The following is a 144179-nucleotide window of genomic DNA, read 5'->3' as shown; positions in this document are numbered from 1 at the left end:
TGAAACTTTGTACACAGATGCTCTGTAAGCTGAACTTTAATATACCAACGTCAAAAAGGTGGTGTCGGCCGTCAGAGGTCTATCGTCTAAAATTAAATGCACCGTTAGACAGATGTTCTCGTATAAAAGTATTAGATTTTCAAGTATCAAGGTTATATAAACTAGATTAGTATATATACTGCAAAATGTTCAAACGTCGTATGGAATTTGGTACTCCAAAGTTTCATTATTTTTTAAAACATGAAAAATTAAAAGCATTATAAAAAGTGATAGCTTGAAATTCTAGCATGCGGAAGTATTTTTAGAAGTTATAACATAAATATTACTGCTTCTCTTTTGCGCACTTTTTTAAAATGACGTTGTCCTTTATATCCATGAAAATAATAAGTAAAATTTGTAGGCTAATTAACAATATATTTTTTCTAACCTCACATATAATTTCAAAAAACAATTTATTTTATATTTCATTTATTATTTTTATTCTGTTTACTTCTGTTTTTATCTGCAACAATTTATTTTTAAATGTGTCACCAATTATTTTACTATTGTAAAGTTTTTGAACTATTGTTTTTTGTAATCACTGAATTTATTCAGGGTATGTGAATCTTATTTAGAGTTATTATATCGCATGGTTGTATTGTATTTAAATGTCGTGTAATTTAGGACATTAGGGTTTCCCTGATTTTTTTTTCTAATTTTTCAGAGTCAGATGTGGTTGAGGCTTGAGAAATTTATGTTATTGCTGACACCTGGTAGGTATGAGCAGATGTTATAATATGGAAGATAAGCTATTGTGTAGACTTATCTCTTTACCCAATACCCCTCACGGAATTTCTGAGAATAGTTTTTATAACCCTTACACGTAATTTCATTAGACACATTCAGAAGGGACACGCAAACTCGAGACCGGTTGCCATAAACCTATTGTCTGGTAATGACACCATTTCGAGGAAGGAACCACCTCACCCGAGCCTTTACCTGAGACTACCTCACTGTTAATTCTGTTGTAGTTAAAATATTTGTTCCATTCCATTATTTGAACGTTGATTAATTTGAACTGTAAAAATCATGCAATGCTAACAAACATCTTTGTACAACTTATACATGAAATTAACAAATCGATTACATGGAATAGTAGGCTAATCACGCCAAAACATTCTACGTAACAATATACCATATATGACGCCAGGGACTCGCTTATTGGAGAAAGAAAACGTATTATAAGTTTTTAATATTAAAGCTCGTATGCATTAAACAGAGGTAAACATCAATTTAATACTAACAAATGACCATTATAATTTTCAAAATAGACAAATAGAATGAATAACATGATAATGATGCATTGACTTAAGAGAAAAAAATCCTTCTAGAAGTTCTATATTTTTAGAATTGATAATATAATTAAATGGCGGTACCATTACATCAACACTCATAGAAATAGTAATACCATTGAAGCATTCATTTCATATTGACTATGTTTAATAAGTCATAAATTGCAAACCTAAAACATGTGGTTTTATAAACGCACAAACCTCGGAAATTGTTTGCTGCTTAAAATACAAAGTATGACCTCAATATTGGCTTTATATTATAATATGCGTCAGATACGTTTGAAAACATACTGTATCGTTGAACTTAATATTTTAGTGCGGAAATATCAAAATACACGTTATTGGCATAAGAAATGTATATTTAGAATCTCCTTAAAAATCGAATGGAAAACTACAAATCTGTTTCTGTATACAAAACGTAACACGCGTACGTTCTTACTGTAATTTACTGGAGATTATATAACAACTCCAGATATCTTAACTACACTGAGGGCAGTTTCCCACTGGGGCATCAAAGAGTAGAGGAAAGGTTTATTTTTTACTCATAAATTTAATGTTAATGCCAATTTAAACGTGTTTTAGTTTCTATACGATTCTAAAACGTTTTAGTAGTGTAAAAGACCCAACACTGATATTGCAAATATAAAAATAGGGTCGTTGAGATAACGATTCGTAGAGTAAAAGAGCTGCCCCCCAAATAAAAGATCCTTCTGAGACTAAACCAAACAAATGCCCGCAATGAAACTTTGTACATAGATCCTGAATTTTAATGTACAAAATGTATTTGTTAATTATTTGAATAGCGCTCTTTTTATAAAATCACAGTATACAGGGTGATTCAAAACTAAACGGCAATCTCTCGGGAGCTTATTCTATAGCTAAAAACAAGTAAAAAAGTTCATATAACCATATGCCAAAAATGGTAAAGGTAGTTACAAAGATACAAATACGATTGTTTTTTATGTTTTTATATCTGACAAATTTATTAAAATTCGTCCCAGAGCTGTAAATGCAATACTTTCAGAGATATCTTACGTAAAAACACAAGAATTGGTGCAAAGAAATAACACATTTTTGTGTTTAACGTAAGATTACTTCCATAAATGTTAAATAAAGGTCATTTTTTTCTTAAACAGATTTGTAGAACATTTAATTCTGAAAAGATTCATGTGAATTACTTAGGAAAAAAATTAATAATAGGTATTGAAATTTAGCTTTATTTAAAAATAAAACAGACGCACAAAAATGCATATTCTTATCTGCATAGAATATTAACTAATGTTTAGGTTGTGAGTAACAGCTGATCATTTATTCAACACTTTTTATCGTCATATTTTCTTTGCAAAGGTTGGCAATATCAGCTGATCAACAATTAAGTTCATGAAGTAATATTTGAATAACCTTTATGGAGGTTTTTGTATTGTGGCGTGTGAAGATTGTATTTTGTAAGATCCTGTGATTATTTGGAAATATTTTATACAAGTGTATAAAATATTTTTATTAAATATTTATTTTTAAAATATTTTATTAAATATTTTTATAAAAGTGTATGTAATTATCTTAGTAAATAATGGCAGATAATGTAAATGGTATGTATTCGTTTGAAGAGTATACGGGACATGATACTGATTTACGGCAAAGTTAAAACAAGAATGGTTTAGCTGCAGTTCAGGAATATCGTGATACTTTTCCACATTGAAGAACACCTGATCGCAAAACATTTGAAGCTGTGGAGAGACGACTTAGAGAAACTGGTAGCTTTAAACCGAAGCGAATAGATATTGGTCGTCAACGTAGCGCAAGGAACTATAATAATGAACAAGCAATAATAAAATGCTGTAGAATTATCACCAACCACAAGCACCAGACGATTATCACGCCAGTTAAATATTTTGCCAGTCAAGCGTATGGCGGACACTTCATGAAGCACAGTTGTACCCATTCCATATAACACGTGTTCAAGACTTATTACCGCAAGATCTTAATAAACGGAAGATGTTCTGCCGCTGGTTAAGAAGAAATTGTTTACGACATCAGTATTTTCTTCGGCGTATTCTCGTTACTGATGAATCCTGTTTTACTAGAAATGGAATTGTAAATTTTCGTAATACCCATACTTGGGCGTACGACAACCCACATGAAACTGAAACTGCGACGAGGCATTTTCAACATAAATTTTCAGTCAATGTATGGCTTGGTGTTCTGGGTGATAATTTGATTGGTCCATTTTTCCTCCCTAATCGACTTAATGGAGTAGCGTACTTAAATTTTTTAAGAACAAACCTGCCTACCCTCTTGGAAGATATTCCTGTTCAAAACAGAATAAAATGCATGGTTTATGCACGACGGAGCACCTCCACATTTTTTTAATGATGTGAAAAACTATTTAAATGATACATACGGTAGACAATGGATTGGTCGAAATGGACCCAGTAAAATGGCCACCACGTTCTCCTGACCTCGCGCCAGCAGACATTTTCTTATGGGGTTGGATGAAGTCAATTGTTTATTCAAAACGGATTAACACCATAGAGGAGTTACGTAATCGCATTACAGAGGCCGGCAGAAACTATCAAGAATGCTCCAAACGTTATGAAAACGCGCTAGAAAAGAGTGGATTCGTCGTGCGAAAACGTGCAATTGCTAACAACGGAGGACACTTTGAGCAACTATTATAGTGATTATTACAGTTTTATAAAGGTAAATACATTTTATGTTAATGTTCAGTCTAGAATAAATGATCAGCTGTTACTCACAACCTAAACATTAGTTAATATTCTATGCAGATAAGAATATGCATTTTTGTGCGTCTGTTTTATTTTTAAATAAAGCTAAATTTCAATACCTATTATTAATTTTTTTCCCTAAGTAATTCACATGAATCTTTTCAGAATTAAATGTTCTACAAATCTGTTTAAGAAAAAATGACCTTTATATTAACATTTATGGAAGTAATCTTACGTTAAACACACAAAAATGTGTTATTTCTTTGCACCAATTCTTGTGTTTTACGTAAGATATCTCTGAAAGTATTGGCATTTACAGCTCTGGGACGAATTTTAATAAATTTGTCAGATATAAAAACATAAAAAAACAATCGTATTTGTATCTTTGTAACTACCTTTACCATTTTTATATACGGCCTGACTTCACCAAGGGTTCTGAAATCCGGGCGAAATCTTTAGCTAGGCGTAACTCGCTAACGAAGCGTTTCCGGGCATATGGTTATATGAACTTTTTTACTTGTTTTTAGCTATAGAATAAGCTCCCGAGAGATTGCCGTTTAGTTTTTTGAATCACCACCCCTGTAGATTCTTTTTTAAACTTTTAGTTTTAAGTAACGTCCTGGAAGACATTGAGAGGAAAAATGCCTAGTTCTGATTTTGCATATCCTTGCTTTTGTATGGTAGGTAGCGATGTCCTTGCTTCTACTAGGCAAAGTGAATATTGGGATTTGCCAATAGAATCATAAATTCTATTCAAAATTGCTGGCACAAGGGCGGCACACGGGCGGCGCCCTTTGAAACCCCGGAGAAAGTTGGACCTCACACTTTGCTGAAAACCCTACAGTAGTCTAGGACCATCTTCCTTCCTGTTCCCCGTTGTAAATCTCCAATATGTCAAATAAATATAAAAACGATGCCTGAGGGATGTTTGGCACCATTCTTGGATTGGCTGTGATCTGTGAACGTTGTTTGCATTAGTGCAAAGTTTCAACACACGGAGTGCTACTTGATCTTCTGTATCCTGTTATCTGAGGTAATTAATTTTAAAATTTTAAAACATATTATAAACTTTTACCTGGTATGGGATAAATTGGTATTAATATTTTATACTTATCACTCGCGATTAAATTTTTAATGATACATAATTATGACGTAATAGATAAAGTCTATCATTTCGTACTAATAGTGAAATCGAAATTATGTATATCATCCATCTGAAAACAACAGATGTAGGCTTCAATTGATTATTTTATTTATCAAATAGCAACAAGTTTGAATTTTAACATAAACATTCCGTACTTTACAAATAACGGAAAATATAATAAGAGATTTATACTTAACAGTTAATTTCAAAACTCAGTGGTTACACGTAATCTAACACAAACTTTTTTTTAGTTTAAACCTTTCTACAGAAAAATTTATTTTGTTCATACCAGTTACAAAACATGGTTTAATTTTGTAATACGATTTTTCTAGACAAAACATTACCTGTGTAATGAACATAAATTAAATTATTACACGACGATATTGGTTCTTACCATGCCTATCTGTACACAGCAAGGAAGATATTAAATTAATATATTCTGGACCCGATCCAATTTCTTTCATTGTACAGACATTCATATCGCCTATTATTAAAGTAGGATTTATTGATGCATTTAAAATATTTTCAAAGTCATATTTAAACTGAGCATTACGGTATTATATTATTTTTTTGTGCACGTGTTTTTTTATAAATATGACAATTAAAACATAAATACATGCGCGGATTTAAGAACAGTGAATACAGAGGCCAGTTTACAAACAAATTTATTTATTTGCTGTGCATTAATATCTGACCTTATAGTGCTAACCACCATCTATCATATCCAAAATAAAAGTAGTTTATTATAAGTTACGGTGACTTAACTGTGATTCAATTTGAAATTTATTTAAGTATTATTATGGAATTAAAATAATTTAGTAAAATGGAACTATTGAATTTAAAACATTTATTAAGTAATCGTTTAAAAATAATCAATGCACATGTATTTACGCTTACAACTTAAACACATTATCCTCCTTACTGGCCGAAGATACATGTTTCGATATTTTTTCAGGATTTGTCAGTTATACTATAAATCCTGTTGGTTGATAAATCTGCTACTTTGTCATGGCTTTGTTGCGTGGTGTCGCTACTACCATTATGGAATATAATAGCAGAGACAAGGTAGGCCTGCATTAACTTTAACAAAGGTTTCATAGTTGTGTAAATTTTGTATAATGTGTAGTATTTAAAAATGACTTTTAAATGATGCTATTGAGATAAAAAGAGGTTTGAAGACTGGCCTGAATAGTCCTGGACAATAGATAAATCACTAAGACCAAATTGAAGGAGGCGATATAAGTAAAATATATATACTTTTTCATATTTCTGTTATAAACTTATCCTAATCTTCTAATGAGCAGTTTTTTGCTTATTTTCAAAACAAGTTATATGATGCGGACCATTGTAATATGTAATCAATAATGCGTATTATGTTATAATAATAATAAAATAAGTAATATTTATTTTAGGAGGTGTTTTGAAAGAGTTAAGGTTATAGGGGACGGTCATTGTTTATTTCGGGCAATGAGTATGGCGTTGTGGGGTACACAACATCGGCACGCGGATGTTAGGGACGAGCATAGTGAACCACGTAGTAACAAACTGACAGCATTACTATGAGAGAATACAATATACGCTCGGAGAAGAATTTAACTCTCCTCTAAAATATGCAAACCTAATGGGAAAATGTACAGAAGCGAATATATGGATCGGAATTTGAAATTACAGTTTTTTGCGAGGTTTACAAGAGAAATGCAACTGTATACAGAGAAAGAGATGTTAAACAAAGGATTTGTGGGAAAGATACTATCTTTAATGTTGCTAATTTTAATATCAATCAAGTGTATACAACATATGATTTGGTATTTCAAGGAATAGAAAAAGGTCACGAGTCAGAAGGCCATTATGATCTACTAATAAAAAGAGATTTATTTGAGTTGGAAGTCTCCGATGAACCCCACAAATCTAACACCAGACATGATACTACCATTCATAAAAGTGGCATCGCAGAAAACAGTTACATTTCGTCTGATCAACCTAAAAATGTAGAAAAAAACCCCATTACAGAGTCTGCAATTGAAAGAGAAATCGATGACTAGTTCAACATATCCTGATGTGTTAGAGAAATTGATTGCGTTTTTAAACAAGAAAGGATGCTGTAACCAAAAATTAAAAAAACGTAGTAAGGAAAGACACGCATTATTCAAAGAGGCTGCTTTGTTGATATTTGGGGACTGCAGTAACAAACACATGTTATTGCTTAATAAATTGTATGAAAAAAACTTTTCAAAATTCATAACAAAAGTTACAGCAGAAAAAGACATCCAACAATCTCCTCGGAACAAAGTAAACGAGAAGTATGCGGAATTACTAAACAGTGTTTTGAACACGCTCGGTGATGAAATAACAAAAGAAGAACTAATGGAAAAGGAAAAGATCGTTTATCATAAAGTGTACAATCACTATTGTCAGAAGGTAGGATGGAAAGGGAGTAATAAAAATAATGCAAGAAAATTCAAGCATGTTTGGAATAAGTTTCTAACACAATTACCTGAGTCAGATATTGGAATAAAGCAAATAACAGGCAAAGGAGAAACATTCGCTGATAGATTAAAAGACAGCAGAGGCTGTGTGAAATCATTGACTTGTTGCAAATCACCAAGCCACCAGGACTTACAAACATCAACGAAAACAGAAATCTTTATTAACAATACAATTCATAGCACTGTTATTTTGTGGGAAAATGAGTGTAAAAAAGATCAGAGATTTGAACATTTAGTCAAAGAGTTTATTAGCTGTCATCGTAGGGTCGGTGGGAGTGTGTACGTGGACAGATTTTGATGACATGTATAAATATAAAGAAAATCTAAAACAAATCAGATCTATCAAAAAACCCGTAATTCTAGTTTTTAAAAAGTGCTTGTATAAGTTTTGCGACAATGAATGATCATACACTTAAGTACAGTTGGGACGAATTAAAAAATTGAAATAAGAGAATCAGAAAGAGGTAGTGACAAACTACGACATCTGTGGGACATTACCAGTATTATGGACGATAAAAAATACCCTTTTGATAGAATGGACGAAATTTTATATCGAGATAGAATATGGATGTCAGTATTCGATAGTTCAAAAGATGTTTACAGTGAATATGTCACCAATGAGACTGACAATATGAATAAGGAAATATTACATCAAAAAGGAAAAATTAATGTATCGGTAATTGTTCAAACAATGAGGAATACCTAAAAAAAAATATTGAAAATATTGCAGAAAAATCAGGAAAATCGTACATAGCAGTACCTAAAAGGAAACATTCCTTGTCGTGCTCTAATAAATTTGCAGTTGAAGAAAAATGAGTTACATGGTCACATAGACGACGTAATGGTTAACGGTGTATTTGATACAGCCACATTTAGAATTTGGCTCCGAAATGCTGAATAAAACAAGCAAATATCAGTTGCAGGTTAATATTTACAATAGTAGACTAAGACATAATGAAATTTAAAATATGTAACATCTGCAAGGTGTGGCTCAAGCGCATCTGAAAATGTAAAGAGTATTAAATTTGAAGTTGAAATAACTGATATTGTTGATGTAGAATAACGAGCAGCGGTACGTCTGTCGATTCATCTGGGAAAGAAAAGGTTTAGACCAATGAAGTAGAGAAAATATACAAAAGAAGTTGTTACTGTCAAGCAATAACGGTACAGAATGAAGATATGAAAACATATAAATATAGATGCTGCTATTTGATAACAGCCACATCTTCAGAACATTAATGACGCTGAGAAAATGTCGATCAGAAACGTAAAGAAGATGACTTGCACTCAAAACGACTTGTTAACCTAATTATACTGGCAAAAACCGAATCAGTTTCATCCACTGAGGAGGAGGAAATATATAAGAAAGGTAGTAGCAAGGTATATATGTTTAAGGTCTGCAAAGAAGGTAATCGCAAGTAAAAAATCGTGCCATGCTGGTTATTTTGATGAACAGTCTTTTATACGAGAATCGCCCCGTTAACGGTGCATTAAATTTCGACGATAGGACCTCTGACGGCCGACACCACCTTTTGACGTTGTATATTAAAGTTCAGCTTACAGGCATCTGACAAAGTTTCATTGCGGGCACTTGGGGTTAGTCTCAGGAGCGACTTTTATACGAGAACGCCCGTCTAACGGTGCATTAATTTCGACGATAGGACCTCTGACGGCCGACACACCTTTTTTGAACGTAGGTATATTAAAGTTCAGCTTACAGAGATCTGTGTACAAAGTTTCATTGCGGGCTACTTGTTTGGTTAAGACTCAGGAGTGACTTTTATACGAGAACGCCCGTTAAACGTTGCATTTAATTTTGACATAGGACCTCTGACGGCCGACACACTATTTGACGTTGGTATATTTAAGTTCAGCTTACAGAGCATCTGTGTACAAAGTTTCATTGAGGCACTTGTTTGGTTAGTCTCAGGAGCGACTTTTTATAAGAGAACGCCCGTCTAAACGTGCATTTAATTTTGACGATAGGACCTCTGACGGCCGACACTCACCTATTTGACGTTGGTATATTATGTTCAGGTCTGCAGAAGGTAATCGCAAGTACAAAAATTTCGTGCCAGCTTGGTTTGGTTTGATCAGGAGCGCTTTTTATACGAGAACGCCCCGTCTAACGGTGCATTTAATTTTCGACGATAGGACCTCTGACGGCCGACACCACCTTTTTGACGTTGGTATATTTAAAGTTTCAGCTTACAGAGCATCTGTGTACAAAGTTTTCATTGCGGGCACTTGTTTGGTTTAAGTCTCAGGAGTGACTTTTATACGAGAACGCCCGTCTAACGGTGCATTTAATTTTGACGATAGGACCTCTGACGGCCAGACACCACCTTTTTGACGTTGGTATATTAAAGTTCAGCTTACAGAGCATCTGTGTACAAAGTTTCCATTGCGGGCACTTGTTTGGTTAAGACTCAGGAGTGACTTTTATACGAGAACGCCCGTCTAACCGTGCATTTAATTTTGACGATAGGACCTCTGACGGCCGACACCACCTATTTGACGTTGGTATATTAAAGTTCAGCTTACAGAGCATCTGTGTACAAAGTTTCATTGAAGGCACTTGTTTGGTTTAGTCTCAGGAGCGACTTTTATACGAGAACGCCCGTCTAACCGGTGCATTTAATTTTGACGATAGGACCTCTGACGGCCGACACCACCTATTTGACGTTGGTATATTAAAGTTCAGCTTACAGAGCATCTGTGTACAAAGTTTCATTGCGGGCACTTGTTTGGTTTAAGTCTCAGGAGTGACTTTTATACGAGAACGCCCGTCTAACCGGTGCATTTAATTTTGACGATAGGACCTCTGACGGCCGACACCACCTATTTGACGTTGGTATATTAAAGTTCAGATTACAGAGCATCTGTGTACAAAGTTTCATTGCGGGCACTTGTTTGGTTAAGTCTCAGGAGTGACTTTTATACGAGAACGCCCGTCTAACCGTGCATTTAATTTTGACGATTAGGACCTCTGACGGCCGACACCACCTATTTGACGTTGGTATATTAAAGTTCAGATTACAGAGCATCTGTGTACAAAGTTTCATTGCGGGCACTTGTTTGGTTTAAGTCTCAGGAGCGACTTTTATACGAGAACGCCCCGTCTAACGGTGCATTTAATTTTGGACGATAGGACCTCTGACGGCCGACAACCACCTTTTTGACGTTGGTATATTAAAGTTCAGCTTACAGAGCATCTGTGTACAAAGTTTCATTGCGGGCACTTGTTTGGTTAAGACTCAGGAGTGACTTTTATACGAGAACGCCCCGTCTAACGGTGCAATTTAATTTTGACGATAGGACCTCTGACGGACCGACACCACCTTTTTGACGTTGGTATATTAAAGTTTCAGCTTACAGAGCATCTGTGTACAAAGTTTCATTGCGGGCACTTGTTTGGTTAGTCTCAGGAGCGACTTTTATACGAGAACGCCCCGTCTAACGTGCATTTAATTTCGACGATAGGACCTCTGACGGCCGACACCCACCTTTTTGACGTTGGTATATTAAAGTTCAGCTTACAGAGCATCTGTGTACAAAGTTTCATTGCGGGCACTTGTTTGGTTAAGTCTCAGGAGTGACTTTTATACGAGAACGCCCCGTCTAACCGTGCATTTAATTTTGACGATAGGACCTCTGACGGCCGACACACCTTTTTTGACGTTGGTATATTAAAGGTTCAGCTTACAGAGCATCTGTGTACAAAGTTTCATTGCGGGCACTTGTTTGGTTTAAGTCTCAGGAGCGACTTTTATACGAGAACGCCCCGTCCAACGGTGCATTTAATTTCGACGATAGGACCTCTGACGGCCGACACCAACCTATTTGACGTTGGTATATTAAAGGTTCAGCTTACAGAGCATCTGTGTACAAAGTTTCATTGCGGGCCACTTGTTTGGTTAGTCTCAGGAGTGACTTATATACGAGAACGCCCCGTCTAACGGTGCATTTAATTTAGACGATAGGACCTCTGACGGCCGACACCACCTTTTTTGACGTTGGTATATTAAAGTTCAGCTTACAGAGCATCTGTGTACAAAGTTCCATTTGCGGGCACTTGTTTTGGTTAAGTCTCAGGAGTGACTTATATACGAGAACGCCCCGTCTAACTGTGCATTTAATTTAGACGATAGGACCTCTGACGGCCGACACCACCTATTTGACGTTGGTATATTAAGGTTCAGCTTACAGAGCATCTGTGTACAAAGTTTTCCATTGCGGGCACTTGTTTGGTTAAGTCTCAGGAGTGACTTTTATACGAGAAACGCCCGTCTAACTGTGCATTTAATTTTGACGATAGGACCTCTGACGGCCGACACCACCTATTTGACGTTGGTATATTAAAGTTCAGCTTACAGAGCATCTGTGTACAAAGTTTCATTGCGGGCACTTGTTTGGTTTAAGTCTCAGGAGTGACTTTTATACGAGAACGCCCGTCTAACGGTGCATTTAATTTCGACGATAGGACCTCTGACGGCCGACACCACCTATTTGACGTTGTATATTAAAGTTCAGCTTACAGAGCATCTGTGTACAAAGTTTCATTGCGGGCACTTGTTTGGTTTAGTCTCAGGAGCGACTTTTATATGAGAACGCCCCGTCTAACGGTGCATTTAATTTCGACGATAGGACCTCTGACGGCCGACACCACCTTTTTGACGTTGGTATATTAAAGTTCAGCTTACAGAGCATCTGTGTACAAAGTTTCATTGCGGGCACTTGTTTGGTTTAGTCTCAGGAGCGACTTTTATACGAGAACGCCCCGTCTAACGGTGCATTTAATTTCGACGATAGGACCTCTGACGGCCGACACCACCTATTTGACGTTGGTATATTAAAGTTCAGCTTACAGAGCATCTGTGTACAAAGTTTCCATTGCGGGCACTTGTTTGGTTAAGTCTCAGGAGTGACTTTTATACGAGAACGCCCCGTCTAACCGGTGCATTTAATTTAGACGATAGGACCTCTGACGGCCGACACCACCTATTTGACGTTGGTATATTAAAGTTCAGCTTACAGAGCATCTGTGTACAAAGTTTCCATTGCGGGCACTTGTTTGGTTAAGTCTCAGGAGTGACTTTTTATACGAGAACGCCCGTCTAACCGTGCATTTAATTTTGACGATAGGACCTCTGACGGCCGACACCACCTATTTGACGTTGGTATATTAAAGTTCAGCTTACAGAGCATATGTGTACAAAGTTTCATTGCGGGCACTTGTTTGGTTTAAGTCTCAGGAGCGACTTTTTATACGAGGAACGCCCGTCTAACGGTGCATTTAATTTCGACGATAGGACCTCTGACGGCCGACACCACCTTTTTGACGTTGGTATATTAAGGTTCAGCTTACAGAGCATATGTGTACAAAGTTTCATTGCGGGCACTTGTTTGGTTTTAGTCTCAGGAGCGACTTTTATACGAGAACGCCCCGTCCAACGGTGCATTTAATTTCGACGATAGGACCTCTGACGGCCGACACCACCTTTTTGACGTTTGGTATATTAAGTTCAGCTTACAGAGCATCTGTGTACAAAGTTTCATTGCGGGCACTTGTTTGGTTAAGTCTCAGGAGCGACTTATATACGAGAACGCCCCGTCCAACGGTGCATTTTAATTTCGACGATAGGACCTCTGACGGCCGACACCACCTTTTTGACGTTGGTATATTAAAGTTCAGCTTACAGAGCATCTGTGTACAAAGTTCCATTGCGGGCACTTGTTTGGTTAAGTCACAGGAGTGACTTATATACGAGAACGCCCGTCTAAACCGTGCATTTAATTTTGGACGATAGGACCTCTGACGGCCGACACCACCTATTTGACGTTGGTATATTAAAGGTTCAGCTTACAGAGCATCTGTGTACAAAGTTTCATTGCGGGCACTTGTTTGGTTAAGTCTCACAGGAGTGACTTTTATACGAGAACGCCCGTCTAACCGTGCATTTAATTTTGACGATAGGACCTCTGACGGCCGACACCACCTATTTGACGTTGGTATATTAAGGTTCAGCTTACAGAGCATCTGTGTACAAAGTTTCATTGCGGGCACTTGTTTGGTTAAGTCTCAGGAGCGACTTTTATACGAGAACGCCCCGTCTAACGTTGCATTTAATTTTGACGATAGGACCTCTGACGGCCGACACCACCTTTTTGACGTTGGTATATTAAAGTTCAGCTTACAGAGCATCTGTGTACAAAGTTTCATTGCGGGCACTTGTTTGGTTTAGTCTCAGGAGCGACTTTTATATGAGAACGCCCCGTCTAACGGTGCATTTAATTTCGACGATAGGACCTCTGGACGGCCGACACCACCTTTTTGACGTTGGTATATTAAAGTTCAGCTTACAGAGCATCTGTGTACAAAGTTTCATTGCGGGCACTTGTTTGGTTAAGTCTCAGGAGTGACTTTTATACGAGAACGCCCCGTCTAACGGTGCATTTAATTTCGACGATAGGACCTCTGACGGCCGACACCACCTTTTTGACGTTGGTATATTAAAGTTCAGCTTACAGAGCATCTGTGTACAAAGTTTCCATTGCGGGCACTTGTTTGGTTAAGTCTCAGGAGTGACTTTTATACGAGAACGCCCCGTCTAACCGTGCATTTAATTTTGACGATAGGACCTCTGACGGCCGACACCACCTATTTGACGTTGGTATATTAAAGTTCAGCTTACAGAGCATCTGTGTACAAAGTTTCATTGCGGGGCACTTGTTTGGTTAAGTCTCAGGAGTGACTTTTATACGAGAACGCCCGTCTAACCGTGCATTTAATTTTGACGATAGGACCTCTGACGGCCGACACCACCTTTTTTGACGTTGGTATATTAAAGTTCAGCTTACAGAGCATCTGTGTACAAAGTTTCATTGCGGGGCACTTGTTTTGGTTTAGTCTCAGGAGCGACTTTTATACGAGAACGCCCGTCTAACGGTGCATTTAAATTTCGACGATAGGACCTCTGACGGCCGACACCACCTTTTTGACGTTGGTATATTAACGTTCAGCTTACAGAGCTCTGTGTACAAAGTTTCATTGCGGGCACTTGTTTGGTTTAGTCTCAGGAGCGACTTTTATACGAGAACGCCCCGTCTAACGGTGGCATTTAATTTCGACGATAGGACTCTGACGGCCGACACCACCTTTTTGGCGTTGGTATATTAAAGTTCTGCTTACAGAGCATCTGTGTACATATGTTTCATTGCGGGCACTTGTTTGGTTAAGTCTCAGGAGTGACTTTTATACGAGAACGCCCGTCTAACCGTGCATTTAATTTTGACGATAGGACCTCTGACGGCCGACACCACCTATTTGACGTTGGTATATTTAAGTTCAGCTTACAGAGCATCTGTGTACAAAGTTTCATTGAAGGCACTTGTTTGGTTTAGTCTCAGGAGCGACTTTTATACGAGAACGCCCCGTCTAACGGTGCATTTAATTTCGACGATAGGACCTCTGACGGCCGACAACCACCTTTTTGACGTTGGTATATTAAAGTTCAGCTTACAGAGCATCTGTGTACAAAGTTTCATTGCGGGCACTTGTTTGGTTAAGTCTCAGGAGTGACTTTTATACGAGAACGCCCGTCTAACCCGTGCATTTAATTTTGACGATAGGACCTCTGACGGCCGACACCCACCTATTTGACGTTGGTATATTAAGGTTCAGCTTACATAGCATCTGTGTACAAAGTTTCATTGCGGGCACTTGTTTGGGTTAGTCTCAGGAGCGACTTTTATACGAGAACGCCCCGTCTAACGGTGCATTTAATTTCGACGATAGGACCTCTGACGGCCGACACCACCTTTTTGACGTTGGTATATTAAAGTTCAGCTTACAGAGCATCTGTGTACAAAGTTTCATTGCGGGCACTTGTTTGGTTAAGTCTCAGGAGTGACTTTTATACGAGAACGCCCGTCTAACCGTGCATTTAATTTTGACGATAGGACCTCTGACGGCCGACACCACCTATTTGACGTTGGTATATTAAAGTTCAGCTTATACAGCATCTGTGTACAAGTTTCATTGCGGGCACTTGTTTGGTTTAGTCTCAGGAGCGACTTTTATACGAGAACGCCCCGTCTAAACGATGCATTTAATTTAGACGATAGGACCTCTGACGGCCGACACCACCTTTTTGACGTTGGTATATTAAAGTTCAGCTTATAGAGCATCTGTGTACAAAGTTTCATTGCGGGCACTTGTTTGGTTAAGTCTCAGGAGTTACTTTTATACGAGATACGCCCGTCTAACGGTCCATTTAATTTAGACGATAGGACCTCTGACGGCCGACACCACCTTTTTGACGTTGGTAAATTAAAGTATAATTAAAGTATATTAACGGGGAATTCTTTGTGGTAAGTAATAAATACGATTCATTGTGTAGATTTTTGTGAAAGATTGTTTTTTAATAATTAGTTTTATACTATTATTTCAGATTTTGAATGTTTGTTAGCGCTTTCAGATTGTTGACTGCAAAATTGTTGCACGGAATACAGACGGACGATAAAGTGACGCTAACTTCACGGTGGTTTTTTCCCCTCGCCAAGAATCCAACGACAAATAATAATCCAGAGCCCTCTCCATGCCTAGGGTGAGCGCAAGGGAGATATTTTAGGAGTTTATATGATATTATTAGTTTATGATAATGTATGTTTTGTTTATTTACATTAGTTGATGCAGATAAGTGATATTTTCAAATAAGTCATTAGATTATTCTGTAGACATTGGTACATTTTACTTTGTTAGTTTGTTTCATGACGAAGGTTGAGAATGTCTATCCTACTCATTGGACAAGAAGACATTGAGCTTTTGACTCTCTTTGTAGTTGATGTTTTGATATAATGCAGATCAAAGTTAAATAAAATGAAATAATAACGCACTGAGCTGTCAATTAACCGGTAGTCTAGTCACACCTTCTTGATTTAAATAAAATTAATAATGAACTGTAGACTAATATTATCTTTTGTTCTATCTCTTGAAGATAAAAAAGAATATTACAGCCTGACACCCAATATGCTAACAAATTATTATTTGCATTAATAACTATAGAGTAAATTATGGAAAACTACTCTGAATAATATAAAAGCTGTTCTGGCATCGTTATTTAATTTGTTGTGTATTAATGATTTGATTATTGGAGTTACACTGATCCTAAAACAATCGGTATTTAGGTAATGGAATAATATAAAGAGATAAATTAGTAGGTAATAGATATAAAGAATACGCAAACGATCATTTTAAAACTAATAACAATATGTCATTGTTTTTGTTACTTTATATAAACATAATTAATAAACCTCGTAGTTCACTGATCGTTCTGAAGTTGGCCATACTCTGTCAGAACAATAGGACTAAAACGATAGTCAAGTAGATCGTAGACGACGTGACGCCATATCTTGGAGATCTGTCAAAATTGAGCCTTCAAACAATTTATATTTATCGAGATTTTGTAGCGATTTGACTTGTCTCAAATGTAAAATGCCAGTTAAAGTTGAAATAGTGCCTCCTCCGCCAGCTAACTCTAAACAACCAGGGGTAACAAGGTCACTTTTGTACAACGGTTCCAGATTCCAAGGTCACCAAAAATCGAAGGGAAACAGCTACGAAGTTGAAGTTGTATTACAGGTTAGTTTTAAAATGAATAAAAACTATAATACAATTATACCATCCAGCTTTGAAAGAAGAGCTACACATCAGGAATATAAAGAACAATGCTTTGGTATTTCAAAAAGAAGCTGACACTAAATATGCTTTCCAAAATACTTCAATTAACTTCACGTTTTCAAAGTTGATTCCGTTTAAAAACCAAAATAGGCTACAGTTATCATCGGGTCTCCAATCGAATGTAATATCTAACTGAAACTATCCTACAATATATCAATTCCACTAATATAGTCAAGCAGAAATGATCATTTATTTTGAACAATAACAAATGTTAGTATTAAATGTATTGTTTACACCTCTTTTATTAACTATTATTAAATAACAATATCAAAAAAATTAAAATAGTTAGGCTAAGTCAATAAACAAAATAATCATGCAGATTAAAATTCTTATTGATTCCCAGACTAAAAATTCATTACGATTTTTTTTAGGAGGGAAAAAATTAATCCTAGCGAGATAAATTTACTTCCGTTATGTGTAGTATTCGCCCAAGTAGTCTGCTAAATTAAATTTTATTACTATATTGAGTGTATTTATTGTTGTTTTCTTCATATTACTAAACAGGTTCAAAAATATTTATTGTAATAAATATGTTTATTAAATAAGTTATATTATTTTCAACAGCAATTTTCAGTAGTTATATATATTAGGCAAATAAGTATAGAACATAAACAAATATAAAATTAAAATCATCTGTTTTTAATAGTAAAGTAACATCAATGTTATTATTTATTTATTTAATTGGGTGGCAAACACCATTTTACAATAATTGACCCTAACCGTAAGTTATATAACATAACTCAGAAAACCCTAACAAGAGTAAGGACTTGATTTTAGATATTGATTATTTTATTCCAATAATTTACTCAAGTGTTTAGGTGGCCTAATAAAAAACTACACCCCAAAAATACATAGTTTTCAATTAAAAAACAATTTTTTTGAAGAGCTGAAGAGTGTAACTTAATTCCAGTCTTCTTAAATATGTTTTTAACTGTCCAGCTGCTTCAGATTCCTGTCTTTTTTTTAAACTTCCTGAACTGCTTGGAACTAGAATCTAATTGCATAGCAAACATTGCATACGTAATATGTACATAGCCGCTAGAATTGCTTTTCAAATTTATTTTATTATATTACTATAAAGAGGAAATTTTAAGCTACCTCAATAGCACGGTTTTAAGATATACTGCATTAATGAATATTATACTTGTTTATGTTTTGAGTTGTTATTTTAACTATTGGCTTCTGGTCAGTTCACAGTTATTGGTCATTCAGTGCAGACCTAATGTGACACATATTCTTCGGTTTGATTTTAATAATTAGTGTTTTGTTATTATTAACGGCATAATAATATACAATATCTACAAAAACCATTATGTGCAACATCAATTCTTTGTAATCCTCCTCTAAACTGGCCTCATGAATCTGTAAACATCCTAGAGGAATTACCAAGGATGAACAATTAATTATTTTAAATTTATTTAACAATCAGGCAACTTTTTTTATTAAATTTGAAGATTTGTATCATGGATGTTTCATTGCTTGTGTATGTGATAGCTTCTGGTATTTAAGCATGGTGAGTTAGGTAAAAACTGAAGAAAAAGATGTCACTGTATAGTTTTACATCCCTGTGGACCATACCATAATTTTTTTGGCCTAAGAAAGAAGACACATGTGTCGTACCCATTCCTCATATTCTTGAAATGATGCATCCCCAAAAACAATGACTGGAAAAGTTTACCGCTTTTTCCAAGAATGTATGTATCCAAGCTAAATTTGACACTATAAAACAATTATAAACTTTGGTAACTGTCTTGAGCTAAATATTGTTGAATTTAAGTCGATTAATTAATTAGCTAGTATGACATCATATAACATCACAAAATTAATATATATTTTATTGTTTGTTAAGTTTATATATATATAATATATATATATATATATATATATAATTAGCTTAATTATAGGTTTTAACAAGATTTAAGTTGTGTATAAAGTGAGTTGACATGGTTAATTTAAAAAATGTGTATATGGAAATAATTGTAAACCTAAAGTTATTTATTCACCTGAAATAAAACTGTACATTTTAAATCGTTTTTGGAAATAAATCCTGCCTACCAACTGGTTTTTTTACATGATGTTTCAGGCAATAGAGCAGGTATATCATAGAACAAAAACCAAAAAAAGAATTTCATGATTGTCTTTTTCCTTTTTGTAAATATTTTATTTGTTGTAAAACTCTTGCATTTCGTATAAAACATTTTAAAATAACATTTAAAACATTTTCTTGGCCCCAAGTGAAAATTTGGTAGTTTTATTTATATTTTACATTGTTCCTAACCTTTTCATTTATAAAAAAAAAAATTACATGTAAATTGGTTGGTAAATAAGAAATGTATGTTTTATTTCCCATTGGAAAACAAGTTCTTTCTCGTAGCCGAACAATAAAAATCGCAATATTCCTTAAACTTTAAGACTGTAAACTGTAAGAGATACAAGGAAAAAATTCTGCATGATTACTTACATAAATGAATGGAACAACCATGCCAAGTTTCATAAAAATATGAGATGATGGTTGAAATAATCCCTTTTTTGCGGTTGATTTGACATGGAATTAGCCATAACCATCCATTAGATGGAAGTAAGTATATTTTACTACAGTACTTTGTTTGTTAAATTTAATGGTACTTGGTTTTATCTGGAGGTCAGTATATTTGGAAGGGTTTTTCTTACTGGAGGCCTAAAAAAATCCCGTTGGAAAGAACAAAAATCTTTTTATTGGAAAGAACAGATTTTATTTGACTTAATATGAAAATTTCATCTCATTATGACAATTGGTTCTTGTTTTATGCCTTTAAAAAGGAAGCAATGTTGGTCAAAAGAGGAAGTTGAAAGCAGCAGCATTTGGAAACCACACTGATTTCCTGCAGGATAATCTTCAAGGGTTCCTGCGTTCTTACCTTTCCATCCATTTTACATTTTGAATTGTTTAACCTGTGTGCAAAAACACTGTATTTGTTTCACGTAACAAGCACCACAGTTCTATACGATTTAAGACAATCCAATAAAATCAAAATTAAAATTGGTAATCATTTCAAAAGTTTCTTTGATCAAAATCTCTTTAGTAGTAGCATTAAGTTTTTTAATGCATTGATTGACTCCCTCAAGGCTGTTAGTGGCGTATCTTACATTATTGCTGTGTAATACCTATTTGTAAAAACTTATTGACACTACAGTTGGATACTGTTTGTAATAAAGAATTTTGAATCCTGAGAATAGAAAATATGGTTACAATTCTAAGCAATCTACAAAAATATCTAAAAACTATTTTTACAACACAGGTGTATAGACTAAATTACCATAGGAGAATTGTCATTCTATTTTGAAAGTGTCTTGTATTATGTTAAAATTTCTAAGCATTTATAAACAACAGGATATATAATAAATCTACGAGATAACAATTACATTTTGAAATTCTTAACAGTTAAAATCAATGTAATAACTAAAAATAAAAATTGTAAATAATTAACATTACAGACCAATATTCTAGAATATCTTGGGGGGTCTTTTCTGGGCTGTGTAATTCCTTGCCATTTAGCATTAACTGAGTCATAAGAAAGGTGGTACAAGGTATTACAACTTCCAGAAGCATCTGTAAGCCGATTTTTTTATTTTTTTTAACAGTAGTAGTCCAAAGTTGTAGGAAAGTCACAGTTCCCATAAGAAGCTGATAACTTCCACAATTTTATGACATAAATTATTGTATCAGTAGCATAACTGTACTTTTTAAGCAAAGGTACTCGGCTAGGCATCGTAATTATCTGTAAGACTCCACTCTATGGTTTTAGAAGTTATAGCTTACTTAAAGAGTTTCATTTTACAGTTTTGTATTACATTTAGGTATATTTCCTATCATTATAAACTTAATAATTAGATTTAGTTTTCTAACATTAGTAAGAGTTTAAAAATATCGAAAGCCAACAATAATTTTGTTGTTTTTCAATTTGTGTTTTTTGTAATGTAAAATTTTTGTATTTATTTCAGCATGTTGATGAAGAAAATTCCTACCTCTGTGGATATCTCAAAATTAAAGGGTTGACAGAAGAGTTCCCAACATTAACTACGTTTTTCGATGGTGAAATCATCAGCAAAAAATATCCTTTTTTAACAAGAAAATGGGACGCTGATGAGGACGTTGATAAAAAACATTGGGTGAATATTATTTCTAGCCATGAAAAACTGTAGTAGATTTTTTCTTAATTTCATGTAAAAAGTATATTAATATAGTGATAAAAATTTAAACACGTAGAGTTAGTACATTTAGTTTTTCTTAAATCGTTTCAGCACTTATATAAATAGCCTAAGTTAGAAAAGACGTCTTAGAAACAATTTACCAATAAACATTTGTAGATATGTAAACAAATTAATAACAATTATTTCCATTGCATAAGTGTTTTGTAAACCGGAACTGAAAGTGATGTTTGTGGAATCGGCTAACAAATTTAGTATCTTTTTATTGTGAATCTTATATAACCAAATTTTAGTGTAAAAAATGGTAAGTCATTTAAATGGATTTCGAAAAATTGTATTATTAATTCTTAATTAATTTTATCTCGTTTTGTTAAAACAGAATATATGCTTTGAATAAAAATTAATAAATTATGGTATGGTTTGTTCATACTTTTGTGGTATGGTGTATATCTCTCAAGAAAAATTTGAAAATATTGAAATATATTAATCAAAACAGATTTATTTAATGTTGGTAAATCTGTCTGTTTACCTACGGTATCTATATCTAAGTTTGTGGTGTCCATATGAGTTTCATACTGTAGGCTATTAACCCCCAGGTGCGATGAGCGGGTTGGTGTACGGCCCAAACCGGAAACGCTGGCCGCTTGGACAACGAGATTGAACCGGTCCGCCAACCGCAACCGCTAGGTCCGCCGACACCTCTCCGGTACTCTCGTACTGAACCACGGTTTAACTATTCTAGATAAGAGATGAATTATATGGAGGTTAGACTTGTGTAGTAGCCTAAAACATGAAGGATGTTTGGTTCTAAATAGATTTTCATTATTTTTATAAAAATCTCTTCATGTTATAAAATAATACTTTAAAATCAACTTTAAAATTTAAAAAATATATATGGATTCTAGACGTATGAAAAGAAACCTATAAAAATTTGTGCACATTTTTGAAGACTTATCAGATAAGGTCTATTATTGAAGGAAAAGTTTTAATATGTATAGTTCAAAATGTATGTTTGTATTTTCAAAGTTTTTTTAATTTAGAAAATCCTTTTGTAATTTGTAGAAAACAATCTGTTAACATTAAAATTATTTAGCTAAAGTTATAGTTATTTCGTTTAAAAGTTATATATGTTGTTCAATAAGGGAAACACTTGAGCAATTAAAAAAAAAAAATTAATATGCCAGCAATAGAGTAATGTTGGTTATACAAGCACGGGTATGGTAACAGTTCTAGGTTTAATCTATGAATATCCATCTAGGGCTTAGACCATTCAAATCAGATAACTCACAAATATTGCTGGTAAGTGTGAGTATTTAAGTTGTTTTTATTTTTTTTTTAAATCTTCCAGTCAAATTACACGTGTTTAAATTATATTATTATCTTAAATGAAACAACAATTTTTAATAGTAAGAGTTATATAAGTTTTTCACGATTTTTACATTGCTATACGTTTATAGATAATACATATATTTTTGTAAACATTTCATAAAAATTCTTTATAAATAATTGAAACCATCTTCAAGTTAAGTCTTATAAAAACGTGTGCAATAATTTTATTCTTTTATTACATCTGGAATCCATTTTTAATTTGAGAAGGTTATGCTTCAATATCAGAAGATCAAAATTAAGAGATTTTGTTTTAGCAAAGTTTTATGGCCAAACACCTGTTGGAGCTTTGTTCGAAGAGCTGGTTTAGTCAGTTATAACCATTCCAAACTGTGGGTAATTGTTCGGATTTTTAGAAAAATTGAAATACTCAATTAAAAACTTGAAAATTTACATATTTTTCGGATAAAGTTAATTCCTGTAGTCCCGGTAAGTATAGGCACATGCTCTGTGCCAAGGCCGTTATTTCAAATTATATTTCACATTTCATTCAACAACATAATGTAAATTAGAATTATTTTGAACTAGCCTATTTTTGTGTACATAATGGTGTCGTGGTTAGTTTCTACCCGTGTTTTTATTGAGTATCAGTGTTTGAATAATTAGCAAAAACTGTATGTAAATAAATCTTTCTATTAGTTTCTAAAACAGTTCTTCGTTGTGTTAGGAAACAATGTTGGATAAACATGTTATAAATGATTGCTGTAATTTTGTGACCATATTTTAGCTTGTCATTGTTAACTATTTTTACAGGATCATATTATTGGGATTGTGAGTCTGGTGAGAAATGTCTTAGTTCTATTAGAAATACGTCAATATTCAATAGTTATTAGATACATTAATAATTATTTATTTTGTTCAATTAACTAATAATAGATGCTTAACTCCTGACTGCAATATTTTACCCGACACAAACACTATCTTAAGATCTGTATAAACAGAGTATTAAACACTAGTGCAGAACATAAATTAACACATCAGATTGGTGGGATCAGTGCTTGCCTGTAAATATCGACAGAGGCAAAGACAATGTTGTCTACTATCACTTACTGGATATTATTTACTGTTTTTACTGCCACCCAAATTATTATTTGATAATAATGCACGTATAAATAAATTATAACAATCCCTAATAAATTATATAAACGAAGGTACTGTAACAAATTGTTTACCTTCACAGAATTATGTGCATTTCATTAATTTATCAGTAATGTTCAACAATTCCAATAAAATGTTGCCAAAATATTTTCTTTGACATTGTAAAAGTTTTATTTAGCCTCTCCCTTTCACAGTAGATTTCTGGAAAGAATAAGTTGGCCGATGTTGTCATTCAGGCACAGTTTACTATACAATGTACTATGTTCTCAAACTGTATTATCACAATATGCACTTTATTATGTTAAAACATCTGCGTTAAACCAAAAACGTATAATAAAGAAAATCCTGATTTTGGTTGATTAAAAAAAAACCAAAATAAAAATTCAACATTTTTAACTTTACAACCAGGATTTTAAAAGAGATGCTGCATGTGCTTATCATGCATGTAGTGAGGCTATCAGATTTCATTCGTGCCAAATTCTGCAAAAAGCGGCACTTTAGTACATTTACATACATACTTACGTATAAACACACTTTTACATTCAGACATCAAAATATGCATATGAAATGACACTTTGTGATATCGTTAGATCCAAAACAAGCTTTTTTGCATTACTTGGAAAAATTTTGTATGGAAAATTTATTTTTTTTGTTCTGTATTTTATAGTAAGAAATGGAACTAAATACAATAAGGTAGGAATATTCCACATCAGGTGTCTTGTAACAGGTTTTGTTGAGATTGCAGAATAGAAATTCGCTAACTCTCATCCAATAATAAACAACTCAATAGAAATAACAAAAGAAACTAAAAAAATGGTGACCAGTGCAAACATAGACCAATAGAATGAAGGAAGTTTTTTTTTAAGAGATTCATTTATTGTGTTCGCTTTTAATTTGTACTGTTAATTACATGTGGTTGGCTTTTCCCAACCGATAACTTAGCACAGACCATAGAATGTTAAAGTAGTCTAAGATGTGACTATGGCCCATTACATAGGACAATCCCATTATTGTGACAAGCATCTTTAAGTGGATGTGGACAAATTACTTTACAAGTTTTTCTTTGCCTGTGGAGATAATAATTTTGTATAGCATGGTGTTTTTATATACAAAATATTGCAGTCAGTGTGGATGGTCTGTCCGTCCTACAAAGGAGAACATTTTTCAGCAGAATATGAGAAAAGTCAAAAACAATTCTTAGAAGAAAGTATACTAAGTATAAAAAGTTTAATCAGAATCTGGAATATCACTAACTTTTTGTCATTCTATAAGGTTTTTTAACAAGTTAAAATTTCAATAGGTAACGATTACAAACATTTATGTTATTATTATTTAACAAAATAAACTGTAAAAAACATATTAAGAATTTTTCATGTGTGAATTTTCAAAAGATAATGTATTCATTCAAATGAACAAATCAAGAAACATGCTATTGAACATGCGTAAGTCATGAGTCACAAGTTGTGTTTAACCCTTTCAGTACCAATCCCATTTCATATGTTATGTGCATTATTAAGTCGTTGATAATGTTGACTAAAAATTTAGACTGTTTAATGAAAGTTATCTAAACTCTTCAGCACGTTTTATCTAAAATTTGTTTTGTTTTATTCATATATTATTATAGAATATTGTAATATGAATTCCAAATATAAAAATTACTTTGTTACCGAAAAATATGAATTTTATAAATATTTTGTAAAAGATGTTGTTACTGCAAGTTAATATATCAATCGTAAGATGACTTTTTTTAGATTATTTTAGTATAAAATATGAATGGGTAATAGAAATAGTAAAAAAAAACATAACTTTTAATTTTCTTGGCAAAACACTGTTGTGAAGCCAAGTTATACCAGTTTTTAACACATTAACTGTGATGGATATATCTATTCTCCGATCAAAAAGTATAGATAGATACTGAAGTTTGTTTTGTTTTATTCATATATTATTATAGAATATTGTAATATGAATTCCAAATATAAAAATTAGTTTGTTACCGAAAAATATTAATTTTATAAATATTTTGTAAAAGATGTTGTTACTGCAAGTTAATATATCAATCGTAAGATGACTTTTTTGAGATTATTTTAGTATGAAATATGAATGGATAATAGAAATAGTAAAAAAAAAACATAACTTTTAATTTTCTTGGCAAAACACTGTTGTGAAGCCAAGTTATACCAGTTTTTAACACATTAACTGTGATGGATATATCTATTCTCCGATTAAAAAATATAGATAGATACTGAAGTTTGGCACTTTTCAGCCAAATTGCAAATTTTAAAATTCACAACTCAAAAGTTATGAACCGATTAAGGCCAAATTTTTATATAAGACAGGTAAGGTACACATGTACTGTTTATGGTTGGGTTTATGTTGAGAGGTATATGAAAAAAATTATTAAATTACCATTGTTACTTTTATTTTTGACTGGACGATCCAAAAAATTTGATATTGATCATATTATGGAACTCTAAGTCCATTATCTTAGACATGTAATTTTGTAAACCACTATTGTTTAATATTTCATTTTTTAAACAGCAGGTTTTGTTAAGTAATTCCGGCTGCTATGTTAGGTACCTGCTAGTTTAAACACCCAAATCACTGGACTGCCTAAGCAAAACCACCTCTTATTATAACTCTACTAGTTACAGTAGTTTGTGATTAACAAACTGAGGTATCAATACTTTTTGAACTGAGAAGAGAATGGTACAGGCCTTGTGCTACACTGACGGTAGTAACAACATATACTAAAGCAGGAGAGTGGTGCCATAGTCAACATGATGGCAGTGTTGGTGTATCGAATTCCAGAATTGTTGTTTTTTTACAATGATGGAAAATGTTTGTTATTCTGCTACCCTTTAAAATCATGAATAATCAATACAAACTTAACAAGAAATTGAAGAATTCAGCTGACACAATATGTAGCAGATATTGTTTGGCTGGATGTCAATGATTGATTATTAGAATTACTAATTTACAAATGTTGATTTTTCAGAAGTTATCTGCATTCTGTCTTTTTTTCAGTGCCTGATAAACTTTTTCTTAGCCAATTATTAATGAAAATAGTAATATTTTCAATTACTTCATGCAGTGAAAAAAATAGAGTGGAATTAAAAACAAACCTATGATACAAATAGTATAGACGACGAAAAATATCAATGTAGACCTACACAATATGTTTTTATTGTGAGAAATACTCAGCCAAAAATCTTGATTCATTAAAATAATTTATTGAAAAGTGTTATAATCTATTATTAAAAAATACTTAATTTTTTGTGACATTATTGTGTTTAAATAATGTTTATAATAACAGTTGAAAATCTCATGTCTGTGTCTAAGGACATTATTACTAGTTGTTACTTTAATCAAAATTTTAATGGATTGGGATTTCTGATAAAATTTCATAAATAAATATAAATTCAATTAGTTTTGTAATGAAAATGACATACAACGAAACTTGCTGGAATGTTACAGAGCAAGTTCAGTTCTTTCTACCAGTACGCCAAGACATTCAACTCAGACTGCTACGACTACCAAGCGCTGCAGCTGACAGATTATGTGTTCATGAGATGGAAGGAACACTTCTTAGTCCCTGACCACACGATAAAAGACATCAATGGTGCCAGCTTTGCGGGTTTCTACTACATTTGCTTCCAGAAGTCTGCGGCTACGATCGAAGGATACTATTACCACCGCAGTTCGGAATGGTGAGATATATTATTTTTTATGGGAACAATAATTTTGCTAGTCTAGTGGACCTTGCTAACCTGAAAATCATATTAACCTTCAAAGTGGTGCTGGCCGGATGTTGCAAAATGTTCTCATTTAAGAAGCCTCATAGGATATCGTGTATGTATGTGTTTACATGACTTAAATGTTACATGGAAAATATTCTCCAATCACTTTTGAAAGCACATGGCTACAAATAAGAACTAATAAAATCTCAATAAAATCTTTGAGATCTTCATCATGTTGCTATATAAAGAAAAATATCATCAATGTAAAGATACCGTATCAGAGGAAGTTTATTTTGGGAATTTAAGAAATTTTGTTCAAATAAGGCCATACAAAATATTTGTATAAGAGGGTGTCATTTGTGTTCCCATGACTGTACTTTTTATTTGTAAATAGAAATTATCTTTGAATTTAAAACAGTTCATTTTCAGGATAAACTCTATAAGTGTTAAAAGGAAGAGAGTAGAGGGATTTGCAAGCTTAGTTCTATTATCAAACAAGTACCAATAAAAACAATAAGACAATATAAATTATATATTATATTCTTTGCTTGTATATATGTATGTATGTATATCATTTACAAGATTTGTGGAAAAATGTAATTAAATCATTCTTGGTTTACAACTTATTCAGAAAAATTTTGTGAATGTTACATATATATATATATATTTTTTACAGTTCAAATCATTATTCAAAAAGATACTGCCAATAGACCCAAAATACTGTGTTACTACTGAAGATTTACACACCACTTTGTAGGTTAATCCAATCAAATCAGATTAGGTGGAAAATACAATTTAATAACCATGTCAATACAGGTACAGTAATCACTCTTACTACTCTCATATGTCTCTTCGCTTCTGAATCAACTTATTTTCTAATTAATTCTCATTATAAATTTTGAATATAAGTGACTTGTGAAAGCTACATAAAACTCACAAAAATCTCTGCGGTAAAAATAATTAAGCAAAGGAGAAAGCTGTATATTTCTACATTAAGGTGCATTTACTAAGATATAATATCAAGAATTTTGTTGCAGGTACCAGTCACTGACACTGAGTCATGTGCCAGAACACAATACACAGATCTACGAGTTTAGGTGAAACGTCAGTGCAACAAAGGGACCACGCGGTCTGGGACAGTGTCAACATTCGAAATTTTTTTGTATTATTTTGTGATCTTATGTAAAGTAAACAACGGATTTCGGATATCACAATTAGTCACTGACATCAGAGAGAACCATGTGTTGTTTTGTTAAAGTTTGAATTGGTTTTTAAATTATTTTATCGTCAGTTGGTTTTTGTATGCCTTAGACGTATAGGTATGATTTGCGGTTACCATTTGTACTGTCTGTTTATTGTAAATTTGGGATTGGCGGGCTCCAAGCCCCACATTGTAAGTATAAGATACAGTACCTTGTAGATCGTTATTTCTATACGACTGAAGACTGAACCGTACATGAACACTAAATTCTATTATACCTCTACATTACTATATTGTAAACTTTATTATCAAGTGAAAATATTTTTATAATTTTTAAAAATGTTCTTTTTATAATTTTTACAGTACAACTTGTTTTATGTGATTACTTAAAAAATTTAATATTTTATTTAATAGTTTCATCATTTACTTCTCTGTAGTAGTGACTCTGTATTTTTTGTATATTTGTTTGTAAATGTATTTGTGATATTTTTGAACAATTTTTTTATCTGACATGGAGACTCAATACTCTTATGTCTGTAGATAGGACTTAGTAGTGGTACAATCAATACATTTAATTATTTTTTTTGTAATTGGTTAAAAGAAGTAGATTAAAAAATCATTTTTTTTTAATAAAAATCATTAATGGGAATAAAAAAAGTCTCATTAAATTATTACTTGCTCTCTTTTTAAATTTTGTTTAGATATTGTAAATCTTATATAATATAATTTTTTCATGTCAAAAAACTAACAAAATTCTATATCAGCTAAATCAGAAATATAATTAATATCTTAATAAAATATTTTTAGTAATGTAACATTTTAGAAAATATGATATGTGATTATAACATGTTGTTACATATAATATAACATTACTTTATTAGGCCAGTGAATTTCCAAAATTGGTAATTTAAATTTAGTTCTATCTCTTGCCCATTACTTGTCATACTGTATAGTTACTGATGAAAATAAATGTTTAAATCAATCTATTCAACCTATTGTAAAGCACAAGTCAATAATTGAAATCATCTTAAGTAATTTTGTTATTACACATATACATGTGGAAAGAGAACTTATATTACTACTTAATCCATTTCAAATAAAGTGTTCCATTTTACTATCATTCTTTAATTTTAAACTGTTCTTGTTTCTTTTAAATGGTAACCTATATGCTGCAGGTGTGAAACAGTTGTGTAGTGTCTCAGTTAGATACATCAAAGAGAAATTCGACTTTTCAGTTTTGTTTATTTTACTATCAAGCGCTGCATGTTTTAATTATTTTCATTACAAAAATTTAATAAAATTAAGTCACTTACCAATGGTTTGGTTTAACAAAATTATATGTATGCCAATAAAATTAGTGAGGTATGAATAATCTTTATCACATTATTTTTACTTAAAATTCATGTTTTAGATCTGGAGAATATATAACTTGTTTATAGAGAAGACATAATATGTGGGACAACCTAGCTTTTTAAGAGTGTAATTATTCGTGTACTGATGAAATATATTACTTTAGTAACAAATTATATCTCAATTTCAATACCATTTAGTGCAAAAAATTATTCGTTTCGATGTGTATAAATGAAACTATCAGTAAACTATGACCCAAAATACAAGAATACACATAGTTAAAACAATTGGGTGGTAGTATATATTATTATTTGAACAATTAGATTTGAGATGATAAATAATTTAACCCATCCAATACCAATCAAAGTATATGAATTAACTAACCTTTAACAGCATAACATGTTAAAAAGCTAATTTTAAGAAACATTTAAGTGAAAACAACTTGAACCCAGTTTTAAAGTAATTAATAAGTATAAAATTAACTATAAAATTACTTTTTTATTTTTTGTAAGGTGATCAAAAAATTATGCTATCTCAACTTTTTTGCTTCTTTAATCTATTGATGACTGCAGCAGGAGTGATATTTTAAGAACCACATACTCTCATATTACAGCACTATTATTCTACGTATCATTCACTAAATTATTTCAATATTAAGTTTTTGAATATTTAAAACTCAAAACATATATTTCAGAACACTGATAAGTTTGTAATTTATTGTAAAACCTTGGAATATAAAAAAGGCATTTTGCATTTTTTGTGTAGGTAAAATAATGCAAAATTTCTTTTTTTACTGTAAGACTACATTTTTGCATTGTGAATAACCTTGCAATGCCATAAATGGGTGAACAAGGTGCAGGAGCATATCGTACCAGACGATCTGCAAAGCATGCAAGGGATAATTTAGTAAATCATAAAACATCTTACAAGAACAAGTGACACAGATTCAGAGTATCTGTTGCAACTACTGTGCAACAATTGTTGGTTGCATAATATGCTTATTACAAAGATTGATGAAAATGTATATAGAACTTGTAGTAGTTCCAAGTAATCCTGAATAATGGCGATATACTTATATAACAAATCAAAAGTGTAGGCGTACATTTATTTTTAAAACAAACTGCCACTCTAAGAGTTTAAAACTTATCTTTGAATTAAAATAGGGCTGAAAACATGGGATTGTTACTAGTTGATAGGAAAATCGGACTTACCTAGAAAACTACTTTCTAGGGTTCACTGATTAAAAGAACACATAAAAGTACAGATATTTTACACATAATTAGACAAATCTTTCTCCAAGTACAGAGAATTCTAGTTGTCTTTGGGTTGCAGAGTCCAGAGATATGTGGGAAGCAGTGTTGTCAATTCACTTTTGCATTGAAATGAATTTGAGTAGATTTTTAGTTTAGTTTGAGGTTGTAGTTCAATTTGGCCTTTCTTAGTTAGCCATGTGCTTTTTGCTGCGTTGACATTTTCACAACCTGCACTTTAAAATTTATATCGTGTTTAATTTTTTGTTTAGTATTCAGGTTGAAAATAATGATTTTATTATTAATCAAAACATTGGATGGCAGCCTGTATTTGATGTCTCTGTAAAGCTCACTACGTGTACTATATAGCATTACAATGTCTTCTCTATATACCAAGTATGCATTCTCTACTCTCAATTTTTGATGTGTGAAAATCATTCTTGCAATGTTATTTCTGGTATATTACTATGTTTCATTGACAACATTTTAAATTTTGCATTTTGCAGAATGACTTGTTACATGTTAATTTTATGTCGTTTTACTGTTGGCAAAGTCTTTTTTATGTTTTTTATGTACAAGTTGTCCAACAAAATCCAACCCAACATTAATCAAACCTTTAGTTTTTTTAATCAATTTATTTTTATACAAATTTGTAACAATTAAACAAATACATAGTGATAAGTGTTTTAGGCATATTATTGTTAGTTTTCAATTTGGATATTACATACAATTTATTTATAAATATTAAAAACATTTGTTCATGTGTCATGGATATATGATTAGGTCCATTACTCTTACTTTGATCAAACCAAAACTTGATAGTTTGTATTATTTTTACATAGTAACTGATATATTATGTGAAATTTACAGAATTTTAGGCACAAAGAATCATACTCAAAAACTATTTTACATTGTGCATAATGTGGATGTAGGAGGCATTAGTACACATAATAATGTATATTTTGTGATTTTCTAAAAAGTAACAGCTACACTAGAACTTTTACCGTCGTACAAAATTTCTGCTTAAAACAAAATTTAAAATTTTGTTTTACTATTGTATATTAATGTGTGCCACTCCAATATGTTTGTGCCCACTAAAAACTAATTACATAATAATCAGTAATGTAATCAATTTGTTAGAGAAAACCTTGACAGTTATCGGTGCCAAAGGTCACTTTGGAGATCAAATGCTAACTTTCATTTTGATCTTTTACTTAATTAGACCTTATAAAATTGTGTATAATTCTAGCGAGTAACATTTTACAAAGGGAAATGCGTGGCATTTGTCGTTTTGCTGCAAAAAATCCACGCACAATTATTATCTAAAAATTAGGCACCACCCGGGAATGTGTAGACTACATTTGTTTATACACTTAAGTAGTTCTGAGCACTTGGTTTTTTTATAATTTGTAACAATAGAATATAAGAAAAATAAATTATTTTGTAGTGTTATTTTTAATCCTCCATCTGCCAGGCCTATTTCACCCCATTTACAAGCTATTTTTAAAACATTCAATTGAATTCTCCAAATCTAATACAGTAATTACAATATGATTTTCTTGTCAAGGGTGCAATATTTACAATAATTATGTTTTAGTGGTTTACTATTAAATGAGAATGTCATTAATTAATGTGAAAATTACAAATTTGCATCTAAGACATACCTACAATTTACATATAACTTGTGAATAAATACAAGGTTAATCTATACAAAATATATACTTAACAGAGTTTTAAAATTTAATGAAACTACAGAACTTATGTTAAAAATTAATGGAGTTGTTTTAGAAAATTTGTTTTTACCATAAATATTTAAGTGTTTTAAGCTATATAAAACTAAAAAGTCAAATAGTTTTCCCCTCAGTATTATGTGTTTATAAAACAAACATACATGTTATACATAATACAATCATAATCAAACTGAAAATCAGGAAAACTGAATAAACAATTTATGACATAATGGACACTTGCTAGCTTGATGTAAATTTCACTCAAATTTTTATTAAAATGTTTTTTTACATAATTTTGTTTCCTTTACTATAAATATACAAGAGCTTGTACAAAATAAAATCAAATTCAATAATGTTTATTTTGAAGTTGTATAAGCCCCAATTTATTTAGAGTTGAACTGAAATGAAACCTTCAAAAGTGCAACCAGAAACTGGTCGGATGGCAGATGGAGAGTTAAAGAGTGATAATTTCTTTATTGCCGTGTTTGTGTACAAGATGTATCTTTTATTACGGAACTTGTAGAGTACAATGATTGTGTTAATAAAATCTAGAGAGCTTTATTGTTGTTAATTTTTTGTAGTTCCTAGTTTCTGTATTTATATCAGAATCAATTTAGAAACTGAATTTTTATGTTAAATGCCAAAACTAAAATATTAAAACTGAGTACTTTATGGTATAGTTTTTTTTATCATTTCAATAAATAAAAAATATATAAAATAAATTATTTATATTGTCTTGTCTGTAATGGACCATCCTTAGCTGTGGAAATATTTTGGTCTTGAGGGTTTGGTGAAGCTCCTCTCACTGATGAATGATGCCATCCAAATACAACCCTGTACATTGTCTACACATAGTGTAGCTATGGTGGGAAGGGTTGATTCAATGTGAATGTTGAGTTTAGCTCCAGTTTATTTTCCTCTTAATTATTTCCCACTTTCCTCCATAGTTATGTTATGTGTAAAAAACTCAATTGTTCCACTGTGAACTAAAATCAAAATAAATAAAAAAAAATGAGTAAATGGACTATATTATGAATGTTAATTAAATGAAATTTCCAGGAACTTATCAACACGTGAGCTTTTTTTGATTGGTTGTAGTTATATAAATCTTGAATATTTTAACTTTACCTGCAATGTCATCTTAATAGCAAGCTAAACAACGATTGATACAATTTTCAATCTTTTTGCTGTGGATGTTTAACTGGAATTACTGATTTAGATGGACAAAGCATGGCTCGTATGTAGTCCTATAGTTTGAAAGCGAATTAACAAAAAGCTATAAACACAATGTGTGTTGTGATTAATAATTTTTATATTTATTTTAAAGTAACATTACACAGACCTAGAATCTTGAAATTTGGACCAAACTGGGTGACAATGCAAACCACCTGGGCTGTAGCGATATAACAAGTAAAGATAGAGACTCTTGTTTCAACTGTACCCTTATTTTGTTGCCAAAGAATTGAGAAAAAGGGATTGTTTATGGGAAATTTTCAAAAGGTGAAGCTTTGTAGTAAGTACCTTGTTTTAAAAGTCTCGTAAAAAAAGTCTCATGTAAAAAATTATTGAATTTACCTAGCTGTGTAATCTATAGAGTGTTAATAAATCTATAAAAAGTAGGTTTTTATTGTTATCTTATTGATAAATGTATGAAATTCCAATTGTTATTTAACACGTTCACTGCGCGTCCCATGGCAGTTCCATAGCGCATGCATATGGGTGACCGGCGTCCCACCATCTTGCCATGTTTACATCATTTCAGTGTGAACTCGGCCTCTGTAGGGGAAAGACTATTGCTTGTGCGCGTGGTGGAACCAATCCCTTTGTTCATTTGGCGTGCTTAGTTTCCTGCTATTGCCATTGTGTGTTTGTCACCAGCTTCTGTGATTTCATACTCGTTTTTTTAGTTCTGTGACGTGTATTTATGCTTCTGTTCTGTTAAGTGTTAGTTGTAGCAAATACTTTATCCTAAAATGGCTGCTGCTCTAAGTGACTCACAGATTGAAAGGGAATTCAATGATTGTGACCTTAATGGCGACGCTGACAGTGACGTACCGGCAAGTGACACTGACTCAGAAAGTTACTTGGATGACGATGGTATCCGAGTATATAATCCCACATGGACACATCAAGCTCAAGCACCTTGGGATATACCATTTACAAAGCAAAATCAAATGTTGGTGCCAACACCAGGTGAAAAAAATCCGTTGGATTGGTTTCTACTCATGATTGATGATGAGCTGCTTCAAACTATTGTGACCGAAACTAACAGATACGCATTCGATTTATTTTTGGGGCCCACAACTGAACCACAATCGCATATTCATAGGTGGAAAGACTTAATTGTCAATGAGTTAAAATCATTTATTGGTCTATTGCTCCACACTGGCACCTTCAAATTGAACAGGCTGAACAACTATTGGAAAACAAACAGAATGTTCAATCTGTCCTGCTTTCGAGACCATATGAGCCGTGATCGGTTTTTATTGATATTGAGATGCATCCATTTTTCCCATGGTCCCACTGAATTTGCCGGAGTCCAGGAAGACCGACTCTCTAAAGTTCGACTGTTGGTTGATAATTTTAACAAAAAAATGGATGATATTTATTATCCATCAAAAGAGTTGTCTCTGGACGAAGCAATGATTTTGTGGCGTGGCCGGCTCATCTTTCGGCAGTATATAAAAGGAAAACGCCACAAATATGGCATCAAGCTCTATACCCTTTGTGAACCAGGTGGCCTTATCCTGTGTTTTGTAGTCTTCTCAGGATCCCTTAGCAATTTAGGCGGGAAAGGTCACGCAACAAAAGTTGTACTTCACCTGATGAGAGGAAAATTGAATCATGGGCACTCGTACATGGACAATTTTTACAACAGCTTTCCCTTGGCCCATGAACTACTTGCAAAGAAGACCTATTGCAGTGGGACTCTTCGAATTGATCGAAAACACCTCCCAGCAGAAGTGAAGACTGAAAAAGTCAAAAAGGGGAAACAACTGTCAGGTATGCTGATAATGTCATGGTCGCAAAGTGGAGGGACAAGCGAGATGTGACATACCTGTCCACCGAGTTCCAGAATGACATGGTGATCACCTACAATCGTCATGGAGTCCCTAGAGAAAAGCCACTTCCCATTGTAAAGTACAACACTTACATGAAGGGAGTAGATCGGGCAGATCAGATGCTCTCATACTACCCAAGTGAACAAAAATCTCTTCGGTGGTACAAAATAATCTTTGTTCATATCGTTCAAATGGCAGTAATCAATGCCCAGAAACTGTACAAATTTGCAAATCCCCTCACAACCATGACACTATACGATTTCAGGCTCTCAGTAATTGAGGCCCTTCTGCCACCAAAAAACAGCCTGCTCCAGAACGCCCACGAAGAAGCACTGACAGGGAACTTCATGTGATGTCCATGATGGAGGGGACAGACAATAGGAAGCGGTGCAGGGTCTGCCGTTCTGAATGAAGGGAAAAGCGTACTCCATATTTTCGCGCACAGTGCCCTGGAGAACCATCCCTGTGCCCGTTGGCTTGTTTTGACAAGTACCACTCCTAATCATCTAAAAAGTGTATGGTAGTAGGAGGAATGTAAATATGTGTAAATACATTTTTGTGACAATTTTATTTATTTTCTAACAAAAGTGCTTTTGTGAAAACCAAAAGATTTATGGTACACAACTAAAACATTCAGCAATGTGCGTGGGCTGCCGGCAACCCTATTGGTGGAATCTTCGGCAGTGCTAATGGGTGACCCGCGTCCCATAACTTGATGACGTCACATCCGGGGGAACGGATGACTCTAAACCAATTCTATTTCCTGTACTATACTACTCTATCACTATGGTAAGTGAAAATGTAAAAATAAAATTTAGCATGACCTAAAGTGTTAATTTTAATTGTTAGCAGTCAATGTGTTAATATAGCTGAGTACAAAGTAACTAAAAAAGTTCAGTAAGTAAAAATATTTTACATTAAAAAATGATTTACATATCATAATTTTTTTAAATGTCATAGAGAAAAATGAAATACAACTGGATGGTTTTCATTATATCAACAATTAATGTACAAACAAATGTTTTTCTAATCAAACTTTGTTTATCTTTAGTGGTTTTATAATTCTAAAGGCAAAATAAAAATTTCACTTGATTTAAATTAAAAAATTGTTTCTATCATATCTAGACAGTGAATAAAAAAACACTTTATAAAATGCCTTATAAGACTCACAAAATGGTTGAAAGCCCTCAAACTCATTTATCACACAGTCCACTTGCCCTATTTAAATGTCTGCCCATGAAGATACCAGGCAATTTGCCTTAAAGATAAGGCAAATTTAATGTTTAAGTTAGTTAACCTAACTACTAATACCTAACCAGACTTGAGTATGTCATCAGATAAGGTGTGCATTTTTCTTCTGGGAAACAATGACAATAATTCAGGATCTGTCATGGTTATAAAATAACCTAGTTTACTAATTTTGAAACAGTTGACTCAGTTCCAAACAAGCAAATGATATCTAGGAAATATATCTTTAAGGTCTTATTTGTGCAACAGTTTTGATACTGGATTCTGACACACACTTAATAACGGTACAGTACCCCGTAATGAACACTTAATGAACAGTTTCCTGATAAATAGATAGGACATGTGCAACGGTTAGTTATTCCACATGTTCTCCAGATCTGATTGGAATATTACTCTTGAAGGAGATTAAAGTGTATGGTTTATTTTACAAGACAACTATTAGAGAGAATAAGATGGAAGGAATAAGAAATGCGGTAGATTGCATTTCTTCATAAGAAATTCGGTGTTCAATAGACACTTCAGTGGGTGGGTGGAGCTTTGCATTATCTACAATGGGATTTGAGCACCTGCAAGGTTTTGGTAGGTCTGATGAAGAAATGAGTCTTACATAACTTATTCTGAACTATGTTGACAATATAGTCATTTAAGGCACCACTTATCTTAAGAGGATCTGAGATAGTTTTTCCATCCAAAGTAATTTTGATATTTTTATGTTTATATATATATAAACAACCATTTCTGTCTAAGTTTAAAATTTTCCAAGTAGTTTTAGCAATACTATATGAATTCAAGATTAACTTTTCAAAAAAGATTTTTAGTTTTATTCAATGTTTTTACAAATGTTATATTTAATTCTTAAATTTGATAAAAGTTGTAATGTAAAAGTTAAATGTGCGTGCTATTTGTGTTAAGATTTTTATTTTTTCCTACAACTGGTATTGATTGGTAACTCTTGGAGCTGTCCCATCACGATCAGATAAATTTGTAATAATGCATTCAATTTTTAATTGATTGGATAGTATGGTTGTCAGAAATTTTTCTAAACTTTATGTGGAGTTGGTACACTCTCTTGTAGGAAAATCTACAAGGTAATTCACATCATGGCTTTTTAGAATATTTTTTCTCCCAGGTGCTTTTTAGAATTGATTTTTTTTAATAAAGGAGAGGCCGATCCCCTTTTAACCCTTGCCGAGCGGCATCCGTATATATGCGCCAGCCACCATCTGGCGCCGTGTTCCATCTGGCTGCTGCGCTGTCGCCACACGTTACTTTCAACGTCACCTACTATGTAGCAGCACTTGTCAATGTAGCCCTGTACACTTAGCACGCCTTTCTGTTTAGTAGGTAGCAGCACGTATCAATAAACCTGTGTGTTATTTGTTTTCCCGCCTTTTCCAATGCGATCATTGTAAAGTAAACAAAACAAATAACTCGTGATCAGTGATTCTGAAATAACCTTACATTTACATTATGTTTATTTCAGCTGTGTTTTATGTGTTGTGTTTTTAGTTATATATAAATAATGTAGAGACTCTAATGTAGGAAATTAGTGACAATAATATCGGACATCGCGCCATTTCCTATGCCTCGCTCGTCTTGGTGTCGTGACTCCCGCCAGTCCAAGGATGCTACACTACACGTTCACCACAGCCATTTCAAGGAAATATATTTGAGTTATACTGACAAATAATATTTCTAAACATATAAATATGGGTAATATACAAGTATTTTACTCACTAATAAGATATAGGAATTGTAACTTATTCATATTATTGATTGGAAAATATCAAGTTTTAATTATTAATTTTTGTAAATATTTAATTTAAAAAATTTTATATACTTTTTTAATGCAGTTATGCAATTATAATGTTAAAACAAAAAAGAAAATATAATTTAAAAAATATGCGTGGTAAAGTGTTTTTCTATCTTAATATGCCTTATTCTGTCCATCCTCATGGGCCACTGGCCTGTGCGAGGAAATACATTAATATTTATGTCACCTGCAATAGTAAGATTTTTACATTTTTGTAACATAAAGTCTATTGAAAGGTTTAATTTATCTAAAAATTCAAAAGCATTACTGCTGGGTATGTCCCTACTAGTATAAATTTATAATTTTCAGCAGAGTACCTCACTTCACAACATTTAAATTTTGTATCTTCTAAAATCCGGGTCACTGCCAGGATGACCACCTGCCTCCACTTTCACACACGTTTGAAAGTAAAGCGACACCGCCCTTTGTGGTTGAATCTCGACAGTAACAAGTGTTGATTACATAGTTATTTAAATGTAGTCTTTCTATTTCTTTTCATTTCAGATTATGTTCAGATAAAATTATTATCTTTAAATTTAGCTCTTATAAAATAACTTGCAATTTTCCTGTATGATAACATTTTCATATTCTGGTGTAAGGTTTTAAATGATTTTTATATTTTTGTGGTGAAGATTCGCTTAAATTAAAATTTTTTTTATATTAAGTTAAAAGTAGGGTCAACAGGCCCTAGTTATGACAAACTTCATCAAGAGTTTAAACAATAATGTGTGGAAACTTAGTGTTTGTCTGCTGCTATAGAAGCAGGTTTCAGACCTAGTTGTAATTGTTCTGACCAGGTACAAGCTCACTACTCACTACAACTACTCACTAGAGGATGGATTTGAAAAGAAAATAAAAACATCAGCAACATTTACAGATCTTACCATTGGTATGACACAGTGTGGAGGAAAAGCCTTTTTTATAAGTTTGAAAAAAGCTCCTGTGTCCTTTCCTTCTGTGGCTCCTAAATTCAATGATAAGCTTTAACTAATTAAAGTTTGCTTAGGTCATAAGAAATGGAAGGCAATTAAATTATGACCTTCCTCAGGGCTCAGTATTAGCTCCTCTACTGTTCAACATGTATACTGTAGACATTTCTGATTCTGAATTCAAAAAGTGTACTCAGGCAAATAAGATTACTTTAGCTATTCAACATAAAGATTTACACTATGCAGAAGTCTCAACCCTACAAAGACAGAAGTGGCCTGTTTAAATCTGAAAAATAAACTGGCTAGTTATAAACTCTACATCCTTTTTTATGGTGTTAAATTAAATTACAACGAACACTATCAGTATATGGGAGTTGCCATAGATCGTTAAAGCCACCTTAAAAAATCAGCAGCAACAATAAACACGAGGGCCAATACTACATCATCTCGCTGGTTTGACATGGAATGTAAGTTCTGTCTACTACAGTTTTGTCTCTTGTTTATTCAGCTGGTGAATGTTGTGTTCCCATCTGGCTAAACAGTGCCCATACAAAAGAGATTGAATAGAGTCATGAGATCTGTCAGTGTGGCACTCTCATAACTCATCTTAATTGGCTCTCAACATAGCTGCTCCCAAAACCTGTTGCAGGGAAGAACTCCTCAGAGTTTAAAAAGATCACTTCTACTCATAACTTTCCTGTATTGTAGAACCTTCCTCAGGCTGACACTCAACCACAGGTCCATAAATCACTCCTGCGAACCTTCCCAATTGGTCTCACGAGGCTAACTGGACTCTCTTGAGAATTGTTCGAAGGATGGCACAATTTTCTGATTTCTAATCCAACAAACCAGATTGGGTGGTAAGAATCTTACTCGAAAGGAGTGAGTCTTTTTAACCAATTACATATGAGTGGCTTAAAATCCAGATGGGGAATAACTCGATCCACCATGTGATTGTGGAGTATATATTGCCCTCTTTATATATTATTGGTTGTTTCAACACACAAACTACTTAGCTAAATAAAAATTTTAAAACAATCTGCTTAAAAATTATCAACAGCGATTTCCTAAAAATTTGGCTTGTGTAATACAAACCTTTTCCAACAACTCTTTGAATTACTTAGAACATCTCCGAAATGTAACACCTTCATGCGCAGCAGAGATGGTTTTAGGAACAAAAATGAAACATTTGGCAAGAATCTGTACAAAAATGCTAAGTGTATTGTTAACATATTATACAATGGTTATTTGTTACGTTGAGACTCTGGTCAGTTCCCGCTCCTGCTGCAGTTGGCGTTTGATAGCTTTCAACTCCATCTCCTCGTAATGTTCAGCAAACATCAGTTTCAGAGCAGAGTACATAAGAGGCAACTTGGGCAGGTCACTCAGGCGCACCTAAACAAATATTGCAGTTACATTTAATTTATTTTTATTAATTGCTTAGCTGATTGACTGAGAGTTCATGAAGCCTATCACTCAAGGGGCTGGAAATATTTAATTTCTATCTGTCTGCACGATATCTCGAGAACAAACTGACCTATAGACTTGAAATTTTGTATCAAGCTTCACTTTTATACAGACAACATAATATGGAATGCAAGTCACTCCATGGGATTTGGCTGAACCTTAGCAAACTTTTTACATCAGTCTTATGGGTAATTATGATGACAATAAAAATATCACAGAACAAATAGATTTGTAAGAAAAACTTAGTGCAATCATATAACATTTTAACATGACATAATAACACATGTAGCCTAACTATCTGCAAGATATCTTGAGAAATATTATTGCATTTGTTGACTTGAAATTTTGTGTGAATAAGTTTGATTATGGTTCTTACATGGGGTTTGGCTGAGTGTCATTGAAACCTATTACTCAGTAGGCTGGCACAATTATTTTCTGTCTGCCTGGGGATGGTAAAAATGTATTTTCTGTATGACTGTCTGTTCACATGATGTCTCGAGGATGAAGTGAACAGACTTGAACTTTTGCATATAACGCCAGCAAAGCCTGATACAATAAATGTAGCCTGGAGTACTCCTTTGAAATAAAAATAATAAAGAAATTATTGTTTTACATAATATTCAGTCTTATTTATTAATATTTAGTCTCATAACACAATTTTATTAATGGTTTCAAATAATTAGTTTATAAATTAATCGTAGCATGAAAAATGGAGAGAAGAATCAAATGATACAGGTATTGTGACTATTCCCGAGATTTACATATTTTTATTGTAAAGTATAGCAGTTTTACAACTATTGTGAGCAGTGTTTTCATTACCAAAGTAGAAACAAGTAGAGATATTATATAAGATAAGTTAACTAAAGAGTTCTTGACTACCTTTAAAACCATGGGAGCAGATGATTAGAATCAAATGCATTTCCTAAAACTGTTCAAAAGTCTTACAGTTCTAAAATAGAGATTGACAAATACTGGTAATGGATAAATGCTAAGTGCTCCTGAAATTGAAGGGATAGATCTCTAGAGCCAAAACCGTTTTCTCACAACTGTTTTAGATGTTCAGATCCATGCATTTTATTAAAATTACAATGACATGGAATGGATGTTAACTAAGGACAATCTAAACACATGTTTTGGAACTAAAGGATAAAAACCATTTTCCACTCTAATATTATGAAATGTAATCTTTTTCTATGGAGAGTTAATGAGTTTACAGATTTTCATTTGATAAAAATAGAAATAAAAATTTATGAAAGAAATGTTAAGTAAGAATGTCTATCTAGCACTTCTAATGGAGCTCCAAGGACAAGCATTTTTCCACACTAATGTCTTGTAGTCCATGATGAAGGCACTAGAAGAACTTGTTCACTATGACTCACAAAACACTAATTGAGACAGCTTAAAGCAGTAGAAATAAGAACTGATTTGTCAATGAGTTTCAGAAAGACAACAGAAAAGTAAAACAAAACAAAATTGTATAGTGACACACCTGCATGTTGTCAAAGGCAATCCCAACATTGGCGGTGAAGCTGTCGCTGAAGATGGGCACTTTAGCGTACCGTTGGCTGAAGTGTGTGAGGAGAGTAAAGCGGGCAGCCATCTGTCGCCCAACCTGTACGGCTTGGCTTGTAGTAGAGTGCATCTTCAGCCTTGCTTCGCCCTCCAAGTCATCCTCCATTGTAGCCTCATGAATCAGCAAATCACTGTCCTTACCTATCAACAGAGCATAGTTGTTTCATAATTTTTGTAAAAGAACATCAAAAGAATCATGTTCGCACTTAAAAAAAATGAAGTGCATGACAATTACCAAACAATAAGTTTAAAGGCTTAAATTTGTAAACAAATCTTGAAAACACTACATCAATCAGTTGTAATTTTTGCATTAGTTTAATTCAGTTTCAAAATTCTGTCATGTAGTTTATATAGGTATTGTCAGTATGTGAGTATGTGAAACTTTGCTCTGTTATATAAAACTAACAAGAAAGTAAGTAAGCTTTGTGTCCATCAACCACATATGTATTTTCACTTGGTTGAAATTGAAAGAACGTATTTAGACTTAGTTTGTTATTAGTAAACTGTTTTTTAATTGAACTGTATTGAAATAAAATCTGTATCTGATATATGCCTACTTCTATTTCACATAGCATAGAATTTATGCCTACTTAAAATATCATAGGACACCATTCTATTAGATCATAAATGATTTCACTAACAAAACCTACGGAATTTAAGATTCCTCCACATTGGTTTAAAATATAATCTCAAATTGTGGAGTTGTTCAATTAAAAATATGTATAATGTAAAGAGATTCAATTTAGTATTTGATTGGTAAGCTATTTATACCCTCTGAATTCAGAGCCTCACATAATTTCTCTCCAAAGTTAAAGACCAACTATTCGGTTATGGATCAGAAGATTGGAATATTTTTCAGTCACTATTACTTTATATCTATATTATGAACTTTGCCTAAAATTGTTAAAATTTAATTTAATTTATTTATTTTAATTTGTTTTGTTTTGTTTAATTTATGTGTTGCCTAATTTTGTTAAAATTTATATGCCTATGACGTCCCTATTATTTGGCAGGAAATTGCATGTAAAGCCACAGGCTAGTATACTTATAAACTTTTATAAAATAATTTTACTTTTTTTAGATAAGTTTTTTGGAAGACAAACCTGAAAAAACAACCATGGTGTTATTGGACTAGTATGCAACACACCTTTTTCCATTCAAACACACATAAATTTTTGTTTTCATAAAAATAAAATTACAAAAGAAACAACATTTCTGAGGAAATATCTAATCTAAAACTTTTTAAGAGGTACAAAATAGTTAAAAAAACATACTGTTATGTATAAACTATTCATTTTTAGCAAAATATAAATGCATGCGACTGTCAAAAACTAATTCATCAAAGGAGATAAAATATTCCAACATCAAAGTTTATAATTTTCTAGTTCAATACATAACATAGTTTTAGACAATTTTAAATTATAATATAAGATGATGAATCTTTAACTTTTAATAGGCACTAGTTTGTTAAAGAAAGCAGAAATATAGTAGTGGTAAGAATTTATATCACAAAGTGCTGGAGGTAAACTCATCATTCACAAAATGTTTTCATTAAAAATAGATTAGTACCTTTTTAAAATGTCACTATTGCATCACAAATTGACTGTATAGCCATGTCCAGTGTTAACAATTAATCTATCGTCCTATTGTGTTGTAAAATCAAGATTACTGTGATCAGCAAGTTTCCTGTGAGTTGAAAAGCAGATAAAAACAAACTCACCCAGCTTGATGAGGTCATCACTAGGCATTGTGTCCCCGGAGTATGTGATCTTCCAACCATCAGGATGTGTTAGGGCAATGCCAAACGCGTTAGGGCAATGCTTGACATAACATGTCTGGACTTGTGTCAAACCCACGGACTCCAGTAGCTGACTCATGGTAGCGTCTTCTAATGTGCAGTCGTTGTATAGCTACATCAGGAGAGAGATATCACTAACATTCAGCACATAAGATATTTTCATTATTCCAGACACTTTCTTTTTAACCTATTAACTAGTAATCACTTCATATGAAATGGCATAAAATCTACCATAAACGAGTACAAACTTTTGCATATTACATATGAATAGAGTAAGAACTTTTTATCATAGTTGTTTTAAATATCTAAAAGAGTTTTTTTTTTTTTTGTTAGCCATAAACACATTCTAAATAAGAAGCAGTAGCGTAGCCAGAAATTTCGTTCGGGGGGGGTCCGAAACCGGGGGATCCGGGGGATGTTTTGTGTGTTATTTGCCAATGAATTCACTGGTAAAAGGTAAATACCAAAAATATGGAGCTTTAGTAACTACGTCTTATAGAAAGTGGAAAGATGTAATAGGAAAATTAAACTCTCACAGCAACTCTAGTACCACAAATTTTCTTGTATAGCTACAGAAACTTTACGAAGTTCGATTCTGGGCCGAGTAGAAGGCAACCAAAGTGATGTTGGATTCACTGGATAAGAAAGAAAAAAGAACAAAACAGACCTTCACTTAAGCGTATAATTGACTCAAATATATTTTGTGAAGAAAATGAAATACCCCTTCGGGGGATATTGGCCACTGACGGCCGAAAACCCTTTAGAAAAGAAGGGCGATTTTCGAGCGTTGCTCGGGTACAGATCAAACTAACGGTCGGAAAATGCACCGGAAAAAAACTCTACTGATTAGAAGTTCGGGCACTTTGACTTTGGATTTCATTGATTGAGGTATTTATGAATGATTTATAATGACAATTTTTTTGTATCATTACACTGTAGACGAGCATATAATTATCGGAAAAAATCACTTTCGGTCGGAATAATAAAATACACCTGAAAACCTCTAATGATTAGAACTTCAACTACTTCGGACTTCGTTATTGAGGTAAACGTGGTATTTTGATTGAGTTAGGACGACGAGTTTATTGTTATCATTAAACTGTACTCGACTACCTATATAATTGTCGAGAAAAAATCACTTCCGGTCGGTAAATACCGAAGAAAAAAGCTCTCTACTGATTCGTTTTGACGATTTTGGATTTCACTGGTTGAGTGGTTGAGGTAAAAGTAGTACTTATAATTATGTCTAGGACATTGATTTTAGAGATTAATTCAACGCTAACTTAATAAATATATAATTATCGAGAAAAAAAATAATCACTTCCGATTCGGGAATATACTAAGGAAAATGAAATAATACCTGTCAGTGAAATCCAAAGTAGTCGGAACTTCTTATCAGTAGAGTTTTTCCGGGTGTATTAGCGATTTTTAAAATTTTTCTTTGATAATTATATAGGTATTAGTCGGCGTTCAATTGATACCTAAAATCAATGTTTTAACATAATTCTAAGTACCACTTTTATCTCAACTACTCAACCAGTGAAATCCAAAATCGTCAAAATCTGAATCAGTAGAGCTTTTCCTAGGTATATTCCGACCGGAGGTAATTAATAATACTTTTTATTGTGTCAACAATTATAAAAAATTGCATACAATCGTCAAATTAAATTATTTTAGAAATATGTATATCTATTTTAAATTGCCCCCATTCATACCCGTTCATACACAGTCCACACTCATTCCTAAGACTCATACATACTTACAGCCATACGTTTAAAACTCTTCTAAAATTTACCACCAGAAATAGAGGATGATCGAATTACTTTAAATTTTCATCCCAGCGGCTCATCATAAAACTCTTCCACCGAATAAAACACCCTCGACACCAAAAAGTGTCTCAATCGAGCTTTAAATTTTGTTGGTTCATTCAAATTTTTGATTTCATCAGGGAGTTTGTTGATCAACTTAACACCAACCTCGAATGGCAAACGTTTGAATGCGGGTGTTCTGTGCGGATGTAACCGAAAGGTTGTCCCCTGCCTCTTGTCCTGTATTGGATGGACGTCCCTGCCCCGGACCAAACTCGCACTTAAATCGGCAGTACAGGGCGACATCGAAGGATGTAGAGACAGGGCAAAGTTAGCAAATCCCAGCTCCCTAAAGGCATCTCTGCATGAATTTCGAGATTTCAATTTTGAAATGATGCGGACAGCTTTCTTTTGACTTCTAAATACTCGCTCAAAATTTGTATTTAGAACAGCTGCCCCATAGCCTCAAACTCGTACGTTAGATGGGGGTGTACAAGCCGAAGTAGGCCATTTTTAGTACATCCCGGGAGCAAAATTTTTGAAAGGTTCCGTATAGCATAAATGCCTGAAGAAACCTTTGAGCAGGTACTTTCAATATGATTGTCTCAAGTCAGACTTCGATCAAGGTACATTCCGAGGAACTAGGTGGAATCAGTTTCCTCTTATGAGGACACCGTCCGCCATCCACAGCAGCGCAATCCTCAATCTCTCTTTACCGCAAACAGAAATTTAGTGCATTCGATTTGGAGTTATTGGTCCTCAGATTTAATAAAAAAAACTGAATACCTACATGAATTCAGTTCTAAAAAGAAAATGATTTCTAATTCATGTTTTGTTGGAGCTTTAATGCAGCGTCAACATACTGGACCATTTTCCCTCTCAGGAGCGATGAGTTCAGCCTGCTGAACGTACACAAGGAACAAGACTGGTCCAAGTATAGATCCCTGTGGGACTCCATAGGAAAAAAGTCGCTAATTTAAAGTGATTTAATTGTTTTTTTTTTTCTCGATAATTATATATGTATTAGTCGGCGTTGAATTAAATACCTAAAATCACCGTCCTAAAATAATCCTAAGTACCACTTTTACCTCAACCACTCAACCAATGAAATCCAAAATCGTCAAAACTTGAATCTGTAGAGAGCTTTTCTTCGTATTTACCGACCGGAAAGTGATTTTTTTTCTCGATAATTTATATAGGTAGGCCTATGGTGTACAGTTTAATGATAACAAAAATCGTCGTCCTAACTCAATCGAATACCCCACGTTTACCTCAATCATTGAAGTCCAAATTAGTTTGAAGTTCTAATCAGTAGAGTTTTTCAAGTGTATTATCCGACCGAAAATGATTTTTTTCGATAATTTATATACACGTTTACAGTTTTAATGACACCTAAAATGAACGTCGTAACTTACTTCTAAGCAGTCACTTTACGTCCCCACGAACGAAGTGGTCGCTAATTTAAACTGTTCGCCGTGTTAACGGTTCAGGTTACTTTGCGACGTCACGTGACCGCGCCCTATAGAAATGCCGTGATTACACTACACTATTCGAAAGGCCGAGCCCAAAAGTATCGTTTGATACTTTATGATCTAAACGAAAGGACAATAATATTTTTAACAACGGTCACTTCAATCAGTGAAATCAATCAATTTAATGTTTGTAGACTAGAGTAATGATAACTGTCCTTTTTTCCTGCCCCATGCTTTATTTTTTTAATATGTCTTAAAATTTCGGGGGGGGTCCGGACCCCCTGGACCCCCCCTTCGCTACGCCACTGATAAGAAGTAATAAAAATTTTAATAATACAGACAGTTAAGATTAAGTCAAAAAAGTTCTTAAGACTATACAAGAGTTAAAAATTAAAATAAACATACTTAAAATATAATATTGAACTAGATTTTAACATGCTTTGATGGTTTCAAATAAACATACTTGACGTCATTTCTTATCTTAAAGAAAATCTATATAAAGATTGTGGTTGATCAATGTAATTAATTCCAATATATGATTCTCACTTTTAGTTCATCACATAAATACTAGATGCTATTATAACATAAACTAAAGGTTAATGCGTTCACAATTTTAAAACTTAGTTAGACACATTGAAAAACTCAACCAGTGAATAAAACGGCATATCTAGAAGCCAGTTGTTAAATTTAGCTTTAAGGGTATTTATAGGGTATTTAGCTATTAAGGTTGATTTTATTGTAGATTTTAACTGATATAACAATATGACTATTTAAAGTTTTTAGTAGGGGAGCCCAAGCGGAGATTTTTCACGTTACTAGAGCGTGTCAGAAAATTATATGGGGAGAAATGTCGTACCCTGTAATGTACCCCTAGCACATATGAACCTTTAATATAGGGGTCTGCGTTGAGGGCAGACCGTCAGACTAGTAAAAAAAATCGATCCTCAGAAAAACTTGTGCGTATCAGATAAATACAAGGTAAGTTAAGTACATGTATAACAGTGTAGATTGCAATAATCTGACGTTTTAAGCGTGGTATAAGGAAATAGGCAAGTCACAAAGGTGTAAAAAAAATATGTTACCTCGAAATACTCAAGTGCGATTGAACTTTTTTTTATTTTGAAGGAAATCTTTTAAGGATTACGGAAAAAATATAAGCTGACGATTTTCATGGGGTGAGGTAGTTAAAACCATAAATAAAGGGTGGAGCGTACAGCCGCTGAGAACTGTATATTTCCCACTCCGCGCCTCTCTTTCCTTCTCACTCTTTCTTTGTCTTTCACTCTCTCGCACCATCCACACACTACCATCTGTCGCCCTAATGCCATCTCAGCTGACCACAATAACAACGTGTTTTTGTAGAAGTACAACGTTTTTATTTATTTCTTTGACTGCTTAATGCAATAAGTTTTATATACATTACAATAATGAGTGATATAAGTGTGAAATGTGTATTTTGTGGAAAAGAAACATGTGAAAAAAAAACGAAAAATTTTTTTTTCAAATGGTCAGATGAACAATATTCCTCCACATTACTGTCAGATTATCATTTAGAACGATCAGGACATCGAACTGAACCGCCTGTATAAATATCTGACGCGCTCAAGTACTTCAAGACCGCATTTTTTTTACATTTTCATAAATCTGTCATGACTTTCGATCACGTCCAAATCGTCAGTCATTTAAATAGGGTACTTTTTTGAGTTTACTTAACATTCCCTCTGAATATCTGACACGCTCAAATAACTTTTTTTTTTTCTTTTTTCTATCCCATTTTATGTCCACCGTACACTAATTACTCATCAGATTAATACCGCTCAGTTATCAGAAAGACATAGCGCATATACATTATGAATGTCTGACGTGCTCAAGTATTTCCATTTGAATGTTTTTTTTTATATTTTTGAAAATTTGTCCTTCACACTGAAATAAAACACTTAACATAAACTTTTTCGTTTTAAGACTTAATCTTCACAATCCTATAGGCCTCCATGACGCTTTAGTCACTGCAAATTTAACATCCCGGGCTACCAAGTCTATAAAAATCAATTAAAGCATCATATTTTTTCCTGGTGTTATATTCATGTGATTTATTTTTGATAAGATAAATATTTCTTAATACATATACCACCAAATCATATATGTAAATATTAGTTACAGTTTGTATTTGCAATTTTTAAACAGGGACTTACAATGTTTCATTGAAGGTGCCTGTGACTTTATTCTAACTACTTTCTTTTGCAAAATCAGGATTTCTCCTATCCTACTGCAATTACCATAAAACAATTATACAATATCTAAAGACAGGCTGGAAATAAGCAAAATATGCGACTTTATTTTAATTTTGGTCAATACATTGAGTTAATCATCTTATAAGAAAAATGACTCTGGATAGCCTGGAAGTAATGTAATCTACATGAACTCCTGAAGAAAGTGCATTATCCAGATGAATTCCAAGAAATTTAACATTGTCCACTTATCCCTGTAAAGAATTAATGCCACAAGGTCTAAGACTGAATAACAGTTTTTTTAGTTTTATCTTCATTCAAAAGGAATCCATTAGTTTCAAACCAGGTTAAGGCTTCATCAATAGTATTTTAGCTAATCGTTGTAGTTATTTTATTTCGGGATTAGTTAAGAACCATGCATGACAACTACAAAGTCAAAGTCAAAATCGAAAGAAGGTAGGATCATTTTCTATGTTTTGTAAGATATCAGAACCTATTATTTTTCGGGATTCCTTCTGTATAGGTGTGAGACACTTTGGAACCATTTTTGAACACATTTTCTTCATGTTGAAACTTTTATGAAGAATCTGACTAACACTTTCTTTGTCAATTCCTATTGTCATACATTATTCTGATAGTTAATCGGTGATATTGTCAAACAAGGTTATTGATTTTATCAATGTTAGCATCACTTTTTGCTGGTGATGGTTGGCCAGTACATATGTCATTACTTGTCATGTCTTCGCAGCCATCTTCAAATAGCTTAAACCACTCAAGCACTTGTGTTTATGATAAAATAATCATCATTGTACACATGTTATAACATTCTAAATGTTTTTTTCACTAGCAGATTTTCCAAGTTTGAAAAGAAATTTTATGTTCACTCCCTTTTTTGTTGGACACTCAATGTTTTTTCCGACACAGAGGTAATACATTAATTGATTATAGTTGGTGCTACAGGCAAAATAAGTACAGAAGCCAGACATCACTCGAGCAGCAGGTGGAGGGGTGAATCATGTGACCAGCCATACGATGTTCAGCCTTATTACATTCGTTCTACGGGTACAACAATACTAACCCGGTTTCTTTCTAACCACCCCTCATATAGCTGCATATTTATTATTGTGGGTAAACGAAATGTTTTTGAGGATTCGGATTGACATTAATTCTATGATTTATGACAAAATTTAATGAAGATAAGTGTTTCAGGGTTATTTCTTCTGTTTAAGATGTGAATATTTTCATAAAAAACTAATTTTTATTGTATTTGAAATTATAAAAGTAAAACCAAAACTATATTTTTTATTTATGATGAAATAGAAAATGTGATTTTAAACACATATAAATATGTATTTATACTCAGATTTTTGTCAAGCAGGTTTTGTTCAAATGATTTAAAACCAGTTGTGCTCACTGTAATTATTGGTAAATGTTAATTTTTCAGATGAGTTAGTGAATTTTTAAACTGTGTAATTTTGACTGTAGACAACCATGTGGAAGCCTTACCAGTTCACCATTGGGTATCAGTTGCAAGGAGGGAAGAATGGGCTCAAAGTGACGGTGGTAAGTGTGCAGCCAAGGTCGTATCTGTCGAGGGGCTAGCAGGTACAAGACCGCCAACCCACCCAGACGCATCCGTGCCTTCAGCAGTCCTACCAACCCTATGTGGTGGTCAGCGTGCAGATGCGAGACGTAGATAGCACGCAAGTTGCGTAAAACGTCATCTGCACGGGCTTGGCCATATAGCCGCACTAGCTGACCGTACGTTGCCTCACCACAATCCACTATCATGGAGATGGTGTCACTACAACAGACAATACATCAGTTAGAATACTAAAGTGCAACAACAAAAAAACCAAAATAAAAAAAATTCAAATGTTGGTGCATTCAATGAAGCAAATGTTTTAATTTATTTTCTCATGGATTTTGAGAATCAATTCACTTTGAAAACTAAAAGTAATGATACAATTTCTAATAGGCTAACTATTGAAATGTAAACAAAATTGTTAGAGCAGTTTAGAAAACACCAGTATTTAAGGTAGACAACTATCCAGCTATTGACTCAGATAACTCCTCCCATGATTCCTCTACACAGCTGAAAAGACCAGATTCTACACTAAGTGATCTTGTACAATGGGAGAAGTGGATGGATTATCTGACTCTGCAGCTCTCCACCTACTACCTCTGAGAACTCTTCACATCATTCCACTATACAGCTGTATATTTAATTTTTCCTTTAATTAGCCTAACATAACTGCCAACTTTTATGTTATTTGCTCCAACGGGTTCTGAGATACGATTTTAAAAATTAAAAACACATATGGACATAACAGATACTAAACAAAACAAGATAGAACTTATGACTACATTAAATTTTTTGCTCGTTTTGTGTCTACTACCACATCCGGAAGTTGTGCCAACCTCTTCAAGAATCAAGAATTTATTAAGTCATTTAACTTTTACAAGTAATAGACCAAGTCAAGTTTAAAATCTAGCCTATCTCTACATTACATTTAACAAAATACATTTAACAATAACATTTCATCAAAAGTGCTGACATTTCCTTAAAACCTAAAACTTGAATCACAGTCTATAGCTTAAAAAGGCAAGGTTAAGGTCAGTCAAGGGCAACTCAAGATACTCTTTAAGACTATAAAAAGGCTTATTGACCAAAAGTCTATACAAAACCATTTTGAATTTATTTAAGTTTAACTGGTGTACCCAATGAGGCAGCATATTGAACATTTTTATGCTGATACAATCAAACCAGTTTTGTGACACACTTAATCTAGAAAAAGGCTGTTCCAGTTTCCAGTTATTTCTCGTGTTGTGCTGATACATCTTCACAAACATCTATTGATGCTGTATGTACAAACGTCAGTACAAATCTTATTAACGTTGATATAATGCATACAGTGATCTCAGACCACACGTGTCAGCTTTGTCACCTCACTTTCCCAGCAAGACAACGAATAACAGAATCTTCTCTTCGTCGTCACCTCAATGCAGAAAATTTGCATAACCTAAAACAAAATCTTGCAGCTGAGAACTGGATTGGAGTTTTTGGTTCAGACAATGCAGATGGCGCATATGAGTCTCTGATTCACACTCTAACTTTTAATCTAGATATATACTGCCCCCTGAAGAAGTCTAGACAAAACCGCAACTACAAAATATCTGCATGCTACGACGAAGAAGCAAAGCTATTGAAAGAGAAATTTTTGGAGGCTCAAAGGAAGTACATCCTGAATAACTCAGACAATGATAAACAGACTGCTGTTCGACTAAAAAAAGCCTACAACTTAAAACTTAGGTCTCTAAGAAAAGAAAATAGCGCATCTGTCATTAGCCGATCTATGAATAAAAGCAAAGCTGTTTGGCAAATAATCAATGGTGAGAGGAAATCGTCCAAAGAGTCTTCTGTAAATGCTATAAACCTTGAAGTAAATGGAAGAGTGGTAGATAATGCTACAGACGTAGCTAATCACTTCAACAGATACTTTACAACAATAGCAGATGAAACAATTAGAGTAAATAATAGCAGCCCTTCTTATAACCAAGCTGAAACTACTCACGCAATCCCTGTGGAACAAACTATACATATCCTGAAACCCGTATCAATTGAAGAGCTTGCAATTACAATAGATTCATTGAAGCCTAAATCTTCAACGGGAGTGGATGGAATCTCAGCTAAAATACTGAAAGCAGCCAAACATGAACTTCTACCACCCTTGCTTCATGTCATCCAGCTGTCATTGGCCCAGGGTGTGTTTCCACAAAAACTAAAAACCGCCAAAGTTTTTCCTCTTCTCAAAAAAGGCAGTAAAGATGAAATAGGGAATTACAGGCCCATCTCATTAATCCCCACTATCACTAAGATCCTCGAGAAGATTCTTCTATCTAGAATCCTTGAACACCTAAATATCAACAATCTTCTCACTGATAGACAACATGGTTTTGTAAAGGGTAGGTCCACTCTCACAGCCTTGGTGGATTTGTTTGAATTTATTGTGGATGGCATAGAAAATGGAGATAGTGTTGTGGGCATTTTTTTTGACATGAGCAAGGCCTTTGATTGTTTAAGCCATGACATGATTGTGACAAAATTACACCATCTTGGTATCTGAGATACGGCACTGTGTTGGTTTCGATCTTATCTTTCTAACAGAAACCAAGTGGTTGAAATAGCTCAATCCATCAAAGGCATCAGATCCACATCCAGATCAGACTCTCGGCCCATGGTGAGGGGGGTTCCTCAGGGCTCGGTCTTGGACCCACTCTTGTTTGTGCTGTCCACGAATGACCTGCCTGCAGTGACGGAGCCTTATTGTAGGGCCATCATGTACGCGGACGACACTGTCCTACTCACTTCTCAGAAGTCTGTTGAAAGCCTCAAAATAAACGCGTACATTGGCCTGAATTTGGTGGTGGACCACTGTACAAGGCATGATCTTGTGTTCAATGCTTCCAAGACCAAGCAGGTTACCTTTGGCACCAAGAGGGATGAAGTCTCAAACCTTCCTGACATCAATGCTGTCACTTCAATTAAACATCTCGGATTACACTTGGATGGAGATCTTAAGTGGAATGAGCACATAGATGTTCTCTGTCAAAGGCTGTCTACAGCTGTCTTCGCCATTAAAAGAACATTATCTGTCAGCACAGAGGAGGCAGCTTTAACAGCCTACCATGCCCTTTTTGAGAGCCTCATATACTATGGAGTTTCGGTATGGGGTGGAACCTCTGCACATAACTTACAATGAGTTCTAATTTTACAGAAGAGAGCCATCCGAACCATAAAAGGAATGAAAATACAAGATAGTTGCCGGCCAGTCTTTAAACATCTGAAGTTATTAACCGTTGTAAATATATATATATATCTTCCAGTCTACAACACTAGCTTGTCTCCTGGGAATAAATAAGCGACATCAGGATGTTCACACACACTGCACCAGACATGGAACTGACTTCAACCTGCCGGTCCATCGCTTGAAGCTCTTTGAATCAAAACCTTCTTACGCAGGTGCAAATTTTACAATGCCTTACCCGCATCCTTGAAGGTCTTGGAGCTGGAAGTTTTTAGGAGGAAATTAAAATCTTGGCTGGCAGATAGACCCTTCTACAGTGTCAATGAATTTTTAACTTGGAGAGAGTGACCATGGCAATTGGCAAGCAAATAGACTCTTTTCTATATATAATGTAGCCTACATGACGCCTGTTTCTATCTTGATGATAGCAAATAAAGATTTCTGTTTCTGTTTCTGTTTCTGATGGTTGTCACTCCTAACTATTAATTCACATTGGTCTACCCTTTCCTTAATTTTACAAAGACATACATAGATATATACATTAAAGACAGTTAAAATTCCCTCTGATACAAAAAGTGGTCTGCAGTGTGCATTGAAGGAAGTCCTAGTCATAACTCTAATGGCCTTTTTTTGTAAAAGAAGAACCTGTTTTACATTACAGCTACTAGATATAGTTCTGTAATAGTTAGTTCTCTATAGTTCTCTTGTGAAACACCCTGTATATAAAACAATAAAAACTAGTACAGGCTAAAATAAAGTAAATACAAAATATTAAGTATGGATTTAGGAATCCAACCAATTCAACTGCTAGAGCCTCCTGTTGGCCAACACTACTAGTGAAAGTAGTACAACTCTAGAGTACTAGTGAAAGTAGGGATCAACACAAGTGGAATTCTTACCTGAGATGTATGAGAATGCCACTTGTATTTCGAGTCTTATTGGGTATACAAGATCCTGTGCCCAAGAACACAACCTGAGGGAACTCTCTCTGGTTGTCTTCTATCGATGTTAGTTGCTCCTTGAGACTTCTCAGAGCCTCCGGGAACCCTTCAACAGCCAGGGTTTCCTGTCGGTACACCTCAGGCTCTAGCACCAGCTTGGAGGAACTAGGGATCAAAAATACAAAGATAAATAAAGTGTTTTTAAGAAAAGTATTCTATTATCTTGCAATAAATACATTAATAACAATATTTAGTCTACTGTAGAGAGCACACATCAAATAAATAAGCATTTTATTTAGAAAGGTAGCACTGGCACTGCATCACTACTGGTGCCACCATGTGGCAGGTGTTGTCATGTCATCTTCTATTTCACCAATTGTTACTCAGTACAAGATAGGCTCTTGCCGAGTGAGGTTGTTATTGCGTGTGCTGAATTTTAAAAGTACTACTGTGTACTTGTATGTGTTTTAATAGCTTTTTTTATTACAATATAGTAAATTTATGCAACTGTGCGCAATATTTCACTAAAGAAAAAGGTACTTACACCATAATACTTGACTTTAATGAAGCACCTCTAATATCACTGTTTATTGTGTTAAGACTTGGTTAATAAAACATAATTTAAGTTTAAACCGAGTTTCACCTTTTTCCTTCAGGTAATACTAATGCAAGCAGGATAAAAATCATACAGTGTTGACTTTGTTGAAGGATAAAATCCAAACTTGTTGATAGTAAGCTGTTTTAATACCGTGTTCAACTTTCTGTAATGCCATTGATATGCTAAAAGTTGATTTTGAATCAGCAGTTCTGAAAATAGATCCACATTTTACTGCATCTGCTGTTAGACAAGATTCTTGGAAAGACTTTTTCAATATGTTGATCAAGAGTAAAGCTACAAGGAACTGCGAGGTTGTTAACACAAGGTGGCAACTGCTGTTGATAGAAATATAAAAGGCCAGTTTGGTGTCTTACTTCCTTTTAGAAAAGAACAATCTTCCAAAAGCAATCAGAAGTGTTAGTTGGCAGCTCTATTGAAAGTCTTGAAGTAAATTAACTTACAATAGTTCTACAATTTAAATAAAATGTACCCATGGCCTTTGGATTTATCAGAAAAAATCTTTATTACAAGAAAAGCCTCTGGTTTAAAAAAGTCTACGAAAAACTATTAAGTCTAGTGAAATGCATTTTTAGCAAAAGCAAAAAATTACTTAAAAATAAGAATTGTTTAAAAAATATGATTAACTCAAACAAAACCCTTATTTTTACAACAACTTGATTACTTTATGGTCCTAAATGGCTTACAATTAGCTTGATACCAAGGCCCAGATAACAATTTGTTATTTTATAACTTGTGTTTTATTAATTCACCAAGAGTGTCTCACTCCTCCCCCTTTACAGGACAGGGTATATTGTCTCTTATTCAGTGACTTCCCATATTCAAGGATCAGAAAACCCTGAGATTTTCTCATCAGAAAACAAGTTTAAGTCGCTGTCAAAAGTTCTGTACATTGCAAGGATATTTAATGTTTATTTTGTACAGTCACATACTAATGCAAATCCTCTGAGCCTAGGCTGAAGTGATAGGGTAAACTTACTCCAAGCTAAAGCTTCAAATCATCCATAAAAATGCACAGTAATATTGTTACTAATATATTATTCTCTTAATATTTCCAGATAAAATAATAAAATATTACCTGTCAAGAATCCTCTGAGGACGAAGAGAAATATTGGTGATGGTGTTGCCTTTAATGATGGAGAATAATTTTTTGATGTCGTCCACTCCATTCACTTCCATTGCCTGGGTAAAAATCAAAATCGTGTTGATAAAATAATCACATTCTAAAGTTAGATTTTGGTCTCTAAATTTGTTAAACACGTAAATGAAGGAAGCCTCAGATAGGCTGCAGAACTGTTGAAGTTTTTTGTGACATTTTACTGTATTTTGGATGATACTTTACTAAACAAGCTAAAATATTATAATTTTTCAAACATTGCCTTGGAATGGACTGAACCTTGGATAGATCTCAAATATCATAAAAAAGAACTATTGTAATGAGAAATGGGTTTACATCGAATTGTGAGTGGAAAAAAATTAAGATCAGAGTTCTCTAAGGTACAATTTTAGATCAACTTTTAATTATAGAACATAATAATGACTAATCATCAAATTTAACACACAATGTAATTTTATATGCTAATGACACATCAGTGGTGATCTAAGCAAAGAACTTATGAAATTGTGTTCAATACAATAAACACACAGTAACAGAAGTATGAAATTGATTTTCAGTAAATGGCTTAAAACAAAACAGTAATGAAAAGTACATAATTTAAAGTACGGTATTCAAAACATTTCAATACATGATTTTTACTGTTGTAAAATGACTGGCTAAATATAAAGAATGGGTGATAACAGGTTCTCTTAAGAACATTTTTCTAATAAGCTTAATAATGAGTAGTCCAATAAAACCTGACACTGTTTAAACAGCTTTTTCTCAGTTGTTATTATGCCTAGAGTCTTGATTGTTACATTGATGCAAAACACAGCTGATGCCATTTCAGTAATCATAGAGCAGTGGACAGTTCAACATTGTGCTTTTGTTATTGAAGCTTTCTTTCAAAATAATGAGTCTGCGACTGCTACGCAATGGTTATTTTGTAACAAATTCTGTGTTCTTCGCCACGGAGCTGTTCCTTGTAGGAATACTATGAAAAGGTGGATGAAAAATTTCAGAAATTGTGCTTCTGCATTAAAAGTGAAACCACCTGGTAGGCCTAGTTCTGTACTTACTCCAGATAATTTTGAAAATGTGCTTGTATCTGTTCTGCAAAGCCCAAATTGGTCAACCAAGAAGCAATGTGTCACATTATGAGTTTCAAAGACAAGTTTAGCCTTTTGGTTCTTTGTCCAACTATTATTGGGTTTTAGTTGGTTTAGATCAGGAAAGCTGGCTAATTCATTAGAAATATGCCGGACCAATGGTTTAGCTCGGAAATATTTATATCATTAACCCTTTGACCGCCGTGAGCCACTATAGTGGCTCGCCGTATGTGGTACCTTGAGCGCCGCGGGCCACTATAGTGGCTCGCCATATGCGGTACCTTGAGCGCCGCGGGCCACTATAGTGGCTCTGTGAACTTTACGCCTTTGTCCTTATAGTTTAAACATAATATATATAAAATATATTTATATCAACTTTGAATTGTATTGATCTGCTTCATTTCAACTATAAAATATTGATACAGTAGAACCTCGATAGTTCGACACTTTGTGGACTAACGGGGGTGTCGAAACTATCAGAGATGTCGAACTATAGGGAGTATATAGATTTTAACACAAGGAATATTAAAAAGGCGAGTTTATGTTAAGATGGACTGTAATTTAATTAACAATGTACAACTAAACAAATATTAAACTGATGAAACAAAATGTATCAACTTACATTGTTTTACAGTGCTGTACTTCTTCCTCTTAAAATAGTTAATGATTAAATGAATAAATGTAAAAATAAACAAACTCAATTCATAATATAGGCTAGATAAAAAACAAAATGTATATACAAAAATAAATTAATATGGGACAACTATAACTTGTAACATGGTTACATCATGTTTTACTTTTTACAACGCAAAATAGTTTGTGATTTTTAATTGTTTTTCACTTTGGTTTCTTCGCCGAGCCGCCTCGTCACGTAATCGTCGAAGAAACAAAATGTCCATTCCAGTCGTCCCTTGTTCCTGTAAATACTGGATCGCTCCCTCGAAGAATTTTTACACCTTCGCTGTGTGTCAGTTTTGATTTTTGAGTGGTATCTTCGTCGTCTTCTGACTCTTCTTCACTATCCTCTCTTGATTTTAAAGCATCAACTATTTCTTCCTCTGAAGTTGGTCCGCTTTCTTCATCTTGTTCCATCCACTCGAAAACATCTGTAGGTGAAGCTTCTTCACAACCTGGGATTTTTTCCATTAAAGTGGCTAGCTCGTCATCTTTAATTTTCTTCGTTGAAACTCATTTCCCTGGTGGTCCAAGAGCTTCCTCCAAGAACGCACACGAGCGTTAGGGGATTGAGTTCATCCCATGCCTGGGAAATCCAGCCAACAACATCCAGCATATCAATTTTTTTTAACTTATCCACTAATTCGGACTCCTTCATCTAGGGCTTGAATGAGGACATGAAAGGAGTTTCTTCCTATACAACTTCTTAAGCGTTACCAAAAACTCCTTGGTCCACAGGCTGGCAAAGGGAGGTTACGTTAGGGGGCAAGAACATAGCTTTAATTTCTCCGTCTTGAATGACATCTACAGCCGGGTGTGCGTTGTTGCGTTGTCGAGGATCAAGAGTGCTTTCATTGGAAGGTTCTGGGACTTTAGATGCTTCTTAATTTCGGGCACAAAACTGTTTGTGAAACCATTCACGTTAAAAATTGCTCTCTGACATCCAAGCATTTGATTGGTGTCTGTAAAAAACGGGGAGGTCAAAATGAGTCACCATTCATTTTAATATTTTTGAAGGCTCTAGGTTTCCTGGCCTTTCCTATCAGAGCCAATTTTAATTTATGAGTTCCTGTTGCGTTACTGCAAGCCAACACAGTAACTCTGTCCTTACTTTTTTTATATCCTGCTGCAGCTTTCTCTTGTTTGAGAGCCAAACTTTTTGTTGGGAGCATTCTAAAATTCAGACCAGTTTCATCACAGTTATAGATTTGCTCTCCACTAAGGCCTAATTCTTCAATCAAAGCTTGAAATTTCATTTTAAAATCATGTGAACTATCGAGATTTGCTGACAGTTTTTCTCCACAAATGCTCAATTGTTTAATACCATACCTCTCTTTCCATCTGTCCAGCCATCCAGAGCTTGCTGTGAATTCAGGCTCTCCCTCTTCTTTAAAGTTTTGATTAAATTTCAAGGCCTTTTCCTGTAAAATCGGTCCTGAGATCGGTGTCCCTTTCTCCCTCTGAATCCTAAACCACTGGAAAAGAGCTTCACTTACTTGTTCATACTCAGACCTCTTCATACTCCTCCTCTTGTCTAACGATTCTGAACACACTCTTTTCACACACCAAGACTCAATTTCATTTCTAGACTTCCTCCATCCAATCACTGTTGACCGACCAACGTTCAAATCACTCGCCACTTTCTGTACACTTTCACCTTTGTCAATCCTTTTTAGAGCATCTAATTTCATTTCCATCGTAACAAAGCACCTTTTACGTTTTTTATCTGACATTTTAAAAAACAAACAAATTACAAAGCAGTTCAGTAACACCAACTACGTATGTCTAACGATCGTTAAAACAGTAACGTATCACGAAAGGAACAAAAACGCGTCTTAACTCCCGCAGCGTCACGAGCGAAACTGAGTTGACGACTAAGAATAGCGGGTGAGTCAGAGGGGGAGGGGGAGGAGGATGCGCTATACAAAGGGCAGTGGCGCGCGTTCACGGCAAACAATGGCGGGCCCGTCAAGGACACCCACTTGTCCCTGCTGTCACGTTATGTTGGTCACGGCTGGTGTCGAATGATACGGACTGTTCGAACTATCGAGTGTCGAATTAACGAGGTTCTACTGTATTTACTTGTTTCTATAGTAACAAGTGTATCTTCATCCTACAGCGGAATTTTTGAAATGTTTTGAATTTTACTTAATTTACATTATTTTATGCAATTTCTGTGGAATATATTTGTAACTTTTAGTATATGCTCAAAACAATACATACTTTTAGGTTAAAAAAACGTTATTTGAGCCCAAGTTACTTATTCAGTGTGTTTTTGGACCTCAAACTTAAGATTTTTTTTTTAATTACGACAGGCATACACACTACTAAACAAATGTAAAAAAAAAATTAAACTGTAATTTATTACATCAACTGAAAGTACATCTCTTCCCCTCAAAAACAAAACCAAAACTAAAAGGCTAGCTCAAATTTTACGAAAGTTATGTAATTTAATATGTGACCATGCAAAAACGGGTGATTTTGCCGTGGCGGTATTGGATCCGTGCGGTGCTCAAACGTCTGGCGGTCTAGTGAACGACGGCGCGCGGGAGCGGTGGCGCACTAAGGGTTAATATTTGGGGGGAGGGGATATTGAAACCAGCACCTCTTGATTTCCATCCACTTTTCTGTTGTAAGAGTGAGCGAATCTGTCAGACCGTTCCGTGTGGGTCAAAATTTTCACAAGTGATTGTGAGTGAGTAAAAGATTTCTTGCAATAATAGTTTTCCTTGCCTGTACCTAATTTAGGGGCTTCCTGTTATAGAAAATGTCCCACAGTTATGCAAGACTAGATTGCAGATTTATTAAATTAATCCAGTAAAAAGGAAGGTTGTTATAAGAAAGAAATGTTTATGTAGAATACTTGTGTTTTCCTGTTTTGACAAAGGATTAATTTCATCTTTACAATATTTCAGATTTGAACTCTTTGTAACTAATTTGGGTAAATTCGCACAGTAATAAGAATTCACTTTGTAGCAAGTTCCATTTGAATTTTAAAATTAACTGAAACAACAGAAACTGGACAAAATCCCATAGTTTGAGTTTAGCACGACCTATTAAGAAAGTAAATGATTTATTTTTCTCTAAAACTCAATTTTTTTTTGTTGCAGCATTTTAGTACAACTATAAAAATTTGTAGTAAAAACTTTTACAAAATTTGTATGTTCTCTTCAAAAGGATAAGCTATATAATTAACAATAAATTTAAATGTTTTATCCTGGGTCCTATTTCTGTCTAGCCACATATTGCATAATATAATTACACACATGCAACTTCAGTTAACAAGACTCAATCATTAAATCTTGCCAAAATCAATCTTCCCACTAGCGAATTACTAATACAAGTTCTGGTAAAGGGAGTATTTTTTTTAGATATTTATCATGTAAGAATGACCCTTACTTTTCTGTTGCAAAAATGTAATCTATCTTTCTTTTCATACTTTGCTAGTTAAAAGTCTGACCTTGGTGGAACAATGCCCAGCAACAAGAGGAATGCCTTGGTCACCCAGCAGTGGGAACATCTGCTGGTCCAGCAAGTGTAGCTTGTGCTGTATCCTGTGTACTGCTACACTGCCCATACAATGATTACTGGAATTGAGCACCAGGTGGTGAGTACTGGGCGAGAATTTGGACATCCAACCTTGGTACCTGAGCAGACCAACACTATCAGGCACAACAGTAGTTCACTATACAAGCACTTACAAAATAAATATGCAAGAAATTTTCATCTTGTGAAAGAAAATCTTAATAAGAAGTGTAAGACGTATAAAATCAAGTATAAAAAGGAGCACTATGGATGGGTAGGAATATGATTTTTTTTATTTTTAGGTTGTAGCTCATACAAACACAGTGAATTAAATAACTACAATGACCACATTTACCAGGCTACCGGTCCAAAGTGCAACTACTATTTAATTATTGCAGACCGAACTAATAACTGAAACAAATAAATTCCTTCACTCACCACCTTGTGCATCTAAAGAATTAATTGTCCACTAAGAATCAATCAATGTACAGCAGAGCGTGCATGTGCGTGCATGCATATGTTTATGTGTATGTGTATGTATATACAAGAAATCTATTTGTGTAAGCAATCTCACATGCTCTTTTTTTCTAATTACACTTTCTCTGATTTTAATTTATATTGAAATGTAATCATTGATTTAATTTCAATGTAGCAAAATCTTAAAGAAGTCCCCTCTTCCAAGTCTTCATATCTGTCTTGATTTGAAGAAAGAAGGAGCATGGTATATAAAAACACATTGTGATGTAAAAATCTACTACATTAGAGTTATTACCAGAGCATGTAACTATTCGCATGAGAAAATATTGAGACAATATTTGCAACAACCACATTCACCTCAAGTCTTCTAGACAAATTTGCTGGATCAAGTTAATCTATAGTTTGTAGAGAAACAATTTAACAAAGTTTGTCAAGAGCCACATCAAAAGTCTATGATTTTGAATTGACTGAAGGAATTTGAAACGAGAGTGATAGTTAAGTCTCAATATTAATGATTGATAATAATAGAATCAGTTAACTACACAGTTCATAATCCCTACCTTATGGACCTCATAATTCACATCAATTTAGCTTTTCTCATTACATCACCACTAAATAACAGACTCTTTAAGAGAATTCAAATTCTGAACTACCAGAAGTTTGGGAAACAACTGATGTTTGTTCCAACAGTTTTTTTTTCCACTCAATTCCAATTACAGTACTATTATAAATTTACAATTAATGACATACTCTTGATTCCAATTAAATATCAACCTCAAATTGGTACCATATACAGGTATTTATTTAATTTTGGATTACTATAAGTGAAGAGTAATAATAGTTTTAAATAAATTACCTTGGATTGGCCATGATATGAGGAGGAGTGAAATGAACAACGAGATAGGCTGTATTGTTTAAGTCAGTACAACTGGCTTGATGTTGCTTGAACATTTCCTCCTCTTCTAAACTATCCAAGAATTCTTCAGTAGGGCACTCCAAAACTGAAATAAAAATATCTTTGACCACAAAAACGTGTAGGTAGTTTCAGAGTACACTGGAAATATATAAATTTTAACATAGCTTGAGATTTTTAATCACTCAAGATTCACTCAATTTTTATTGATTCAAATTTTAATATATAAAAATTAAAATGTACATCAACATAGAACATAAGAAGTTAACACATTCATTCACTGGCAACGTCCAATCGGAGATGCGTCGAACTCACTACAAGTGCTGTCATCTTCGATCAGAGACCTTCAGACTTTGATGCAATACAGTATAAAATTTTTTAGCATGCCTAAATGAGTTTCAATATTCTTTTAGCAGTAAAAGTGTTAAACAAGCTCTTAAATGGTGGAACCTTTCCTTGATGATAGAAGACCAAACAAATGAAGAAGTCCTTAAGTAGAGACCTGGCATGCAGAGTTAACCCACTGGTGTACCATCACAGGTGGGATCCATGATAATGACAATATTTTAATCATAACATGATTGTGTCTAATTTTTGAAACAATTAATATATTATAACATGTGTCTAATGTTTTAAACAAAATTTCTGAATTATTAAACAGCTTTCAATCTTGCAAATAATTATCTTGAGGGTCTATCATACCAGTAGATAGTACACAATAAAGCTTATTTGTAAGTTGTATACAGGGTGAGTCAGCTGTCAGGGTATTCAAAGCGTATATTACGAGAACGTAGAGCTATAACAAAAAACAAACTCCAATAGCTCACATCACACATTGGGAATCTATTTAAAATATTTCCAACAAATTTAAAGTCAAAAGTTTACTTACCGATGAATACAGGCCCGGGTTCATCAGGGGAGGTAACGTCCTTAGAGCGTACAACTGTGCCATTAGCCAGGGTCACATCTTCCCCTGCCTTAAGTTTTCCAAGGAGTGGACCAGGAGGTACGCCGTGGGTCACACAAGCCTGCAGGTTCAGCGTACCGGGCCGATCATTGAGGCGACAAACATACGCCATACTGGTACTGCCAGGGGGTGGCCGGTCATCTCTCCCTGCCCGTGACTCTGTATCACAGGACGACTAGTGTTTAAATATTCCACACCTACTACTTTAAGTTACGTTCGGTGTAATTACTCTCAATTATAAATCATCTCTGAAGAATCTTTTAAAAATGTGTCAATTCTTCTAGTAAATTGTGTTCCAAAAGGTTTTTATGGCTAAAATTAGTTCATTAAACAACAAGATAATGAATTATTAAACTGTTACAGTATGCTTTATCAAACAGTAAGACTCAATACCGTAGACAAAAAAACACAATGCTCTATACAATCACTGTATTATGCCAATGTTATATATTCAGTGCATTACTGATACTCTGACATAACCTTGAACAGAAAAAGTTCCATTATGGAGTGATAGTGTCACACTGTGCGATGTTTTGTTTCGTCACGTTAAAGTCATAAGGTTTAGTCAGTATTTCTATTCTTCATAAAATAATACATAGGAAATATTCCTCTCTATGCACTTACAAAACTTGACGAGCGGGCGTTGGGCCTGGGGCGACTTGTCGCTACTGGATGGAATTAAATGGGCACCCGGACCAGCCACGTGCGGTTACCGGGGCTTGAATTCACGTCGTAGCATCCAGGGGACGCCCTCAGGCCGTGGAGATTGTTGTCGCACAACTCGTGTGCGATAGAGAATGGATCTCGCTTAATCATCGGCCTAAGCCTCATGTGTGCGGATCTCTCTTTTGGCTCGCCAACTCGTGACTGCAGCCGAGCGCGCCCGTTGCAAACCGTGGGACACCGTCACGGCCGAAGTAGTAATTGGGAAGATTGTGAAAAGTATTAGAAATAAAAGTCAGCTGATTCAGTTGGCCGTTTGCTAATATTAAACTCTTCTACATTGTAAATGGCATTAAGCTTTTCTCTCAAATAAATAATCAATTTTGCTGTTTATTTTGAAATAATATCTGTTGTTCGAGTACTTATGTTACAGCTAATAATATATGTGAATTTTAACTGACAGAACATGGTTATTGCTTTTTAATTTTTTTTTTCAGAGTAGTTTTTGTTCAAAAAGCTTTGGTAAACATTTATCTTATTTCGTCCAAATAAAAATTAAAATAATTTGCACATTTTGGAATTTTATTACTGCATTTTTTCAATTTACAACTCATTAATTAGAAAACAACAACACTCTGTTAGTCAACAAGACCATTTCCGAACTTTTTTTGCCGTCGCATTTTACAATAATAATGGCAAAAAACTTTGTTTATTTTACATTAAAAATCTAATTATAATGATAAATGTAAGTAGGCTTCGCATTTTGCACAAAAACATTTATTTCAATATGTTTTTTCAATATTTTTCTGTGTACCCCAAGTGGTACCTAAAATGAGGATCCAAACAACTTAATCTTGATAACAGAACCTTTACATAAATTTGTATTCAAATTTTGGAAATTTTAATGGTGGGATTAAATATTCCTTTCAATCTTCAGTCCCGGGCTCAGACTAGGGGACAAACTATTATCACCATGAATCAATCATTAAATTATGTGTGAAATACCTGGTGACAAATGTCTGCGTTTCTTTTTACGCCCAGGACTGCCATCACGGTCAGGAGAACATGGCCGGGACCCAGTTTGCCAGTACGAGTAGTAGTCCACATCATCGTCTGTAGAGTCCTCAGAGCCCAATACCAACTCTGGGGTTCTTGGCGGAGACCTAAAATAAACATTTTCCTGTACTGACACACTAACTACACATTTAAGGCAAATAAAGATAATTCATTAATAATCCAGTGACAAGAAAAATAGGACACACAATCAATACTGGTAATGAACACTTAAATTGGTTAGAACATGTATCAATAACTTCATCCGGTGCATACGCTCTGAGTAAAATGTCATATTTCAAACTTTAAAATATTAAAAACTATATATTTTGCCTATGTTAATTAAATAATTTCTTTTAGTATTAGCCTTTGTGGTGTTACATCTGTTAAAAACGTTAATTACATTTTTAAAATCTCAAAAGATAAGCAATCACGATAATACTGTTAGAAGATAATACTACCTTAGGAATATGACCCATGTACAACTTATATACATTACTATTATTAATGTAACAGAAAGATTTGGAAATCTTCCAAAACTATAGTTGAATCATCAATATCCAACAGAAATAAGGATAAACTGTGCTTTGCAAATCAAAATCTTCAGCATTACTGCAAGTAACGCTCATATACAAAGTCAACATCTTTTAGTAGGCAACCTCCTAAAATTGTGCACCAAACAAATATAACAAAATTTACAGCTTAGTCAAAAATACACTTGTTATAAAAAACAAATTTGGAATTTGAAGATTATGTATAATAAGTTTAGGCAATAGTTATGTAGATTAACTACAATCATATGACAACATTTCATGTTTTAATTATGTGAAAAATAAAGTGATTTTTAAACGACATTTGTTAACACATCCGCCGCAGGAGACTCGTATTCCAGCACTACAAAAATAGAGTGCGCTGCAGTCTGCTGGAAATACAAGCCTCCACTCCACCCTAATCTGCGGGGTACCAGTGGGGAGGGGGGCTGAAAACCAGCAGAGTATTGAATACGAACTGGACAAGGACCACCAACGATGACGGCGGGTTGGAATTCCATTCCTGGAAATTAAATTATCAATTCCAGCCCACAAGGGCTACTGAACATCTGTAATGAACTTTTGGAATATCCAGATGTAATTTTTGGGTGAGGAAAAACATTTGTATTTTTCAGCATTTTAGGCTCCACACATGTCCTCATTTCCTACAGCAAACGTGTTATGAGGTACTGGACATTCTTTTTCTAATACCTCTCAGAAGCAGGAGTGGCTAGCCACCTCTTGGCAGCTGGAGTATACAGAGGCACATATTGGACCTTCATTACATTGTCTTCAAACCTAGAGTTCTTGTCACATGAAGCCATCTTGATGACTAAGTGCCTCAAAACCACAAACTTGCGTGTTGCCACAAATATCTCGTCCTACAGAAAAAGAAAACATTCATTACCATTGAGATTTATGTCATAATCGGTGTTGTCAGGTCTGTTACCCAAAAATGTTACATCTGAGTATCTCAATAATTTCAACTTAATCAGCAACTTAACTGCAACATTAGTAACTGTTTGCAATGTTACTTGTTACATATAATAAAATGTAAAACCGTAGAGATTTAATACAGCAGATAAACATACACAAATAGGAGTGACATTTTTAACATAAGATTACTATATTTCCTAACAGTAAAACAATCACAGATTTCCTAAGCATTATTATTTATTGCAATAATATATTTTTACATATTATTTGTTAAAGTATATAGATTATTGTGGATTGACATTATACAGACAGGGAACAAGTTAATATTTTTTATATATTAGTTAATATTTTTACTGTGTGAAGGCTCTTAAAGCATGGAAAGATACAGTTGGGAAATTCATATGTTGCATCTTTCTTCACCTTTTTACTGGTCTCTGTGTTTTATCAGGACTGTATAGAACTATCACAGCAGTGAGTGGGGCCAGGGCCACCATCTTGGCGTCATAATAATTCAACACCCAGTGCACATCTTACTGTGACAACATGAGGACTGTGCCTCTGCTACTTCACTCTCTGTAATGTGTCAAAATATACACTACAATAGAAAATCCTGTGACAGATTTCCTTGGAGCCCTTGGAAAGTCAGAAGTCCTCATTGGTACCATCTTCAATGATACTGACCTCTTCGGAACCCACAACAGTATTAAAGACCACTGTATTTTCGCCACCTTCAAAGGATATGATACTGGACCTTAATCAGTCAACCGCAACAGTGTGTTATGCAAGGAGTGGTAAGAGTGTAGGGTCACTCAGTGTACATGGGTTGAGAGCTCTGTGGATGGTGTCTCGGCTGGTTGATAGTTACGTTATTAATCGTTAAAATACCCTCAGTAGAAATTTGTTTAATGGATAAAGAATTGGAAGACTGTTTTATTGAATTAAAATTTGAAGGAAATAATTATTTACTAGCTGGTATTTATCGTTCACCAAGTAAAAATGTACAAACATTTTTTTGAAAAAATTGGCAAAATATCGGAAATACTAGTGAAAAGCATTAAAGATTTAGTTATAATATATGACATAAATATCAATGTGTCATATTTATATATCAGTAGTCCTACCTATCAAACAGACAATATTTTGTTCAAATGGCATACTTGGTTAATAATAAACTGTTAAGCAGCATCTCCCCTTTGCTTAGTGTGAGGCGGTTCCTGGGGTTCCACAGGGCTCCATTCTGGGACCACACTTTTTATTTTGCTATGTAACAGGTTTATCACAAGTAGTTCAAAATCAGGGTAACAGTCTTAGTTTATAAGCTCAATGTTTTTGTCGGTGGAATGAGAGAGAATGTTTAGAACATCTGGCACAGAAACAAACACAGTCAGCAGAATGCTAACCTGCTGATACATGATTCTTTTATGAGCAAACTTAAGATAAAGGCATCATTACATTTAAACAACATAGATAAGTTTTTGTGTAAACATCAATTAATTTTAAATCATGTCAAAACTAATTTAATTCTTTTCAAAACTAAACAAAACAAAAATACTTATCCAAATATTTTTATTCACCATTCTATGACAACTCAAATCAACCACAATAAATGTGTGGGTTTCATTATCGATGAAAATCTTAGTTCGGACAAACGTGTTGACCATTCATACAAAGAATTACTTCAGGAATATATGCTATCTACAGATTATTGAAAATTTGTTCAAGACAAACTTTATGCAAAATATATTTTGCCTTCATAATTCTGCTATCCCTTTTGGAATTAGCATATATAGGCAACATTGAGGAAAAATTTGGACAGAATATTAATTTTGCTAAAACTAGCTTTAAGATATAAAATTTAGCTTATTCTGCATCTGTAGGGTACCTTTTTAAGGAACAAAGAATAATGACCATTAATACACTTTACATATGAAACAATTTTGGCAGTTAATCATTCATACAAAAATTTAACAAATCTGGGAAACTTCCCGAAACAGGGATGATATTGCAATATTGCTCATTGCAATTTGGAATTTTTTAAGAACCTACCTACCAGAGGAGCAGATTTTTTAATTAATTGCTGTATATATATATATATATATATATATATATATATATATATATATATATATAAATTAAAAGAGGAACAAAACATTTTAAGATAAATTTAAAATATTACCTAATTCAACATCCATTGTACACCATTGATGAGTTTTATAGTACATGATAATGTAAGAGATATGTATATAGATAAAAAAAATACACACACATATATATATATATATATATAGTTTTAATTGAGGACTTACCTACTAAGATAAATGTCATTTGACCTATGTATGTTCTACAGTTTCTTAAAAACGGGTATTGAACAAAAGAACTTGACACCATTCTTGTATATAATGTACTTATATGAATAAATATTTTTTCTATTAAATTCAATATATCTAAAAAAAAGTGTACTGTATAATGTAAAATTTTACTTAGACTTGTATGGTCTCTTACATTTTATAATTTATAATAAATCTATTATATACCAAAACTTAGTTCAAACGTAAAATTCCTTAAAAAAGGGGAAAGATTTTTTGTTCAAGAAAGTATTATGCTTGTTTGGTGTAAAACAAAATTAATTATTACTTATGTATTATACTAAATAACATACACAATAAAGTTATGAAAAAAGGTAAAAATTAACTGAATTGTTATTTTACAATAACCTTTTTCCAAACCCTTGCATTGGTCGCATAATAATAAATATATTATATAATATATAAATATATAATATTTTGTTAGTTTTGGTTAGTCCTTTCGTATGTTATTGACAAATTATATTTTTTTAAATCAGACACACCAAAAATAGGTTCAATCTTAAGTTTTTATAAAACAGTAAAAATGTCTTTTTTTACCAAAAAATATGTTTTAACATTTTTAACTTTTGTTATAATATAAATAAGTGCCATAATTTTACTTTAATTCCCATACATGTTATAACATTAATACTTATTATTAAATCTCGTACCTAAATCGGGTACAGTTACTCTTGTCTTATGGTGGAACTTACGTTACGTGGAGGAGCTAATGGTTTAATTGGATGATAACTTACAGTGCCCTGTGGTCCATGAATGGTTATCTGAGGAACCCCAACATCCTGTATAGTCAGAGATACACCAGGAAGGCCACCAATATTATCCCAGCTCGGGTGAGTTACAAAAATGTGCTCTAGTTTAGACAGTTTCATCTTGTGTTCGTGGGCTAAACGTTGGGTGCCTTCTCCGCAATTAAACAGGTACCTAGAACATAATAGAAATTAGCATAGGTCTGTAAAACACACATCAATTTGATCTTTACATTCAGTTTGATGAAAGAAGATTTGAATTGACAGGAGTGATACGGAAATTTGCCATCACTGAAGTGTAACATATGTAATTAACACAAGATAAATAATTGTGTTTTGTGTTGTTTGTCTAGTTTTAGTTCTCTTTTATGTTGCATTATTGATTCAACATTATAGTTTCATGTTAAATTCAAACAGTCCTGTCTATTAATAGGCTAATATTATTCATTGATTTAATTACAAATTAATTAAAGTTATCAAATAATTAAATAGATTATTTAAATTTGCCAATTTATTAATTATTATCCATTAAATAAGCTACTATTTAACATAAAAAAAGTATTTATTTCTGTTTCAAATAGCTGGAGAAAAGTGAAGTTGAATGTGGAAAAACACAGAGGTTTGTAACAAACAAACAACATTAATACAAGTTGGTATTAAAGTTATAAATGGACAAGTTTTTGTGAAATTTGACAATTGAATGTCACTTAAATTTGCTCAGAATATTGGTTTAAATTTTTTTTTAATTTTAAAAGAAATTTCAATTTTTTAACTTGTATTGGTAATAAGTATCACATAAAGTTATGTGAATTGCTTATTATGGTCTTTTTTAATTGAAATTTTATGAAATTTCAGAAAGCACCAACAAAAAAATTATTTACTAAATTATTTAAAAATTGGAGAAAAATGCTGTTTTTTTACATAATTACATAAATTTTCTGAAAAATGGAAAAAAATCGCTACAAACAGGATTTTTTAGATAAAAATTTTTAAATAATAGTTTCTAACTGCCCTAAGTCTATATTATTACCAGATTTATTTTTTCACACCAAGAGCCAGTCACCCTATTAACAATCATGTACTATTTTAGTATGAACCAAAACAATTATGGAAATAAACACAAATATAGACATTATTTATATATATATATATATATATATGTAATAATTTCGAGATAATCATGCTACATATATAAAATGTAATTAACAATCAGTGGTAACAAACTATGTCTAACTAATTACATTAAAAAGTAGAGAAATACCAAGAACAAGTTAGTGCAAAAGAAAAATAAATACAGCATTAAAATTATAATAATCAATAGCAAAATGAATGTCTAATATACTTCTAATAATACTGAAATGCCTATAACATAGTTTGGTTCGTCATTTTGGCTTCTGTAATATGAGATAATCATGAATATTGGTAATTCGATTTTGATGGTGGCTACTTATTATACTGCAGCCAACGTGTTTCAAAATCCATTTTCACTTTTAAAACTGAGGGGTCATGGTACCGTCACTTAAAGGAAGGATGAGGGGAGAGTTAGTAAAATGTACTATAACACTTACTATTGGGCATAGGAACACATCTGCAAATTTCGAACAATTGGAGGATGAGGGAGGAGTTAGTAAAATGTACTATAACACTTACTATTGGGCATAGGAACACATCTGCAAATTTCGAACAATTGGAGGATGAGGGAGGAGTTAGTAAAATGTACTATAACACTTACTATTGGGCATAGGAACACATCTGCAAATTTCGAACAATTGGAGGATGAGGGAGGAGTTAGTAAAATGTACTATAACACTTACTATTGGGTATAGGAACACATCTGCAAATTTCGAACAATTGGAGGATGAGGGAGGAGTTAGTAAAATGTACTATAACACTTACTATTGGGCATAGGAACACATCTGCAAATTTCGAACAATTGGAGGATGAGGGAGGAGTTAGTAAAATGTACTATAACACTTACTATTGGGCATAGGAACACATCTGCAAATTTTGAACAATTGGAGGATGAGGGAGGAGTTAGTAAAATGTACTATAACACTTACTATTGGGCATAGGAACACATCTGCAAATTTCGAACAATTGGAGGATGAGGGAGGAGTTAGTAAAATGTACTATAACACTTACTATTGGGCATAGGAACACATCTGCAAATTTCGAACAATTGGAGGATGAGGGAGGAGTTAGTAAAATGTACTATAACACTTACTATTGGGCATAGGAACACATCTGCAAATTTTGAACAATTGGAGGATGAGGGAGGAGTTAGTAAAATGTACTATAACACTTACTATTGGGCATAGGAACACATCTGCAAATTTCGAACAATTGGAGGATGAGGGAGGAGTTAGTAAAATGTACTATAACACTTACTATTGGGCATAGGAACACATCTGCAAATTTCAAACAATGGATCGTAGGAAATGGGCTAATCCCCTAAGTGTGGGGTCACCGTTAAACCAAAAACCTTGTATTATTTAATCATAAAAGTATTTATCCTCAATTGAACTTCATCTACACAAATGAGTAGGAACATTACATTTTGAAGGTAAAAGGTCATGGTTTAAGTGGTCAGTATCTCAACTGTTTCTAATATGCAAATAAATCAAACAGTATGGTCTATACACGGGCCAGTGTGCAAGTGATTATAAGTTGAGATAACCTTGTTAACTTTAGGACTAACTTTGGTCATAAGTATATAAAATACTACTTTTTCCTTTTCTGATTTATACAATTAGTTGATGCATGAGGAGCTGTATACGATAACGGTTAACACATTCAGTGCGGGTGGATCGCCGGCGCGACGCGTTACCTAGGAATACAAGACTGCTCATTTTTTCAGTATCCAGTGACCCTTATAGGCGAAAATTTCGCAGTCAATGTGTTAATACCTGATTCAATAGGGGTAGCCTATTTCATAAACTATTACATTATTAATTAAAATAGAGTGAAAAACAAGAAAGCCTAGTGCATCCACCTTAGCAATAGTAGAGTGATTAATTAGAACATTAATTTGGTATTTATTTAAAGACCTACCTTGACTGATCAGTAAACACATATAAAGATCTTGGTGCTCCAATTGCTCCACTGCCAAGTACCTGAAGGGTAACTGTACCAGGAGCATACTTTTGACCCTTTTCCTTTAATTTTTGTCGATGTTTCTTCAAGGCTACAGTGTGTGTAGTATTTTTAGGCATTTTTGATATTATATTTAATAATTTTTCAGTGTCACTACTACTAAAAAGACGCACTGCTTTCGAAAATTTACATCCACTCTTGATATAATTCACTATACTATAAATATTAAACATATATATCATTTCATACAAAAATTTACTCCATACAAAAATTTAGTTATTTCTTTGAATACAAATTATGTTACCATTGTAAAAGCTAGGTTATGTTCATGACACCACAACAACATGCAGACGTTTTCACCAGTAGCAACAATTCAACACGTTTGTTATGTGAATGTGATGTTTCATCAGAATCACCTGTTCTGAACGTATAACGGTTGGCGATGTGGGGAGACATTACAGGAACAAAATGACATCTGCCTGTGATGGTGTTTTAATTTTATTTTATTCTAATGGACAATGCAATTTCCATTATGTAAAGGGTCGTAAGCAGTCATACAAAACCTTTAATTACTGTGGAAACTACAACAAAATTTGTTTCTAATGAAAATTGCGAGTTGATGACAGACAACAGATTAAGAGCGACAGAACAACAATAGTAACACAATTAATCTTTGACATTGTTATGCAAAGAACAAGTTTGGGTGCTATGTTACAATAAGGTAATAAAAAAGTATTAGAAATAAATTTTATTAACAATTAATTAAAATAGGAAATGAGTAACAAAATTGAAGTAACACAAAAATACATAACAAATACCTAACAACGAGATAAAAAGATATTGGTAACAACGACTATCAATAACTATAACAGGCTAAATGTAATGCCATAAGAGGTAGTAACATACACTCTTATGTAAATAGAGATAGGAACAATTACCGAACTGAGGCACACATAACGGTACTGTTTGAACGTTAGCAGTCCCAGGCAGGAGTTCTCTTTTTCAACAGATTACCAAACTCGCTAAAAAATGCCCCAATGCCGAAGGCATTTAAAGCTCGTCTGAAATCAACTTCAGTCGCAAAAGCTTTTTACAACACAGAGCAGTTTATATGGTATTCAATTGGGAGACCTTCGATTGGCAGACTGACTAGGGACTAGAGTGGTACAATTCGAATGGGAGAGAGTGACTGCAAACAATGTATGTATGAACTATATATCTAGAACTCCTCCTCTAGACCTTTCTTGGCGGTATCTTCGACATAATAAACTGATAGTAAATTTGGGCATAATTCCTTTTAATATTATGAATGAAAAAACACACGGTTGACAACTGTAAAATATAGAATGCCTCTTGGACAAGGACATTGCGGAGTTTAATATTTTGCCTAACATAAAAAGTTGCATACATACTTCTATATATCTAGAAGTTCGATTGTCACTTATGATCTACTAACTCTGCAGCTACAGCCCTTCTAATGGCTTCATCTAAGTGAGTTCTTGACTACATTTTAACTCCTCACAGCAACACAACACTACAACAACTTCTCTGTGATTTTCCAAAGTGTAAATCTATGTTTTCACAAAAAGTTCGCAAAGAATAATTTACTAACTTTGTTATCTGTATGTTTTATTATAGAGAGTATACTTCACTTTTTCTTTAACTTTTCATCAAAATATTTGTATATTTTTATGATTATCTAGTTTCTGTTTGGGAATAGGCCTTCAATCAGCTTCTTTTTCTCAAATGTGTATGTATATATTTACTTATTCTTGTTCACAACTATATTTCAGTCATTTAAATTACAAAGGTAGAAGTACACCAAACTACGTGTCGCACAATAGACTTCTCCGAGGTTCGAAGCAACATTTCAAGTCTAAATCTCATTTCATTATTGACAGATGGAGATACAAACAATCGTAAGGAAAAGAAACTTTTACATCCTCCACCAAACAAAAGACAAAATAATAGCGTCAGCCTACTAAGTGATAGGCTTTAACGACGCTCTACCAAATTCCATGATGGCACACGCATAATTTCAAGTCTAAAAATTAGACATTTCTCTGTATATCTTGCCACATATGATACATTTACCATAAAATTGTGTTTCATGTCAGTGTTTAATTAATAGTGAAATTCTACACATTAATTCACTATAAAATTTTTCATGAGTTGGGATAGTTAGGCTACATCTTTCAATATATCACATGTTAAAATATCTTATAAATGTCCTGAATTTGCTTTCATATTTATTTGTTATGCTATTTTATCGTTACTATAAAGGTTGCCCATAAGACCAATGTAAAAATATTTGCTAACTCTCAGCCAAATCCCATGGATTGACATGCACTACCTTCGAACTTTGTATTCCTCATATATAATCGTACACAATTTCAAGTTATTTGTCATTTTACTTTCGAGATACTGTGCGGACATAGAGAAATTAAAATTTTTCCCGCCACATGAGTGGTAGGCTAGTAATTGTCCGTGGCATAGTAGATATCATCTGTCTTCAGCCTCTTCAGGGAGTTATAATTATTTAGATTCTGATAACAGCTTAGGTGTGAAGTCAAGCTAGATAAACTACAAATTTATTGACTATTCTTAATATAGCAGTAACATTAGCAGTTACCCGCGGTTTACTAGTATCAAAATATATGTTAAAAGTGTATATTTATGGTCATTGTAATTTATTCTGCTCTTAGTACTTTCTTTGTTCCATCGCTGATTTTGCCTCTTACCCGATCAAAACATACATACACATACAGCTCTGAGAAGCCTACTTCGGTCAGTGGATAACTAATTAGGTTTCACAGCAGTCTTTAAATTCAATGAAAGGTTAACAACATTTTTCTTCCATATCTGCACTGCAAGCAGTTACCAAGTGCTTTGCATACAATTTAGTTAGCGTTGCACGTGTATGGCCACTGCTGGCTCGATGTGAATTATATTTCCGACGCCAATGTTGTGTTTGCCTTGTTTCTATGACCAAGAAAATACATAAACGTGCATATTTTTGGCCATTGTAATTTACTTTGTTCTTAGATTGTTTTGTTCCATACTTGATTTTGCTTTTGTTTCCTGATGAAGAAAATATATATCACATATCAGAGAAGCCTACGTCTGTCAAAACTAAACTAAGATGGGTTTTATATAAGTCTTTAAAAGTTATATTGTAACATTGCCTTTTAGATCCAATTCTTAATATTAGATGAAAAATATACTGTTAAAAGTACATTAACAATGACAATACACGTCTGTTTCTGTAAAAACTGAAAAATATTTTTAATGTTTTCGAATATTTAGAGCTGGAATTGGTACAGACTAGCGAAATTTTCGCCTGACATAGTTCTTGCCGACTGCTTTTAAAGGAAGTCTCCGGAGTCAAATTCTAACCATCTTATCTTTTAGGACATTTTCTAATGTTAATGTGTACTCACCTAATCGTAGAAAATAAACACTCACCACATTCATAATATTATAAGGATTTGGATTGTACTACATAAAGGGAGGCCTTTAGTTCCCCAATACATATTAGTTAGGTATGGCCAAATCTTATACAGCCTAATTGTTACATAAAACCGAATTAAAAACACAAAGTTCTATAGAAACATTTGGTATAAAATAGTTCAAGAAATTCAGTCAATAGTATCCTTTTCAATTTTAGAGTATGTAAACAAAGTTATTACATTTTTCACGTCTTATTACCATAATTTTTTCCTTATCGTTTTTGGCCTTCTTTTCATTGACTGAATGGTGATGTCGTTAAATTTTTGTAGATTGTTTAGAATTGCAACCTCAGCGAGACATGTGTCTATAATGTAAATTAATCTTGTTCTTTCTAGCTGATACATCGATATGTCAACTTTCAAGACATTAGTATTACTAAAATTAGAATCAACAAACATCTCAGCAGAAGTTGCGGATTTGAATCCACTATATTCTTATTTGAAACGTATCGTATCCATAAGTCCACCCGCATTAGACTTATATAATTGCTTAGGTTTGTTCAACGCGTGAAGATTTACAACATTGTTTAAGTATTTGAAGGGCCTATTGTTTCATTTGGTCAGAAGATTTGTTTTACAATCTGTTTTATGATCAAAATATGTGACTAAATCAGTTTATGATATATCAGTGGCGTGCGTTTTAAATGCGGGGGGGGGGTTAGAAGGGGAGTGTCCTGGGGGTCCCCCCAAGCCGTAAGAGGGAGAAAGGGTTCTTATTTTTAGATAAAAGCGTGCATTTCTACATACATTTCAATGCAATTATTGAAGTGTAAGAAAACAGAAATATCACGTGTTTTAGTATATTATGTTAAATTTATATAAAAATGTAGAAATTAAATAAAAATTCCTTTTTATGAATAATTTTATATTTATAAAACTGCTTTTTAGTAAAGTGTGAGTTATTATTTCTGCATGCTTTTAAATGTAAATAAGACAGGCGAATTCAGAAATTTATAATACAACTTATACAAATTTATAAAAACAAGTAGGTTTTAAAATAATGAGAGTTATTTTAAATGAGTAAACATAGATTTATTTTTATGGAATTATGATAACATTAATTATGATTTCACGTTAAAGTTACATGATGTGATTAACCGAAACATGTTTATTTAGTACAGTTGAAGAGTTGTATTTGTATAAGAAAATATCAATACATTTTTTATTTGAGTTCGATTGAAAATTTCGGATAAGCTTTTCACTTCTTTGCACGAAGTTTGGTAAATCTGGAGTAGGCCTTCCAAGTTTTATTAATTCCTTTTCCTTCAAAAGGTCTAGATGAGAAGGGTACATCTATAAGGCGTTTAATGATACACTCCGCCTCCGTTATCGTGAAGAAAACAAGACACAGTGGTACTATTATTTTATTTAAAATTTAAAAAATGGTAAAATGGCACAATATATAAACTGGTACTTAGTTTATATGTCCAATAAAACTAATAACAGCGACACCGACAACATTATGCAACATATGACACGGAAAGATGCGCGCCAGTGGTCTATAACATAACCTTAGCCTGGACCAAGGGCCGGGCTGGCGGTCAGGCTGTTCGGGTCAAGCGGTAAGCATTCGGCCCTTCGGTAAAACTCGGATGACACGTTCGGCAGCAGCCGGGATCACTTGTATGTCTTCGTCAAGAGAAGCTAGCTTCCCTGGTCTCTTGTTAACACTGGCTTCCGCTACCGCTTCCCCCCAGCCACATAACCTTGAACTCTATGCGCGCGCAGCCTGTCTACAGAAGCTGTCGCATCCCAGCTTCACTTCAGACGCGGAACACGAAAGGAGGAACAATATTAAAGAATAGTGTTTTTTAGAGAACGTCAGGTTTATTTATAGTAGCATTTTTAACAGTGTTAGGTATAAGATATTAAAAAATAAAAAAACTGTATCCACCTTATGAAGCAGTGCTTCATTAGCTTCAACGTACGCCACTGCTTAAATGTAGTTCAGTTTGATTTACCAATGTCTACAATGCTGTCTGTGTACAAATGGCTTTTAATACTATTTTGAGCAAACACTTAGGTATTTTAAGATATAGAAAACTTCATTATTTCCTTGCTTACATGATACATATTAAGGCTGCAATTTCGATAGTCACGTTTTTAGTAACCGCTATCCAACTATTGTCTTCAGGAACATAACCCTCCCACCGGGAATATTTTTGAGTACGCATAACACTTATGATATCAAACTGTATTCTTTTAAAATTAATGATAGTTTTCACGAATCGAATAGAATAAAAAGGCGATAGTGATAATTTGATTGTAACAACCAAGTACAAGTCAACTAATTTTTTTATAATAAAAATTAATCTGAACGTAAATGATTACGCCAATCGGAAACTTCCTATACTTACTAATTTGAGATTTCTCTTAAAACCAAATGTTTAATTGTGATTTAATTTTTTTAATACTTTTAAAACGTACTCGCGGTCATACAATTTAATTAAGCAGAACACTAAAAATCAATAAAACAATAATAATACGCAATGTTTACATGAGTTATTGTTCACACCAGCTGGTATATTTAAAACAGATAATAATGATCTGTTATGAATATATGAAATATAATTTCAAACACCGAACTTTTAACTTTAGTGAATGGGCGTAGCCACGAGGGGGACCAAGGGGACCGGACCCCTCTAATTTTCAATTTTTTCAATTACGTTTTTAGTAACCAATAATTAATTATTTAAATAATTTAGTATTACTGACAAGTAGTGCTGAAAGATCGTTCTCAACAAAGAAACGGGTCAAGAACTTTTTAAGGAACAAAATGGGGCCTTACTCGTCCACTACAGGAAAATATCAGTTGTCTGGACCCTCTTCCTCCCAAAACGTTTCCTTGCTACGTTTTGCTTTAGTGGCCAGTAGGGCGGAACTAGGGTTATTTTTATATATCTGGTATTTTGACCATCGTACTTGACACTCAAATATTAAAATAAATCTTGTAAAGCTATTTTATTACCTTTACAGCTTGATAAATTTCCTGGTGACCGTTTCGTTTACGGAATATATATTTAGATGTTAACGCAAAAAATTATATTCTCTTTGGAATTAGGGAAAGAGGTTATTGGACGGACGGAAACGTTTTTAGTTAATCTATGGCTTGCACAGAACAGACAGATCAAAAGTGTCGTTATTCGTTAGTAATAGTTAACAATACTAAACAAACATGGCTGATGTGTGCAATAACGTAGATGTAGAAGACAATGTATGTGAATTAGGAGAAAATTCAATGGACTCAAAACCAAATGGTTTCTCTAAAACTAGTAGTAAACAATGGGTTAAGTTAAATGTGGGTGGAACGTGTTTTTTAACTACTAAAACTACATTATCCAGAGACCCCAATTCGTTTTTGTACAGACTTTGTAAGGAAGATTCAGATTTGATTTCGGATAGAGTAAGTTTGTAATATACACTACTTAATATACATTTAAAATTATATTATTAGTTTATATTATTTTAAAAATCTAACAGTTAAATAAGGAGTTCCTGAAGTGAAGCTCACACTGATAGCTTTGTTGATAGATTTTGGACAGATGATAAAGAATACACTATCATTTGTTTAGTTATGGCACAAGTTGTAATACGATTTTGTCTTAGTAAGTAAATTTCTTTAGGATATTAAAAGCATAATCTTAATAAAAGCTATTGGTAGTCTATTCAAAGTAAAATATTAGCTACAGTGGACAAAAATGTCCTGATTTTATTCTATCATTTTCAATTATTTTTCTGATATTTAATTCAACTGTTATCTAAAACTACTTTAAAAAAATTGTTTTAATAGTATAGCCTACTTTCATTTCCAGAACGAATTTTAGACCCTAACAAATCACGTAGACCAAGCTATTACACAAAAATAACATGTTTGAAATTAAGTTTTATCCCAAATAGTTAATCAGTTTAGGATAATTAAGATTTCTGGGGGGGGTAGAAACTAAGGATGGAAATCTAAAGAGAAGTTATCAACATTCACAAAAAAAAGAACAGTCAATTTGAGTCAGACAGCAGTATAATAAGCAATCACTATGAAAATTAAATCAACAAACCAAATTATAAATTATTTACAATGAATTTGTATTATCTTTTTTAATATGTTGGCAGAGTACAATAAGCGGACCTGGGTTTTATATCCCTCAGAGTGATCATGGATACTTATGTTAAATAACAACTATCAATCAATATAAACATATCTTAAATCCTAAATAAAAGTTATATATTTCAAATAAAAAGAATTAATTTAATAGGCCTACATGAAATAATCTCGTTAATAATAACAGGGACCATACATTATATAAAACAAACAACAGTGTGTTAATATCGATGTAAAAGCTGGATCCACTTATCGTACCCTATTCAATATATTAAATAACAATATTGTTTTAAAGAGGAGGCTTTAATAAGCTGCTTACATTCATTATTCAGTTGTTTTTATTGAATGGTTCGATTTATTATCCAACTTTGATATGTAAAAACGGTACACAATGAGTTATAAGAATTACCTTACAAAGAAGAATCTTGTACATTACAATTTTAAAAACATAAATTTAACACTAACATTACAAAACAACAAAACCAACTATGCCCTGGACTTAGATATCAAAGAAACCGTACAGTATTTATAACTTCCTTAGCTTGATATCAATGAGTAACCGCTTTTGTGAAATGGAGGAAAGAATTCTCCCATGGGTTACCAGGAGCCAAACGCACATGTTGAAGCCACTTAAACTAATCTCTTTTGAACAATTGAATTAAATAATCTATATCAACAGCTGTAAACACTTTCAAATAATATAGGTAAGGTAATATTTCAATTTTACATAAGTAACATTTGATTATTAAAAATGGCAGTCAATTTTAGCCAACTATCAACATGTTGGACTCGTACAGAAAAACCAATTAGCCTATGTGAAACTTGTGGGAAAGAAACAAATGTAACTGTGACAGGAGCAAATATGGTCGTCTTCAGTTTTCCCAATTTTGGTTATAGCCTAATAATTAGTTTGATCACTGTTAATATTAAATTCATATTTTAATTTAAAACATTTATGTTTGTTATTGAGGACTATAGATACTTTTATATCGATTGATAGTCTAGGATTTGAGATGCGAATATTAGGTATCGATGATTACATTCTTTGATATAAAAAAACCGGGTCCGCTTATCGTACCCTACCCATTGTTTACATTGAAATTACTATAGCTAATAAGTTGAAATCATTGTTGAGTTAAATAAATTGTAATATTGAATTATTCATTAGGATAAAAACATCAAACCATTCGATAAAACAAACGAGTGTAGGCCGCTTATTAAGGTCTACCCGTTTAAAAATAATTCAAACTAAGGGCTGCAGTATAGTAAGTGGCCGCTACCACAATCGAATCATGGTACCAAATTATCAATTAGAAGTACCTAAACTATCAAATAAAAATATTCTAATTATAGTTATTTATGATTAATTATTGCTAACTGTTTTTACTGTATTGAACAACAATATCGTTACAAATTTATTGAAACAAAGTAAAATCATTTGTATGGGACTTGAGTTGGCCTTAAGTGCAATGACATCACATCACATTTGTAATTTGTGTCACAAGCTGTCGGACGCATTTATCCTTCAAAATAGTCAAAAGTAGCTAAATGTTGTATTCTTTTCTTACATTTTATAAACACACATAGCTTAAATAGATTTTTATTTATAATTAAATTAATCTTTTTTTTAGATATAAATAAAACATTCGGTTGAATATTATGGTTTGTAGTTTAGATAATTATAAAAGTATCAATGATTTGATTATGGTTGTGGTTGCTTACTTTGTATAATTTTAAAATAGAAAGTGTAAATAAGTTTTACAATTTGTTATATTTAATAAATACACATTAGATATGTTTTTAATTAATCATTAAATTATTACTTTTTTAATAAACATAAGTCAACTATACTAGGCTTAATTTGAAAGACCTGTACAATGTAATTTGGTTTGGCATATACGTTTTTTATTGTTTAGTAGTTTAGATAATAATATTGATGATTCGAGTGTCATGGTGCCTGCTTATTATACTGCAATGCTTGAGTATGGAGAATAGGTCAACCGACTGTGTTTGAGAGTAGTTTAATAGTTTTTCCTTACTTTCATCTTTTTTTTAAATTTGATCAAATTTTCTACCTCTCAGATGAAGTTTGTTTATCGTTTTTTTGGGTAGACTAATAAGCAGCCTATAAATATAACAATTACATTAACAAATAACAATAATAATATTTTTTTTTTTCAAGATGTCGGCTGCTTATTGTTGTTCTTTCTAGTGTCTATGTTTCATAGCGTATATCACGATTACTGTACTACATTTATTTCTTAAAGTTTCCAACAACTATACATCAGAGTAATGTGAGCTAAATGTGGCTTTATGTTTCACTACCCAATCCATATTTAACAAGCTTGCCTACAATATCTGTATGTTGTTTTGTATCTAACAAGAACTAAAAGTTTCAAACCGGTGCGTTCCGTTCCATCTTTCCCCTTGTTGATCTGCAGTGTCACAGAGTAAAGAGCGCTGCAACTTTTTTTCTACGGCCTTCTGTATATCATTCACGCCAAGTTAAAGTATACTATATAACGTCTTCTTCTTGTCCATTGTGTGTTGGACAACGGATAAAGGAGTTTCCTGTGATGACGCCTGTAATCGTTGGTTTCATTGTGACTGCCTTAAAATGTGAATATCTGCATCTAAATGAGAATAACAATGAGAAGTGGTATTGTACTGTAACCGATTGAACAGCTCCCACTAATCAGCCTCTTACAGTTGTTCACAGTCCAGATGAGTACTGTTCTCAACAAATTGGGATGATCTCTTAATCTCAACAAATTGGATGTCCTCTTAAACAAAGTCAGCAAAATTGATGAAATATCCAAAGACATTGTTGGGATAAAATCTGAGGTTACAGCAATACACAGTATTTTGTCTACCCTTGAGCCTAGAGTGTCTGCAGTTGAGGGTAAGGTCGTGGAACTTGAAGATAAAATAAGCACCTCACTCTAACTCAACAATTCATCTAGTATTGAAGAAACCATTTCAGCTCTCAAGGGATAGGGCTCCACATGAGCAAGAGTATTTTTCCGCCTTTTGAAAAAATGGAATTCACGATTGTGAATCAGGTGGGGAAAAAGGTCTCGTCATCAAATACAGGAACAATGTACCGTATATTACAAAAAATTATAAAAAAAAACGGAGTCATCAACGGGCCTAAATAAAGGTGGCAACAGGGCCACCAAACCTGTTAACTTGTTTTTTCCAGAATGTTAACAGGCTAAGAAGTAAATTGAATTTGTTCTCTGGAAGCTGCAGCTTCCTGTGCATATGATATCATTGCTCTTATTGAAACTAATTGGCACCCAGACATTAGCGACTCTGAGCTCGGTCTGTCAGGATATTGTGTTTTCAGATGTGACAGATCCTCGTTTACCAGTAATAAATCCAGTGGAGGGAGGTGTCCTGATTGCTGTGCGGGACTCAATCTACAGCTGCAGGTTATCAACAAGTCTCAAACACATTTGAAGGAGTTTTTGTATCGTGCCAAGTTCTCTTCTTGTTTTGTTATAGGCAAAAGTTGGCAATGTCTACATTCCCCCAAACAGCTCCCCATCTCATTACACCAATCTCTGTGATGCTTGTAGGTGAAGAGCCCCTGACAATGTAATGTTAATGGGTGATTTCAATTTGCCTGATCTTGGTATGAATAAACGTTGCCTGCTTTAGGAGCAGCGATTGCTCTCGTCCCATCATTGATCTGGTGGCTACACTTGACTTAAGACGGTTACAATTCTATTCGCAACTACCGCAGTGTTTGCTTAGACCTCGTCCTGTCCTCAATTCCTTCAACGAAAGTTAAATTAAAATGTTGCTTATTTATTTCTGTGAACCATATGAAGCAAACTGTGTACAAACATTAAATTTAAGTTTTTATGTCAGTAAGAATGAAAAATGGTTCCGATTTGTGGCGCTTTTCAAACTGCAGTTTTGAACATTCATAACCAGGAATCTTTGTAAAAGTTTTAAACAAGATATGTACCTAATTTAGAGTATGTTATTTTAGGATTTTTGAATTATATGGATAAAAGTTGTCAAATAACAATTTTAACTTTTATTCTTAACCGGGTTCGGTTTGAAAAAATTCTTAGAATTATTTACATTATTGAGTTTATAGTCACTTTTTTATTTTAAAAAGTCATGTATTTCTGTAAAAACGAGTTAAACTAGTAGTTTTGAACACCACATTAATTAAACAGATTTTGTTAGTTCACCACGGCTGCGCATGCTCATTGGAATGTGTGAACCATCAGACTTTCGAAAGTAGTGTTGCACAGATCATTCAGGGTCGACTTGCGCCCTTAACTGCAAGAGAAGCCGTAATAAATTAAATATTGTTTTTAATATATTTGATTCATTTCCCATAAGCTTTTTTATATGGGCTTTGGCCCTCCAGTATCATATTTAACAATGACTAATTCATTTTAAAAATTACTGTTTAGTAATAAAGGGCCATTTAGTATTAAGGTATAATATAATTTTCAGATTTAGTTGTTCTTTCTCACTTTGTCACAATTTTTTGCGAGAAATAGTATCAAAGAAATAGTACATTCTCTGTTTGTTCTGTAAAATGTGATAAATACGATCACAGCAAAATTCCCTGCTTGTAGTAAAATTCCAAAATTTTTGGTTATTTGTGTGATGATAAGATGCAAGATCCTCATGGTAATGTTTTTGTGTTATCAATATTCTCAGACTCTGTTGTATATTGCCAGTAACTAAATATAATAATTAAATATTTAATTTATGTAATTAAATATTTTTTACTGTGGCTTTTGGAAGAACATTTTGAATCTTTTTTGAACTGCTTTAACAAATATCTGGTGCACTTGTATGTTTTAATCGAAGATTTAGTTTACTGATTAACAAGTAAGTTTTCCTTTGTTCTATGTGCCCAAACATAATTTTTTATTTTATTTCGGATTTCATCTTTCAAATGTTAGTTCCACAATTTATTTTCCTTTTTCAATATCTTTACAGTTTCCTCTTTAGATCGGTCCCATGCTAAGGGTAATTTTGGATGTAAAAAGATTTTGACAATAAACAAATTTGACTTGCCTTCAAAAGTAATGCAGTTTTTTAGGACAAAATTGAGAAAATATAACCACACTTTTTTCCATTATCCAGAATAGAAACCGAAGGATATTTTTATTTTATTGTAAATTAAAAGTAAAATTAAACCAGGAATCCTTATAGGACTCCTTAAACTATACTAAAACAATAAACATATGCACATAATCCAGATGTTGCTTACAACATTTGTCTAATTTGTAATAAATTTTAGAGATTTATAATTACTTTTAGTTTCACCTTAACATGGGTCTTACAGATACAGTTATGGGTGTTACTAACTTGATTGATAACACCCATAACATGCCTATCAGAGTGTTTTTAATGCTAACATTATTCTGTTAAGTAGAATGTATTTAAATAGCTAATTTTAACTTGATCCATAGACATAGTTTTTAGCTTGTAATTTTTACAAACTTGTTTTTATAAATTATTTTAAAATTAATCCAAACACACACATTAGAATTACTTGACTGATTTATAAAAGAGAATAGAAGGTGCAACAGACCTTACAATCTAAAAATAATGGAACAGTGATAAGAGTACAAACATTTCAGGAAAGTCGTAAAATAATTTGATAAAAGGAAAAAGTTATAACAGCTAAAAATTATGTTGATGGATTAGATTAAATTACCCATTTAAATACATTATACTTTACAGAATAATGTTAGCTTTAATAACATTAGCTCTAAAAGTTACATTACTGTATGGGTGTTACCAATTTAGTTTGTAACAGCCATAACAGCAAGTGTAATATCCATTATGTTACTTTAAGACTAAAAATAAATATAAATTCCTAAAATAGTACAACGATGCTAAATGGCATATTCAAATCTTTATTATTCCCAATGGGTTTGGTTGTACAAAATTTGGTATGTCACAGCAAAAATGTAATAATGAAAATTATTTAAACTTCAATTATGCAAAATCTGTGAGAGCTATCCATTCTATTTCTCTTTCAAACTATATAGTTGTTTATAAACTAGCCAAAATATTGTGGGTTTTTTTTTTTTTTTTTTTTTTTTTTTTTTTTTTTTTTCTGAGGGAAGAGGACACTTTGTCCCCGCACTTAGTCCTAAAAGGACCTTTGCGCCTCCCTTACTTTTATTTGTGCCCTCAAAAACCGAGGCTTTTGCAAAAACCAATCAGATTTAAGGGCTCCTGTTCTCTGATGTCCTTGGGGCTGTGGAGATATGCTCCCAAGTATCTTTTCCTAGTCTCTACGATGGCAGGACAATCCAACCAAATGTGCTCTGCTGACTCCTACTCTTCTCCACAGAGTCTACATTCGCTGCTCCGACTAAGGCCTACCTTCAAAAGGTGCTTCCTCAGAGGGCCATGTCCTGTCAACATTCCTAATATCAGTCTTATATCCTCCTTATTCTGGTCTAGGAGAGCTGTCCACCCTTTTGCATAAGGAGAGATAAACATTTTGGATATTCTTAAACCCGAGGCTCTGCTCCAATTCTTGTATCTTGTCCTCTTTTCCCAATCTTTAACCAGAGCTTTAATGCTGGAGAAGGATATTCCACAACCTGGCTCAGGCCCCACCAATGTGGATTCTGCTCCCTTTTTGGCGAGGATGTCCGCTTTTTCGTTCCCATGAATTCCTTCATGACCCGGCACCCATCCGAGTGTTACTCTGTTATTTGTTGCTAGCTCTGCTAGAGCATTCCTGCATTCCCAGACCGCTTTCGAATCAATCGAACAGGTATCCAGTGCCTTCAGTGCAGCCTGACTATCAGAGAGTATTAGGTATGATAATCCTTTTGTCCCCAACTGTGTGAGTCTTCTAGAATATGAATCTATTGCCATGACCTCCGCCTGAAAAACTGAGGCATGTCTTCCTAGGGGCACAGCCATGTCAACTCCAGGTCCATGTATTCCATATCCTGCCCTTGAATCTAGGAGTGAACCATCGGTGTAAAACTTCAGGACTCCTTTTTTTGGGTAGGCCTCCCTTTTAATCCATTCCTCCCTACTTCCGATAGAGACCGTGTATGGTTTTTCAAAGGAGTATTTCTTAACCATAGTATCAGATACTTTGGTTAGCATTTCAGCCTCAGGAAAATTTTCCAATATCTTCATGTGGCCTTCTAGGGAGGTAGCATTTATTACCTTTGTTCCTAGAAGCTTCATTGCGCTCATCGCAGCTGTTCTCATCACTTCCTGGCCAAGAGGAGTATAACCCAGAACCGCTTCCATTGCTAGTGTTGGGCAGGAGCTCATTGCTCCCGTGATGCTTAAGCAAGCTAACCTCTGAAGACTCTGTAGCCTTCTTGCAGCTGTTGTTTGTTCGACCTTCGGCCACCACACTAGAGCAGCATATGTGACCATTGGTTTTACTATGGTTTCATAAATCCAATATATCATTTTGGGTTTAAGTCCCCATTTAAATCCAAAGAGTCTCTTACAGGCCCCAAGGGCCATTATTGCTTTGGATGTCTTGTTTCTAATATGGGAGTTCCAAGTGAGCTTCTCATCCAGGATTAAACCCAGATACTTCACTTCTTTTGTTTGGTTAATGCTGATTCCCTCCAGGACCGGTTTTGCTAGCTGGAATTTCCTTTTCCTGGTAAAGGTAATCATATTAGTTTTTGATGGGTTGATCCGCAGACCTTCCCCATGACACCAGTTGCTTATGAAGTTCATTTCTGTTTGTATTAGGCGTTCCAGCCTGCCTATGTTTTTCCCTTTAATCATAAGCACTAGGTCGTCCGCATAACATAGTAGCCTTATCCCCCTCTTCTCTGCTTTTCTTAGGAGATCATCCACTACCATCGCCCACAGGAGAGGAGATAAGACTCCCCCCTGGGGGCAGCCTCTTTGGGCCGTGATCGCAGCCGATTCGTCCCCATACTTGGCTTTCACCTGTCTGCTTTTTAGGAGGGCTACTATCCATTTGACTACGTCTGGGGAAACTCCAAAACGTTCCATCGCAATCTTCATGGATTGATATGCTACTCGGTCGAAAGCTCCTTCAATGTCCATAAAGACGCTGACTAGGGCTTCCTTTTTTTCAAAGGTATTCTCCACATCTCTCACTAAACTGTGGAGAGCAGTGGTGGTTGATTTTCCTTCTATGTATGCGTGTTGTGTGGGACTAAGTGGGTGTTCCAGTAATATTACGTCCCTTATGTGTCTATTTATTATTTTTTCCATAGTTTTCACCATGAAGGAGGTTAGGCTTATGGGTCTGTACGAACTGGGTTTTGTTGGATCCCTATCATTTTTTCGCAAGAACACCACTAGTGCTATCCTCCAGTTCTTTGGTATATATCCTAGGGCGAAACTGCTTCTAAATAGAATGCTAAGGGTATTTAATAGAATGTCCAGCCCCTCTTGAAGAAGGGCTGGAAAAACTCCATCCGCCCCAGGAGATTTAAATGACTTGAAGGATCTTATCGCCCATTTAATTCTTTCGTGTGTGAATAGTCTGTTAGACAACTGTCTGGCTTTTGCCACCTCCCGACTGGATCCCCCCCCCCATATAGAGAATAAGTATCCTCATTACGAGTTAGCTGACCCCCCGGGAAGTGTGTCTCCAGAAGTAGTTCTAAGGTCTCCTTCCTGTTCATTGTTAGGTCTCCATTGTCCTTTACTAGAGTCCCCATAGGATTTATATGCTCCGTTTGGAGTTTTTTGAAGCCTGGATGCCTCGGGAAGACTGTTAATATTTTTGCAGAAATTCCTCCAGGTTCTTCTTTTATTCGTTCTAAGTTCTTTTTTATATTCATTTTGGGCCTGTAGATAAGGGAGCCAATCGTCTGTCCTTTTTGCCCATTTTAATAATTTCCTCGTTTTATTTCTTAATGTTTCCAACCTCCCAGTCCACCAAGGCACATCCCTCTTCAACCGGTTTTGCCTGGGAAGACAGTTTTTCTCGTAGGCCTTTATTATAGCTTGCTCTACTATTTGTGCAGACCTTTCTAATTCAAATTCATTTTTCTGAAAGGGTCCTATTTCTTCCAACTCTTCTGCCAGGGACTCTCTGTAACCTCTCCAGTTGGTCGATTTAGGAACCCTGTGGGTCACGTATCTTTCCCCTATCTCCTCTATGTCGAACCTAATTGGACAGTGGTCCGATAGTGAGGCCTCCTTGGAGACGTGCCACCTTACTATGTTTAAGTTTTTGAGTCCTGTAGATAGGGTTATGTCTAGGACTTCTTTCCTATTTCTAGTTATAAAGGTTGGGCTTGACCCTCTATTCTCTAACACTAGATCATTGCTGAACATAAACTGTAGAAGTTCCTCACCTCTCTTGTTTGTGTTCGTACTTCCCCAATACGTATGGTGAGCATTGCAGTCGCAGCTGAGAATGAGGGCCGAGCCTCTGTCTCTGCAGCTCTGCAATAGTCTTTCTAATTCTTTCGGTGGGCAGCTTGTTGACGGGTTGGGGAAGTAGGCTGAGGCTATAGTAACCTCTCTGTCCCCTTGCAGTGAAGCCACCTTCACTGTAGCCGCCACCAGATCTCTTGTTATTAGATCTGTAATCGGAAAGACTGTTATTAGTTTTGAAGTTAGAATACAAGTTCTTGGGTTTTCAATTGTTCGATCATAAATGAGATTACCTACCTGAGTTGTCAGTCCTCTGATGCAACCTCTATTGATCCAAGGCTCCTGGATTAGGGTGATATCCAGGCCTGTTGAGATAAACCTTCTTCCCAAGATGTCAGTTGCGCCCTTTGCATGGTGTAGGTTTATCTGTATTAGGCGCATACTTACGCCTTTTTTCCACCTCCCCCAGGTGGTCCATCCCCGTCTCTTCTTTTGGATTGCTTGGAGACTTTGTCCCCTTTTCTTCCTCGAGCCGAGACGGATGGTCCTTTGAGTGAAGGTCCCCTCTTCAAGAAGAGAGAACATGTTGGTCTTTCATCTTCGACCGCTGCACTGGCTTGTGGAGTAGACCTTTTAGGTAAGGTATGTACAGATTGCTCTGACACCTTCGTGGCCTCCTCCACTTCCATCTCTTCAGCGGTCCTTTTTTCTGTGGTGACCGTCTCAGATTTCTCTGTAGTCCCCTCTTCCCTTGTGGGTTGTTCTATGTTTCCTTGATGTTTCTTCTTCAGTCTAAGCTGAACTTTCCCAAACTTGTAGCCGATCCATGGACCTCCGTTCTCAAGTTTGTTCGCTGTAGCGCAGTCGACTGCCAGGGTGAGTAGGACAGACTTCCCCTCGTCGCTTCTCCGCAGAACATTCCATTCTCCCACAGATAGCTCTTTGTTTTGTCCTTTTAAGAGCTTCATTATCTTTTCGGTTGTATCGAGTATACTATCAGGAAGATAGACAGTCGCAATTCTCGCACGAGGGATTTCTTCCTCTGGTACTATCCTTAGACTGGCCTCTTCCCAAGGCTTTAGGGAGTCTTGCTTTCCTTTAAGCCATTCTGCTGTTTCAGTGTTTTCGCAGGTGAAGATTAGAACCCCTTGTCTCCTGTTGATACCGTAGAATCTTGGTGAGTAGGGACCCTCCTGTTCTTCCACGATAGCTTCCAGGATGAAGCTCTGGATCTTCTCCATCTGTTCGGTTGTGAGTAGGGTCTCGGGAAAGTTGGAGTGCAAAACCCCTACCCTTATACCAGCTACCGCTTGTTTGTAGGAAGGTTTCTGGGGTTGTCCAGATTGCTCCTTGTGTTCCCTTTGATTTCCTTCGTTCTTTGTTTTCTTCCTCTGATGGGCCTCCGGAGTGGATCCATCAGAGTGAGGTCTTTTCGGTTTCTTTCCCTCCTTTTGTTTGTTCAATTTTTTATTTCTTTCTTCTGGGATTGGTTTTAAGGCCAATTCCCTGGCTTCTTCTTGGGAATACCCTCTTTTTCGGAACCAGACCATGCGTTTCCTGGCGGCTCCACATAACTTAGGCAGTACTGGGAGCTGTCTCTCGACTTTTGCTCCCTCTTCCTTCTGGTGATCGCCCTCCAGTATCGCATCTTCTTCATCGGTTTCGACTTTAACCGAGTCGGAGGCTTTTGGACTTCTACTAGGAAGTCCGCCTGTTTTTTGGGTTTGATCAGGATTGCTAGGGTCAGAGCCCATCATCAATCCCTCTGTGTTTCGTGAATTTTCATTCACTTTTTGAGTGCTACAAGAGCTCTCTGGTTTTGTTTGGTTTTCTTTAAATTCTGTACTCATTGTGTTCCCACGAGTAGCGGAGATCTAAAGGTCACCCCAAGCATTGTCCCGCTCTACTTGGGGAAGGCTAGGTTTAAACTGGAGGTCGCCAGGTATCCAGAGTTCGCATATTTACGACCAAGCTCTCCCTTGATCACGCAGCCCTCGGCATATGCTGTTCCACCTTGGCTTGGATACAGAAGGAAAATTAGAATTAGAATAGTTTAAGATAGATTGTTGGGAAGATTACCCGACAGGTGAGGGTAGTAGGAAAAGAAAGTTAAAAATTGGGATAGTTCAACAGAAAGCCCGCCAGATCAGCTCAGCCTGATCGGAATTATCAAAGAAGACAAGATTTGGATCAGGCAGTTCCCAGGTGCACGCGCACGAAAAGTACAGCACTGAAGAAGAGAGAAGGTGGCTGTGCGTGTGCTTCGTGGACGCTCTGGCTTGGCACATGTGTTGGGATATGAAGACCCCGCCACTTCGCACCCAAAATATTGTGTTGGGAACGTAAAAAGTAACCTTAGAATACTTTGTTACCACAGAATGATTCTTTGAAGATGTTAAAACACGTGAGAGAACTTTCTGATCAAATATTTTTTGCTCATAAATGAAATGTACTTTAACGTTTCTTTTATGAGATTAGTGCTGCAAAATAAATATTTACAAAATATTAGCCCATGCAAAGGCTCATTTTGGATCAAACAGCCAAAATGTATAAAAAAAATTAACTTGCCGTTAAAAATAATGCAATTTTTATAACAAATTGATGAAATATAACCATTTTATTGCTGGAAAAGAAGAAACTCTATAACACATTTATATTATTTTCTGATAGAATGTTTAGCAATTTTCTTTAAATTATACGCACACAAAATTAATTAACATATTTTAATAATTTTTTCATACAATGAGGAAAAGGATGTAAAGAATGATACATTAATTTGTAAAGTATAATTGGGAAGCATTGTAAAATTTTTAAATAAATAATACAAAATAAATACATGTTTCAACTCTTTGGACTTTGTGTGGGACAGTTTTCATTTAAACAGGACATTTTACACGCAATTAATTAGTTTATTAAAATTTAAAATAGAATATAATCTCGATAAATACTAATAATTATTATTGTTAAAAAGTTTATAAACGTTTTTGTATTATTTTTAAATTGTTATCACCTTATTAGGTCTAACTATCTTTTTCCAATTAATTAGGAACTGAATTATTTAGAGCGTATCAAAATTATAAATTATACAATATTAGAATTATGTGTGTTATTTTTACAGGATGAAAGAGGTGCTTATTTGATTGACAGAGACCCCACATATTTCAGCCCCGTCCTCAACTATCTTCGCCATGGCAAGCTTATCATCAATAAAGATTTGGAGGAGGAAGGTACATATTTTTTTCATGATAAATTTGTTTTTATTTTGTAAAACAATATAAGCTAAAGACATAATTGGGTAATTCTAAGCAATATATGGGTCAACCTCGATTTTTCTCATATTACAATATAATGTTTCCAATAGTCAATTAGAAAGGGAAATGACTAGAATTTCTTGCCGGAAAGCAGTTATAGGGAGCAGGCAACCGCCAGACGGTCGTATATTGCTTAGAGTTACCTATTAGTGATCAGGGGCACTGACGTGATCTGGGCTTCAAATTTGGAACTACTCGAGTTAATTTTTTTTCTAAAAGAACAAGCAGCGCGAAGCGCTGCGCAGCGGGCAGGCATCGTGCGTGATCCTTTTTTTTATTAAAAATTTCTGATAAATTGTTATTACATATTACAATATAATGTAGGTAATGTATGTAAAACAATTTTAAACACATAATTACATGCTGAAAAGCAAAGTAAACCAATATAATCCGCCCAATACAAAATCTCCGTAAAAATCTGGTAAAGGAATCTGTGTCATTCCTTTGGCCTGAATCAATTCAGTATATACGAAGATCACGCACGATGCTTGCCCGCTGCGCAGCGCCTCGCGCTGCTTGCTCTTTTAGAAAAATAATTAACTCGAGTAGTTCCAAATTTGAAGCACAGATCATGTCAGTGCCCCTGATCACTAATAGGTAATTCTTGCGGTTGCCTGCTCCCTATAACTGCTTTCCAGCAAGAAATTCTAGTCATTTCCTTTTATAATTGACTATTGGAACATTATATTGTAATATGAGTTGCCTGCTCCCTATAACTGCTTTCCGGCAAGAAATTCTAGTCATTTCCTTTTCTAATTGACTATTGGAACATTATATTGTAATATGAGAAAAATCGAGGTTGACCCATATATTGCTTAGAATTACCCATAATTGTACTAGCAACTGTTTACATTAAGATACGTTGGTACTGTCTTCACACTTAACAGTGAAAAACTAAGTAGACGTTACCGGTTTCACTGTTTCAGAAACCATAGCGTTTCTTGTAATTGATAATATATCCTTTTTCAAAGAAAGCAAATAAAACCTGCATATATTTATAATCTTTTTAAATTTGTATTCCAAGGTAAAAATTTCATTAAACTTCTAATTTGTATGAGAACAAGTTAATTTTTTGTATGATCGTGTACTCTGTAAATGTAAATAAAAATGGTATTATTAGAAGGGAGTTCCACCAAAGATGCCTCAAACATAGACTCATTATTACATTTTTACAAATAAACAATTATCTATAACAAAATCATTTAAGCTATTAAGTGATGTTAAATTTGTTGAGTAAATTCAATGTTCATTTTTTGATATTAAAGGAATGTTTTTTATATCGGTGTTCATTAATATTTCTAATTACTTCATCTCATCAATCTTATCCCAAAATATTTCTATAATATTATATTGTATGAAGCACTCTTCTCGTTGCATTGCTGGAAGAGAGAATAAGAATTGGTGTGTGTTACAATCTATAAAAAATATTTAACCTTTTAATACTATTCCATTTTATTAGTCCTCTCCATAACTTTCTTTGGTGAACATTATGAGACCTAAGTTTTATAATTCTGAATTGTAAGTATATGTTATCCCAAATAATTTATTTTATTAATGAATATTATTTCAATTGAAAGTTTTTTTCTAGAAAACAATATATAAAACCCATATCACTTGTCAGAAGTACACAAGCCTCGATTTCTGCAGAAAAATGAAACATTTTGTATCTTTACCTCACAGAAAAGTGGGCTTACAATTGTTTTCTAAACTAAGAAACAAATGTTTAGATTTACATAAATAGCTTTAGTTGTAGTTTTTCTAATCCCGTCTACAAGGCATAAAAAATATATTTAAATACATTTTTGGGAAATTTTTTATATATGATTAGATTAGATTAAAGAGGGAGGTATAAAGGACTCTTAGTTTCCAACGCATCAACCTAAGCTTATTGTGCACCCCAAGTTCCGCTAGTAGGGCTACCTGCCCCTGTACCTTCAACAAGATCCTAGAGTTTTTACCCAATGCTGACGTGGAATTCATTACCTGGCTGTGAAGTTCTTCTAGGATACTTCTAACCTAAAGCCTCTCACAATCCAACATAATATGTTTAGAAGTAATCTCCTGCTGATTACATAGTCTACACATAGGGTCTTCAGTAGTGAGTTCTAAGGTGTGCAAGTGTTTCCTGAATTTACTGTGTTCAGTATAAAAGAAATTATCTATTTCAGAAGGTCTTTATTTAGCCTCATCAGCCAGTTTTTTAACTGGATATTAGTGCTTCTAATGGGCTTCTTGTCAAATGATTGCTCAGAGAAATTTTGCTACTGGTCACAGTGCTTATCTCTGAACCATTTCCTATTAACTTGGTAGGCAGTTGTCTAGCTTACAGGTTACCACAAGCCGGTTCAGGTCCAAGAAAGTGATTCTTTAAGCCATTTCTAGATAATCTATCAATGAGTTCATTGTCCCTAATACCGGTTTGTGCAGGAACCCAGCTGAGATGAACTCAATTAAGATACCACCCTTGAATTTAATTCTCTCGAGTTCAGAGCTGGAAGAGTGGTCTGGCTATCACACAGTATCACTATCTGTTAATCAACACAATTTGTAGTCAATCCTGTTTATGCACAAACCAAAATAGTGTATATTTCAGCCCTAAAGATTGTAATACTCTCCCAGATTTTCGCTGAGAGCTGTTTTGGAAGATGAACTCCACACACCATAGCAGATCTGCCCTCCATCAAGAAGTCATATGTGTATGAAACTAGATTACCTTTATCAAACTTTATTCCCTTCTTCCTTACCCAGTCCTCCCAGGATCACGGATCCCACAAACCTTTGCTCTATATGACGTATTGTTAAATGCCCCTTCAATATCAAGAAGGGTATGTAGTGTAACTTCCTTAGCACCCAGGCTGTCTTAAATCCTACTCAGCAGCTGATGTAAGACAGTGTGACAGGAACATAATAAAATGGTTTTCAACAAATCATTTTTTGGAAATTTCCTTAAAAGTAGAGTTATTTTATAGCAAAACCAAAAAAGAATGACATCATAATACCTTAAAAAATAAAAAGTTTAAGTATAAGCATGAGTTTTCCGTATAACGCCTCAACTTTTGTTGTATCCAACTAAAATATGCTTTGTTGTGAAAGTCTTAATAAGTTTTGTCAAGGAAAAAAATATTGAACCAGGACACTTTGCTTCTTAGAGATTCTAAGATTCTATGGCATCCTGCAGTTTCATGAAGATTAGCTGTCACCATCTGACCAACTGTTGCCAATGTCTGACAGGTGTACTGGAGGAAGCAGAGTTCTACAACATAACTGAGTTAATAAGGTTGGTCAAGGAGAGAATATTGACTCGGGATACTCGGCCACTTAGAGACTCCAAAAAACATGTCTATCGTGTATTGCAGTGTCATGAAGACGAGCTGACGCAGATGGTCTCCACTATGTCCGATGGCTGGAAGTTTGAACAGGTATTTATTGCACAGCATTTAAAAATGTACATACTGTATACACTGTGTATTTCATAGAATATACAATCAATGTAACCTAATTTTAAAATTTATTTCTTTTGAAATTATTGCATTTTATTTAGTCATTATGAGTATTTGTTACCAATGATCCTTCAAACTGATCCTAAAGATATCTTATATAGTAGTTGCATGCTTTAGTTAAGATTCTAAAAAGTTATATAAATATAAACCAAGAAGTTTTCTGTTATCTATTATCTATGTAATGTTTAGTTTTAAGAGAATTATAGTAGTAGGTTACTTACATCCTATGGTTGGCCTGACATATATTTTGGAGAACTTTTTGAACAGCCAAGAGATGGATGGCTTTGTCAATACATAAAATAAAAGCTAAAAAGCAACAAGTGATACACTCAAAAAGATGTTCACAAAATTCAATAACATACCTAGATAAAACACAATCTCATGCATATAAACATGGAGTTAGCAATGTCAACTGAACGACTGTACAAGAGTTACGTTATGTCATGACTGCAGCTGTACTGTGTTCGCTGTTGTCACTGCTGTCAAACATACTGATTGATGTCATTTTCATTTCATTGCTAATAACAGAATGAAAATAAAACTTAAATTTTGAGTTAAATTATTAATTTGCAGACTGTTTAAGTCTCCGATCTTGAATATTGTGTAAATTTCATATTCCTACAATGCTGATAGTAAGCACCCTTCTGCCAGCAATGCAGGACTTGCAAACTTTGGCGTAAATCATTCATGTTGTTTTCATGTAAAAAATGCAATCTGTAAAGGCCTAAAGCATCACTACACTAATTTTGCATTAAGAACGATTAAAAATTAAGTAAAGTATTAAAACTTGTCAGCAAACAAATGATAAATTCAACAAGACTAGAGATATAGAATAAAGTGCCATGATTAATTAAAAAACTAAATAGGATGTACTAACCATTTATTTAGACTATAAGGTACAAACAACATACCACCATTACAACATTTGAAAAACTCAGCTTAAAATTGTATTTTATTATTAATTGCATTTTATATTTGAGATTTTTGGTCTGTTTTGGCATTGTAGATATTGTGTCGGAGGTTTTCAGTTAAAACCTTAAACTGCAGTACAGAAGGGTTTCAAAACTGCTTTTTATTTACTTTTGAAAGAAATTTATTAAGCAATAAATAAGACGTTGCTTTGTTCTGAAATGCATTATCTTTGTTTAAAATACATCTAATGGGCACTTTGCTCATTTATGAACAAGCCATTGCTTGGGCTTGCCTGTTTATAGTGTTGAAATGGACATGTTAGTAATATTTATTTTGAAATATACAAATCTAAGACTAGGAGCTTTGAGTTTAATGTACAGTGTTTGTTTAGAAAATATGTTCCAATCCTGTCAGGTGTGTATGGAGGAGTGGAGGTGTGAATAGATTTCTGTTCCTCAAATGATCTAGTGGCATATGCAGCATAAAACAAATCAATTTTTGGCAGAAGAGAGTTAAATTTCAGCTCTGCAACAGGTCACAGATTGAGAAATGTCACTTTTCTGGAAAATACCCTCGACCAAACCCATCCTAAAGCATTTATGCCCTCTACAAAATGTTAAGCACTGCTGTTTTATGTTATCAGGACAATGAAACGTATACAATACCTTAAGTGACTATAACAAGCCTACAGTAAGTAGCGTAAGTTGTGGTACTTAACGAATCGATAACAAATTTATCCTACTTATATAAACAAATTCATTACCTCAGCTCGGCGATAAACTTGCACTTAACACTAAAGACTTTACAAACTAGGCATTAATTAAACTGCATTTAAAACAAGAAAATGTTGAGCAGAATTTGAAATTTGTAGTGAAGCAGATTAAAAGACAGAGTTTGCTTGTAGTTGATATAAAATTTTATATTTTATTTATGTTTGTGATGAATTATGTATAAAACTTTAAAAACAATTTGAAGTTGTGATACATGGCATGAAGAATTATGTGAACAAGATTTTTATTTATTGCTCAGGCCATTTTTTCTACAAAATAATTTTATATATTAAAATGAACATTTGTTATTCCATTTTTTATCCTGCAGTGTTTAGTGTTTGGTAACTAATAACTAATATCTACAAAAATATTATACAAGAAATAGTTTTAAAATTTAAAATTTGCTGTTTTATTTGACTTCTATTTTGGTAATATCAGTTTTCCATATAAAGGTTTCATAAAAATGAACCCAGTACTTGAAATGGCCAATAAAGTAACATAATGCCAATTTTAAACAATACATGTTTTTTCTTTGCAATGCTCAGTAGAAATGTTGGGTTGTACACTCTGTGGAAACAACAGAAGTCAATGTCTTTTCCTATCATGCTCTTCTAATCCTTCTCTAGCCTATCCCATTCCTGGGTCAAGTGCCTCCACCTGCACTGCTTACCATGTACTCCTCTCATGTGGAAACTGAAATTACATGCAGTATTGTGATGTGAGGCTGGACATCAAATACAAACCTTGCAAGAATACTTAAAATCGAGAAGCTGCTATAAGGTGACCGGCCAACCTGAGAAAGTTATGAGTAGGAAAAACTGTAGAGACCCCTTTAAAAAACGAGAGATAGAAACAGTAGCATTCAAGTTTCAGGAACTGATTGATACTCCTTACAGATAAGTGGGACATCCAAGAGGACATAGTACACTAGACAAACACGGAAGTAAAATACATGGTCCAGTACTGTTCTAACTCTCCGTCAAATTGAAGTTAATTATATGGTTCACAGAGTAACCTATGTACAAGGGCTATCCAGAAAGTATTTACCTGGTTGCAAACCAGGTCTTCATTCCTGGAAACAGGTAGTAGTCGCTGGGTGCAAGGTCCAGACTGTGCCAAGACCAACTTATAGGACCACTGGTGCACATTACTAATCTATCTTTTTTATCAGGAGTTTTCCCGTCTGCCCTGAAACTGTCAAAAGTGTACCCCAAGTTCAAACAAGGTGATGCCACAAAAGCAGGCAACTACAGGCCTATTTCACTAATCCCAACCATATCCAAAGTAATAGAAACATTTGTGCTGATTAGACTTCTCAAACATCTTTTAAACAAAAATCTCTTAACAGAATATCAGCACGGCTTCCTACCTGGTAAATCTACAACTACAGCACTGATTAATCTTGTAGAGTTCCTACTAGATCAGCATGAAGAGGGGAACACATCAACTGCCATTCTTCTAGACTATAGTAAAGCCTTTGATAGTCTTGACCATGAACACCTTCTGAAAAAGTTAATGACACTTGGAATTCGTGGAACCTCAAAAGCATGGTTTACCAGCTACTTAACGGAACGAACACAAATGGTTGAGATAAGATACAACAATAATAGAGAAACGGAAAAGGTCAGGTCAAGCACAAAAAAAATCACAAGAGGTGTACCCCAGGCTCTGTGTTGGGACCCATTATGTTCATTCTCTTCAAAAATGACTTCCCTAAGTACATATAGGAATACAGCAACTGCATCATGTATGCTGATGACTCAGTGCTCTTGCTCGGCAGAAGAACTCCTGGTCAACTAGAAATAGATGCATACACAGCAGTGAATATGGCTATCCAATATTGTCATAACAACAACCTAGTTGTGAATGAGAAGAAGACAAAACAGCTCATTCTAGGGAGGTGTAGGAAAAAAACTCCAAGGCTACCAGAGACCGATGACACCACCTTTACCAAGTACCTTGGGGTAACAGTTGACCAAGACCTTTCTTGGACACCACACATCAACAAACTCTGCAAAAAGCTAAGCACCAGACTGTATGTAATACGACGAATAAAAAATATAGGAAACACTATGACCACGAGGATTGCATACTTTTCCCTGTTTGAATCCTATATCCGCTATGGGATAGCAGCTTGGGGAGGGACAACTTCTGGCAACCTGCAACACATACTTTTGAAACAAAAAAAAGCCAAAGAATACTGGGTAATCTCCAACCACGAGTCTTGCAGGGATGCTTTCAAGCACCTCAAAATCTTAACAGTCATAGGCCTGTATATCCTGGAAATAATAACGTATGTCCACATCAAGACTCCAGGCATAGCAGAAAGGGGTGAGCAATTCCATCACTACAACACCAGACGTGCCACTGACTACTGCCTTCCTGTGCACCGACTCCGCAGCACTGAACATAAGCCAAGTTACATCGGCGCCAACCTGTGGAACTGTTTGCCAGAGATGCTGAAAAAGGTGGATCAACAACAATTTGCTCGTCACTTGAAGACCTGGCTTCTCAATCGACCCTTCTACAGCATCGAAGAATTCATGAGCTGGCAAATTCAACCGGACTTTTGAAAAATTACTCAGAATTGTACTTGCTCCTCAGTAATACTGTATGACACTATACTTATCTTAATGATAACGTATTAAAGATATTTTTGATTTGATAAGGCAGATATGGAAACAACTCCCACTTAATAGCATCCAGGACTTCTTAAGCCCGATTTGCTGTGTGTGGTCGGGTATTGTCATGAAAAAACGAAATTTTCAAACAAAACTTTCCTCAGCGCTTGTTTTGTATTGCTCTTCTCAACTTTTGAGAGGTTTTAACAATATCTCACAGAATTTATGGTTGTGCCACATTCTAGGAAATCAACAAGAACTCCTTTCCTGTCCCAAAAAATAGTTGCCATAATCTTCCTTGCCAATAATGTTTGCATGCATTTATCTGGTTTTTTGGGGGGAGTGTGTGTGCCTCTGTAATTTGGTTTTGCAATTCATGTGTTTAACCCAAGTCTGTAATGATTCGATCGAGCAGCAAGTCACCATCTCTTTCATAAGTGTCCAAAAATGTCAGTGAAGCAGCCATATGCTGATTTGTATGAGTTTCTTTCAAGTTTTTGGTACCCATGTTGCACAAAATTTGTGGTAACCTAACTTCTGCATAAAAATTTTGTTTAGCTAACTCCTTGAAATTTGAGAAAAACTGAGTAAGAGTTCTGTTATTGTGAATCAGCTGTCCTTTTTAATCTTCTCATTGACTTTAGAAACAATTTCATCAGTCATAGTACTTGGGGGTCCACTTTGTTTATCATCATCCACATTAGTTCGACCATTTTTAAACCTAATGTACCACTGAGGCACTCCACCTTCAGTAATCACATCGTTCCCACAAACTTCACAGACGGCGATAAATCTCTATTGGTTTGTTGTGCTTAGTTATTAAAAACCGTATTAGCGACTGCACTTCACAACTCACAGAATTTTCAATTGCTTGACACATTTTAAACTTCTAATGTAAAACAACATGAAGTGACAGTTACCCCTCACTAGCAAGGCTAGATAGCCACTAAATGGAGAATACCCTGACATAAGTATGACTGCGATAATCCCGCCCCTAGCGGCTACAGCGAAACGTAATCTACTTTCTGGAGTCTTCGCATTATTTCAAGAGCGCCTTAAACATGTAATTAGGCCGGATAACCTCGGTTTACTGTGAGTCACAGGATGTGTTACTCCTTGACCTTTAAGTATATTGAACCTAGAAGCTTTTGATTGCACGTGGAGTCACAAATAGCCCTTGAACTATTTTAATTACTTTTCTATTTATTGTTTTCAATACAGCCCACTAGTTTTAGTCATAATCTTTCTAGGATGATATTTTGATAGTTATTTCATCAGAAGTTCTATACCTAAGTGGTGTGTTTCTGTGGATAGTTGGTCAACATTGGGTCTCAGTACAACTACGGCAACGAGGACCACGCAGAGTTCCTGTGTGTGGTGTCAAGAGAGTACGGACCACGTGACCGGAACACCAAGGAGACGGAGCCAACAGACAGAGCCAAGGTATTAAAGTGTTGTGTTTCTTCTACTTGTAGTTATCATTCACAGATCATATTAAATAAACTCTTGGAACCAAGAATATCAATATACAAAAACATGGTGTGTATTTTTTTTGTTTTCTTACTCATGCTCACTCATTCATTTTCATTATTTTATAAGTTTACTGTATAAAGAAAAAAGTTTACAAATGTATGTTAATTGTCATCAAATCACCCATTTTAAAAGTGCTATGATAAAAAATTAACCAATTAATTGATAAGCCACAGTGATCTCTGCCATACAATCACTTTTTGTTGTAGGTGGAAATAATATTTTACTTCATAAAAATTATATGGATCTAAAAATACTTGTATTTCTCTAAAACTGAGGTTCATATGTTTAACCCATTCACCTACTTCGACGAAACCATTCAGCCGCTTTCGCCGCGGGCCCTGCCATACTTCAACGGAGCGCTTCCGCGGCAGTAATAGTTCACTTTAAACTCAACAGATAGCTGCACTAATCAAACTATGTTTCGTTTCTATGGTTACTTGTTTGTTTAGAACAATATTTTTTTCATTAGTTAGCTAAACTGACGTAAGCAAAGAATAACAGATGGATTTACTCCATATGATACCTGTTGTTGTTAGTGTCCGTAAACATGGCTGGTAATTAATTTACGTGACAGTGAATTAGATCGTTTTATGAACGATTCTAATAATTGTAGTGAAGAATTCAGTACCGGTAGTGATCAATCAGATCGTGTGACACAGGAACAGTTTGAAAACTCCGATATTTTCGATTCAGAAGAGGAATTACCAACTCCTGACATCGGACCGGCAACTGACGTCGTAGGCCTTGTCAATGCAGATCAATTCTTATGAATATAAATATAAATATGGTAGGGTATATAATATAAAGACGATATAATTGTGTGTAAATATAGTATGAAATATAAAAAACTCTTTTGGTGTGTGACTTCTAAGGACAAATAAGGTAGGCTACACAATAATAATTCCATTGCAGGTTTTCATTTTGGGAATAAAATATTGGTGGTGGGCAACATAAAATTTTATTTGTAAATAAATTTATGTTATTACCGGTATATTATAGGTAATATCTCGTAATACCTCCATTCAGTTTTTTTTTTTTTTTTTTTTTTTTTTTTTTTTTTGTGCAGGGAGTTTTAAATGGTAGGTAAGCTCAAGAAAAACACTGCTACAAAATCTTTTTTTTTTAAACAATGATTTACTAGGATTTACTAGAAAGTTACAGCTAAATATCTGCACACCTAAATAATAGACAAAAATAATGGAATTCCTTGGCCCAACTGTGTGCTAAAATATTAGTAGGTGAATGGGTTAATATAATCATATATATATTTAGTGTACACAATTACATACATTTATAAGAATTTAAATGTTTCACAAAAGAATACTATTTGTAAGAACTCAAGTGCATTTTTAAACATTTATTTTCTGTGAGAATTTTTTTTCATACAAGCTATTGATTTAAAAATAGATTAGTCAAGTTATGTAAATTAGGAATAGCAAAAAGCTCCTTTAAACCTACTGATTATTTCATTAAAAATAAAAATATAATATACTTTAAAATATTATTTGAAGTACAAAATAACTAATTACAAATAACTAAACTGATTAGGTTTTTTGAATCAGTGTGAATGAAAATAAATTTTGTGGGTCTTTAAAATGTTATTAAATTAACACAGCAAATTTAAGACAGTTAAAAAATTATATAATTCAAAAATATTAACTCTTTGAGTTCCACAGTGCTCACTGGCCAATCAAAAAAATTAACAGAGACCAATAGTAAATGGCGATCATCACGGCAGAAACAAGATGGCAGCAAAAAAGGAGGGATGGGAGTGAGCCTTTTTTATTATTACTGGTTCATTCTAGACGAACTTCTTAAAACCATACTGGAACACCGCATTGGTTTATTACAAATATCTAAGTTTATTACAAATAAAACTTAAAGTAATAGATTTAGGTTCTGGTCTATTTTGTTTACTTTAACTTGGATAATAGTTATGCACTAGTTTAGTCATTTACCTAAAGAAGAGATCAGATTGCAGATCTCAAAACGTAGTATTACTGATTGTATTGTATCCACTGTACAATGGCTAATTTCCAGAAAAATCCTGTTTCCTTCATTTCACTGACATTTGTTCAAAAACAACATTAACCAATATGAACTCACATGTAATGACCTAAATTAGAAAGCCATGAGAATATAATCAATAATTGAAAGAAATATTATACAACTTGAGTCTACAACTTTAATATAAAATAAAGTTATATTAATAGTATGTTCTAATGTGTAGGTATTTGCTAAAGTTTGCATGAGTTTTTTTTTTACATACATTAGTTTTTTTTTTCTTTAGTGGCAATGGTGATGGATCTTCAGTTTACATAACTAAAACGCCCGATTCCTCACAATTGTACCTTAAAGATTGATAGCTGTTTCTAATGTCAATATTGAATCCAAATCTACTATGTTCCTTAAATGAACATTTTTCCTCACAAACTAACTTTTGGAATTTCTGATTCATTAAGATTAATTGTAATTACCTCATAAATAGCAAAAATTTGTATAGGAGCATCAATAAGCAATACAAAATAAATTTTATCTGAATTTTATTTGAGATACACCAAAGAATCGTGGTTAAATTCAGACTGTTCATATCTTTTTTGTAAGTGCCTCCTTGGACCCTATAATCAACCAAACTTACACTGTTGATTAGCTTCAGTGCTTCTAAATATAGAAGAGATTATATTATCCTGTAATTATGAGTTAGCATATACTGGTCTTTATTGAATGTTTCATGCTACAGTGTATGCATTGTGTCTACAGGTGCTGCAGCAGAAGGGCTCACGGATGTGAACTCCCAAGAGACTCTGATGCAATCTGGCCACAATGTACTCAGCCGTAGCAATTCTAACTCTAGTTCGCAATGTTTCATTGTCATAGGAATTGATTTTAACATTCATTGCGAATTTTTATCATAGGATGAGTAAACACGGTTTGATGGAGTTAAAAGTTATTTTAATATTTTATTTATGAACTAAAGTGATCTGATTTGAATCACGGCAACTGCAAGGTTTTTGAACCCGAAGTCTTGCCTTAACCTCACTGTTACCTTGCCAAGAATGGTATACGGTGTAATGTCTCGTTCCCATCTTATTACATGGTTCTTTTTGCTCATATATTCTTTCTTTTTTACATATAGTATTTTTTAACGTTTATCCTAGGAGTTCAGTAGGTTAAACGCAATTGGTTGTACAAATGATTATTTAGTTGTAATGGTGAATTATTTTTAGTATTGTTAGTGGTGCACAGGCAGATTTGTTTTTGTCTGATGTGCACATTTAAGACACTATATAATAATGTATTTATTGATTTTATTTATATTAGTTATTTTCTGTTTCGTTTGGTAAAGCATAATTTTGGTTACATTCATATTCAAAGGATCTCATAAACTTTACCTGAAAAAATTTTGTTGTTAAGAAAAGCTGAGGTGTCAAATTGAGATATCTTTATTGTGTGTATTGTGATACTAACCCACATGTAAACAATTTTTAACCTAGAAATTAATTTTTGGGTCATCCAGAAAGCAAAGAAGGTTTGGTTAAGTTAAAAAATAAAAAATTTAATTTACATAAAAACTAAACCTAAACTCAACCAATAACCTAAGCCTTAAAGTTACTATCAACATTTCATTGCTTATTTAATGTGTACATCTCTCAACATTTTTTTAAAATTTTGGGAATAGATGAAAGGCACCAGTTTAAAATCTGGGTAAAAAATGTTCCTTTGTGTTATGGCAGCTGTATGAGACTAGACCTTATCATGAAGAAACACAAACCCAGCAGACAATATTTTACTGATGTTGATTTGTTCATCGGTGAATCTTATTATAACAAACTACTCTCGATATATACAAACTATACTTATATATAAGTTGAATGACTTATATTTAATGCAGCCTCTTTTCTAGTAATATTGCCAGTGAAACAAACATGACTGCCCAGAACTCTCCTGGGGAAGGTAACCGATAAGCACTGTGATGGGGTATCTTGGATTGATCGGTCTCTGCTCTTAGCGCACAAACGTTCCTTACTATCTGGACAACCTTTGTATATTTTTAATAAAATAATTTGAATTTCTGAACTAAAAAGTGTAACACTAAAACTAATATTGACAATAACAATACTTTTGATTGTTTCAATTCTACTGGTAAGTTTCAAGTGGTAATTGAGTATTATTTTTATTCACCAGGGCAATAATTTTAGTCATAGGTTTGTGTTTGGATGATTTATTTTGAAACTTTCTCCATAAACAAGATGTGAAGTATTAACCAAAGCTTAACGGAATGACAAACTTTAGATACTTAATCGAAATTACGCTTTGCCACAACAACGCCAACAGACAGAGTAATTTATTAAGAGGATTTGTTTTATCGAGTTGTACATTTAAATAACTATATTTGTTGAGTCATAGAATATCTTTAAATGTGGTGTCCCCAGACTGCTTGTTTTTTGTACTAAATTACAAATTAATAAAATTATGTGATTTGTGATTGTTATTATGTAATTATTTTGTTCACCTAAGTTTTTGTGTATTCTATGGTTGTATTCTCCATGTAGTCAGGAGGGCGAGAGCCGATATACGTTGTATAAGCAAACAGTCTGTTTTACATTGCAATGATAGAAGAATTTTTTCTTAAAAAAATAATTGATCGTTAGCTACTCTGGTATAAATGGTGTAAATGAGAGGTTATGGAAAGCTTAAAAATATGAAGCAATAATTTAATTTTCACATCGTATTTATTTTAGCTTGAAACACTTTAACCAATTGGTCATATGTATATAAGCAAACAGTCTTGTTTTTCATGACAATGATAGAAGAGTTTTTCTAAGAAAAAATAATTAATCGTTAGCTACACTGGTGGTGGAAATGAGAGGTTATGGAAAGCTTAAAAATATGAAGCAATAATTTAATTTTCACATCATATTTATTTTACCTTGAAACACTAACCAATCGATCAGATGTATATATAATTGTTATACCATCATCAGCCAACAAAATAAAAGAGACTGAAAGTCACAATTTTCAGGCAAAGCGCGGTTGGTCTTGATATGGTTGACTGATGCTTATTTAATTTTTATTTAAATACATAATGGTTGGTTTTAAGTTTGTCAAGCTAAAAAAAGTAATGTGACAAAAAAATTACAGATTGATATTTTTAACCTTTCTGATAAGTACTTTCCCATTCCAAAATTGACAATCAATTTCTCTCTTAAGAAAATTGTTCTGTTGATTTTATGATAAACTAGGTTGTGTGTAAATACAACCATTTCCTGGGCCATAGACTTCCATGAGATACGTAAATAATCATATGAATAACTTAATAATTTGAAACTTACTACTTTTGCTATATAGTCTGTCTTTATTTTGTTGGCTGATGCTAATTTAACTTCTTCTTTTTATGTGACGTTTGGTTTTTAGTGTATCAAGTTAAATAACCAATACCTGATAGTAAATTTACCAAGTAATATTTTTAACTCTTGATCATTTTCCATTTCAAGCTCTATCATGGCACCTATTAGTAAGTTACAATAAATTTCTTTCTTAACCGTGTAACTGCCTAAAACCCAATATCGCATCTTTTAATATGGCATTCATTTTTTCTGTCTTTAAAATATGCTGGAAACATATCGGTATTGATACTAATTGAAAGAGAAATGCCCAATGTTCCTCTCCGATCATTTTCATGTTTCTTTACAGATCTATATAAGTTTTGTAATTTCTGAACTATTTCTTACGTTCTCACATACTGCTCCACCTGTGTGGGCTATGACAAATCAGCTGGTTCATACAGCTGTTTTTATCAGATGTTATTTTTTATTATTTATGAGTAGGAGTTACAAGTAGTAATTGTATGTTTTTATGCGAACTTGTGTTTTGGTGAGCTATTACAGTTTATTACGACAAAGGGGTTGCAACTTTCACAATCATTCTAGAACATATGTTTTAGTAATATTTATTTTGTGCCATTATAAGCTAAAAGTGAAATTACTTGAAAAATTTAGTTACAAGACTTTTGAATAATCAAAAGTAAATATTGATGGTTTATTCTTTTGGCTGGCTAAGGATATATGTTTTGTTCAGGGGAAAATGTCATTTCATTACGTCACGCTTCACACATGTTCACTCTGTAACCGATAGGGGAGGACCTATCACGGCCATTTTGATGTCAGTGAGTTTCACCGCCCCTTTCAGTGGCTATCCAGCCGTGCTAGTGAGAGGTTACTGTCACTCCTTGTTAAAGTTTAATGGGCTTTCTGTTTATTATAATTATAACCTTTACTCAGTTATATTGGGCCTTAACTTACATTCATTTAAAAAATAAATTACATAAAAACAGATTTTAATACAAATTTTACTGAAGAATGTCAAAACCATTAATTGACTTTATGAACGAGAAATGGAACATCAATAGATGCTGTTGATTCACGATAACGCTTGACCTCACACGGCAAATGGCACACGTGAAGTTCTCGAATCATTCCAGTGGGAGTTGTTTCCTCATCCACCAAACAGCCCGGATCTTGCACCAAGTGACTACCACTTGTTCCCAACAATGAAGAAATGGCTGGCAATGCAGTGCTGTGACGACGACGCAGAGCTGCAGCAAGAAGTGACAAACTGGTTGAAGACACAGGCGGCAGAATTTTATGAGGAAGGCATTGTCAAGCTCATCCATCGATATGATGTGCCTAAATTTGAATGGCGACTATGTTGAAAAGTAGTATTTAAGTGTGGCTTTCAAATGTATATAATAACAATATTTTCCTATACTTTGTTAATTTTTAATTCCAAAATGTAACCTACTTTCCGAATAGCCCTCGTATGTAAAAAAATTGTATGACTAATACTGTTCAGAATGATAAATAAATTGCTGTGGAATCTTTATTGTGGAAAAAGTGTCAGTTAAGTGAAAAAATTTGATATTTTCATTTAGCTCAGCCACGATATTTTCCTCTTAACATCAAGAAATTGTTTCACTTATTTTGTGTTTTATCGGTAACGTTCTCCATAAGAGAAAGAAGCTTATGATCATGAAACTCATTGAGTCATATGAGATCAACAACAGAGGAAGATAGACTCAATGGCATATGTTTATATGATGTTTTTTGTTTGAAATGATGAATACTATCAGCCACATAAGTTTGTGACACCCCTGTATATTATATACATATACCTGTCCAAAATGTCCAAGGATATTTAATTACTTTTGAAAAGATTTAAGCTATTGCCATAAAACTTGTTACAAAGTAACTAGACATAAAAATCTAAATTAACACATACTCTGTGACTCGCTACATTCTCAGGGGGACTGCCCACAAGGAGTCAGAAGAAACTCTTAAACGTAAGCATAGGTTATTATGCACATCAAATTAAAGGTCTTTGTTAGTAGAGTAAAATGCTGTAAACCCAACCTAAAACGGACAACCGAACCGGAAGTGACAGCAGTTCAAGGATGGCTTGAATTTACATTTAATACTGGTATACAAAATAAGTTCCATTACTCAGATGGAGTGAAAATAAATTAACTGTGGGCCTAAATGATAAAGTTATTTATTACTGATAGTCACAACTATGACTGGTATGGTATTGGGTATCCCCGCAAACAGGAAACATTTTTTTTTAGTAGTAGCATTCTACTCATTAGCTTTTCTCTTTATTTGTTTTGAGTTGAAAACTTAGTTTTTGCTTTGATATGGTAGTTAGCACACTCTAAAGAGTTACCATATTAATGATGCATGATTGAGGGACTTAACAATGGTCTGGTTGAATTCTGAAGTTTAAAACTTATTTATTGATTCATTTCCTAACCGAAACCAAGTATTGAAATCAATAGTTGAGTGAACAGTAACATTTTTTTAACTGAAGGAACTGTATCTGATATTTCTAGAAGTGGTCATCCACCAAGTGCAACAAATGGGATTTGAGTGTGGAAGTTCTTCAGTCATTTATTGAGAATCCTCATGAAACAATCAGATTGGCTGCAGCCAATCATGACATGTCCAAAAGCTGTGTGCAAATGCGTCAAGGTGGCTTCAAACGGTACAAATTTATATTGCACCAAGAACTCTGTTTCACAAATCTGAGCTTTCTCTATGTTTTCCATTGCAAAACATGAGAGCTGTCCAAAACATGCACAGAGGAAAATTGTTATCCAAAATGTTGTTCTTGCATGACAATACCTACTCTTACAACGCAACGGCAAACCATAAACAAGAACTCTTGAATTCATTCAGTTGGAATGTTTTATTCATCCCCCCTTCAGTCCTGATTTTGCTCCTAGTGATTTTTTTCACTTGTTCCCAAAAATTAAGACCTGGCTAGCAACACAGCATGTTGACAATGATAAGAAGCTCCAGGTGTGAATTTCATTTCAAATGATAGGAATTTCAAAGCTTGGTCACCGCTGTGGTAAGTGCATGAATTTGTATAGTGCTTATGTAGAGAAGTAGTATTTTATTCCTTCTTTGAAGTTTAATTCATAGTAATCCACACTGGATGATAAAAGGTCACACGCAACACCCACTAAAGTCAAATGTATGGGCTGGTATCGTATGTGGGTGAATTGCAGGACCAGTTTTATCAATGACAATTTAGACAAAGTTTTCTATCTTTACATGCTCCAAAATCGTATAAGTGCAAGACTTAGAAATTCTTTTAGATAATCTAATAACTCTCTTCATAAGTAGCTATGGTTTAGGCTACATTCCAGAGAATAGGACAGCATTGGTTGTTTGTGTTGAAAGTTTGACTTCTCAGCCTAAGTCATACAGGTCTTACAGATGCTGTCAAGTGGATTGTAGACCTTTTAAATAGTCAAGTTAGGGCAAAGCTCAGAGAGGGAACTGTCACAGTTATGGAGTGCACTTTAGAAAGAGTACTGCCCCCTTTTTATGGGCCTTGGTGGTTGATGATTTCTTAAGTAAAGCAGAAGAAAGAGGTATAAACTACAATGTTATAATTTATGGTCAGGGATAGAAATAGAGAAAATATGGAGCACATCACTAAAAATGCCCAAATTCGTATAAGCAAGTGGTGTCATGAGGATTAACCCATCTAAAACAATTATAGTGAGATATGAAGAAATAATGGTGTAGAAGTAGAACACAGCACAGCAGCTAAGAAGCTACAGACTTGCACGCATTAGTATTACTGGGATAATGAGTTCTTGTCCAATCATGGCACTGAAAGTAATACTAGAACAAATACACTCCTCTTGGACAGGAGGTTAAAAAGAGAGCCACATGAAGTGCAATGAAGCTCTTGGATAATGCATACTTTCTCAAAAGGACACATGGCTATAATAAAGATGCAGAAATGATAACGAACGTGTCAAAGTACATGGTAAAGAAATATTATTTTGATAAACCACACAATATCTTCATAGAAAATAGAATACAAAGGAGGCCTACCTACTAAAGGTGTTCTGAAGTTTTCATGCAAGGAGGATATATGTATGACTACTACTTGGGATACTAACAGGACATGACCCTCTTCAAAACATCTGCAGACTCTATAGAGAGGCAGAAGAATCAGTTGAGCAAATATGGCTGAACTGTCCTGCTGTTTATAAAACCAGGATAAGGTTCTTAAGAGCTTATCTCTTAATCCCAAAGGATATAAGAGAACATACAAATCTAATTGGCTTTTACAGAAGCCTCAGATTTGAGGACTAAATACAAGTAAGGGAGGCACAACGGTCCTTTTAGGTTTAAGTACAGGGTCCTAGACTTTTCCCTCATAAAACAACCTTACATTTCTGAATAAAACACTTAATTTTTAAAGAAAAATCAAACATTCCTTTTAAATTCTTGTGCCCATAATTAACAAAAATCGATAAGAAAGAAATATGGTTATTATTATACGCATTTAAAGTAATTTTCATCTTAAGTATAAACAGGAATTTTTTAAACTATAATGAGGCAAGCTTATTTGTAACTTCACTTGCCAACCTTTCATTGTGTTTTTCTATGTTCAAATAAAAATATTAGACAAAAGATATTATGATTCACAAGAACACTATCTACTTAATTGTTATGGTTATTATAAACATCAATTTATTATATTATTTTAAACCCTTAATGAGATAACTAAAGGGTTGTATATTCATGCACATGAATGTTTATTTTGAAACACAATATAATTTTCAATTAATTTATTGGGGAGTGTATTCATATTTTCCAAAATCTTAGAAACTGAAATGTAGAATAATCAGACATTTTTGATATTTCAAAATATAATTTATTTTACAAACAATATACAATAGAGTATAATATGAGTTTATTTCAATAGTAGAACTTGTACAAAACGATTCTTATCATAAAATAGAATATAAATTAATATCACGTGTTTAGGTAATGTAGACTAGGAGGTGGTCACCTGACGTAGAGGGCCTTCTAGATATCTAGAAAGCGCCTGAGCTTTTTCTCTAAGTATTCCAAAGCCCACAGTTTCCCGAGCATATAAACACAGAAGTAGATTGGCTACCTGTGTGATTGCCACCTTTCCTTCCTGAAAAACACTTGAAATATTAGTTACAGGTTATATCTTTTTATCAATATAATATATCATACACATGTGACTATTAACTTTTGTATAAAGGGTGTCTTTGAATAAACGCAACAAAATACTAGCATATATTATTTTTTCAAATCAATCAAGATGTTTTAAGGCTGTTTTATAATTCTACATTAATTTAATCAATATAGTAACACATATCAATATCTTGGTTATATTGTTGCCATGACATCTTTAGTCAACTGTACATCTTTTATATAATTATGTAAGAAACATTAATAAAATGCTATATCTACTCATGTTGGTTACAACAAAACACTTTTAATCAAAATGAGTTTGAAGCTGAGAGCCGTTTTCTTTAATTGGCCTGCCATTGGTGGAGGTACCACTGCAGACAGAGAAAAAGACCATCCTGGCATCTGCAACATGCAGTAATGTAGTTGCCTCTGCACAAATAGATTGTGTATAAGATTCAAAACTTCATCCGGAGTTGCTGGATCTTGGGTAGTAATAGACCTATTGAAGAAGTTGATAGCATAAATGAGGAAGAACTTCCCCTATTACCAACCTTCTTAGACAGTGAAGATAGCAAAGTAATACTAACCCAATGGGATTCCTAAAAGATTCAGAACCAGGTCCTTCCTGCTCAAAACGTCTACGATGATGTACGGACGCAGTGATTATTCTGGATGTAAGTAATTCCAAACAATGTTATCACCTATTTTTCACTTTAATTTATCATCGCACACATTTATGACTTATTTTTATACAATGGTTTACTATTTTTAATCAAAATAAAAACCAGTTTGGAATGAGAAATATTTTTCATTTAACAATTTTCTATTTTTGCTTCTCTTCTCTCCTCTCCCTCAACTAATCCCAATCAACCCCCACCCTCCTCTGATCATGACTGAAGATTAAGTACTATCATGTACAAGAAGTTGAAAGTGTGTATTTTTTAGTAAGTGCTGCTTCTTATCACAATCGCTCATTTCAGTAAACTCTTTAACACTCTCTAATGTTCTATTCAATTTACATAAAATTATAAAGAAAAACTTCATGTTGAAGTAATTGTAACTCTCTACAACAATCCTTTTTAAATTTTTTTGTGGAATGAAGACTTGAGACGCTGAAGAAAAGAAGTTTGGTGAAAAATGTATTGATATATGGGGTTTTTATAAAATTAGTAATTTAATGTCATCAACGGTAACCAATAGCGAAAAATCTCTAAAGAACACAAGATCTAGGAAATTGAATTGTCTTTAATGTTGTATACATGTACATTTTCAATAGGTCCAAACTCCAAAAACAAAATAGGGACCTTTGAACCCCCTCTCCCCAACCTTATGCCACTTCTAGATTTGAGGACTTTTAGTATGTTACATTACCAGCTACACCATAATGATGTTGGTTTTCCTCTTATTGAATTTCCTTCTAAACCTCTCATTTGGCCATTCTTGACTAGACTAGTAGTATTAAAACCACATTTTCAATACATTTAGACATATAGGGAAGGAGAAATACAGTTATATAGTTATAGAATTCATTCTGCACCTTTTGAATCTGAGCTATGTTATTTTGTTTCTGTTTTTTTTTTAAGTTTCAAAAATCAATGGTCTGTTTTTTTAGTGAACCAATGGATTATCATTTTGTATTCCTTTCAAGTAGTTTCCGTTGTTTCCACTAGATTGCAGTTACTCTTTTGTTAATTTCTTATGTCTGTTCCAATTTGCCACCAGTGTTTTTTATACGTTGTTCCAAGTAACCAGCTGATTTTATTTCTGTTTGTATACAAATCTGTTGTTATATCTGATATTATTTATTGTAAGCTCATTTTTACATTGCCTTCCACTCACACTGGACCCATCTTAAAAAATACATATAAGAACTTTTTCATAATTTACAAAATAAACTTGGAAAAATTTTTTTTTCATAAAATAAAAATTTTATTATGAGTTATGGTCCTGTTAGACATGTAATTTGTTATATTTTGAACCTTTCCTACAAAGGGTTATAAATTGTGATTTTCAAATGTGTAGTAATAATATGTAATTATCACACACCAATAGTGAAGAAGTTTGCTATAGGATCTGCTTCCCGAAACAAAATGCAAGTGAAGTGTAGACAAACAAGCTGTAAAGTAGTGTACATAAATAAATAAACATATTATATTAATCGATAAAATATGGCTGGTGACAAAAATTTGTCACTGTGGTACTCAGGTTTAAAACTGAAAGAAAAAAATCATGGATTTTTCCAACATTAACTCACACTGCGACAGCTATAACCATCAGATTCAGCCGTCATAGGGTTGGAGCTACATAACATGTCAACTTTGATAAACTATTAACCTTACACCAGTTAAAGGGTTAAACAGTTAACATCAACAACACATAAACCTTGTTATTAAAAATTCCTCAATAGCTCATTATTTTTTAAGATTAATGCAACAGATTTTACTTAGTGTGTAATCATACTTATTAAAGAGAAGTTATTACTTCATAAAGTCCATTTTAAACTTGCATAGCAAAAATATAAGTAACATGTTTATGTAAATTTGACTGATATGCGTCAAAATATGTTGAAACATGTACATGAAATAACTGGTGATGTCTTCCCCACATTATACTGTTAGACCCAGGGACGTCCGAAGGGGGGGGCGAACGGGGCGGTCGCCCCGGGCGCTGCGGCCAAGGGGGCACCGCGCCGCGGCTAGGAGGTGCCTTACTCATAGTCAATATTAAATTTGTAAAACAAAATTTCAACGATATTCTACTATATACATACAAACCCCCAATCCGGTGTCTTAATATTTGTTAAAAAGAACTTGGTTTGAACCATATACTTAAAAATACTGTTTATTTTTAGTAAGTTAAGTTTGGCAACACAGCACGGCAAAAACAACTTAGACCAATTGGCAACACCGTACTCGCAACTCCAACTGTCACTGTCATTGCGTCTACACCGTATAGGTTAGGTTGCTAACTACTCTCGTGTGTTTAGTGTTTGTAGAGACTTAGAGCTGTGAAATTAAGCGAATGTGTACGTGAGAGGTGAGCTTCGTATTGTATTAGTACCTACATATACAAAAGCTACAGACATGTGGTAGTTAAATATGTGTTGGGTGTCATATGTATTGGTAATAATTATGTAAATGTTGTTTCGACCAAGGTACTATGTGCACTCTAGCTTGCATGTCGTAGCGTAGGCATAAAAACTACGCAACATGTAGACCAACAGATTTAAACATTATTATTTAATTTCATTTTAAGTAAACAAGCATAATATTTTGAAGAAGTTTTATTTTATTTCAGATTATTTTATTAAAATGTCTAAAAAACTATCAGGTGCTCAGAGACGAAAATTAACAACAGACAGTGAATTAGCTCACAGTGCTCTTTTAAGTAAAGTACCCAAGTTGACAAAATTCTTCACAATAGCTGAGGGCACTACCCAACAACCTACTTCATCTTTACTCGCTACTTTAAATATCCAGGACTTCGACAATGAATGTGAACAAGACCTAATTTTAACTGAGGTAGAGGAGACTGCTGAAATACTGAAGGAGGAAACCAGTGACAAGCTTAAGAAGGGAACTGTTGAAATGTTAAACTACCAAAATAAAAATTTTTCAAATAACCCGTCAACTTGGCCTGAAAATTTAACTGTCAGAGAGAGAGATATGAAATCATAACAAGGGGTGCTCCGTCATTTAAAAAAAGTAATGATGACTATCCACTAAACAGTGGAAAGCGTCATTTTTCAAATGATTTTCAATATCGCCACGCAGAAAATGGCGAGAAAGTGAACAGGCGGTGGTTAGTTTATTCTTGCTCTTCTGATGCAGTGTTCTGCTTTCCATGTCGTTTATTTGACAATAATCCACACTCAAGTTTTGGCAAAAAGCAAGGATTCAATAATTGGAAAAAATTTCATGAGCGAGCTTCATCTCACGAAACGTCATCTGAGCATTTTAAGTTTACCCAGCAATGGATTGAAGCTGAACGTAGAATCAACCAAAATGCAGCAATTGATACTGAGCTCATGGGTCAAATACAAAAAGAAGCCGAGAGATGGCAAAACATACTAAGAAGAATTATTGCTATTATTATTTACTTAGCAGAACACAACTTGGCTTTTCGTGGAAACTCAACAAAACTTTTTACAAAAAATAACGGAAACTTCCTTGGCCTTATCCAGTTACTAGGAGAGTTTGATCCGGTTATGATGGAACATTTAAGATGCATTGAAGAGAGTGAATATCGAGTTCAAATGTTAAGTGTCATTATTCAAAATGAGTTGATAAACTGTCTGGCAAAGGAGGTGAAAAACAATATAATCGAGAAAATAAAGCTATGACGGTACTTCTCGGTTATGTTGGATTGTACGTCAGACGTAAGTCATAAGGAACAAACATCTCTCACCATTCGCTATGTTCACGAAGAAGAGGAGATCGATGGTGAAATTGTTATTGAAGAAAGTTTTATAGGCTACACGATTACTGAGGAGTCAACAGGGGAAGCATTGACTCAATTGTTAACAGAAGAGGTAGAGTTATGTGGTTTGGACATGAGTAACTGCCGCGGGCAAGGGTACGACAATGGCGCAAACATGGCAGGAGCTAAAAAAGGGGTCCAATCACGAATATCCTCAGAATATCCTTTAGCTGTATTTACACCCTGCGGATGCCACAGCCTCAACTTGGTTGTTGCAGATGGAGCCAGATCATCCGTCAAGTCTACTCTACTTTTTGGAATCCTTCAAAGGATTTACACTATTTTCGCATCATCTCCAAAACGTTGGTGCGTTGTCAGTGACCATGTTAAAGGTTTAACTTTGAAAAAGGTTTGTGAAACAAGATGGGAGGCTTGAATAAGTTCTGTATCTGCCGTTCGATACCAGTACAAAGACGTCCTTGACGCTCTTGTAGAACTGAATGAAACTGTCAATGACCCTACAATCTCATCTGAAGCTAAGTCCCTCCAAATTCACATGGAAGACTTTTCATTTCTGGTTTGCCTTATTGTTTGGCACGATGTTTTGTTTGAGGAAAACTTGATAAGTAAAACCTTACAAGGTAAAAGCACTGATATTGTTTTAACATCAAATCTGCTGCAAAAAACTTTACAGTTCATAGATGATTTTCGTAAAGACGGTTTAAATGACTCAGTTTCAAAAGCCAAAGAGATTTGTAGTGAAATTGACGTGGAACCATTGTTTAAAGAAAAACGCCAAAGAACAAAAAATAAGCTTTTTGATTATGAAATTAAAAGTGACTACAACGCAACCCCAGAAGAATAATTTAAAAGAAACGTTTTCTACCCACTATTGGACATTATGCAGGCTTCCCTAAAAGAAAGGTTGATTCAGTTTTCAAACCACAACTTGAAATGGGGGTTCTTATATGACCTTAAACAACTCCCTCACGCACAAGATTTGAAGGAATGTTGTGAAAATTTACAGAAACACCTACCGTTTGGGCAAACCTCTGACATAAGCGGAAAAGAACTTTATCAGGAACTCCTTCATGTCAAAACTATTGTGAATGAAGTAAGCCTAGCTAAGGCAACCCCATTACAAGTTTTAAAAGTGATTAAGAAGACAGACAGAAAGGACCCATACACAAACTTATGGTGCACTTCGAATCCTTCTAACTATTCCCGTATCTGTTGCCAGTTGTGAAAGAAGCTTTAGTAAGCTTAACTTAATAAAAACCTACTTGCGTTCTTCAATGTCTCAGGAGAGACTGTCATCCCTTGCCATGCTGTCTATTGAAAATGAAGAATGTAAAAGGCTGAAGTTAGAAGACGTTATCAAGAAGTTTGCTAGTGCAAAGGCCAGGAAGATTTCTTTTAAAAAATAAAACTATCTCTGTCAAAGGTAAATAATAGTTATGACATTAAGATTGAAATAGTTATGCATTGCGTTTATATCTGTTACTACTATTAATAGCCCTAAAGTTCCACAAAAGTATTGTATGCCAAAGAGCCAAAGTAATAATTTCTTTATATCTATGTACATAGGTCTATTCAATATTCTAGTATCTATTCTAAAACATGTTTAAATGTACATATATAATATATTTGGTATTTTGTTACACACAGAAAACTGGAGTATTTATTTACATATAACAATTTCCAAAAATTCCTTATCACTTAGTATGGCTGTACTGACGAAATGTAATTTTTATGTGGGGGCCCCCAAGGCATGATTTGCCCCGGGCGCATTAAATACTGGGGACGGCCCTGGTTAGACCTCTCTGCTTTTTATGTGTCTAAAATATTTAATTGTCATATAATCATGAAAGACTTACCGAACACTCCATCAACACCAGTTGGAGCTTATCTTCCTTGAGGGCATTGCGGCCATTCTTCTCATAGGCAGACCATATGTTACTGGCAATGGCAGCGATAACAGTAGCATCTCTATCACCAAAGCCACTGTATGCTAACAGGGTCCCTTCATGGTTGAGTAACCTGGAAATGATCATACAAATGTCATACAACTTCTTTCAGGCATTACAAAAAGAGTAATGGGTTATCTCATTACATAAAAAGTATCTATAACAGATATTAAAGGAGCCAAGAGACATGACCAGTGATTTTTCCATTAAACTTTTTGTTTTAAGAAACTTTTGTAAATTTAAAGTTATTTGTAATGAAGTAAATCCACAGCCTGAAATTATTGTGAAATTATTGTGAAACCAATAAATTTAAATTTATTTATTGACATAATAAGACAGCCTTACAAGACCTTGTTGAACCCTGCGTTGGTCGCACACGGTCCTAGATTCCGCTACGCGGGAATTTTTTATGCTATTCTTGTTGGGGTTGGCGACATGCAACAGGCTTTTGTCTAGCTGAGTTCTAGAACCCCCTCCCCCTTTCCAAGGCGTAAAAGCAGTATTTGGTGTGACCTTGTAGGCAGCGGAGGGGTTTTGTTTACGGCCTGGTCTGCTATTCCGGCGCGCCTATCCTTGTAGCCACTACCCCGGTACTCGAGACCGTGCGCGACTGTTTGTGTCTGTGTGTTCCCCGACTTGTGGACCGTGCGTGACTAAGTGTTTGCGATTAAAAAAAATATTTTGTGCATGTAAATTTTTGAAAATGGATCCGAAAGAAGAAGAACGAATTCTCCAACTTATGCGTGAAGTTCCAAATGAAAGTGACTTTATTGGTAACCAATTTAATTTGGATTTAGACGATATGCTAGAAGAAAGTGAGCATGACACCAATAGTGAACATTCCGGAGATGAATCCAATGAAGATAGACCTTATGGACGTCACCGATGAGAATTTATTAATCCAGCTGTACACCAAGGAAGTGGTTTACCTCCCGTTGCTGTATCTCAGGCAAGAAGACCATTAATCCTAGGTAAGGACAATACTACAGTTTGGTACACTCATCCCAAGCGGCAAAATGTTAGAGCAGCGCGTCAAAATATTGTTACACACTTACCAGGGGTGAAAGGAGTTGCTCGAAATGCTGATACTCCAATAAAATCATGGAGTTTGTTTTTCCCAGAAACCATGATTGATCTCATTGTGACCCATACTAACCAATGGATTGAAGACCATTTTTCCAATTTTTCTAGAGAAAGAGATGCCCTTCCGACAAATGTTGCAGAAATCTAAGCTGTCCTGGGATTACTGTACATGGGGGGAGTCTTGCGATCGTCTCATTTAAATCTTGAAGACTTGTATGCTAAGGACGGAACTGGAGTAGAATTTTTTAGAAACGTTATGTCTCAAAGAAAGTTCAGATTTCTCCTAACAGCTATGAGATTTGATGATAACAGGATAAGAGATGTACATACCAATCGAGATAAGTTAGCTGCCATTAGAGAAGTGTTTCAGCAGTTCAACGAACAGTGCAATTCTCACTACAGTGTTGGTGCTTACACTACTATTGATGAGATGTTAGAGCCATTTAGAGGTAGATGTGGCTTCAAACAATACATAAAGTCGAAGCCAGCCAGATATAGTATCAAGATATTTGCCTTGGCGGACGCTAGAGTTTGATATGGAGATCTATGGGGCCAAACAGCCTCCAGGGCCATATCAAGTTAACAATTCCCCATCTGAAGTGGTTCTTCGTTTAATTCAACCTATCTCGGGATCAGGAAGAAATGTCACTGTGGACAACTGGTTCACTTCCATTCCTATAGTAAGGGATCTGAAGAATCAGCATAGACTATCACTTATCGATATTTTAAGGAAAAATAAGAGAAAGGTACCTCCCATATTTGTAGAAACTAAGCAAAGGCCTCCTCAGACAAGCCTGTTTGCCTTTGGCGACGACATGGCACTTGTATCATATGTACCAAAAAAGACTAGAAATGTTCTCCTTCTGTCGTTCATGCATTTTGATGATAGAATCGATGAATCATCTGGGGATGCCCAAAAGCCATAAATATTGACCCTCTATAACACTACGAAGGGAGGCGTAGATACCCTCGATGAAATGAAGGCAACATATTCAGTTGCTAGAATGACTAATCAGTGGCCTCACGTTGTTTTCTTTGCAATGCTGAACATTGGAGGAGTCAATAGTTTCATAATTTGGAGATCAAATACACGGAATGAAGTAACAAGATCTTATCTCAAAACTCTCAGCCGGGAGTTGTGTATAGTCCTCTTGAATGTCTATCAGAGCGACATTGACCAACCTTCCTCGCCAACTTCAGACACAAGTTAGAGCCCTTGCCGGGGTGCCAGCTCCTCGTCTAGGAGAAGCTCCGGAGGAAGGAACAAGTCATGGATGATGTTCGCTATGTACATGGAAACAAAATAGGAAAACAAGAGTAATATGTGCATGTTATGGAATCTTCATCTGCGGCGAGCATACGAGCCTAAAGCTGTGTCTGAACTGCTCATTAGATGGACCAGAAAACATGGACACTGATGAATCAGATTAAATCAGGTGGAGCGCGACTAACGCAGAGTTAATTCTTTATTTTAACTTACATATTATTGTAAGGTGAAGTAAAACCAGTTGTGGTTTACGTTATTATGTTCCTTAATCTATGCACACACTCCTGGTTTACACCTAAGTACAAAATCTATAATTGAAGATAGCTTTTGCAACTTGCCATCCTTCATGCTAGTGCACAGTAAATAATTTCTGATCCATTTTTTTTTTTATTTATTAATTAATTTAAATTACCGTAAGGCACTCCAAATTTCATTGACGCACACAAAAAGTTTTTATCGTTATGCCTTTTTAACTCCAAAATCTTTGGTTTGTTTTTTAATTTTAGATTCCCACTGGGTGAATATAATGCTAAATAAACATTAGCATTATATTCTTCAAAGAGTTTAATCTAATTTATGACTTATGGCTGCAGAGATTATTATAACTAAACACTGCTAATAGCATAACACATTTAAGTAAATTTTGTTTGAATAAAAAATAAGATAAAACAATATGATTAAAACCGGAAGAACTAAGCTATACAAAGTTATACCAAATAGTGACCGTGTGGAATGGTTAGTCCCACGCAGTGTAAACATTTAGATCTGCTAACTAGTCTATATGACATCACTTTTAAAAGGGGTAGACTTTAATAAGTGGCCTACACTATTTATTTCATTGTTATTTTCAAATGGTTTGAGTGTTTTTATCCAAATGAATAATTCAACATTATAATTTATTTAACAAAACATATGATTCCTACTTATTAGTTACAGTCATTTGTCATGTAAACAATAAACAGCAAGAAATAACTATAACTAATTTGTTGAGAATTTGAAAATGAAGATGAATATTAGGAAATGATATGATAAATTTCTAAATATACTTGCGGGTTTGGTTACTGCATTCACAAAAGCGGTTGTTCACTGCCATCCACACAATCTATAATATTATAACGTATTTCTGAAGTGTAGGTCTAGGCTATAGTTGGATTTATTATTTTGTAATGTTATTGTTAAATTTATACGATTAAAAATTGTAATGTATTATTCTTGTTGTTAATGCATTATAATTCTTATTTCATAAGATTATCAAATTTGGATATATATCAAATAGTTCGATAATAAAAATCGAATGAGTGTAAACCGCTTATTAAAGTCTTCCCCACTTAATTGCCAATGGCTTTGCCTATCTGCATGGGGACACACCCTTGTCTCCTTACATAATGGTTTTAACTTCTTGTGATCGGGTGGAAATGAATATTGCCAATGTTTTTTCAACCATATTCTACGACTAATACCTAATTGTTGTTGTCATACGACTTATATATTTTTTTTTTTTTTTTGTAACAGAGGGGCAGGTTTCCTAGGCCTGGTAGTTGCCTTCTTTAGTAGGCCGTGATGAATTCTAGTGCTGATTTAGCTTGAGTATTTTTTTCTTAATTTCTTCATCATCTGCTTCAATGACTGTACAATTTCATTATTAATGAAAAACTCGTTTTCAAGATCTGCATCGACAATATCCCACTCATTCACAACCTTTGCAGTTAGTGTAATCACCCTGTGGAAGGTTTTAGAAAAAATGAGCATGGTGTTATCATCAGGTTCAATGGTGGGTACTTTGGGATTATACTGACCACACCCAGACATGAATCGTTATTTGACATTTTGCTTCTACTGATTACTAGATTAGCGTAGAACAATATTTCGTCAATATAAAACAGGAATTGTCTTATCGCAATACCCCTCCCCATCCTCAGACAGAGGTCAAAGTCGAGCGGTCTAGTAGATAACGTGATTGCAGAGTCTCCTACATTTCTCTAAACACAAAAATTCAACAAAAACAAACATTATCAAACAAAAAATAAACTCTTTATTGAAAAAACACACAAAACATGTTTTTATTCTTGATCACATTCCGCTACCCAAAATGTGAGTGCCTCTGGCCATCAGCGCGGGGCAGCACTGAAGGCCTGATGTCAACGACAGAAAAACATCCCTAGAGATAGTACCTATCAGTAAAATATCAAATTCTAGAGGAGCTGATCAGAAATATAAATTGAATTGTAATGGAAAGGCAATTATGTACCGTGCAAAAAACTTAAATAATCATGTGATGCCGCACGGCCTGCCGTAATCGGGGTTCTCGAGAAAGATAAGATAACAGCGACAACAATACCGATCACAATACCTGGAAATGCTTGTTGGTTGATGTAATTTTGTAATTAAAGAGTTGTTTTTTCATTCTATCATGTCTGTTTCTATAAATTTATATTTTTGTGTTCTACATACTGGTGTGGTTGGTATAATCCCAAAGTACCCAATGGTGTTCTGAATGGCAACAAGTTTGTCTTCTGACTTTTATTCAATAGCATATGTTACCCGTGGTCAGTTTTCTTAAAGATTTAAAGAATATTGTGGTTGGCATTTTTTCCAAAGACCTTAGTGAGCCTGTAAATTACATTCTTAATATTAATGCCTTTCAAGGTAATTATTAGAAAAGTTTGACAAACTATGACATGATCTGAGGTCAGGAAAGTATCGATCGGAAATGCCTCTGGCCATCGGTGTGGGCTTCGGTGGTACCACCCTGCAATTCTGGCAAAAAAAGAAAAACACCAAGAGAGTACCCTAATCCAAGTTCAGATCACGTGAACCCTCATCAACGTTTTTTTTCAGCTTTGGCACTACTAGTAACACATTTATAACATAATGTAAACTACTTATACAAAATAATAACAAGAAATAGATGGGGGCAGAGTGGCCTACTTCTCGCCGACATCGCTTCCTTTTGGGAAGCAGAAAACCAGAACCGATAGTCATAATGATATGTAATTTTTACAGTAAGTCAAATAAACTCTGCTCTTTTTAATAAAGTAATTTTTTTAAGTCTCCGGTAAGAAAAACTGTCCTAAAATAGTGGCCTCAAGATAGTACTAAAGTACCTTTTATTACATTAAAAAAAAAAACAGCTAATTTACTAAAACTGCAAAAATAGCCTAAACTTATATGGCACTTGGCTATACCCTTAGCAATACAAAAGCTGGAATTATTCTATATGAAGTTAAAAAATGGCTGGCACTTGACAAAGCTGGCAAATGAATATTGCACACAAAAAAATAGCACATTTAAAACTTAGGTTAAACCTCTATCTAAGGGACTCTCAAACGTTTGTGATTAGACCCTCTAGAATGTTAATAGTTTACTGATACTATCTCGAGGGATCTGTTGTCATAATTGCATCAAACCTTTTGTCTCGTCTGTGCTGATGAGGCAAGTCTTGTCACAGTCAGATCATTTCAGTACTAGGGCTTTATTAAATTCTTGATATAATGTTTTTTCTTAAGCATAACCTATTTACTTTTAGGTTTCCCTTTTGAAAAACAAATAAGATGAAAAAAGCATGGGTAAGTTAAATATTTACCTTACTTTCAATTCAACCAATGCAACTTAATTCAGGCCAATAGTATGAAGCATGATACAAATATTGTATTAAAGCCTAGCCCACATAGGGTAACAAACTAAATTCAACAAGAATGAATTCTTTTTACATCTAAGGGTACGGAAATAAATTTAAACCTATAAAAAACTTACAATGTATTTTCAACTCCTCCAGTATTAGCTTGACTCAATACTTGAGCCAAGATTTTTGGACGTAACATATTGTTTTGATATCTGTCTATGATTGAATCTGACTAAAAAAATTACCAAGCCGACTTACTATCCAATGTCTAATATAAGTAGCCTATATAAACACTAGTCAGACTGTACAGGCTTTAAATAAAGAAAACACCAGAATAAGATAAATGTACAATATGTGTAAAAATATACGAAAATGTAATGCTGTAACTGTAAAACAATTTAACAAAAGCAATCGTTTAAAAACCCATTGAAATATACATTTATTTGCTAATCAACAATCACAACTCCCTGATACAACATTAGTAAGAACAAGAACCTATCGATATTTCCTATATTGATATCGATATAAATTATCCGATATTATCGTGATATCGGAAGAAATATACAAATATCGGAGTTTTGATATCATATTGAATGAAAAGTTGTAATTATTTATTATTTTGGCTTTATTAGTGTTACAAAAGCAAAACTCAAACAACTTGCTTTGTTCAGTTGTTAAATGCAACGCCAGCAAAGAAACTAACTTTGCGGATGAAGTAAAAAGTAACCAGACGATGCTTGGTTCAGTTAAGCATATATAATATAGTTGCTTTTTAAAATGCAATTGTTGTTCTTAAAACTCCATTTAGATTCTTATAGATTTATATTGAAATGTAAAATTGTAATTTTTCTTCTTACTTTGACAATTGTGCTTCAAATGGTTCGTATTTAAAAATGTTAAATAGAATAATTTAAGGAATTTCTTTTTTATCTTTAAATAATGGTTTATTTTTAATGTATTAAGTTGTACTTGTATTAAAACATTATTTTGGAAATTAACTCGTAAGTTGTATCTTTGATTATAATAGTTACACACACTCATACAATCAAAGGTTGTATACACCAATTTAATAATTCCCCTTCCCTTATTTATCGATATCGGTCGATATTAGGTATATCGATATTTGAATTCGATAATATCGGTATATCGATATCCAAGCTTGATATTGATATCGATAACAAATATCGGAACTAGCCTCGTATTGCAACAACCCTATAACAGCCTGAATAAAAAAAAGAGAATCATTGGGTGGCCGAAGATATTAGCTTTGATGTAATAGTTTTGCAAAAATAATCGATACATGAGTAGTCTATTTACAAACACGGCCAGGTCCATTTTACAAAAATTTTCAGGAGAGAGCAAAAACTGTTTCATAATGATTCAACATACTATTAAAGCTGGTTTTTTTGTATGAGTTGAGATCTATGACCGAAATTAAAATTATACATGATGTATTACAACAAACAAGTGGCTTATTAGATATTTAGAAAATAAAAATGGACGTGGCCGGGTTTGTAACCAACTTTTGGACCTGGCCGTGTTTGTAACAAATTCAGGCTCTTTATCAAACTTATTTAACTAGGAGCATTTTGTGTTAATATTGTAACTAACATGAGTGTGTTTAGGCGTTTAATTAAAACAAAACCCAAAATCAATAGTTCAATTGAATTTTAATATCAAAGTTAATAAAATTGTTTTTAAGAAAATACATTACTGACAATACATTAAAAAAGAATCAAAATAAAAAACAAAGCACTCTAATTTCTTGAGTCAATGGTTAATAGAATAGATTGACCTTAAGTAGGCCTATTAAAGTCTGCGCTGCCATCGTTCACAATTTCTATTAATTCTTCTTCATGTTCGTTATTAACCATACATTCACATTCGTTTTGGAATTCATGGGGTTTTTCGGGAAGTCCATCATTTTTGTCAATAATGTCCTTGTACAACTGTAATGATCCTATCTCATGCCATTGATTTCCATAGTGATTTTGTAGAAGCTTTTGAACGTCCTTCAACTTTGCTGATTGGACCTTCACTCCAATCTTGAACTGAACAGGATTGATCGTTGACAGGTTCTTGCCTGGTTTGTTAACCTTAAGAGCTTGAGCAGTGTCATGTAAGTACGTCATCTCACCTTGAACCTTGATACATTTGGGCTTTCTGTGTTTAGTCAGAACTAGTCTTCTTATACGAGATATTTTAAAATGGAGGTCCTTAGTATCTTTAATATACTCCTTTGTCTGTGTTTTCCAGTCAAAGTTTTCCCAATGTTCTCCAAGCTTTTTCACTGTACCATGACCTGAAAATGATTCATGGTATTCTTCAACTTTGACAATCTTCTCTTTCTTGTTTATTTCTCTTTCAACGCCACCAAAAACCCTGTCACTGGGCATAAATGAATAGCCTGTAATGGGATATATAATTTCCATCCTATTTATATTTGCTGGGCTGCGGTTAAACCAAAATAAACACATGGTCAAAACAATACTGTTCTTATTTTGTCCACCGCAGCCGTCAGCTACCAAACGTATGGTATGAACACTGTCAAATTCTCCTTCTGTTAGCTTACTATCAAGCTCATGGAAGAGTGCTGATGCAACCTCATTGGATGACTTGCACATTTCATTTTCAGTCCATGTGTAAATAGAAACTTTATTTTTGTCGAGAGCATTCTTACCACAAGATGTTCCAGATACTACTGTTAAATTATAACAATAGAGTTGTCGTAAATAATAACAAATCTGATCTGGCAACTTGGGCAGAGGTAATTTTTTCTGCATATCGAAAGATATTATGTACAAACCTGGATCCTGTTGTTTCAAAAGTGTAAAAAATGCTTTGGCTACTGTCTTATGGAGAGTCAGCTGAGTTTTTAGAGAACCTAGCTTCCTCTTTTTCTCTTTTAATTGTCTCACTTAGCTCAAGACAAGTATAGCATACATCTGTAGAAGGTGTTTTAAAACTTAAATTAAACTTTGAAACAAAGATGCTTCTAAACAGAGACTGAGTTACTTTTTTTCATGTTCAACAGAATTCTGATACATCCTCCACATTTTTGCGATACTTAGATCTGAATCAAGGTACATTCGTCTGCTGTTTTTTCGAGAGTAATGTGATTCGAGTCCATTAAATTGTTTAATAAAGCCAATAACAGATTCATTTTTATCTTTGTACTTGGAGTCTTTCCGGAAACCTCCTCTTGTTTCGACTGGTATATCAGACCCTTCCTTTTTAAAATTAGTAAAAACACCTTCTACTCTGTGCTTGGTTATTCCAAGAATTCCCAAAAATGCTCTTCTGCAAACTTCAATTCGGTTTCCAACTTGGTTTTTTACAAAGTATTTATATTTAATGGTTTTCTTACCTCTGTCCCCAGATCTAGGGCGGTATCGGACTGGTGTTGAGACACTGCAGTATTTTAAGATGAAAGCATCCTGGCTCATCTTAGTTCTTACGGTATAAAATGGAGCATGAAACTCCTTAATGTCTACCATTGTCAGTAGGCTGCAGTTCAGACACTTTCCTCTGTGACCACACGTTGGGTAGTTTGGCATGGCCTTTGGGCTGTACCTAAAAAATACAACAACATTTTTAGAAATGTTATCATAACAATTGACGGTTATGTTAACTAACATAATTTTAGGAGTACAAATTAGGATTATACTATTTAGGTCATATTATTACTATGATGTTTAACTGTATAACGATGAAGTCACTAACCTATAAAATAAGTTTCTTACCTTTGCAGTTTCTGTTTGGTAACTTTCCAATTCTCTGGTTGTCTCTGCTTTTTTCTTGCATTTTCAGGTGAACATAAATCAACATTAACTTCCATCTCTTAATAGTCTAATGTACCATTAATTAAATTCATGAAATAAAAGATGCTTTCTGGAGTAACGGTATCACAGTGACAGCAGAAAGAAAACACTGACTACTGTCTGAGGTCACGTGACTGGAATACAGCTCACCGATTGGCTCTTGTGGACGTGGCCGTATATGTAACCAAGTGCGTTTGGACCTGGCCGACTTTGTAACTCACTCAGATTTTCAAATGCATTTTTAACACATATCTGGCCGTTTTTGATATGAATAGACGTCAGAATCTGATTCCCAATGAAATATACCATAATATCCAATACTAAACTCATGTTGTGAAAAAAATGGACGTGGCCGTGTTTGTAACTAGGCTACTCACATACAGAAAGTAATGTAACAGCACTCCAAGTATATTGTATATTAGATTGGTGCGTGCTTTTATGCATTCTGCCTGGATGTTAGAATAACATTACAATTCTTTTTCTTTCCTATTAATACGTGAGAGTAGCTACCTTTTTTTCTATTGTTTGATAAATTAAAATACTTTTACATGTCGACTGACATGTAAACCATTGTAATTTTACATGATTAACTATAAAGTTTACTTTATAGTTTAACCTCTTTTAGTACTCGAGTTTTTAAAATTTAATTTAAGTCTGTGTTGTCTTGAAATTTAATTATATCGAGTTTTCATCGAGTCCCTTTTCTTCAATATGTTAATTTAATTGATTATGAAATCTGTACATCTAAACTTTTATATTACAAGTTCGAATTCTGTACACACAACTCTCTAAGCTGCAATTTATTTGAAAATTTTAATCTTTTTCAACAAGTTTTCAAATTGTTAATTTTTATCTACAAACAACGAATATTTATTAGAACTAATTGGTTCGGATTTAAAATATAACTTATTAAGCCCGGTGAATGTTTTGTGGGATGCACGGTGATATCATCAATCCTTATATTCTTTCGGCAAAATAACATTAGAATATTTGAGGCTATGTTTTTTTCGAGCTTTCAAAACACTGTGACACTTTTTTAATGTTTCTTCGGAAAATAGATTTATATTTCCGTCACTCTTGTCACAAACAAAGCAACGTAATTGAGCTCCTTCTACTTCCATGATAGTACTTTTTCACAAATGCACCACGATTTTAAAAACAATAGATTTCTTAAATAATAATACACTTACTATACGCATAACCGTTCACACTACTATGTATTGAAACAAACGTTCGGAGTATAAGACAGCTGATGCGCAGTAAAATATCGCCGTAGACATTACGTACTATCTCACTCGCACCCGCTTGTATGTATATCTCTCGCGCTCGCACCTAGAGTAACTTTTGAGGTGCCTGGCTGCATGAAGGAACCATAGAAAGTGTCTGGGAACTGAGAAAACATCTTTTGATAGTTCCCCTAATAACATATTTAAATTTCAGGTTTTATAATATGACGAAAGTAATATTTTTATTAATCGTACTTTAGGGGTGCCTGGCAGGGGGTTGGAACTATACTAAGTGTCCGGCATTGCACATGCAGCTTTCTATCGTTGTTTAATGTTGAAATGTATAAAAACTGAGCTTTACACTATTACGAATTTAAACTGTGATTTCACTCACCTTTACTACCTGTTACCTGCCGAAGCCACTGTGACCCAGGCTCCATACTCGAGGTACGTTTATACCTGTATAGAGACTCGTATACTGACAAGTTGTCAGCTTTTATGAAATAACGAATGTCTGGGCGTCGCGGGTTCTTGCTCTAGAAAACAAATACATGAGTTAAAATTGAGAACGTCACAGCAGTTCAACAAATGTTTCGAAATAGATTTTTTCGCCGGTTATTAGTTTTTTCATAGCAGCATCAAATAAACCTAGTATTTCATGTCTTAGGGTGACGAGCACCAAATCAGTAACATATACTACTTTAGTTAGTGAAACTCCTTTAGTTAAAACTATATAAGTAACTGACTAAAGAAGGAATATACTTCCGGTAATTTGGTTGGAGAGCTCAAATACAGGATACTTCTTTAGTTTATACAAATACTCTGTGGTGGAAGCTTGGAAGGTTTATTTCTAACCTGAAAATAGTAGTTTGTGTTTGTTTACAACAGTGTTTTTCTAAAAATGGAACTTGGAAAGAAAAGAAAAAAGCAAAACATATCTCAGATGCAGATAAGGCAATGTTTCTTGAAGTGATGAAACGATATGTTAATATAATAGAATCTAAAAAAAAAACATGATAATTAAAAAGAAGAGGAAAGCTTGGGATGACATACATGTTGATTTTAATGCTGAGGCAACAGTGACAAAAACATTAGGTCAATTAAAGATACTATGGAAGGACTGTAAGGCTAAGGCAAAAAAGCAATGTCTAAAGAGAAGAGGGAAAGAATAAAAACTGGCGGTGGAAGTAATTACTATGAAATTGACCTAACCTCAAAAACCATTATTGACATGATTCCCCAACTTTTTGAATGTGTGTCAAATGTACAAGCCGATGATAAGGAAGAGGAAAACATGATAAGTAATGAGGAAGACAATTCAGAGAAGGAATATGAACCTGTACATCAAAGTGAAATTAATGATAATTCAAATTTGGTGAATGAGGAGGTGCCCACTTCAAAAGAAACCAACAGCATGACATCAAATAAATGTAAGTAGCATTGTATGTTACATATAATACACAGAGCGTTAAAAAAACTCCTGTACTTTGTGATATGAATAATTAATTGTCTGTATTAAGACTTAATTGTTTAGTATTAGGCTAATATATCTATTTGTCTTTGCCCTGGCTTTAACCCTTTGAGTGCCGCAGCGTCTACATAGTAGATGTTGTGAAATGTGCATAAATTGCTGGCATCTACCCAGTAGACGATTTTTATTTAATTAATATCACATATAATTCATTTTTGTTTTGACAAATAACTTATTTCACGGCAATCTACAAGTTTCGAACTATCAATTGTGATTGATTTTTATTGTTTACCGGGGTAGGGTCCAATAAGCGGACCCGGTTTTTTATATCGAAGAATATAATCATCGATACCTAATATTCGCATATCGAATCATAGACTATCAATCGATATAAAAGTAATAACAATCATATGTTTAAATTAAAATGTGAATTTAATTATAACAAATAATAAATGAACATAACCAAAATCAGGGAAACTCATAACTTTAACTAAATGAAACAGAACGAAAACGTTTTTACTAAAGTTGTGTCCACCATTACCTTCTTTTTTTGCATCTGAAGACGACCATGTTAGCTCCTCTGACAGTTACATTTGGTACCTTTCCACAAATATCACATAATGGATTCTTAGGTACTAACCCAACATTCTGAAGCCATAAAAAACATATTTTATCGTCTTTTAAAGCAATTTCGTGAAGCTTCCTAAGATTGACGGCCATTTTAATACACAATGTTACGTGAAATTTAAAATATTACCTTGTATTATTTGAAAGTGTTTACAGCTGTTCATATAGATTATTTAAGTTGTTAAAAATAATTCATCAGTATCGATTGATTATATCGATGGTTATGATTAAGTAATATCGTTTGCCAATTTCGATATAAAAAACCGGGTCCACTTATTGGACCGTACCCGTTTACCGCCCCCTTGTAGTAATTTGTCATCAGAAAAAAACAGATGACGCAATAGTTGGTCAGCTGCTACTTGTTGCCATTAACTACACAGTTTCGTTCGTTGTGTGTTTACATTGTGCTAGTTTCGTGTGTTTATGCTGAAAACTGTTGTTATTACTATTCTGCAATTGTGTTCAGTAAAACTTACAATGCATTTATAAACTTCTTTTTCCGTGTTTAGTGACGTATATTTTATTGTTGGATTGGTGATGAAGTAAAACGCAAGTTCCAATCAAACTATTGATTTTAGGTGAAGTAAGGTTATAGAAGTAAGGTTATATTGTAGGCCTGTGTATATTTTTATATAATTAGTATTTTACAGTCGTCTTACTTCATTGAGTGAAATAGGGTAGTTATAATATTGTTTCTAAACTTTTGACAAACTTGAACAAAAATTGCTTTTTGTTGTATTTTGTATATATTGCAGTATCTGGTTAAATATTACTGTAACACACCATATTATGCATGATTTTTGTTCAATTTTTCATGTTCTTTCATATGGTATAGCTAAAAAAAATTTAAAAAAATATTGTATAAATAAAATTTTAGTTCAAACTTGAAATTTATTTTTTTTCATTTTTTAGTTTTTTGTTATAACCTATATTCTTTTTGTGCAAATAAAAATAAAATTATAATATTATATGGAAAAAATACCTTGTTTTATAACACACAAACCAAAAAAAAAATTATTCAAATCGGTTGAATAGTTTTTTTAATATAGTTTTTTCCCCACACGCGCTTGCAAAACAGAAGGAAATGCTCCGGCAATTTATGCGTATGACGGTAAAATATGCTGTGGCACTCAAAGGGTTAATATAATCAACGAACAGCAAAACCTATACATAGAGACTTGAAATTCGGTAAGTAGACTGTTCCTTGGTCCTAAGATATGCACAGTTTTGCGATATTCCATCAGAGCTCCAGAACGAGTTTGTTTGTTTTGTTTTTTTTAATACCTGAGGCCAAAGGCCTCGGCAAGTAAACTTATTTGTACAATGTAGGAAGTAAACTCTTTATTAAAATGAAATTAATCTTTAAAAAAAATAAATTTTAAGATTATTTTTCTAAAAAGTTCTATTATGACAGCATATTGTATCTTGTAGGTAAGACGAATCCATGGCAAAAAAGGCCTGCAAAACGACGGTGTACAACCACTGAAATTGCTGACAAAGTGACAGATTTCCATTCACTGAAACTTAAGCTACTTCGAGAAGAGCATGCAGCTAGAATGGTGTTGATTGAAAAGGAAAGAGAATTTGCTGAAACTGAACACGTACTCCGTATGGATATAGTACTGCAGAAAATTAGTAATAGTATTACAAACCACACATCTTCAAATGGACCAATACCAATACACTATGAGAATGTGGTTTAAAACACTAGCAGTGATGTTATTTAAATAATTTAGCACCAATGGGAAATGTATTACTTTGTAAAGATAATTTGTTACCTTTGTAAAATCTCATACAGCTGAACATTTTGTAATTTCATATGTAACAATGCTGTACAAGTTTTGTTTTGTTTTTGTGTGTGTCCTTTCATAATATGAATTAATAAACTAAGTAAACACATTTCAATTACTTTATTGTTATTAAGTCATCCACTTTCCAACATTGTAGGATCACATTTTTTGGTACTTTGGGATTATACCGACCACACACAGACATGAATCGTTATTTGACATTTTGCTTCTACTGATTACTAGATTAGCGTAGAACAATATTTCGTCAATATAAAACAGGAATTGTCTTATCGCAAACCCCTCCCCATCCTCAGACAGAGGTCAAAGTTGAGCGGTCTAGTAGATAACGTGATTGCAGTCTCGCCGCCCGTTCAGCTGATGCGTCGCTTTGTTGTACTTCCGTGGTTTAGCTCTACATTTCTCCAAACACAAAACTTCAATAAAAACAAACATTTCCAAACTAAAACTAAACTCTTTATTGTAAAAACACTCAAAACTTGTTTTTATTCTTGATCACACTCCGCCACCCAAAATGCGAGTGCCTCCGGCCATCAGCGCGGACTTCGGCAGCACCGAAGGTGCTGCCGAAGTCCGCGCTGATGTCGACGAAAGAAAAACATCCCTCGAGATAGTACCTATCAGTAAAATATCAAATTCTAGAGGGGCTAATCAGAAATATAAATTGAATTGTAATGGAAAGGCAATTATGTACCGTGTAAATCATGTGATGCCGCGCGGCCTGCCGTAATCGGGATTCTCGAGAAAGATAAGATAACAGCGACAACAATACCGATCACAATACCTGGAAATGCTTGTAAGTTTGTAATTGTGTAATTAAAGAGTTGTTTTTTCATTCTATCATGTTTGTTTCTATAAATTTATATTTTCGTGTTCTTCATACTGGTGTGGTCGGTATAATCCCAAAGTACCCATTTTTTTAGTTACAATTCTAAATACGAAGTACTATAGATAAAGTTACTGAGCAAAATAGTTCAAAATTAATGCTCTTCTAACTTGATTCCCGCCTTCTTCAACAACTTCTACCTGATACGGTTCATTTTCTACATCAACCTCATCCGATTGAAAAACGTCACCTACTTCAATACCAAAGTTGTGCAGCACACTTGCAGCTACTATTATGTTTCCACACTTAACTGGATTGAATCTCATTCCCTTCTCAAGAATTCGAAATCTCTCCTTTAAGACTCCAAAAGTTCGTTCTACAATATAACGGGTCAAAATATGTGCACGGTTGTACTTTCCATCTCCTTGGGTTGTAGACAGCAATACTGGAGTCATCAGCTTGGGTGACAACGCATATCCACTATCACCAACACGTAAACCATCATATATACCAGCTTCAAATCTTGCAACAACAACACTATTGTCTCAAATCCTAGCATCGTGGGTCGAACCTGGCCATCGACTTACAACATTCTTTATTTTCATATCAGCATCACATATAAATTGAGCATTAATAGAAAATAACCTTTCCTATTTCGAAAAAGTTCATTATTATCACCTGGTGGGCACAGTATTTTTATATGAGTGCAATCGATTGCTCCTATGGCATTTGGGAAACCACCTAATCTATAAAAGGCTCGCTTTTTTCACCACATTGCTCTTGAGTGCTGGGCATGGTAATGTATAGCGGTTTCAAGGTAAGCAAACCGTTTATTACATTATTTAAAGCTCTACCAGCTGTTGTTCTATGTACATTTATCAAGTCACCAGCAACTAACTGGTAAGAACCAGTACGAAATATCCTTAAACTACAAAGAAGCTGAAGTTGTGGTGACAATGCAAAGTTCCTGTCTGTATCATGTTCAAGGTAAGGCCCTATCAAATCGAGAAGAGATAAGAAAGAATCTTTAGAAAAACCAAATCGTTCTCGAAACTCAATGTTGGAGTAAATGTCAAAGGGATCTCTCCTATCACGAACAACACGCTCAATTGGTGCATCTAATAAATAGTCAATATAATCAACATAATCCATGTTTAAAACAAATCAAACTTCACTGAAAATAATAATGTTTACAATACCCCACAATTTACACCTGCAATGATGTAGGAGTATATTTTATCATAGATATCTCCTTAACTTACTAGTTTAGTTTAATACTATACACTGTTGCACACCACCATTAAACTTTCTCTGTAGAGTGACATAAAATACTACACGAGTAAAATAGTTTAGAATTTACAGAACTAAATAAGTATAAACAGCAATTAAAGTCACAGTTTCTCTACTCTTTAAGTTATGTTCTACGGGAGTTTGGCTTTCTCCTGTTTGGTGCTCGTCACCATTAGAGTTTTATTTTAAAGAAAAGTTTTTTTTACAGAACCTTACAGTTTTTTTTGTACATTATTTTTCTCAATTACTATTTTCGACTTTGAAAAATTTATCATACTATAGGATTCAAAGATTGTGTTTATGGCTTGGAACAATACTAATACTGGTTTAATTACTCTAGCAGTTATTCTTGAGATAAAGAAAAACTAATATGTTTATTTTACTTCCACTGGATATTATATTCAATTTGTTTGGATTCCATGTCTTAACTGGAAATTAAGCCAATAAACAGGCAAAACGTTCAGCCAAACATGGCAATACCTCAAATGTAAATTACAAACCATCTCATGTTGACTTAAAAAGTTGTTTATATGTTCGCGTTAAATAACTATGTGGGAGGAAGAATGAAATTTTAAATCTCAATTTAAGGAAAGCAATATTTTTATTAAACATTTTGGATTACGCTCTTTATGGTTCCTATCAGTGAGAAGAAACAGAAGATCCTCCTTCATTTTGTACTGGAAACATAGTCTCTTAAATATCCAGGTGGACGTTTGGAACTCGAACTTCTATGGAGAACATATTAGAGAAAATGCCAGCTTCATCACCCAGCGGACAAGGAATGTGTTCAATGTTTTCCTCAAAAAGCGTGACATCACATTCTATATTATAATTCAGTAGAAGCATTTCTCTTATAGGATCTCCCGATGACGACTTTTCTAAGACGTTACGAATTACCATAGCAATTGTTTTAAGGTTTTAATAGACAATATCATGAATGACTTAATATGTAAACAAAACTCTCACCAAAACATATACGGTATTTAAAATTACATTTATATCGTACGCCAGCTTACCTGCCATTTTGTGTTACTTATTTTAGTAGCAGATTAATTGTGCTGTGTTGTGGTATTTTGTTTGTGATTAAAACTTTAGTGCTGGGCGATATGTAATAGTTTATAACTATCACCCATCAGTAAATGTATATGGAAACAAAAAATTCAACACTTGTTTTTTGTCATCACTAAGATACCCCTCTCAAATATTTTACAAAAATATTAAGTTTGTAGGATAGAAATGTAACTATTTTTTTTAATTTCATTTAAGCCTCAGCGTCAGCTATGCTGGCTTCGTAGTGCACTGGTTTCATTGTCAAAGTACATGATTGGACCTCCCCGGGATTTGAACCCGTGATCTCTCGTTTAGAGAGCTGAGAATATAACCATTAGTCTATGGAGGCGGAAGAGAGTGTAACTATGATTAGATTTGAAGTTGAAGTGTAATATATGAAATAATACAATTTGTTTTAAAGAAATCGGAAATCAAATTTATAATAAGTACATAATGAATTCACAGCTGGCATACTCCTCAATAGTAATAACAGCGATTTCTTTTCATGTAGGCAAACTTAAATTGTCTAACCAATATCTCAGAATAAACAATTTACATTTACATAGGTTTCAGTTTGATTATTTACTAATGACTATAAATGGATCAAATATTTATAATCGTGCAAATTTCCAAATCATTAGACAATTTTGAATTTTTAGTTTGAGAAATTTGATCGCCGTTATTTTATTATATTCTACAAATCTGTCCATAATATAAAATGCTTTGGGCAACAAAAACTGTCTTCTTCAAAGTTTTCTTTTGAATGATATTTTTTATTTCCTTGTTTCATGTATTGAGGGAGTATATTGAATAATCTGACCCCATATTATATGTGATGGATAGTTTTTAAATATAGTCTGCTGTTGTTGATTATAACATGGGATTTGCTGTTTGTTTCCATAATACTCCTTTTCCTTCAATAATTTACACTTAGCATTCAATTTTGAACATGTTACTGTTTTTAAAATACTAAAACAAGACAAAGTTACAACTCTTATATATCTAAAAAACCAATTTATGACTCTCTTAACTGTAATTTAATAATATATTCTATGGACGTTTTAGGACAGAATCGTCTGTAACTCATTTATATCACACCATCATATAGCAGTTCAGCATGGTAACACATAAGGCCATTTTAATATAGTTATTCTGCAATATTCTTAGGTTTCTCAATGGGTGCAAACCAGAAATTTTATAAGACATTGTTAGTTTTCTTACATTACATTTTTAATTAATATAAATTCCTAAGAATGTTGAACTATTCACTTTTTCAATGGAGCTCCCGAGCCTTACTTTCAACAGCTTTCTGTCACATTGTACTAGTGCTCAAATCTACCCCATGCTTCTGAAAGTGTTCAAACTCACTGTTTGATTAACATTTGTTCTATAGAATATTTATGCTAATTATGATAAAACCAATTCATGACACTTGTGTAACAGTTGTGGTTTGGGAATATGTTTCTTACATCGGAGTTCTACCCCTTTGGTCCCAAAGGAGCTTAATACAGTTCTTGGTTAAAATATGCTCCATAAAACATTCGTACCAATGTTTGTCAAATTTGATTGATTACTAAGACAACCATGATTGTAGTTGTACAGAAAACGTTTCTGACTGTGTCCTCTATGCTCCAAAAGCAAATTTTCACCAATAGTTATTCCATACGTATGTAAATACCAATTCTTGTTTATATACAACGTTTGTTATTTAAACCTTGGCAGCATTGACCGTTTCCGGACATCAGCTGACATTTCCGGTACAAACTTTATGTTATTGAACATAACCTTAACCTAAAACTTTTTGTCATTTGAGTGCGATTAGTGCTGTTTGCATTTAATTAAAAAGTGCAGTCCCTCATAAAAAAAGGAAATTACCCGTGAACATTTTTGTGCAATTATTTTTCATAACTTTCGACGTGGATTATCAAGAGAAGAGTGCATCAATTAATTTTAAAAAATTACTTGGCGATGAACCCCCATCTTCTAGCACTCTAAAAACCCCGTATAATGAGTTCAAACGTGACCGTTGTTCACTCCAAGACGAAATCCGTTAAGTGTTTAAAAAATCTGTCGTTTTGGCTGAAAACGTCGATCCAGTGCTTGAACTGATTAACAAGATTGTCATGTGACATTCCGTGAGATTGAGACATCTTTTGGGCATTAGTATGACTATCATCAACAAGATACTTCATGATCATTTGACCGTAAAATTGTGTTCTTATTTGATCCCTCATAACCTGATCAATGCTAAAAAAGGCTTTTGTTGTCTTGTGCATTGAAATGTGTGGAAAATTTGCTAAAGATGTATCAAAGCCTATTTATAACATCTGCACAGGTGAAGGCGAATCATGGATGTAAGCATGTGACCCTGTGTGGGTCTTTCATCAAGACGAGCCAAATCTTGTTCGCGGAAGAAGCACATCGAAGCAAATGGTTGCATGTTTCTTTGGAATGTGGCAACAGTGGCATTAGAGCAAAATAGGTGGCCAACTCTAAATGGCACACAACCATTTTTTTGAAGCAATGTAGAAATTTTGAAAACTTCAAAGAAGAGGCGATTTATTTTTCACCATGTCAATGCAAGCTCTCATACAGAATTTTTAACCAGACAGATTGATTGGCCATCCAACATACATCTCTGATTTGAAACCTAATGAATTCTTTCTGTTCCCACACGTAAAATACAAACTGCAAAGACAATGATTTTCAACACCAGAAGAAGCTGTTTTTGCATTCAAAACTTTTGGGGCTACCTCAGTTGGAATGGAAAAAGTTCTTCAAAAATTCATTTAAGAACATGGAAAAATGTATTAATCTTATAGAAATATTTTGAGAAACAATAAAACTTGCTAGATTCAATCATAAACATTTGTTTTTTCATTGTTAGGCCAGAAATATAAATGGCAACACTAGTATCAGTATCTACAAGACATGCAGGTTAGTGCTATAGAAAATGTACAGACCCTTTGAGTTATAACCTCTTGGCTCAGAGGTAACTAAATAAACTACCCAGGGTTACTTTATATAGATTCTTTAGGATTTATGAGAGGAAATTGTTTTGGTTTCTAGACCTTCATCGCTTTGGTTCTGGAGGTAGTCATGAATTATTCTCAGTTTTTGTTATTCATGAGAATATCCATACCAATTTTGGTTCGAATCAATGCATTCATAAGAAAAGCAGGAAGCAGTTTTTCATCAAAATATGGTCAAATTACTCTTATGTAACCGAACATAACTAAACCCTTTTGAAAGAAGAGAAAGTTCACAAAATATCAACTTTGGAAAAGAATTCCTTACTCTCTATGTTCCTGATTTGAGAAAGTCCACTTGATTTGCTAGTTTGTGCTTGCAAGTTAGAAAACATATCAAAAAAAGACATTCGGAAAAGTGTGACTAACTCAAGGTCTTGTTTCAATACTTGGAATCGGCTAAGAAAAGTAACCTGACAAAACTATTTAGTACACATTTTTTCCCCAAAGATCCAAAATACTTATTTTTGTAACACATTGCATGTGGTGAAATTCTCATTGATAGTCACTAGGAGTGAAAAACTTGTTTTGTTGAAAAAACTTACATAAGGTAAAAAGACAACATAGATAGCAAAAATAATGTTTCTGGATGCATAACTCGTTAGTCCTGCACTTTTAAAACTAGTTTTATTATGAGCACTCCGCTACTGATGAAACAATCTTGTATTATTGAAAGTCTGATATTAGTGTCAAATGTTTCTAATTGTTTTTTCTTTTAAAACTGTCACACATTCCATTTCTTCCGTCTCCAACTAAACAAGAAATGGCCCTACAATCGAATAATGAGCCGCCAGTAGTTTCCTCATTTTAGTCTAAATATTGTATACACCTTATATTATATAGCCCAATTTTATTAGTTTTTCTCAATGCTCTAAATATTGTAATTATTTATTATATACATTCTCACAACCAATCCTGTGCAAGGCTTTGTCAACCGAATCATGGCAAGCTCAAAACAAAAACCTGTTACTCGCCTTTGGCCAGACTTTTCAGAGTATATTTTAAAAGGAAAGCAATCTTGTTGTTTGATTTTCCAATTTTAGTGGAGCATTTCTTTCTCTTGGTACAGTTAAAAATGCTCCTGTGGCCTGGAATTTTGCAAAAAACATTACATTTATAAAATCTTTCTGGATTGTACCATTATCACATTGTTAATGTAATTTGTGACAACGTTGTTGAAATCACATTATTGTCTTTCTCTCTAGCCTCTTTGAGTTTATTGTAATGTATTGAATTACAATAATAATTATAATAATAATTATTATACATA

The 144179-nt window shown here is 33.9% G+C and overlaps 6 protein-coding genes across 6 annotated transcripts; 3 read left to right on the top strand and 3 right to left on the bottom strand.

Annotated features, from left to right (window-relative positions):
• Positions 1–17036: 17036 nt before the first annotated feature.
• On the top strand, positions 17037–29533 carry LOC124353955 (glucose-induced degradation protein 4 homolog). The gene is made up of 4 exons (XM_046804040.1): positions 17037–17330; positions 21411–21578; positions 27576–27808; positions 28876–29533. The coding sequence occupies exons 1-4, from the start codon at positions 17184–17186 to the stop codon at positions 28937–28939; spliced, it is 612 nt and encodes a 203-aa protein (XP_046659996.1). The 5' UTR covers positions 17037–17183; the 3' UTR covers positions 28940–29533.
• A 12086-nt stretch (positions 29534–41619) lies between these two features.
• Positions 41620–75673, bottom strand: LOC124353954 (ribonuclease Z, mitochondrial). The gene is made up of 13 exons (XM_046804039.1): positions 75239–75673; positions 72176–72362; positions 68851–69020; positions 67562–67719; positions 65816–66052; positions 64870–65014; positions 63472–63658; positions 58210–58313; positions 56474–56680; positions 52273–52570; positions 45181–45370; positions 43378–43601; positions 41620–41816 (listed from the first exon to the last, which is right to left on the bottom strand). Exons 1-13 carry the CDS (start codon positions 75520–75522, stop codon positions 41673–41675), a joined length of 2535 nt encoding a protein of 844 aa, XP_046659995.1. The 5' UTR covers positions 75523–75673; the 3' UTR covers positions 41620–41672.
• A 6209-nt stretch (positions 75674–81882) lies between these two features.
• LOC124353953 (BTB/POZ domain-containing protein KCTD5) lies at positions 81883–109366 on the top strand. Its single transcript, XM_046804038.1, has 5 exons — positions 81883–82192; positions 95346–95454; positions 98770–98957; positions 104656–104784; positions 107635–109366. The coding sequence occupies exons 1-5, from the start codon at positions 81965–81967 to the stop codon at positions 107662–107664; spliced, it is 684 nt and encodes a 227-aa protein (XP_046659994.1). The 5' UTR covers positions 81883–81964; the 3' UTR covers positions 107665–109366.
• A 5721-nt stretch (positions 109367–115087) lies between these two features.
• On the bottom strand, positions 115088–128267 carry LOC124353952 (ragulator complex protein LAMTOR2-B). The gene is made up of 3 exons (XM_046804037.1): positions 127893–128267; positions 121700–121862; positions 115088–115380 (listed from the first exon to the last, which is right to left on the bottom strand). Exons 1-3 carry the CDS (start codon positions 127958–127960, stop codon positions 115234–115236), a joined length of 378 nt encoding a protein of 125 aa, XP_046659993.1. The 5' UTR covers positions 127961–128267; the 3' UTR covers positions 115088–115233.
• Positions 128268–133474: 5207 nt separating this feature from the next.
• On the top strand, positions 133475–136805 carry LOC124356257. The gene is made up of 2 exons (XM_046807441.1): positions 133475–134238; positions 136338–136805. Exons 1-2 carry the CDS (start codon positions 133953–133955, stop codon positions 136607–136609), a joined length of 558 nt encoding a protein of 185 aa, XP_046663397.1. The 5' UTR covers positions 133475–133952; the 3' UTR covers positions 136610–136805.
• Positions 136806–138085: 1280 nt separating this feature from the next.
• On the bottom strand, positions 138086–138729 carry LOC124355625. The gene is made up of 2 exons (XM_046806787.1): positions 138285–138729; positions 138086–138190 (listed from the first exon to the last, which is right to left on the bottom strand). The coding sequence occupies exons 1-2, from the start codon at positions 138690–138692 to the stop codon at positions 138086–138088; spliced, it is 513 nt and encodes a 170-aa protein (XP_046662743.1). The 5' UTR covers positions 138693–138729.
• Positions 138730–144179: the final 5450 nt, after the last annotated feature.

The sequence above is a fragment of the Homalodisca vitripennis genome, chromosome 2 (assembly GCF_021130785.1).
Source record: "Homalodisca vitripennis isolate AUS2020 chromosome 2, UT_GWSS_2.1, whole genome shotgun sequence".
Taxonomy (NCBI): Eukaryota; Metazoa; Arthropoda; class Insecta; order Hemiptera; family Cicadellidae; genus Homalodisca; species Homalodisca vitripennis.
Note: the sequence above shows the minus strand (reverse complement) of the source record. Positions and strands in the feature narration are given on the sequence as shown.

Excerpts from the sequence above, each read along its gene's own strand:
- LOC124353955 (XM_046804040.1), top strand. The coding sequence starts at position 17,184 with ATGCCAGTTAAAGTTGAAATAGTGCCTCCTCCGCCAGCTAACTCTAAA. Across the intron at positions 21,579-27,575 it reads ACGTTGATAAAAAACATTGG|AGCAAGTTCAGTTCTTTCTA; the intron begins GTGAATATTATT and ends GGAATGTTACAG. Across the intron at positions 27,809-28,875 it reads TACCACCGCAGTTCGGAATG|GTACCAGTCACTGACACTGA; the intron begins GTGAGATATATT and ends ATTTTGTTGCAG.
- LOC124353954 (XM_046804039.1), bottom strand. The coding sequence starts at position 75,522 with ATGATATATATGTTTAATATTTATAGTATAGTGAATTATATCAAGAGT. Across the intron at positions 72,363-75,238 it reads GTGTTTACTGATCAGTCAAG|GTACCTGTTTAATTGCGGAG; the intron begins GTAGGTCTTTAA and ends ATTATGTTCTAG. Across the intron at positions 45,371-52,272 it reads TGATACCCAATGGTGAACTG|CTATACAACGACTGCACATT; the intron begins GTAAGGCTTCCA and ends CTCCTGATGTAG.
- LOC124353953 (XM_046804038.1), top strand. The coding sequence starts at position 81,965 with ATGGCTGATGTGTGCAATAACGTAGATGTAGAAGACAATGTATGTGAA. Across the intron at positions 82,193-95,345 it reads CAGATTTGATTTCGGATAGA|GATGAAAGAGGTGCTTATTT; the intron begins GTAAGTTTGTAA and ends TTATTTTTACAG. Across the intron at positions 95,455-98,769 it reads TAAAGATTTGGAGGAGGAAG|GTGTACTGGAGGAAGCAGAG; the intron begins GTACATATTTTT and ends AATGTCTGACAG.
- LOC124353952 (XM_046804037.1), bottom strand. The coding sequence starts at position 127,960 with ATGTTACGTCCAAAAATCTTGGCTCAAGTATTGAGTCAAGCTAATACT. Across the intron at positions 121,863-127,892 it reads GGAGGAGTTGAAAATACATT|GTTACTCAACCATGAAGGGA; the intron begins GTAAGTTTTTTA and ends GATCATTTCCAG. Across the intron at positions 115,381-121,699 it reads TGGTGTTGATGGAGTGTTCG|GAAGGAAAGGTGGCAATCAC; the intron begins GTAAGTCTTTCA and ends AGTGTTTTTCAG.
- LOC124356257 (XM_046807441.1), top strand. The coding sequence starts at position 133,953 with ATGTCTAAAGAGAAGAGGGAAAGAATAAAAACTGGCGGTGGAAGTAAT. Across the intron at positions 134,239-136,337 it reads CAGCATGACATCAAATAAAT|GTAAGACGAATCCATGGCAA; the intron begins GTAAGTAGCATT and ends TGTATCTTGTAG.
- LOC124355625 (XM_046806787.1), bottom strand. The coding sequence starts at position 138,692 with ATGGATTATGTTGATTATATTGACTATTTATTAGATGCACCAATTGAG. Across the intron at positions 138,191-138,284 it reads AAAGCGAGCCTTTTATAGAT|GAAAGGTTATTTTCTATTAA; the intron begins TAGGTGGTTTCC and ends TTTTCGAAATAG.